Source organism: Lonchura striata, chromosome 16 (genome assembly GCF_046129695.1).
Source record: "Lonchura striata isolate bLonStr1 chromosome 16, bLonStr1.mat, whole genome shotgun sequence".
Lineage (NCBI taxonomy): Eukaryota > Metazoa > Chordata > Aves > Passeriformes > Estrildidae > Lonchura > Lonchura striata.
Genome location: NC_134618.1, coordinates 2535856 through 2665203, shown reverse-complemented (window position 1 = coordinate 2665203; position 129348 = coordinate 2535856). Strand labels below are relative to the sequence as shown.

Below are 129348 nucleotides of genomic sequence, written 5' to 3'. Positions count from 1 at the left end.
GCCAGTCCCATGCACCAGTCCAGGAACAAGCCCTGCTCAGGAACCACACTGGCTTCAGGCTCATCACAGCTCCAGTGCTGCAGGCAGGAGTGCTGGGAAGAGCAGTGACAATGCCAGCAAAGCCAGTTGCAGCAGGGATGAGGGATGCTGCACATTCATTCCAGTGCTTGTGTGCAAGTTCAGAGATGGAGAGCTTTGTTCTAATTACAGGTTTTATTGGTTAATTCAACCTTTTAATCAAAACTTAAATTGATTTTGATTACTCCAGAATAAAGATGATAGGAGGAAAATCCAGCCCATACCTCTAGTTTGACTTGCTGCTGAGCACAGTGTGGCTGTCAGCAGCACAGGGATGGGGCAGGGTGGCTGCTAGAGGCTCAGCTGATCCAGTTCATCCCCATCCCACAGCCTGGCTGGGCAGTTCCCAAACCTCTGCTCTCACACACGGGTATTTCAGCATTTATCCAGCTGTAATTGTTCTGCCAAGGCCAAACCACAAAGCTTGTGCAAGGAGGAGTCAATGAATGCCACCTCAAGCCTGGGAGATGGTTGGAGTGATGCTCCTCCAGCTCTGGGTGCCCCTGTGATCCAGAGGGGGGTTCCTTGGTGTCACATGAGCCTGCCCATGTGGCGTGCTCAGTGTGAGGGGCAGGACAGGGGACAAGCCCCTGCAGCACAGCACAATCCGAGCAGGAGCCCAAGCTGAGCCTGGGAATGATGAGTCCTTCTGGCCACTCCTTCCCTCCTCACAGCAGAGCAGTCACTCCCTTGAATTCCATTCCTTTCTCCTTTGCCCTTTTCCAGCTGAATGCACGGCTGTGGCTGATTTCCCACATTGCAGCAAGCCCCTGCCAAGCTCACCCCTCTGCCAGGAGCCTCTACCAGGATTGCCCCTCTCACTACAATTCCCACCTGTCTGGGCACTGGTTTCACTATCCCACCAAAGACAAGAAATCCCTGGAATGAGCGAGCCATGAACAGGACTTTGGCTGGCCCTGTGGAGTGGCAGGACTGAGACCCAGAGGCTGAGAGATAAAATTGAGGAGATTCCTGCCCATCCTCCTCCTGTCCACTTGCACTGCTTTGGATCCATTGGACTGTTGGACAGAAATGAGGCTTTTCTCCCCTCCTGGGCAAAACAAACATCCCCAGGTCGCCCCTCTCCCTTCCCCTGCCCTGCTCACCAGCCTGTGCCCTGGAGTGGATGTTTCCCCACAGGCTTTACCTCCAAGCCCCTCTGCCCCGGGAATGCAGTGGCTGCAGGAGGACATCTGCTCTTTGGGTTTGCTTTAGGTGCTCTTTGGGTTTGCTTTAGGTGCTCTTTGGGTTTGTTTTAGCTGCTCTTTGGGTTTGCTTTAGGTGCTCTTTGGGTTTGCTTTAGCCGCTGTTTTGTTTTCCTCTGTCAGTGCCCTCTGTGCTTTGGGAGCAGCCATGGGAGCTGGGAGAGGGCACACAGGGGGGCTGTGTTTGGCCCCTGCCAGTGCAGAAGCCAAACTGAGCAGCTGAGGATGAGGATCCCCTTGGCCCATAGGACACAAACCCCTCACCAGAAGAGGCCCCTAAAGGGATCACAGCTTGTGGCTCCAGGGCAGCACAGGAGCTCGAGCTCTCAGGCTGTGGGAGAGGGAGCCAGGCTGAGACCACCAAAGAGGGGCCAGACCCCCCTCCCTGTGAGTGTGGAGGGGGCAACTCTGGAGCAAGTCCAGGGAGCCCACGGAGATGTCCCAAGGGCTGGAACCTCTCTGCTCTGGAGCCAGGCTGGGAGAGCTGGGGGTGCTCACCTGCAGAAGAGAAGGCAGCAGGCACACCTTAGAGCCCCTTCCAGGGCCTGAAGGGGCTCCGGGAAAGCTGGAGAGGGACTGGGGACAAGGGATGGAGGGACAGGACACAGGGAATGGCTCCCACTGCCAGAGGGCAGGGATGGATGGGATATTGGGAATTGGGAATTGTTCCCTGGGAGGGTGGGCAGGCCCTGGCACAGGGTGCCCAGAGCAGCTGTGGCTGCCCCTGGATCCCTGGTTGTGTCCAAGGCCGGATTGGAGCAGCCTGGGATGGTGGAAGGTGTCCCTGCCCATGGTAGGGGTGGGATGGGTGGTCTTTGAGGTCCCCTCCAGCACAAACCATTCTGTGACTCTATAAAAACATCCCACTTTAATCCATTCCCTCCCTTCTCCATCCATGAGTGACCCTGCCCTGCTTCCCAGCCAGCAGAGTTCCCCAAGGAGGATCCCGCAGGATCTTTGCAGGCTGAGGGACATCTGTGGTGCTGGCAGGGCTGGGGAACGTGGCTCACTGAAACGGGATTCACTGGAAGCTGGAAGCTGGGAACATGGATGGAGTGCCTAGCTCTGGAAAGATGAGCAAGATGCTTTGTTCAGCACAGGGATTTATTTGTCAGCAATGACAGCAGGGATCCTCCACACCTTCCCATTGGGAATCCCCTGCGACTGGGTTTGGGAGCGGTTCCTCAGCGATGTCACACCAATGCCAAGGGATTCCAGTGAGAGCATCCAGGAGTCCTGGCTACAGGCTCAGCCTGGCACCCACAGCCCCACTGCTGTCCCCATTCCCTGGGGACATGCTGGATGTCACCATGGCTGCCCCCTGCCCCACCAACAATGGAGTGCACACACTTCCCTACCCAAGAACCCGCTGCCTGCCATGAAATGGATGATCACCCACCTGGATGCCCCCAAACTGTAGGTGGCCCTCTTTCTGGATGCCCACCCCAGATCTAGAGGAGGACTCCTGTATGCCCTCCCTCCCTACCTCCCACGTACCCACCCACCTGGACATCTCTCACATCTGGATGTCCCCGAGTCCTGGGTGCTGCCTCTTCTTGGGTGCCCCACACATCTGGAAGTGCCCCATCGATGTGCGCCTCCCATCTGGATGCTTAGCTCATATCTGGATGCCCCCCCAATCCCGGATGATCCCTGGGTGCCCCACACACACGGATGTTCCCCAACCCCGGTCCCCAGTCCAGGACCCCAGTCCCAGTTCCCCAATCCCGGTCCCCAATCCCAGTTCCCCAGTCCCGGTCCCAGTTCTGCAATCCCGGTCCCCCATCCTGGTCCCCAATCCCGGTCCCCAATCCCAGTTCCCAATCCCAGTACCCCTATCCCGGTCCCCAATCCCAGTTCCCCAGTCCCTGTCCCCAGTCCCTGTCCCCAGTCCCGGTCCCCAGTCCCAGTCCCCAATCCCAGTTCCCCAATCCCAGTTCCCCAGTCCCGGTCCCCAATCCCAGTTCTGCAATCCCGGTCCCCAGTCCCAGTTCCCCAGTCGCGGTCCCCAATCCCGGTCCCCAATCCCAGTTCCAGTTCCCCAATCCCAGTTCCCCTATCCCGGTCCCCGGTCCCGGGTGCTTCTCCCCACGGCGGGTGCTCCCCCGCCCGACTCGCCATCCCATCATGCCCCACTTCCCGCAAGGCACGCCGGGAGCTGTAGTCCCCAGCCGTCCGCTGGCCTTCTCAGGGGCGCGTCGGGGCGGGGCGCACCTGATTGACATGCAACTAAGCCTATGGGCGCGGCGGATTTGCGGAGGAGGCGGGGCTGTCTCTGATTGACGCACACTTTAGCCTATGGGAGCGGCGAGAGCGGGCCCGAGGCGCCTCCCGGGCTCGGGCGGACGCGTTGGGTCCGTGAGGCGGGGGCGGCCCTGCCCGGCTGAGGTGGGTGGCGGGACCTGGCGCTGCCCTGGTGCGGTGCTGCGGCCCGGCGGGGCGGAGCGGGCTCGGGGCCCGGCGGGGCGGCGGCGCTTTGTGCGAGTGGGAGGGCGGAGCGCAGCCGTGTCAGCGGCGGGGGCGCTGCGGGGCCGGGCCGGGTCGGGCCCTTCCTCCGCCTTCTCCTCCTCCTCCACCTCCTCCTCCGCCGCAGGTCCCAGCGCGGCCCCGGCGGAAGATGCGCGGCCGGCGGTGAGCGGCGGCGGGGCAGAGGCCGCAGCCCGAGGCTGGCGGGCGGAGGATGCGGGCCGGGCCGCCCCGCCGATGAGAAGCAGGATGGGCACCCAGGGCAGCCCGGTGAAGAGCTACGATTACCTGCTCAAGTTCCTGCTGGTCGGCGACAGCGACGTGGGGAAGGGGGAGATCCTGGAGAGCCTGCAGGACGGCGCCTCCGAGTCCCCCTACGCCTACAGCAACGGTAAGAGGGGCCGGGGGGCCGGGCCGCAGGACCCACATCGCTGTCACAGCCCTGCCGCTGTCACCTCCCCCCGCCATCGCTGTCACCCGCATCTCGCGGGGACCCCGAGGCCGGCACCCCAGCGCCGAGCTGGCGGGCAGGGAGGGGTTGTTTTGCTTTTGCCTTTGTTTTTTTTTTTGGTTTTTTTTTTTTTTTTCATTAACTGGGAGCTCAGCGCGTGGCAGGCAGCTCAGAGGCCTCCTCAGCTCCTTGAAATGCCCGAAATCTGGAGGAGACTGTGGGCAGAGGGGCTGGTGTGTGATGTAATCCCTGGATGCGCAGCCGGACCCTTCCCCAGCGGTCCCGCTCGCAGGGCAAGGCTCGCCTCCCTCTCCCCGGCTGCCACAAGGACCGAGCCGTTCCCAGAGGAAGCAGGAGCTGTAACAAAAGAACTGGAGCCTGATTCCCAGCCCAGCGGCGCTCTGGCTCGGTGGCTGTACCGGGAGCGGCCGGGTTGGCTGATCCACCTCCTGCCAGCGTCGAGGTTCCTAATGGAGCCCATGACAGACCATTAACTACGGTATCGCAAGACCGTAATTAAGAGCCAAGGAGTAGCGCTGTGCATTTCCTGCAGTTACGGTGTAGCACGGCCTGGCGGGGTGCGGGTCCCCCTGTGGGTTTCAATCTGTCATCCGTCCCTCTCCTCCGTGCCCGGTAACATCCCCGAGGGCTCAGACCCTGCATCACCGCTGCAGCCCAGGGCAGGAGCAGGTAGTGCTGAGTTTTGCCTGTATCAGGAACCCGAGGGAATCGGGGGCTCCTTGGTGCTCTGCCCTGGCCAAATTTGGAGCATGCAGAGTGGTGTGGCTCCGACCACGCTCGGTCCTGGGAGCCACCACCAGCTCCCCAGGAGCTGATGTAAGTGCACACCTGCTCCACAGAGATTTACGGGGAGGTGGTGACTCAGAAGTGGAGCTGCCTGTGAAATGGGAGCAGCGCTTCAAGAAGGAAAAGGCTTTGCTATCGTTCATCTCCTCGGGTGTCTGGCTGGACTGGTGTGGTTTGCCTTTGAGTAGGTGCTGGGCACTTCAGAGCTTCTCTGAAGAGAGTTTGTGTTTCTGGAGAACCTGCCTCACCTGGGAGCTGTCGAACTGCTCTATAGGTTTGGTCTTTACTATGCAGAGTGTAGAGGGGTGGCTGTTTTAAGTGAAGTGTTACAGTTGGAATTGTCTCCTGATTGAAGTGAGTTTGAAGCAGACAGGGTAGGAATAAGGAGTGAGTTAAGTGGGGTCTTTGGTATAGGCATGAGACCCAAAGAACAGAGATTTTGGCTATGACTATAGACCTTTTGTCTCAGAACCCACTGTTTTGTAGCAGCTAAATACCAGCATCTTTTTGTTGGAAAAAGAAATCTCAGTGAATAATTTCAGAACCTTCCCTTGTCCTCCATGAGCAATTGAGCCCATTCCTAGTTAGAGAATTAGGTCACATACTGTTGTTTCACAGTAATACGTGCTCTGATAGTCTCTGATTCTGTTGAGTCTGGGAAGTGAAGCACCTTTAGGATAATCAGCTGGAGTGGTTTTGATATCCAAGTGAATTTCATCCTGCTGATGCTGCTGACAGCTTTGGCAGTGGAACTCCCTGTGCCTCCGGCACAGCTGGGACGTGCTGACAGGGCATGCTGCTCCCCTGCCCTGACAGAGACCATCCCCTGAGCAAAGGCTCTTGGATTTTGGGAACAGCTCGAGCCTGGCATCCTCTTTCACACGTACCTAATGCCTTCCCAAAACACCAATGCTGGAATGTTACATGGAGGTTCTATTTGTAAATCTACTTGTAAGCACGTTGTCGTCGTCCTCATCCCCTCCCAGATCCCACAGCCCAATTTTAAAATGAGTGTTGTGTCATTACCACTATTTTGGTCAGTGCAGAAAGCATAACCTGTGTGTGCTTTGGGCTGCTCTTGTGATGGGAACATCTTGTGTGGAGCTCAAGTCCTAGACCTTGTCAGGAAGGGGAGAGAGAGCATTTGCTTTCTCTGTCTTGGTTGGGGTGTGCTGCTGTTACTCTGTTGTGTGGAAACAGTTGTAAGCAGCCAGGTTTTGTGATGCAGCGTGGAAGGGATTGTCCTTCCAGCTCGGGGAAGGCACACCCTTAGAAGTGAAGCTCTCTAAATGTAGCTCTGTATTTTAGCTGCTCTTACCCAGCCTATTAGAAAGGGATTGAGGGATTCCTCTCTGCTCCATGGGCATCTGGATGTTGGATCAGCACACAGCTGAGAGATGAAAAGCCCTTTTCCTGCTGGATTTTAGGTGCAGTAAGCAGCCTCTGCCTGCTCCTGTCCAGTATCGGAGAGCCTGGGATGCAGCGGGAGCTGTGTCTGCCATACAGCACCATTGGTGCTTCTGTCCATCCTGTTCCAGAATCCCTGAACAGCAGTGTCACTTCTCAGCACAGCCTGGGAGCTTGGCACCTCGTTCTAAATTTGGCACATCTTATATTAGCCCCTGCAGTTCCTGTAGTGCATAGCAAGACCTTTCTTTAAATTGCTGGCAAAATAAACCTGCTCTGTGGGAACAGAGGTGATTGTTCCCCTGGTGCAGGAGGAGGTGTGAGCGATGCCCTGACCATTGCTGCACCAAGCTGTGAGGGCACTGAGTATGGGACTTCTAGTGACAAAAAGGTGGCATTTTGAGGAGAAAATTGACGTCCAGTTTCACTTGTGTGTTCCTTACCAGGTTCGTGCTGGATCTATGGAGTATATCAGCCTCCAGGAGCATCAGACAAGCATACTCCCTGTGAAGAGCAGGGAGTGTTGTTTCTGTCCTGTGGCTGGATATTATAACTGATTTGGACTTAGCTTTTGCTTTTTCTTGGCCATCTGCAGAAGACCCTGAATTAAACCTTCCTACTATTGTTTTGACAGGGAGAATATTAATGCTCTTCTGGGCTTCCAATGTTGTCCCAGCTTTCATCCTCCCTTTCCCAAATCTGAAGTTGTGGAGGCAGGATGCTGTTCCTAGAGCCTCACTGCTGCTCTGGACAGCTGGAGGATCTCACCTGGGAACCTAAAATCCTGCATTTTCCCTGAATGCCCTCTGCACTATCAGCTTCTCCCCAGGTGCAGGGAGGGTCTGCTCTCTGCCATGAGCTATGGGGTTACACCAGACTCGAGTGTAATGTACTTTACTTGTGGATATGAGTCCCCTACACAGATCACTTTGGTCTTTAGACAGCTCACTTGGGGTCTGTCCTCATGCATCCCCAAGTACTGAAGCAGGACAGAAATGTGTTGGTCACGGGGTGGTTTGGGACATGGATGTGGGAGCTGCACATGAAAGGAGGGGTGGTGTGCGTGCTGTGCATTAGAGACACGAGGCTGCTCATCACCTGAGGGACCCGTGGCTTTGTCACCACCGTGTCACATCCACTCTCAAATAGCTGGTTATTCATATGCTGAAATGATCTCACCCAGCAGGTTTGTTGGCTTGCTGGAGCAGCCAGCCTCTGAGCTGAGCCCTGGCTGAGTCAGGGCAGCTCTCTGTGCTCGGCCGGCGAGAGGGCTGGCACTGCCCTGTGAGACAGTGCTGGTGCCCCAGGAGCAGGGCCAGGGCTGGGCTCACCACAGGGTGAGGGTGATGTGCTCCCTCCTTACATGATGGAGGGCTTTTTCTGCAGCTGCCATCCCCCTCACCTGCTGCTGTTCCCACAGGAGAGCAGAAATGTGTGTTAGGGAGAGAGTAGAGCATGTTTTGGAGCAGATGGCCTTAACTGGAAAGGGGGTGGATTTTTATTTTTATTTTCCCTGTCCTCAGCTTGTATTAAGAAAGTGATGAAAATGCAGCCAGTGTCCTCACTCTGATCTTGCAAAGAGCATACAAAAGCTGACATGAGATCCCTGCCCTGCACAGAGTTGGTGCTGACACCAGCCCTAATGTGCTGAACCCCAGCACCTCCTTTCAACCCTGCCCCTTGGCTGGGTTTTAGTACCTTTATTCAGGCACCATCCTTAGGTACTGTATATCCCACTGCTATCCAGGCCCAAGACAATCTCAGGGAAAAGACACCTGAAGCTGCTGACAGGTTTTATGGTTCAGGTGAAAACTGGATCTTTCCCAAGAGCTCTTCCCCAATAGCAGAAGTGCAGGAATTCAGCTCCTGGGCAGCAGCAGCAGCAAGCCCACTAGGGCTGGGGTTGCCTGCCAGGAACAGGGGCTGGGACAGTGCAGCTTCCTGCCCTTTCCCTGGCCAGGAGGGGCAGGAGAGGCAGCTGAAGACACTGCCCAGCCCTCGGAGGTGGTCGGTCCCCTCCAGCCGTCACTGTTTGCCGGGGGACTGCTGTTAATTACTGGGTTGTTTATTTGAGTGATCCACGGCTTTGGATGTCTTTTCCCTCTGGTTGTTTCTGTGCAGCTGTCTGTATCTAGAGATTTCTAAGATGTCTCTTTCAAGTCTTCCTTTACAGCAGCTCTTCTCCTGGTATGTCCTGTGACCCCTCAGGCACCAGTTTGCAACCACAAACTGCCTTGGTAGTTCCATGCCAGCCAGGAGATAACCTGTCCCACAGCAGTGTGTACATGCAGGGAATGAAGAGACACTTCGTGTCATCCTCCCTGCTGCCATGGAGGGCATGCGAAGGGATGTTTCCCAGTGCTTCTGCTCCTTGCCTGCTCAGTTTTCAAGACTGACCATGGAGATGGTCTCTCATTTCTGATCTGCAGCCTCTGTGGTGCTGCTGTGTTTGGCTGGAGGTCCTGCTGCACTGGTTCACTTTTCACAGCCTTAAAAAGTCTGTAGCTGAGCAGCTCTGCTCTAAACTTGAATTTGTGTAAGCACAGGACCTCTCCTCATACTGGCTCACCCTCCTGAGCAGACAAGAATTGCTGGGTGACCCTGTGTGCTGTAAAACTTCAAACAGGGCCAGTAGTGATGTAGTGGCACCTCCCAGCCATAGACACGAGAGTTACAGGTGTTGAGCCCAGGTTTCTGATGGCAGCTGAGTGCTCATCCTGGTGCTGCTGCACTGTCAGAGCTCTCTGGCATCAGCTGGGAGGGAAGCCTTGGCTCTGGTGCTGCTTTGCTGCCTCCTTCTCACCTGGCCCGGTCCCACCTGAGTGTCCTGCTCTGCTGGAACAGCACTGTCCCTGTCGGTGGTAGACACCAGCTGGCTGTCCCACTGCTTCAGCTGCTGCACATCCTTGGAAACTGCTCTTTGTTTTCTGACAGGACTGTATTCTTTGGAATAATGTTTGGAATAATGTTTCAGTTTGAGGCTTTAGCGCTCTGATGCAAGGAGGATTGAGGCAAAGTGTTCCAAGTGCAGCCCAGCCATCACGTTCCTGTAGTGGCTGCACAACTGCTGTGCAGGAAATGTTTGAGCAGGACTGCTGCTGGAAACCTCTTTGGATGGCTTGCAGTGTGGTTGTTGCAGCAGTTCCCACTGTCTGCCAGCACTTGCATCAGTGTCCTTCAGTTCACTTCCCTGTCATCAGAGATGCAGAGCTGATCTCAGAGCAGGCAACTCAGAAACAGCTCTAGCATCTCTTATTTCTCCATTGTTTACTACATAACCTTTGTGTGGAAAATAGTTCCAAAGATACAGTGCTGAACCTCCAGCTCTGCTTGTTGTGGGACTAACCAGCTGCAGTTTAAACTTAAATTCCAAAACAAAGCCAACAAACAAAAAAATCCCCATCAAGCCAAAGCCCAACCCCCAGACCGAGTGTCTGGCAGGTTTGGTGTCTCTCTCTAGTCAGGATTAGAGGTACACAACAGTGTAGGTTGTTCTGTGTGCAGAACTTTTGAGGAGGGTTGTGTTTTTGTTGGGGTTTTATAAAGCTGGGGACCTACTCTGCAAAGTTCTGGATTGCACTGCAGAATTCTCACCACCTCTAATCCCTCTATAAAAGCTGTGCTTTTATGGCTGTTAACGTGTTCCAGAGCCCTGAGTGCACAAAGGTGATGTGAGCTGAGCAGTACAAAGCTGAAGTGGGTGGAATGTTCTTCTAATAACTAGGATTAACAGTTTCTCTGTGTTTTTTGTTTGTAAAAAGCAGGCAGGTTTTGCTCTCTCCAGATTCTACATCAACATTGTCCACACCTCTCTTGATGTGGGGGTTTTTGGTTGGTTCAGTATTAAAGCTGCAAAGGAAAGACCATGGAAATTAGTCTCCTCCTCCTTCTCCTCCAGCTTTTGTTTCCAGCTGTTCCCTGGCATGCTTTCCTCTGCAACCTCACTCTCTCAGAACAGCAGAGCATCTTTCCATTGCACTTGAGAATAGTTATGCTCTGAGCTGAGGCTTTGAGCTGTGATTTTATAACCTTGCTGGTTAAAATCTGGTTTTCTTTCCTTTTGCCCCTCACTGTTCCCTGGCACTCCAGCTCGAGCTGTAGAGGAGCATTATGTAATTTCAATTCCTGTGTGATTGCAGGCACTGGAGGAGGAAGGAAGCTCCAATGTGAAAACCTTAAGCTTTGTTTTGCTAAAGGCTTTGCTGTAAGGTGAGACTCAACTGAAAGAAAATTACCCTGGGGCACACAGGCTGGTAACTCAAGGCAAGAAACCTCAATCAGAGAGTCTGTTTGCTTCTGCACAACTTGTAGTAAATAGTAAGGTTGCAACATAGCTTGGAGATTGTTTGTTCCTATAGAGTTTCTATTTGCTGAAAGTATTTTACGTAGCCACAGCTTTTTAGATTTTCTTCCTCTTTTCTACTTCATCTTAGTTTCATTTCCAGCGGCCCATTCTAGAGATCGTTAGATCATTTTAAAACTTTGACACCTGTTCTCCTATAAATATAACACCTGAAATTCTTCATGTCCTGTATGTTCTGTGCAGGACCAGGCATTGAATTGGGACAAAAATCCTCGGGCAATTCAAACATAATATTTGCTGCTTAAACCATCAGTGGTTAAGGAGGAGACAGGCAGAAAGGGGACACTGAAAGGCTGTACTTAAATGTACTTAAGGCAGTTTAACAGAAGGTTCTGAGCTTCTTTGGGGTAACCTTTTGAATAAAATGTAGCACTTAAAAAAAAATCTTTTTTAGGGATTTTAACTTTTTTCCAGCCCAGCTGCTGAGTTCCTGGGTCCATCTGAGGGTTTTACTGTACCATTTGCCTTTCTGTGCAGGTGATTTGCCCTGCTCCTTGCTCAGTCCTAGACACAGAAATTACCCTGCCTTGTTTCCTTTGGTACCAGCTGTAACAGGCCTTTTGCCCATGGTTCTGGAGTGGAGGCCAAGTGGACTGGAGACAGAACTAGATGGAAAAAACCCCAACCAAGCAATGAACAAAGAAAATGCAACAACCCACACCCTCACCCCATTTTTCCCATTGTTTATTTAATCTTAAATCCTTTCTTGTCCCAAGAGTTGTTATTTTTCTTACATTGTCAAACTGCCTGAGTAACTTGGTGGTAACCTCCGTCCAGGAACCTGCAGACCTGTGCTGTGGCACAAGGAGATGAAACTCTGCTGGGTAGATCTCACCTGAGGGCCTTACCTGTGCTACTCATCCTGCCAGCAAATGTGTTTGCTGTGGAACACCTCTGCAGGTTGAGACACACTTGTGTTCTTGTTGGGCTCATCTGTATTAAAAGGCTGAAATTCAATACTTCCATCTATATTAAAAATGTCAAATGCTTTCTTTTCCTTGGTGGCAGCAAAAGTGCTCCAGAGAGGCTGTCAGGGTAGCTGGAGTAAGATCTTTGTCCTATAGGTCAGGGGGGGACCTGGGAGGCTCCAATTTGGGCTTGGAAAACCTGGTTTCAGGCTGGTGAGAGCTGCTGTGAGGCAGCAGAGTTTGTACAGGTGTGTAGTGAGGTGTTGCTGTGCCAACAGGGCCAGTCCATCCTTCAAGGATAAGGAGGGAGAGCTGAGCACACCTGCCATGCACTGTAAGTCAGGTCCCTGGAGATTTGTTGTCATTGGAAACAGCACATGGAAAGGTGAAACCAATGTTAGCAGCCATCCTGGTGCTTCCAACATGCAGCAGCCCTTTCCTGGCTGTGGTTGATGCAGTGAGACCAAACCTGTGAGCCAGAGAAATTCCTGGGGAGTGGAATCTCTGTAGCTGTTCTGGGAACTCTGCAAGTGTCTGCTTAACCTGTCTACACCCAGTTTAAGGGCTACAGCTCTCTTTGGGTGTGGAGCATGGTTCTGGAGATGCTGGTTTTTTTGCTGGCAAAACCTGGAGATGCCAGTGGGGTGTGGATGGGGATCCCAGCCAGCCTCTGCAGGATCCCTGAGCTGATGTGCACCTGAGCCTGGCATGCACCATGCTGGCTGCCCAGGCATAGTGTTGGGATGCCACGAGGGTCTGATGCTACAGAGCAGCATTTCCCTGCACAGTGCCCACTGAAGTGTAACTAAGGAGGGATAGGATATTCAAAGTATTTTGGACAAATACTTGGATTTTTTGGAGTGTTGGGAATTTTTTTCTCTCCAAGCATATCTTGATGTTTGTACGGTCATCCAGCAACAATGCAGACTGTTATGGTGCCCTCTGATTTCCCTCACAGGCTGCCTTTGTTTCTGCATGCAGCTGTGTAGTTTTTATGGAGATCTGAATTGCAAGGCATGAAGAAACTCTTTTGTTTGTTGTCGCTTCTGTGCATAAAATCATTCTTGATTTTCTCCTAAAGCACAAATCCACTTCACATCCCTGATTCTGGACTGACTTTGGACTGTTTCTAGGATTTCCCGGGTGTCTGCTGAAATTGTTGGAGCTTTAGGAACAGATTTGCTCCTGGCTTCAAATGCCATTTTCTGATGCAATTGTCCCCCTTAAGTGGGCCCAGAACAGAGTTGCTCTGTGTGAGGGCCATATAGCTGCTGAAACAGTGCTGGACTTGCAGTAGGCAGTAGACAAGTGAAATCTGCAAATCCGGGCTTCTTAGAGGTCTCCAAATCGATGTTTTCCTTTTGGCTGGTTACAAAACCAAACAAGCAATTATTTGCTGGAGTTCCCCACCTCCAAGCCCTCTCAGCTGGAGATGAAGATGCCTGGGAACTGATGTGAGCAGACTTCTGTGAAAGGCTTCCAGGCTAAATGGAAATCCCTCCCAGCTGAAATGAGGCGTCTGTGAATGAAGGATGGAGTATGTTTTTCAGGGGAAAAACTACAAATCTGGGTAACTACAGATAATTGAAAGGTGTTTGTTCTCTCTCTGTTTCAACAGGTGTGTCTGTACGAGGTGCTTGGCAGCTCGATGGGTTCCTCACAGAGCTGCCAAGAGCTGCAGCAGCTCCCCGGGGCTGGAGGAGCTCTGTGTGGGGCTCCCCTCCTGCCCAAAGCAGCTCTCGCTCCTCTGCTGCGCGCCGGAGTAACGGGAAGCTCCTGTTGCCTCCATCGAGCGGTGCAGCGAGGGTGGATTGAGTGTGAGCTGCCCTGAGCAGGAGGGGATGAAGGCAGGAGCAGGGGGTGGGCGTGGTGCTGCTCTCCTTCATGCCCAGTGGCAACCGAGACCTCTTGATCCTGTTCCCACAGTTCAGCTACGGTTCAGGACGGGATCACAGAGGTAAAATCACATGCTTGCTGACCTTCAGTCCCAGCTCTGCAGGAAGGAGTGGGGCTGTTTTACTGTGATGCTGTTGGGGAACATCTATCATCCTGCTCAAAACCGAGTAGTGACAGATACTGTAAGGTAAACTGTGACACTGAAAGGCACAGACCTGGGATGAATCCACCTATCTTTGGTTGACCCCTGTTGTTGTTGATGATAATTTGTTTCTCTCCCTAAAGAGTAGGTGATTGAATGCATGACTCAAAGGGATGAGCTCATGTGTTTGGAAGGGATTTTTCCCGTGGCTCACAGCTCTGAGCTGACTAGTTAAATTGCTGCTGTTAATGTGCTGCTGTACACACTTTTTAAGGTTGGGTGACTTCATCAGTTGTTATTTGAATAGTTTGAATTCTCTTTTTTCATCTGTTATGTTGATGCCACATTTTGCAACATCTGTTATGTTGTGCCTCATACCACATTTTTTCTGAACAATTCAGTATCACTTACAGATGAGAGACAGTAACTACTCCTCTAAGTTGGGTGGAAGATAATGCACCTGTGGTATCTTCTTACAGATGTCTGTTTTTGAAGTGCTTGTGAAATTAGAGGATCTCAAACCTGCATCTGTGGGTGCATGCATAATCTGGGTGCTGGCCCCAGCAGCTGCTTTCTGCCTGGGATGGCTTTGGAGTTGGATTAGTACACTTGGTTAAACCTGTTTGCTCTGAACATGCTCTCAGCAGCTCCTGGCCACCTGTGATTTCCATGCCCATCTGCTTCGTTTGACTAGAAGTGAAGCAACAAGTCTTCCTCTATCAGCTTTTGCCCACAAACAACCAATTCTGATTGGTGAATCTGCCTTTTTACTCACAGGCTGGTGAGGGCTTGTAAAAAAAGAAAACAACAAAACCCCAAACTAAGACATTTTAATCCACACTTACAATTTGTCCTGGCTTTGTATTCTGCTCTTGGAGCAATGTCCTGGGTTGGCTAGATAATGCTTGGTCACTGGCCTCAGTTGCTGTAGGTGACATTTCATGACCATTCCCACCATAAGCAGTTCTTAAACAAAAAGGTGCAGGATGTGGGGTGTGGTGAGAGGGAGCAGTGAACCTGAACCTAGTGTGGGGGGTGTTCCACCGTTGTCTTGTGGAATATGGTTCTGCCAGAAAATGAGTCCCAGGGGATCATTGCCCACTTTGGTGTGAGGGAGAGGCTGTGGAGAAGCTGGTGAGGTTGTGTGGCCCTGGCTGTGTGGCAGGAACATGCTGTGGAGCTGCTCCGAGGCCTCACCTTGTGTAATGCTCCCAGCACAGCCCCAAAGCTGGGCACTGGAGAGGCTCTGCTGGAAACTGCCTGTGAGTAACACTCTGTGGCTGGGGGGCTGTTTTACCCTGAAATAACCTCACCCAGAGGGTGTTGGTTCAGAGCTGCTCTGAGCTCTTCTGCCAGTGGCTGTGCTGTCCAGATTCCTGCTATGAGCCCCATGTTTGAGTGTGGTTTGCTTGTGGAGGTCGTCTGGAGGCTTTGCCTTGGTTTTGGGATGAGGTTTTTGCATGCTGAGGACTGGAAGTGGCAGTGATGTTCTTACTCCATAGTTGATCTGCCAGCAGATCTGGAGCTATTACACTCAACTTTTGGCCTCAGTTTTGTGACCTCCCAGCACTTCTCCCTTCTTTATTCTCTTGGACTTGTTGAGGATGGGACTTGGCTGCCTGTTGCTGCTTCTGCATTTTCTTCATACTCAGCAGGGATGAGGGTGTCTGGCCACTGGCTATTCTCCCCCCACAGTGGTTCCAGCTTTCAGGAGCATCTGGGCAGCCCCAGGTGGTGCCTGCACACACAGGGGCAAGGCTTTCTGTGCCCCAGCCACATCAGTCATGACTTAGAAAGGTGTGGGTCTTCTTGGGAAAGGACTAGTAACAGCTTGGAAATGTCTGGTAACATCTCTGACACCCAGAAATTTGGTAGAATAAACAGGTAGCCTTTGGACACTGCTCGGGTATCACTGGCATTTGGTATAAATGAATTTCTGCATTAATGGCCTTAGGCTGGACTTAGCAGAGCACAGAAGGGCTCCAGTTCCAGCACTGGAGAAGGGGCAGCCTCTGCACTCTGTGCAGCACAGATTATTTTTTCCTTTTTTAATCCAGGAGGAAGGTTGGCACGGGCCCATTGGAGGGAGAGGGAGGGACCTTTCAGCAGCTCACATCTTGCATGCACACCAGTAAGATGACAGGTGGTTTATGTGACATAAAACATGCTGGTATGTTCCCAAAGGTGTGGCTGGGGGAGCCTGAGTGACACCCAGCTAGGCTCTGCCAAACCTGCAAGAGGACTCAGAGAAGGGGACACCCTGACCAGACCCCTCATGGGGACCCCTGGCTGGAAGGGACAGCCCTGTCACACATAATTTATGCTCTCACAAAAATTCACAATTGCTGTGGTGTTCTTGTCATCCACAGCATTGGCTAAACTGTTGATAAGGTTTAAAACCAAATTTACCCATCCCTGCTTAGTCACAGCTCCTAGAGTCCTTGGTGCTGAGAAGCTTCACCACAGATTAATCCTCAGTATTTTCGTTTTGCAAACACACAATAAAGGATTTGCAGTCCATTGACCCACTCTAAAGTGTTCCTAGGTGCTTATCTACCTTTGTGACAGTGAGAACATGACTTTAAGCCCAGCTGCACACTGAGTGATTGTGGCTTTGATCCTTCCCTGTATAGTAAGGAAGGATTGTCACAGCACAGGCTACAAATTCCTGGCTGGGTACTCTTGGTGTTGGCCTGTTTTATAATCATGACATGTCTTTGAATCTGTCAGCTCCTTGCTCTCAGAGCTCTGCATCCCTTTCTCCCAAGGCTCCTCTCTGGTGCCACGAAGCACAACCAGCCCTTCACAGCTGGTTACTCAAGTTCTGTGAAATCTCAGCAAATTAAGTATTTAATGTGTATTTATGTTTTCTTTCCAGCCCTGTGCTCTTCCCTCTTCCCAGCAGCCAGAGGTCAGTGTGGCACTAAACCTACAAACCTTTAGCAAGGCCTTTTAAGAGCCCCAGACCTTCTGCACTCAGCAGAGCTGATGACCTGTGAGCAAAGAGAGGAGGCTGAGGGTGTTTGGGGGAAAATGCAACTTTTTCAGTTAGACATTTGTGGTGTGGTGGCTTCAGCTGCACTAATGACAATCACAGTCAAAGTCCATCACCAGGCTGGCTGGGTGAGGCACTGTGGTGACACTGAGTCTTTCTGGTGGCTTCTGGGCCAGTCTGAAGGTTTCCCAGTTGAGCATTTCTGTAGGGCTGCTACAGACCTGTCACAGCTCACCTTTAGCCCTCTTCTGAATGCTCAGATGCCATCAAGAGTTGCATAATGCAGCCACTCTGACTTAATTATGTCTGTAGATAAAAGGAACAATCCACTGAATTGCAGCATTAGTCAGGTAACAAAAGTCCACTCAGTTTATCTTATTTCTTATTTATATGATGTATTGAGTAAAGGTTTGGCCTTGCTTCACCATCGTTGTACACTTCCAATTTTGCCTGTTGACCTTGTGTATCACTTTGCAAGTAGGTTGGTTATCTTCTTTTGAATTATAAATAAATGAAACCAAATTTAATTTTTAAAAGGAGGAAAAAAAAAGATGAGGTTGCATTATATAGCATGTGTCTGTAAGCTGGGGGAACTGAGTTTTAATGACGTTAAAATGATGTGCACTGATATTTTTTTTGTGGGTCGACTAAAAGCGAGGTGGATTCCAAGCTCCCACAAGCAGAATCATTCATGCAAGAAATTAGGTGGAAAAAGCATCTTTGGCCAATCTGACTCACTCAAACTAGAAATGACTGCAAGTGACAAGGAGTCTCTCTCAGAAGGAAAGCAAGCTTTAAGTCTTAAAACTATATCAATGTTTCACTTGAGTACATTGACTTATTTTTATTACTTTTTAATTTTTTTCCTTTGGAAAGAGATTTTTGAGCATCACCTGGAATGTCTTCTGGCCCAGATTAGTGAACAGATTATGTTCTTCTTAGAGACAATGCAGATGCATGCTGGAGATGGTGCTGGCAGGTTTTGGGGAAGGTCTCAGGAAAACCTGCTGATGGCTTGGTTAATGTGGGATGAGCCCTTCATCCCTGTCGTGAGGCAAGTCCTGATGTCTGTGTAGGTGCAGGAATTGTTAGTTGGGCCTTGGATCATTAGAGCATCCCTGGAAGAGGACACTTGACTTGGACCAATAACCAAAGAAGCAGTGCTGGCTCTGGCATTACCACAGGAGCTGGAATCACCCTCCCCCCCGTGCAGTGGGGATTGCCTTGGAAAGCTAAAGGAGGAAAGAGGCACATGCTGCTCTTATGTTTTGCTCAAACCTGCCTTTATAAGGGGAGGTGCCCTTCTGGTCCCCACCCAGGTGTTAGGGCAGAGTCACCTGGTGAGTGTGCAGCTGCAAACTTGTCTCCTTTTCTCTGAAACAAAGACCCACACAAAACCCAGAGGCCACTATGTTTCAGTAGTAAATATTTATAGAGCTTTGTTCACTTGAGCTATTTAAAACAATTTTTCCTAAAAGATCAACCTGTTTAAAGGGAGAGCATGAAATCTCCCTTGTATTTCTCCCTTTTCCAGTGTGACTTCCAGATCCATGTACCTGCTTGGCTGCTGCCTCCTCTGCTGCTCATGCAGGTGCAGAGCAGAAGCTTGACAGACTGGACATACATTAATGGCTTGTGTCCGAGCCATTAATTCTCAGGGGGAAAGAGCCCGATACAAAGTAGTAAAAAGTGCTGGGTAAAAGTTACCATTTCTCTTGGAGGGGTTTTACTCATCCTATTCACATCAAGTGTCATCATTTGGGAGAAAGCTTTAGGTAAGCTCAGGTTGGGTGTGGAGTTTTCAGGTGACACTGATGGGAAGTGTGTTGTGCTTGGCATGAGTAATTTGGAAGAGATCAGAGTTTCATATAACACATCCCATGGGTTCCCATGGGAAAATTACTTGCTTTTTTAGGTTTTCCTTATAGCAACTGGCAAAAGAGAAAAGTTTGGGATTCCCCGGAGCCTTGCCCAGGAGCATGAAACCCAGCTCTGTGGAGAATCAGGTGTCCGACATCAGCCTTGGTACAGCAGATCCCTCTGTGCCAGGTTGGCTCTCTGCTCTGGGAATGGGGCTGGGGATGGCATCAGCATAAGCAGGAGTCTAAAACAGGGCTGGAAAAATAACACAGGAGTCTGCCTGAATGCTAAATCCCAGAGAACAGCCCCGACTTGTTCTCTGAGCCTCATTTGCTTTGTTGCATCATGGTAATATTGGTCCAGAAAGAGATCAGTTGATCTAAAATAGGCTTTAAAGCAGAGTGTTTTCTTTTTCCCCAGCACTGCTGCTGCAGGGCCAGGCAGGGCCGGTTCTCTGGGCTGTGTGTGCTGCAGGAGGGGCTTGGCTGCAGGAGCACCCCGTGGTGGGCTTGGTCTCTGCCTGTCAGGGGCATGGGATCAGAGGCACTCAGGCAGAGCAGCGTCTGTCCCGACATAAGCTGTGCTTGGCTGTGAGCAGAGGTGATGCTCAGGTAGGGGAAACCTTGTCACCTGCAGAAAGGAAGTTCTAAAAACTTCCCTTAGCTTGTATCTGAACTGCCTGAAATGTAAAGGTGGAGGGGCAGCCCTGGCCATGCACTGCCACATTGCCAGCAGCCTCATTGCAGAGGTGGCATCTAGTGGCTGCTGTGACCCTCTGTCCCCAGATTTCTGGAGACAGAGGGGAGCCAAGGCTGAGCCTTGAGCTGCAGGCTGGGCCTGGGAAAGAGAGCTTGGCTGCTCAGCTTCCCTGAGAGCTGTAAATGGGTGAGTGCCTTGGGCTGCAGCTCAGGACATGGTTGTGTTACTGGGACTGAAATATAAGAGGCCAGTACTGGTGTTCACCACCATGGTGAGTCCCATGATTTTGAGGGCACCTCTAAATTGATGAAGATTTTGTCTCACCAGTGAGCCATGGGAGAGCTGTGCTTGTGAACTGCAGCCTAGTCAGTGCCAACCAGCTAAAACAACAGGCCAAATCCAGGGAGTGCCTTTGAGCTGTCCTGATGCATTGTGCGTTTATGAAAAAGGGAAGCTGAAATTTTCTCCAAAACATTGCAGTTGTACAGGTTTTTGTCTTTCATGAATGAGCTTGTAGGCAGAGTTTGCTCCAAAACCTTTTGTAAATTCAGTCCTAGTCTCAGTTTGGGTGCTTGCACGTTAAAACATGTAGCACTTCGTTCAGCCCATTACCAGATATCAGCTTGCTTTTAACTGGAGTGTGTGTGACCTCCTTGGGCCAGTGTATATAATGCCCAAAGACTGCTGTCCCTCTGGATTAAAGTGTGTGGTGTAGTTTTAGATGAACATGGATTATTTAAAGCATTTCTCTGGTGACCAAGTCATGAGTTCTGAGGACAGGGAGCCCATCTTCCTCTGGGGATGTAGGCTGGGCAGTTAGTGGGCAAGGAGCATAATGAAGACATCTACATATTTGACATTTCCATTAACAAGTTTCCTTCTCTTCCCAGTTAAGCTGAACCTCTCTAACTTTTAGAAGCTGTAGTTTTAAAAGCAATTTGTTTCAGCTCAGCAGTGGCATTTTTGGAAGTATGTGGCCTCCCTGCCCTGAAAACTGTTCCTGTACCTGCTCCAAGGTGCTTTCCTGCAGCTGCTCCACCCGTGCACTGCTGGCACTAGGGGTGATTGGCACTCACTGCTGATCAGGAGCTCTTGTGCCTAAAGAGGGGCCAGAGTCTCTGGGGATTTTGCATCTGAAACAGAGCAGCGGGCTTAATTAGCCCATTCCCTAACAGCCCATCAGATCCTGGTTCAGGAACTGGCAGGAGAAGATGTCTGGATGCTCCCTTCTGGTAGCAGAGCAGCCTTACTCCCACTGCTCCTCACCATCCCTGGGGATGAGATTTATGCCTGCCTGGAAATAAATACAGATCATTCACTTGTCTCTGGAGGAAGATAAAATGTAAACTGCCTATTTTCTGTGATAAAGTACTGGAAATAGTTGGAATTTAAGATAATTATCTTTATTGCTTTTTATAGCACCCTATGAAGGCTGAAATCTAATTTGTTTTTCACTAACAGGGAACTCCTGCAGATGACTCAGAAAAATCCATTTGCTTTATTGACAAACTTGTCTGGTTGTCAGGGCAGTGTTCTCCTTGCAGGAAAAGGGAAATACAGGTCATAACACAACAGTGTGGGGTTTTAATAGAGATTCAAATTTTGATATCTGTTGGCAAGAAGAAGAAGTAAAGTTGATGTAATTAGAGTGAAGTGACTCTGCTTTATTAAAAGGTTGTAAATTAGTTGATGCTTCCGTGGGTGTGCAGTAATGGTGCTCTGTGCTTTGTTTATGCAGCTTCACTACCCTTGAAGCTTATTATCTAGAGCTTGCCAAGAAGCTGCTTTTCCTGGGCACCTGGTGCCCCTTGGCTTTGGGAAGGAGGTGGGAGGTGCAGTTGTGCCTCTTGCCCTGTGCCTGGGGCTGCAGGGAATGCTGTGTTCCATGTACTTTGGGGCTGTTACTTGCAAAGGGAGTTGTTTTCTTTCAAAATTTTCAATCTGACTGTGAGACAGACTCCCAGTTTTAACAAATTTCTTATGTATCTGAAGATAGTGGACACCCCTTGTGTGAGTGAGTTGCATGCCAGCACAGCTGTGTGTTGTGGTTTGGGGGGTTTCTGCTGCTCCGGTGCTGTAGCTCTGTGAAAGCAAAAGCAAATATCTGTGCTGCTTCTCAGCCCTTCACAAGGGAGGAGTGTGTCCTGCCTTTACCTGGCCCACTGTGATCCACACCCCAGAGCTGCTCAGGAGACAGCAATCTTTGGACAGCCTTCCTGTAACATCTCCCAAAATGCCCTGTGGCTGCAGGCAGTGGTGTTTGAGAAATGCTGGGACTGCAGGCTGATGTAGCAGAGATGTATCTAAATGTTTCTGTCTGTAGCTCACCCCCCAAAAGTCTAATTTATCAATGCCATATGGGATAATGCTACAAATCACTGAATATCAGAGAATCATGGAGTGACTTGGGTTAGAAGGAGCCCTAAAGCTTGCCTTGTTCCATCCCCTGTCCCATGGTCAGGGACACCTTCCTCAGTTGCTCTAAAACCAGCCAACTTCTCCTACAGCTCAAGTTCTGAGAGATTTAAAAGCAAGAATGAAGAAGTTAGAATGGTGTTTTCAGGGAGGAGGGATAGAGATTCACAGAGCAGTGTTTGCCATGAAGGAGACAGAAGTCTGTTCCTGTCAGGTCTCTGCAGCTCTCCTCAAAGAGGCAGCAGAACAAGGAGGAGAAAACATCCCTTTAGAAAACATGAAATGAGAGCTCCATGCGGGCAGAGCAAAGATCTTGTGCATCTCTGAAGATGTTCTCAGGGTTTGCTGAGCTTTTCATTACTTTTCTTTCAGGAATTGACTACAAGACCACTACTATCTTGTTGGATGGCAGAAGGGTTAAGCTGGAGCTCTGGTGAGTGTTTCTGAGCCTTTCTAACCCAAACCCTGGGAGCTCAGGTCAGGTGAGCAGGGTCACAGGGCTGGGGGGACGCTGTACCAGGCTGTGGAGAGCATGGACAATCCCTGGGAGTGTGGTGGGACTTCCTGGCTATTCTTACCAGAAAGTTATTCTGGCAAACAAGGTTCCTTTCTGTCAGTCAAATAGCACAAACACCATGCTGCTCTTTGCTGGAATAGTCAGAATTCAGTCATTGTCTGTCATAACTGACCATTTTCATCATTACTCTGCACTTGAGACCCCACCTCCTGTAGTTCTGTTGTCCAGAGCTGCTGGCACAAGAAACACATGGATATGTTAGAACAGTTTCAGAGGAGGCCATGAAGATGCTCCAAGGGCTGGAGTCCCTCTGCTCTGGAGCAAGGCTGGGAGAGCTGGGGGTGCTCACCTGGAGAAGAGAAGCTCCAGGGAGAGCTCAGAGCCCCTGCCAGGGCCTAAAGGGGCTCCAGGAGAGCTGGAGAGGGACTGGGGACAAGGGATGGAGGGACAGGACACAGGGAATGGCTCCCACTGCCAGAGGGCAGGGATGGATGGGATATTGGGAAGGAATTGTTCCCTGGCAGGGTGGGCAGGCCCTGGCACAGGGTGCCCAGAGCAGCTGTGGCTGCCCCTGGATCCCTGGCAGTGCCCACGGCCAGGCTGACAGGGCTTGGAGCAGCCTGGGACAGTGGGAGGTGTCCCTGCCATGGCAAGGGGTTTGAACTGGTTGGTGAATTACATCCCTTCCAACCAAACTATAACATCATTCTGTGTTCCCTTACTGCTCTCAATCACTGAGGGATTTTGTATTGTTTTGGATGCAATACTGGGTTTTCCTGATATCCAAGGATGAGAAATAGAAACAAGAGAAGGAAAGTAGAAGAATAAAACAGGTGAAACCCTTGGTCCCTCAGCAGCTGGATATTTCTCAATGCCTTGAGTAGAAAATATAGACAACCAATGAACTGACATCACCACATCAGGGTAGGGTGAACCCCTGGAGAGCAAGACTGACTGGAGTAACCAGACCCTGGGACAGAGATGGGAGAACACTGCATGGGAGGAGCAACCCCTGCCTTATCTGTCAGCACTAGAGGGACAGCTGGAGTCTTCTGGCTGAGCTTTGTCCGACTTGCTGAGAAGCTGACACAGCAGTCTTTGGAGATGAAAGAGGGAAGGGAAGGACAGGATAGGTAGTCTGTACCCTGGTTTTCACACAGATCTGGGAATTAGGGAATGACACAGGTCCTAAAACATGAAGTTAAATATGCCTTTACAAACACTTGGGTCAAGTAACAGGAATATTAGTAACATGTGTGAATTATTAAATAGGAATGAACTCCATGTTCTCAGCCCCAGTGACTGACTCTAGCAGTGTGTAGTTTGGGGTTTAATTGCACCCCTGCTCTCTGAAGCTGCATGCCCTAATTTTTCTTACAAAAAAGAACAGAAGCTGCTAATTTATGTCTTCTAGCCTCCATGTTTTTATGTGCTACTTGCATTCTTGTCTCTCTTGTAAGATACCTATTTTAACATTTCAGCCCCAAGTGTGTAGTAACTTAGTGCTTCCCTCTTGAAACAGTCTTTTTATAATGTAATTCTTGAGCGGGAGAACAGCACAGAAGCTGAAAAGCTGATAACACTGATTGATGATGCCTTAGTGTAATCTTTTACCATTACTTACTCAGTATTTGATTGTCAAGGGAGAGGACATGTAAGCACAGGCTGTTAGATTGATGTCCAGGATCATACAAAGCTTTATAGCTGAAAAAAATTACTCCTCTGCATGTGAGGTCAGTATGCTTTTTCTAGAGCTGCAAATCTGGGGCTGAGGGATTCCTCAGCCTTCTCAGAGGTCATTAAAGTGTCTTTTATCCTGGCCCAGGGAATAGATTTGAGAAACACCATAATGTGTTTCTGATTAGCCTGACACATTTCAGTATATCTTGGTTAAATCAGAGTGCTGGACTCCAGTGTCTTGTTCCAGAAGGGCACTGAGAGATGCTGGCAGTGTTGTCAAACTTAGCTGCACCTTGTCCAGACAGGAAAATTTCTAGTGACTGAAAAGCCCCTTATTGTCACAGTGGTCTAGAAACACTGTACCCCACTCCTGATCCTCAGCTTTCTGTAGGGTATATAGTCCAGGTCTGTCAGGGATCTGGGTATAAAGAGAATTCCCTTTATTTTGGTTAAAATGTATTGGAAAAACAGGTGAAGCCTAGTGCAAGGCAATTTCTTCTCCTGTGAGTAGTCATATTTAGGTTGGCTGTTCTCCATGGCTGGGACTATCTCTGCAGACTCACTCTGACTTTGAACTCCTGAAGGGAACTAGGTAGAAAATCCTTTGCCCAGGGGAGTAAAATGACTTACACCCTCACACATCATCAGGTAGTGCTGCAGCCAAGTAGTTTGGGCTTGTACTTACTCCATGGGAAGCACAATGACAGTGACAATCTGTACCCAAAAGTAGAGAGGTTCTTCCCTAGAAGAACCCATCATGCAGAGGACTTTGGGTACCATGCACATCCTAAAGATCTGACAAGATCAACCCTGATTTTTATTTTATTTCTTTATGGCCAGTAGGAAATGTGCAGTATGGGAGTCAGTTCTCCACATCTCATAGCTGTTACTTTTCTGTGTTTTAGGGACACCTCAGGGCAAGGAAGATTTTGCACTATTTTCAGATCCTACTCCAGGGGAGCCCAGGTAAGTGCTGCTCTCAGGGCCTTGATGGGACACATTTGCTTTAACTTTAGGTTGTGTATGTCTTTCCTGCCATAGTAAAGAGCTCTGAAGAGGAATGCACTGATCACTAAAAGGATCTCTGTAGATGATAAGAGACACTAAATGTTGTTGTGTTGCCTGGGATTTTGTTCTTATGAAGTGGTGGGAGAGAAGGGAGTGAATGGCAGACTTTGCTAAACTACAGAAAAGGTCTGTGCAGACAATATTCAGTCTTAATTTCTAGAGGAGGGCTGAGAGGTCGTTAGAGAGGATGAAGCAATTCTCGCTCTAGATCTGCCTCAGCTTTAATGTGGGTGCTCTACTTTCTGAGGTTTTTAAAATTTGTTTAAATATGGCACTGGCTTTCCCAGTGGAGTTCTTCCAGTCTGTGTTGCTTTCGAGTCAGTTCCAAAAATAGGGGTGGCTCCTACTTGCGTGTTTGAGGCAGACTTGAAACTAGAGCAGCTCAATTGGAACGTAAAGTATGTGTGTTCCTCAAAACATGAGGCAGAGTGTTACATTTTGAGTTTCTCCTTTGGGCCCTTCTCCAGAATAGCATCAAGATCCTCAACAGTGCCAAAATCTTGTGGTCCTCTGAAAAATTGCTGTTTAATAGTGATTTCTGACAGTTCTGCTGTTGTGCAGGGTACCTCCAGGATAAAGTCTACCTAAGTTAAATGAGTTACTTTATTTTCCTTATTGTTTTCAAGTTGGAAGGCTTTAGAGAAAATTCCTCCTCCATTAGACACTAGGAGTCAGAAGCTGTGTATCAGCCAGTATCCTGGGAGATTGCCAGCCTTTGGGAAACACTGTACTTCTACACAAGCTCTTACCACTCTTGGCTTTTTCCTCCTTGTATCTGTAGACCTTTGCTTTGCTAATTGGCAAAATCCATGTTGTTCTCTTTCTCTCACTTCCTGCAAATTCACTTGTACTGTAGTTACAGGAGCACCTCACCTGGGGTGTGTTGTTGAGATCTACCCCTGTGTCCTGTTTATTCATGTTAGTGCAAGTCTCTGGTGGTCTGGACGTTTTGAGGTAACTCCTTTGAAGCAGAGGCCAATTTCCTGGTGCTTGCAGAGAAGTGTAAGGGAAGGAGAGTTAGAGTTCTGCAGTGGGAGAGTGCAGATCTCCCGTTCACATGTTCAGTCCCATGTCCGAATTTCTGTCAGCTTCTACATTTCCTTTTCTTTCAGCCTTCACTACATTTCAGAAAAATCTGGAGCCTCAATCACATAATCACAGTTTATGTTGGAAGGGACCTTAAAGCTCATCTCATTCCAACCCTTCTCCCATCTGCAGGGACACCCTCCACTAGACCAGTGTGCTCCAAACCTCATCCAGCCTGGCCTTGAGCACTTCAGGGATCAGGAATCCACAGCCTCCTCACGGAACCCGTGGGCTTGAGGCCATGTTGCTTCCCTCACCAGTTAGAAATGAACAGAACTGGTCAGTGTGGTTTTCTGGTGACCACAGAACTCTGCTTTGGTCAGGCTGTTTCTAAGACCTTGCTGTGTCAGCTGATCAGATCAAACTGGGAATGGAAAGCAGCAGCTTTGTCCAGGAACACCACCTGGGAGCTTTTAGCCCTGTGTGCAGCCACTGTGCACAGTGGTTACTCCCCTTGGTGTGTCCTGGGAGCTCCTCAGAGCAAGTGCTGTGTCTTGGCAGGGCTGCACCCCTCAGAGTCTGAGCCCATGCACCAGACCTTGTACCTGCTGCTGCCACAGGGCAGACTGGGGCACAGGGAAAAACTGAAATGAGCAGTGATGAGAACACTCCAATTGGATGGGGAGACAGACACGCGTCTGTCTGGAACCTGCATGGGGCTGTGAGGCACTGGCACAGCACCTCCGAGTGATTCCTGCAGCCTGTTCTCCCTGGACACTACATTTGGGTGCCCCCAAAGAGTCATGTACCTGGCTGCCTGCAGGCTTGAGAGGGATTGATTTTCTCTTCTTTCCTCTTGACCTCCAGCTGTATTTATCAGTATTGCTGGAGGAGCTCTCACCTGAACATCAGCAAAGTTGCCTCATCCATCTCACTGCCTACACCTCCCAAGGAGTGAGTCTGAGAGACAGTGAACCTCATCAGCCAGGCAGGGGGACTTCTAATGGGAATGCTTTATAGACTCATGGGATCACTAAGGTTGAAAAAGCCTCTGAGATCATCAAGTCAAACCAGGAACCCAGCACTGCCAAGGCCCCAGCTAAACTCTGTCTCTGAGCACCACATTCTACGTGAATTTTTTTAACATCTCCAGGGATAGTGACTCCACCAGTGCACTTGCCAGCCTGTGCCAATGCCTGACCACCCTTTCAGTGAAAAAATTACCCCGAAATGCAATCTAAACCTCCCTTAGCACAATTTGAGGTTGCTTCTTCTCACCCTGTCACTTGTTACCTGGGAGAAGAGACCAATCTCCACCTGACTCCCACCTCCTTTCAGAAAGTTGTAGAGAGCAATTCACTGCTGAATGCTGGGGAATGGAGCTCATTTGTACAGCAAGGTGTAGCTCACACCTTTGCCTCAAGACTGCCCTCTGCTTATGCAACAAATGCCTTTTCCAAAGTGCTGTTGTAATGCCTTCATCCTGGTCTGCCCAACAGTTAATACTTAAAAGCAGCAAATCAGCCCTAAGGAGCAAGCCTGCCTAAGATGAGGAGAGGTAATTCCCAAGGGAAGTCTCTCCAGGCCTTCTGAAAGTTCCCAGGAGCACAAGGAAAGTGCCTCTTGAAAATGATTGGAGTCCTTGTACAGTCTTCTTCAGGTGACTTGGAGTAAAACTCAGATTGTTTTCAGCACCAAGTAGTTGGCTCCCATGTGATGTTCCAGTGTTATCCCTGTATTAACAGGAATACAGATACCATGCCTCTTAAATAACTCACTACAACTTTTAAGTGGAAGAGGAAAGTATCTAAATTTATACTCTGAATGGTTAACCAAAGCAAGAGGACTGTTTGTTTTGAATAACAAATGCCTGTGTGACTGCAGTGATGGACTTCCAACACCTCCAGTTATTTTCAGTATGCAGAAGCTGACTTATTCTGGCATGGCCTTAGCATAAATACAGCATAACCTATGTGGTCTCAGCAGAGAAACACCGAAATAAATGCCTCTGAGTTCTCTGATTTAGAATTTTGGAGTGGTTTGGGTTGGAAGGAACCTTAAAGCCCATCCCATTCTACCCCCTGCCATGTCCAGGCAGGGACACCTCCCACTATCCCAGGCTGCTCCAAACCCCGTCCAATCCGGCCTTGGGCACTGCCAGGGATCCAGGGGCAGCCACAGCTGCTCTGGGCACCCTGTGCCAAGGCCTGCCCACCCTGCCAGGGAACAATTCCTTCCCAATATCCCATCCATCCCTGCCCTCTGATAGTGGGAGCCATTCCCTGTGTCCTGTCATTTTATACTCTTATCCAAAAGTCCCTCTCCAGCTCTCCTGGAGCCCCTTTAAGCCCTGGAAGGGGCTCTGAAGTCTCCTTGAAGCCTTCTCTTCTACAGGTGAACACCCGCAGCTTTCCCAGCCTGGTTCCAGAGCAGAGGGGCTCCAGCCTTTGGAGCATCTTCATGGCCTCCTCTGGACTGTTACAAGATGTCCACATGCCTTTTATGTTGGAGGCCCCAGAGCTGGGTGCAATACTCCAGGTGTGGTCTGGAGGATGTGTTCAGGGCTGTGTGCTGTAGTGGCTTCTTTCTGTTTGCTTTCCTTTCTACTGTCTTGGAATCATCAGACTTCAAGACTTTTGCTGTAGGAAGGCTGAGCAAATCCTCTTGGAGGGAAGAGAAACAGCTTATTGGAACTAAAAGCCAAAAGCTCAGGAAGAACAAATCCAGCAGAGAAGAAAGGTACCAGCATGGGAAAAGCTCTGTTTGAAGTTCAGTGTGATATTTGTACAAGAACAGAATTGGTGTAAACTGGCCTTGAGCACCTTCATGCTGAGAATTAGTGCAAGGTTCTCATGGAGTAGAGGACTAAAGAGCTCAAGAGGAGCTTGAAGAAGGAGGTTCCAGAGAGGACTTGTACAGGTTGGCTGTGAGAGCAGGAGGCTGGCTCAGCAACCTGGCAGCCCTTATCCTGGTCTGAATAGCCAGTGCTTAAGAGAATACTTGATATGAAAAGGGCCTCCAAGTCAGGGAAGCATGCCTGACTTTCCCACACACTCTTGATTGTTTCTCAAGTGTAGTGATAAAACTGAATTTTCTGAAGTAGACCCTGGAGACCTTGCAACATGAAAAAACAGACTCTAGACAGCGATCAGACCTTCTTGGGAGTTCTTTTTTCCCCTCATGGCACAGCCTGGTGCAGTTTTCAGGCTGCACTTCCAGCTGGTCCCTCCCCAGGGAAAGGACTCGAGTACCTTGATGCCTTCCCCAGGTTCAACTCCACACCACTGGCCTGGGTCCTGAGCCATGTGACTTTCATATTCAGCAGGAACTTCTCCTCTTGAAATTATCTGCAGTAAAACATCTTTGCTGCCCCTGATGAGCTGGCTCTGAACAAGAACCAGCCCCTTCTTCCAGCATGATTGCCTCAGGGTTTGCTGTGAGGATCACAGGTCTTTTATCTTCCTCCCTGCCCTGTTAGCAGATCTGATCTCATCAGAAGCACAAGGAGCTCTTGGGCTCCAGGTGGAAGCTTGTGGTGCTGGTGTGCCTGGGACCCCTCTCCTCTTCTCTTACTTCCCTAGGTGTTGAGTTTCCACTTCATCCCTTCTCTGTTGGGGTCTGATGGGCTAGCAGGTCCTGAGCACATCACTTCAGGGTTTCCTTTTGGGGCACAAGAGGAGCATTTGTGTCTGGGATAGCAGAGCACTGGCCTCCAGGTACTGATGGGGCAGGGGGCGTGTGCAGCCAGTCATGGTGGCTGCAGGGCCAGGTAGGAGAAAGAGGTGGAAACCAAGTAGTGTTGTGCCCTGCAGAGCCAGCTTGGGCAGTCTGGAGCTTGCTGTGCTGCAGAAAGATTTTTATGCAAATTGTCATAGCATGGGGTACAGTGAAAAGTATTTTGTGTGCTTAAAGGTGCTGCGGAATCTTTTTTGCTCTTGGACTCCTGTTCCTTTTCTGCTTGGCTTCTAGGTCTCAGTCATTCCAGCAGAGCTGGCTCGCTGATCTCAGCTGTTTGAGCAGCTGGGACTGTTCTGGCTGCTGTGAGCAGATGCAAACTATACCAAGAGTGAACACAGAGGGGAGAAAGAGCTGTGGTGGTGCTTCCTGATCTAGCCAGGAAGAAGCAGTGTTAGGATTGTTCCTGATGTCCTCATATGCCAGTGATTTAAACTTTCTGAAAATGTGGCTGCCAAACTCTTCCCAGACAGTGTGATAAAATGCTCCCCTCCTGCAGCAAAGCTGCAGCCCTAAAGAAAGGATGGATATCGTTGAGTTCTGCTTAGGCAGGTGGTTTGAGGAGCTACTGTTTATCCTGCTCAGGGCTTCTTAGTATGCAGGAAGGTGATGGATTTTTGGCAGCTCAGCAGACTCAGGTGTAGATTCAGCCCCCCATTATGGCTTTTTTGGTTGCTATAACTACCTCACCTGCCTTGGGTCATTTGGATGGGATTGTCCAGCTGCTGGAGAAGCCTGCCCTGCTTGCCAAAATACCCATCAAAAGCTTGGTGATAAATACCCCCCAATGTTGGGAAGAGGTTTGGCAGCAGGATGTCACTGCCCATGAGCCAAGGTGCAAGGTGCCAGCTGGAAAGCCACGATCAAATGGAGATTTGAAAGAGCAGGCAGGAGACAGAGTGTTCTGGTTCCTGTCAGCACTGGGCCTTGTGTTTAAGGTTTATTTCATCCTGTGGGACAGAAAATTCACTCTGAGGGGCTCTTCAGCCTTCTTCAGCAACAGCTTTTTTCCATCAGTGGAGAATATCAGCAAGTGACACTTTCCTGGCCACCCTGTCACCTGCATTGGGCTGAGGTCCTTGGCAGTTGTGCAAGTGTTCCTAGCAGCTTCTTGTGTGCTGGAAGCCCCTAAAGCATCTGGGAAGCCTTTTTAGACAAGCCTGCTTTGCACTGAGAGTGTGCAAGCTGGTTTTCTCTTACCTTTAAAAGCTTTATGATTATAAACATAGTCCAAACCTGCTGCAAGCAGGCAGAGATGATATTTCCCCACCACCACCTCAGTTACATGGACAGATCTTTGTGTAAGCTCCTGCTGGAAGCAAATTTGGGTTTTGGCAGAGTAAATGTTCACATGTGCTGCTGGATACAATAACTGCTGGTCTGTCTGTGTTCCTTGTTCACCATGTGAGGCACTCATGTGGAAATTTCTGTCACTGGCTGCTGAGGATTTTGCCAATCTCAGTAGTGTGGAACAAAACCAGAGTGGGAATGAACTCTGAAAATTCAACTGTGAAAAGACCCCAGATGGATCTGGGGATGAGTCCAGTCAGCTTCTACCTACACAGAAGCTGTAGACAGACTAAAGAGGAAAAGAAGGAAGGCTGTTTGAGGGTTGTGAGGGATCCAGGTCTCCTTGGTCTGAGAAGCTGAGCGTGGAGCTTTGCACTCCCTACTGTGGGAACCTGGGGTACATAATGGTACAAAAGGGCTTTGTGAAACTAAAAGTTGAAAGCTGTGGAGATAATAGGGTGTTGACAACCATCTAAGCACTTAGAGAACAAATTAGGCTGCAAATGGGAAGCTGTTCATTTGTTGAGTTGAGGAAATTAAAATTCTGTGCATGTTATTCCAAAGGAGACTTTAAAAAAGCCTGACAGATCTTACTTGGAACTGTCTGCAGAGCTGGAGCCAGCTCCCTCCCTGTGCATGGCTGAGTGCTGTTCTCTCTGGGGCAGAAATGGCAATGACAGAGTGGATTTGGGATGTGTGCTCTGGAGATGTGGTGTCTGCAGCATGCCAGTGCTACTTGGAAGCAGTGTGAGGTTATCTGGCAGCACCAGGAGCTGGCCAGGGGTTGAGCAGCCTTCTCCCTGCCCCTGCTGAGCCTCAGCACAGCTGGGCTCCATACCCAGCTGGGCAGGATGGGGATGGAGCAAGGGCAGCTTGGCCTCGGTGTCTTCTGACCTTTGAGAAGCTTTCCTGGACAATCTAAATGTGTGCTGGAGCTGTGGTGTGGCTTGGAGGCTCAGTTGGCAGACAAAGGGTCATATTTTGCATTTAGGAATCATGGTCTTGACCTTCCACCCTGCTGAAAACATTAGGGGTGTGTTTTTGCTGAAGTTTTCTCCTTATTCTGTTCAAAGAAGATCCAGGCAGAAGCTGCCAGCAAGCTTAAAAACTCTCTCCTCCTCAGGCATATTCCTGGCAGAAATAATCATCACAAACTAGGTCTTGGGTCTATTTTTCTTGGCCGAAGAAACTTATCAATCCAGAAATGAAGCAAGTAGACTTTATTTATCTTGCTAGCCATTTGTGTTGGAAGGGACTCATCAAACCCTCTCTTTGTTATTTCCTGACTCTCACTAATTCTCGCACACAGCTTTGGAAGCTGGAGATCAAAACAAATAGAGAAAAAATTAAAAGAAAGCTCAGAGTCTTTTTTTTTTTTTTTTTCAATATGCAATTAAAATGTGATGCATCCTGCTAGGAGGTATTTCCAGATTGGGTCCTTGAGAAGCAGTGTCTTTGCTTTTGTGGGATTTTTTAATTATGGAAAATCATTACTTCCTTCTTATTTTTCCTCTCTAAATCTAGGAGAAAATGTTCCTTTTCTCCTCCAAAACAGAAACAGCCTCCATTTCTTTTGATTATGAAGTTTTTGGACTGTCCTAGAAATGAGACTACAAAAAATTATGGATTCTAGGTAGGAGCTTTAGACTTCCCTTGAAGGAAACTGAAGATGCTTCCCCCACCCCACAGATGCTTCTGCCAATATGTAAACTCACCTTCAGGTCCTCAAATTCAGACTTTGAAGGGTTTGCTCTTTGTATTGGGCTGTCAAACATGAAGCCAACCCACCTGGCTTGCCTTTTGTGCCCTCTGCCCTTCTATTTTTGTGCATTTGAGCCTTTCTGTGAGGTACAAATGCAGATGTGTAGATGTTGGAGGGCCAGCGAGGACAGAAAAAACAAACTTCACCTGGCGAGTGAGGTGGAAGCAGTGGGCAGTGAGGCTGGGGGTACAGCTCAAGAATCAGAATTGTTCTACAAGGAAGAATCTGAGTTGTTATTAAATTATAAAATTGGTCAAGCTTTGAGAGCTGCTTATTCCAGAAGACCTGAGAGGAAGGCAGACGAGGTCAAGGCACACCCAGTGCATTCCAAGAATGGCTGCTGTGCCATGAGGGGGGAGCAGTGCTAGTGCCAGCTCCAGATGGGACTTTATTATGAGGTTTCAGGTGCCTCTGTGGCACAGATGCCAGTTTATCATTCCTGTGTGCTCCACATTTCATGTTAATTAATTTTTTTTTTTGTAAATTTGAGGTATATCATACACAAAGCTTCTGCACAGGCTTCTCAGGGGCTGGCAGCAGCAAGGACTGTAAAGCTGGGGTTTGGGAGGACTGGGTAGCTTGTGTTTCCCATCTGTGTAGCACACCTTCCATTTCAGCAGGCAAAGGAACAATTCCAGAGGTAGATGAGGGTGCTTCATGGTCTGACCAGGGCAGATGCTGGGAGTGTCTCAGCTCTCTCCTTCCCTGTGCTCCATCCAGGCCTCTCATAGGAGGACTGGGCTGAAAGCTGAGACCTTCCTCTGCCTATTTAAGATCTCTGCTTATGCTGGTGCTTTGCTATAGGGGATGGCTGTTCCTGGAGGATACCCCTGATTCAGGCAAGGCTGATTCTGCAGAACCTGGTGCTCAATGGTCTGGTTTGGTTTGCCCTTAGTCTTGCTGCTGCTGGATTCCCTTTCATCCAGCACTGGCTTCCCAGCTGGGTTCCTCCTCTGTCAGCACAGCATCATCTCCTTCTCCCTAGTTCCCATTCAGGCATCTTGTACTGTGATTCTGCCAAGTCAGCTTGGAGTGCCTGTTGTCAGTTGGAATGTCCTTGATTGCAAAGAAGAGTGACAAGAAGTCAGAAAAATAATGGGAAGGCTACTGAAAGGCTCTGCTGAGGACAATTCCATAAATGCTGCTTGTGCCCAGCTTGTACTGAGCAGCAGCTCCTGCCTTGTGTGCCTGCAGGGCCAGGCACAGCCTACTTTCCTTGTGTCTGTCCTCAGAAATACTCAGATTCAAGAAAAGCTCACTTGCTGGGAGATGCTGTGAACCTGAGTGGTGGCCAACAGTCTGGCCATGCTCCTGGGTCCTGCCAGCCTGGCTTGGGGTGAGGTGGAGACTCCTCAGAGCTGCTCCTTGTCTTTCCTGCCTTGAGTCATGCTTGTGTTGCTGCCAGCACCATATGCTGCACCTCAGGAGGTGACTGGGAAGCAAGTCATGGGTGTGGGTGGTGTTCAGGGACAGTGGATGTGAGCCTGAGGATGCTGTAGGTACCTCTGGCCTGAAGAAAGCCAGGCACCAGATTCTCTGCCAGTGTGGCAGTGACAGTGAGAGACACCTTCAGCAAAGTCTGGATGGATCCAAGTCCTGAGAGCTCAGTCTGTGGAGATCCTGTGGTGCTTATCGGCATTATTCATCTTCTTCCTTGTCAGCAAAGGGCTCACAGTGACACAGGTTCTGGAGAAGAGGGGTGTGCTTGAAAATTCCTTCCTCTCCTGCTGCCACCTCACCACTGACTGCAGCTGTTCTGTGTAAGGGGATAGAAAAAAAGGTGTGTTTGTACCTCAGCAAGTTTGTCTCAGAGTTATGACAGGAGAAGGGTATGTTTTGCTCCTCCAGATATAGCCACCAAGGCAGTTCATCCTCCTGTGTAGAGACTGCAGCTTTGGAAATTATTTGGGGGATACCAGAGCCAAAGCAGGAGTAAAACCTTCCCTAATCACCTGGGACTGCATTAGCACAGCCCTGTTGTCTCAATTTTTGCCGTATCATCACACAAACGGTGTGGCTGGGGCAATGTTCTGTCCCTTTGCTTCTTGGTTTCTGCACATGGGAGTCTGTCAGGGGTGTCCTGCCCCTTTTATGTTGCCTGCTATGAAACTTTCTGATTGCTTCTGATTGTCTTCCACCAGGGAATTCTCTTGGTGTACGACATCACTAATCGCTGGTCCTTTGATGGGATAGACCGATGGATAAAGGAAATAGATGAGGTAAGTGAATGGAGGAACATGTGCAAAGATCTAGAGCAGAGACATGGGGAGGTGTCACCCAAGGTGTTGCCTGATACGGGCACAGGAACAGCTCTGCTGTGGAGGGGACTTGATGGCAGTGCAGTCATGGAGCTAAGCAACAAGTGTCTGCCCTCCACCTCTGTGTAAATCTGAAGTAGTAGGAAATGGCTCAGGAATGGTCAAGAAAGACAGGGAAGTTCCCTCATAAATTAATGGACTGGGAGGTGACAAATTAGTTGTCCCCACCACACAGAGGTGCTGCTGGGCAGTCTCGGCCACAGAGCAGCTTCTACTTCTTTTCCCTTCGCTGCTATCACAGCAAAGCATAATGCTGGGTCTAGCCATGATTTCTTCACTTCTTTCCTTGTTCCAGCACGCTCCAGGTGTCCCTCGGATCCTGGTGGGAAACAGGCTGCACCTGGCCTTCAAGCGGCAGGTGCCGACGGAGCAGGCGCGTGCCTACGCCGAGAAGAACTGCATGACCTTCTTCGAGGTGAGCCCCCTGTGCAACTTCAATGTCATCGAGTCCTTCACGGAGCTGTCCCGCATCGTCCTCATGCGGCACGGCATGGAGAAGATCTGGAGACCCAACCGAGGTCAGTGGGCAGGATGGTGCTCTGGGTGGGAAGTTTGGGCTCGCATGGAGCCGTGGGGCCGTGGCTGCCCAGGTGGGAGGTGTGGAGCTGTGGGAGCTGCATCCACCAGACGTGGAGAAATGCCTTGGGCCAGACAAGCTGAAGCTGAGCCAGGTGCTGCCTGTGCTGGCATAGGGATGGGCAGCTCCAGAAAGCAGTTCAGCATGTCAGGGACCTGAAGCGCTCTAGGGCATCCTCCGCCTTTCCACTTACTCTGCATGAGGCTGAGGGCAAATAAGCTCCCATGTTGCAAGTACTTCAATCAAACGACTATGTGGGATAAATCCAAGTGTAAGCACCTCACTCCTTGCCCTTGCCTCAACCTGTCTTCATTTTGGAGGGAAGCAGAGTGTGCCCAAGGAGCTGAAAGGGACTAAATCTCATCCCTGCTGTCAGTATGCTGCAGTGGGCTGGGTTATTCCATATATCCAGGCATGTATGCCACAGGGAGGGAAACCACAAGCAGATTCCATGTTACGTCTCAGCCTGTTGAGTTTGAAGCAGAATAATCTCACTTCCCACATTATTCCTGGCTGGAGTGTGTCCCACTGCAATCTGAGCAGCAGCAGATTCGTGTTCCTGGGGTGACCTGCTCATATGGACCTTCAGCCCCTGCTCACCGGGTTGGGAAAATCCTGTTTGCCAGCCCCAGTCACCAGATTTTCTACCTGAGCTCCTGTCCCCAACCTGGCTGCTGTGCCATGGTCTGCAGGTCACAGAGGGATGGTGGGCAGGGACTGGGCTGAATGCACAGACCTTTCCTGAATCTTTTCCCTAGGATTTGTGACTGCAGACTTGCCTGCTTGGGAATAGAAAGGGCAAAAGGAAACGGCCTCAAATTGTGCCAGAGGAGGTTTAGATTAGAGATTAGGGGAAATTTCCTCACCAAAAAAGGTGGTCAGGCACTTAAACAGGCTGCCCAGGGCAGCGGTGGAGTCACCATGCCTGGAAGCGTTCAAAAAAAAATGCAGACGTGGTTTATTGGAGGCATTGGCAGTGCTGGGGGAATGGTTGGACTCGATGGTCTTAGAAGGTCTTTCTAACCAAAATGGTTCTGTGATTCCACGAACGGAGGCTCCCTAGCAGGGAGTGGGGATCTGCCTGCTCGGGAATGGCAGCGTGGCTTTGGCAGCAGGCAGGAAGATAACGAGTGCCCTCGTGTGGCCCCCGCCTGGGAATTCCCCGGCAAGGAGAGGGACTTCCCAAGGCAAGCTCACATGGTGCAGGCTGAGCTGGGAGGATGCTGGGAAACTGGAACGGGCAGAGTGGTGTTCTGGCTGTTTTGGCTTGTGGTATCTCTGTGACCTGGAGGCTCTACAGAGAGCTGCTCCCTGAGCAGATCCCAGCTGTCGCTTCCCTGTTTCAGGATTTGCTGACACTATTGCCTCTTTCTCAGGCATGTCCTGGTTGCAGAGGAGGGGTTGAGAAGTCAAGTGTCTGTCAGGAATGTGAGCCAGGCCCTGCCAGCCCTGGGTGCTGAGCAGAGCAGGGCTGGCAGTGCCTAACCCTGTGTTCACACCAAAGCTGGTGTCTGGCAAAGCACAAGCCTCCAACAGCAAAGCTCACCTTGATTTCCCAAGCTCCTCTCCTAAATACCCTGCTCCCTGCTCCCAGCTCCTGTGCAATCATTATTGACATATCTCCCTGAGGAGCTGGAGCTGTGCAGTGTAAGGAATAGCTGTGGGGGAAGGGGCAGCCCAGGAGACCTCCTGGCCCTTGACTGTGCGGTCCTTTCTCCCCGCAGTGTTCAGCTTACAGGACCTGTGCTGCCGAGCCATCGTGTCCTGCACCCCGGTGCACCTCATCGACAAGCTCCCCTTGCCCGTCACCATCAAGAGCCACCTGAAATCCTTCTCCATGGCCAATGGGATGAACGCCGTGATGATGCACGGCCGCTCCTATTCCCTGGCCAGCAGCGGGGGCGGGAGCAGCAGCAAAGGGAACAGCTTGAAGAGATCCAAATCCATCCGGCCGCCCCAGAGCCCCCCACAGAACTGCTCACGCAACAACTGCAAGATCTCTTAGCAGGATGGGCAGCCTGAGCTTCTGTCGGATCCACACCCACCCGCCCGTGTACAGCTGTTTGCACACTGAACCCTTTTCCACTGGATCCTTTCAGATGGGCCACGGTTGCTTTTCCAATGGCACGCACAAGCGTTAGGAATGTGCTCACGTTTTGGCTTGGCATAGGAAGAAGCATGGTGCCGGCTGGATCCCGCAGTGCTGGCGGGGAGAGGATCTGCCAAGTGACCCTCCAAGAATGCTTTGGGCTTTGCCTCTAGGCCTGGGGTGGAAAATTCAGCAGCTGCCGGGTTAGGGAGGGGGGAAGGGGAAAAAAAGCTCATCCAGTCTCAATGGAGCAATGGATTTAATGGAAGATTGAGAGGCTTAAGGGAGTAGGCAAGGAGAGTCTGTGCTGCAACTTTAACTCTTGGCCTCCTGAACAGATTGCTGATGCAATAGTGATCATTGGATGTAGACAAAAAGAAACAGGGACAGGGGACTAACGACAGTTTTCACCAGGATGTTAACCTGCTGTTGCCAAAAAAGAAAAAAAGGCAAGAGTTGGCCAATTGGAAAGGGGAAGGCAGTGCTCCGTTCGATGCCTTCACTTATTTATGTAAATATTATACATATATATAAATATGTCTTGTTTTTTAAGGGTTTTTTTAAGAAGCAGTCAGGGAAAATTTTATGCAGCCATGTAAATACAAGCACTGGATTGACTTTCCCAGTGTCAGCAAAGGGGACAAGTGGAGGATTTTCCAATGAAAACACATAAATGCTTTAAGAGACTTTCCCTCACCTCTGGGCTCGTGCTGGTGTTTTTGAATACTACATGTGCAGAAGGAAAAGACAATTGGTGTGGAACATGCCCCAAGCTGCTCTATTCCTATCATTCCCTAGAACGTGAGTGCTGAAGGCAGGTGGGATGGTAGTGCATGGAGAAGCAGAGCGGCGAGGCCAGGGTCCTGAGGGGTTGGAGTGTTTTGGCAGGCAGGAGGAAGAGGCAGCTCTGGAGTGAGACTGAGGCCTTGCTCACTTTGTCCTTTCTCATAGGGGATTTGGGAGCAGGGGGTGGAAGCATTGTGCCTAAAGCAGAGGAAAAATGCTGAATTTTGTCCCTTATTGTTGCAAAGTCTCATCCATCGCTTTTAGTGCCCTTCATCCATGACAGTACATGTGACAGCTCCTAGATCCTGGCTGCTTCCAGCTTTGCATTCCCAAAGATGCTGCCTGAGCTCATGCTGCTGTGGCTCCTCCTGGATGAAAGTGGGGAAGGACAGATGTGGCTTTTCCCACTGGAGCATGAAGGAGCAGGGACTGGGAAGGTGGAAGGTTGGGGCGGGGAAATGGCAATCTCCAGATCCCTCAGTGGCAAAATCACTTGGCTCTTGGAGCAATCCCAGGAGATTGGGAGTGCAAACTGCTTTGCTTCATGGGATGGCTCCTGGATCTTGGAGGGGCAATAGCTTGGGATGGATCTTCTGTCAAGCAAGTGCACCTGCCTCTCTGGCTTTATTCCACAGCTGACCTGTGCTGGAATCACCTGCAAACTGAGAAATAGCACCCAGCCCTTATCCCAAAAGCTAAGGGAGCATGGCAGTGGGGCTGGGCTATGGTGGCAGGTTCTCATAGTGTGTAGGCTGTGAGAGTAGCGTGGTAGCAGGTGAAGTGTACAGTGCTGCCATCTCCTCCTGGGATCAGCTTGCTCTGCTCTCCCTTTCCAGGCAGCCCTGGGGCACTGCATGGGCAGAATGAAGCCGCTGCAGCTCCTGCATGGCCGACGGACCCGCTGTGTCCAGGCAGCAGGGACAGGAGGGACGCGTCCCCCCGTGGGGACATCGCTTCCTTTGCTCCCAAGCCGACCTGGGAGGTGCCAGAGGCTTCCCCCTCCCCTCCCTGCAGAGCACAGCATGGGCAGGTCTCTTGGCTCGGCTCTCTCATGCTTTATCACCCAGCTCAAGTGAGCGAGGACAGAATTAAACCCCAGGCAGGTGGAGGGGAAGAGGAATCCTTTGAAGGGGTGCTTTGGCTCAAGAGCAAAGCCACAGCCGGGCCATCCTGGTGGCACGAAGGCCAGGGGATTTGGAGAACCTGTCTGGGTGGCTGGCACCTGTTTCCCATCATTTAACACACAGCAGAAGACAATCTCTGGCTCAGCAGCACGGGGATATACAGCCAACAGGTGACCGGCACCGCCAAGGGCGGCTCCTCCCAGGAATCACCCCGGGCCCGGCGCCGGTGTGCGGGACCACGAGGGATAAAGGGATCCTTCCCGAAATCACCAAGCTGCTGCACGTCTCAAAACTCGCTGTACCTCTGCTTTGGTTTGCCTGTGCCACGTGTGCCACCTCCCCATGCTGTTTCCCTGTGGCTGGTTTAGGTTTTGTCACCCTGTAAAGTCTCACAGATTCTGTCTGGAGTGGGGATGGAAGATTTCCCTGGAGTGATTGCCCAGCAACAAACTTTTTTTATTTTTTAATTTAAAAGGAAAAGATTCTTGTGTCTGATGTCAACACTAGTCTGTAGCTGCTCTCCAACACTTGTACCATTCCTGAGTTGGGTTTTTTTGGACTATCCTTTTATTTTTTTATTCCTTTGTACAGTCAGTGTTGTTTAACTGATTCTACATGGTTTTGTTTTGTATAAATTAAAGTCTTTTTGTTTGTTTTGAACTACCAGTTGAAAAGAGGAGACGTATCCGCTTTTTTGTGGGCTGGGAAGAGGTTGAGGGGAAAAAGGTGGTGGTTTTGCCCATGCCTCGGGATTTGGGACTGTTTGTGGTACAGGTGTATATTCCCATTTCCAGGTCATCCACAAAATAACTTCAGTTACATTTTCTGTGGAGCCTTTTTTGTAGATGTAGAAGATAAATCTGTTCTTGATTCTCACACTGATTTGGGCTAGTGGAGCCCTAAGAAAACACACACAAACTCATCTCCAACAGGGCTGGTCCCATGGGTGGCTGGAAGAAGCCACGCTCCCCAGCAGTCCCTGCTCTACGGGCACAGGACAAGTACAGCAAACCCTAAATCCCTTCTTTGGGTCTGGGTGATCCTGAAGGAGCAGCAAGTGCTGTGGCAGCCCAGACTGGAGCGAGCTGGAAGCCGTCCTGGGACAAATGGGACTGAAAGGGAGAGGATGCTGCAGGGAGCGCAGAGCTCCAGTGTCACACCAGAGTGGCCTTTGGAGGTAGCAGGAGCCCCAGAGAAGGGGGATTTGATCCTAGGGTGGAGGGAGACTTCTTGTCTGATCCCCTTCTCCCAGCCCGCCTCCCTTTGACCTCCCTTTTCCCCTGCCTTCTCACTTCCCTAGGATCAGATTTTCCACTTCGTACCAGACTGGCCACGCTTGTTTTAACAGCTTAAGTAGTAATTGCTGGGGCTGGGAGGGGGCAGGGGGAAATGAGATCGTGTCTGCAGCCTGGAAAACCCTGGAGCTAAGGTGAAAGCCTGGTCAGGGAAGAGTCACACAGCCCTTTTTTCCCCTCTCTTACTTCAGGGGGTTTTGGAAGTGTCTGTTCCCTCTCCTAGGGCTGAAACAAAGGCTGTGTGTGGTTTCAGGTGGGGTCGGGACAGCCGGAGCCCATTACGGCGGAGCAGCGGGGGCTGCGGGGCTGCAGCTGTCTGCTTGGGAAGAGCCGGGCAGGAAAACACTGCGCGGCCTGCGAAGGCTGGGACAGCTTCAAGGCTCTCTGCTCCTCTGAGAAAGGAGGGAGCAGGTTGCTCTGGGATGATGCAGCTCTTCGGTCACTATGTTCCTCTGCACCCACCTTTCTCATGTGAGGTTTCTTGGATTGGTCCCACATAGCCTGGGAAGAGGTGGTGACCTTCATGCAACTGCAAGATGCTTGAAAATGCAAGTGCAGCTGCCCGCGGGTGCATTGAAGGGGCAGGAGCCCATAGAGTGTAGCAGGTTCTGGGAGCAGGGACGCGTGCATGGCACCCTTCCCTTCAAGACATGTTGCTGAGCCGCCTCCTTGTCTTGGAGGGAGGAGATGAACTGTAAAACCCTCATCTACGTCTGGGATCTTTGAAAGTGACCCAAAGACATGAGTACGAGCAGAAGTTGGGCTCCAGGTCTTGTTTCTCCTTCTCTCCTGCAGCAACCTCCCTGGAAGGGCCCTGGGACACCCCAAAGTGGCCCTATGCCTCTGGGCTGCATCCCTGGGGACCAAGGGGCCGTGCATCTGCCACATTGCTTCCCAGCTGGAGTTTGTGGGTTTGTGGATCAGGGATCTCCAGGCAGCGGGAGCCTGGGGCCAGTTGGGTCGGTCTGGGGGTTTCAGGCTGCCAGGGCAGGCAGGGTACAGGCCCTGGCAGCTCCTGGCTGGGCTATCCTGATGCAATTCCCTGTTTGCAGAATATCAGCCTCCCCATGAGTGTCAGCATCTGCAGCTGGATGGACCCTTGGGTGCCTGCTTGGCTGTGGAATGGGACTCAGGGCATAGCCATGGGACACACTCCAGCCCTCCCCATGCATGGTCATGGCCAGCTGGTGACAGTCTTGACTGTGCTTTGGGGTTTTGGGCCCCGGGGTGCCTGGCCTGGGCAGGGAAGGGGCAGGGGTGGCTGATCACAGCACTGTGTCTGTGCTACTGCCTGGAGGTCACCGTGCCAGAGCATTGTGGTTGCACCCTGCTCACACCAGCGTGGGGATGTTGAGGGTCCCCCAAATCACCTGGTCTGGGGCAAAAGGGCTTCCACAAGGAGCTACAGACTGGAGGAGCACCAAATCATTACACATGAAAGCAGCTCTGGAGTGGGGGTGGGTTATATCCCCCCACCCCACCCCCCAAAAAAAAAAAAAAAACCAAAAGGAAAGAAAGGGCTCCCACTTTTTTTTGTCCCTTCCACCATGTGCTCCCCAACAGGGGAGACTGGAGGTACTGAGCTGCTCGCTGGGGCCAAACACCCTCGGATTTGCTGTTTCACAGGGGCTGCAAACCCCCCTCAGGGCTGAGGCTCTCACCAGAGCCAGAAGAGTTAATGCTCCCAAAATGCCATGAAATGTTCCTGCTGCAGGTCAGTCTCCATCGGGGATTAGGGGGATCTGGCCGGGGAGCCGAGGCCGGCTCCTGCCAGCTCTGGGCTGGTGCGAGACCTACTGGTTGAGCCCAAGCACAATGTGCCGGGATCTGGCGTGGCTCAGGAAACATCCTGGCTGTAAATCATTGGGGAGGGAGGGCTGGGAGCCCCGGGAGGCTGGGGGAGCCCCTCCAGGGGGGCTGGGTGGGCGCCCACCCCGCCAGGCGAGACACGGTCCTGTGCCGGCAGCCCGGCGCTCGTGGGATGCGGGCTGGAAAGAGGGCTGGGGCCGTGCCGCTGTCCCGCTGCCGGCACCCTGGGCACGGTGAGTGCCCAGAGATGCGCCGCGGGCTGCGGGACGCCCGGGCCAGCCGGGTCCCGGCCGCCCGCAGCGTGGCCTCCGTGGGCTCCGCGTACCTCCCGCGGGCCGCCCCGTCCGAGGGGACCGCAGGCTCCGGCTGTTTTCTCATTCTGCAGGAATTCGGCTCCGTGGGCCGGACGGGTTTTTGTGTGCGACCCCCCGCCGCCCCCCCCTTTCCACTCTCCCTCTTTGGAGACTTTCTGCATTCTGCCTTTGATCTCCCCCCGTGTTTGCCCAGGGATCGCCGGGCTCGCCGGGGTTAGAGGCTGAGGTCAGCGCCTTTCCCATTCCAAACACCCAGAAACATCAGTGGGAAGGGAGGGGATTCAGATTACAACCTTCCCGTCCTCCCCTTCCACCCCACTCGCCCCGCTGGCCGTGCCGGGGATGGACTGAGCCCCGAGAGCCGCCCGCCACTGCCGCCGTGTCCCCGGCGCCCCGAGAGCCGAGCGGCGGCGATGGATGGAGGCGGCGGGCGGCATCGCCGGTGGTCCGGCGGGCGCCGGGTGTGCTGAAGGACAGAGGTTTGGTCCTCTCCTCCTACTCTTTGTCCCCCCGCCCGCCCGCCTTCTCCGTGATCCCGTCCGTCCTGAATGTGATTTCTCCCGAGCCCTCGCCAGTGAGCCAGGCCGCTGGTGCGGGGCGGCCCGATGGCTCCTCGCGGGACAGGCGGGCGCGGGGGCCGCGGCCAGCGTGCGGGGCGACAGCGGGTCCCCGCGGGCATCGCGCTGCTCCTGCCCGTGCTGGCGGCGGCGGCCGGGCTGAGCCTGCAGCCGGGCAGGATGCGGCACCTGGGCGTCTGCCCCAACCAGCTGAACCCCAACCTGTGGGTGGACGCCCAGAGCACCTGCGAGCGGGAGTGCCAGGCTGACCAGGTGAGCGAGGGGGCTGCGGGGGCGGCGGGCGGTAACAGGGTTTGGGGAGCATCCCCAGCACCCCGAAGGAGGTGATCTGGGGTGTGGGTCCTGTGCTGGGTGGCACAGCCGGTTCAGTTGTTTCAGAGCAACGAGCTCAGCCCTGCTGCAGCTTTGCCCCCTAAACCCCTCCGGTCTGCTGGGCTCTCCAGTCCCCCACAGGCAGAGAAACTGCTCGTTGCCTCCTCATGTCACCTTCTCAGACCGTGTCCCACGGTCAGAACACCCTCCTTGTGCACCCCCAGGATGCTTCCAGCGTGTCAAAAGGCTGGCTGGGATGAAGGGAATGGGTGTGCTGGGACACGGACCCCATCAGGCCGAGGACAGAATGGTCTCCCAACTTTTCCCTGAGGGCCCGAGCCCACCCACAGACCAGGTTGTCCATCCCAGAGAGCCCTGGCTCTGAGCTCCACTAGGCTGAGCAGAGGCAACCCCATCCCGGTTAGGGCTGTCCGAACCCCGAGGGGAGACTCCTTCACAATTCGTCTGTATGCGTTCTGTCTCCCCTTGGCCAGCAAAAGCTGAGAAGGGCAAGTTGCACTCTGCCGTGGGGAGAAGGGACCGTCACCACTGTGGTGCACCCCCAAACATCCTGGGGGTGCTGAGGGTGGGCTGGGGCCGGTGCAGATGTGCCGGGGAGGTCCGGCTCTTAGCCGGAGCCCAGCGATGCTGAAGGTGCACAGGGCTGTGCGGGGGACACCTGCCCGCCCGAAAGTCCCACAGAGGTGGGAACAGCACCCACAGCCCCAGCACAGCGGTGACCCCCCACGTTCCCCCCGCAATCTCTTCTCCCTCCCCGACCAGGACTGTGAAGACTTTGAGAAGTGCTGCACCAACGTGTGTGGGCTGCGGAGCTGCGTGGCCGCGCGCTTTGCCGACGGCAGCGTTCCGGCGCTGGCGGTGGCGCCCGCCGCCTCCTGCGAGAGCTTCGTGTGCGCGCAGCAGGGCTCCGACTGCGACATCTGGGACGGGCAGCCCGTCTGCAAGTGCAAGGACCGCTGCGAGAAGGAGCCCAACTTCACCTGCGCCTCCGACGGCCTCACCTACTACAACAAGTGCTACATGGACGCCGAGGCGTGCCTGCGCGGCACCCGCCTCACCACCGTGCCCTGCAAGCACATCTTCACCTGGCCCGACACCAGCCCCGTGCCGCAGGAGACCACGGCGCGACCCACGCCGGGCGCCGGCCCCGAGGTGCCGGTGCCCCCCGCCCTCTACACCAACCCCTTCCACCAGTCCGTGCGCGCCGGCGGCACCGTCAGCTTCCGCTGCGACGTGAGCGGCCGCCCGCAGCCCGACATCACCTGGGAGAAGCAGAGCGAGCGGGAGGAGAACTTCATCATGCGGCCGGACCAGATGTACGGCAACGTGGTGGTCACCAACATCGGCCAGCTGGTCATCTACAACGCCCGCCACGAGGACGCCGGCATCTACACCTGCACGGCCCGGAACGCCGCCGGGCTGCTCCGCGCCGACTTCCCGCTGTCGGTGCTCAGGCGGGAGCCGGGGGGGACCCCGCGGACCGGCAGCCCCCAGCCCTTCCCCAGCGCCGAGTGCCTGAAGGAGCCGGACCGGCGGCGGTGCGAGGCCACGGAGGTGCGCTGGCATTTTGACGCCAAGCAGGGCTCCTGCCTGACCTTCCGCTACGGCGGCTGCGGGGCCAACAGGAACCACTTCGAGACGTACGAGGAGTGCCGAGCCGCCTGCCTGGGCAGCGCCCGCCCCACCTGCCTCCTGCCCATGGTGCAGGGGCCCTGCCAGAACTGGGAGCCGCGCTGGGCGTACAACCACCTGCTGAAGCAGTGCCACTCCTTCGTCTACGGCGGCTGCGAGGGCAACACCAATAACTTTGAGAGCAAGGAGACCTGCGAGGACGTGTGCCCCTTCCCCAAGAGCCTGCAGTGCAAGGCCTGCCGCCTGAAGAGCAAGATGGTGCTGAGCCTCTGCCGCAGCGACTTCGCCATCGTGGGGCGGCTCATGGAGATCGTGGAGGACCAGGACTCCGGCATAGCCCGCTTTGCTCTCGAGGACGTCCTCAAGGATGAGAAGATGGGCCTCAAGTTTTTCAACATCAAGTACCTGGAGGTGACCTTGACCGACATGGACTGGAGCTGCCCCTGCCCCAACATGACGGCGGAGGACGGGCCCCTGATCATCATGGGCGAGGTGCACGATGGAATGGCCACGCTGGACCCCAGCAGCTACGTCCGGGCGGCCAACGACAAACGGGTGAAGAAGATCTATGAGCTGATGGAGAAGAAAACCTGCGACCTCCTGAACCGCTTCCAGGACTAGGGGAGAGTGAGGATGTGCTGACTGGGGGGGAGCTGCAGACCCAGCACGGAGGGGGCAGCCCGAGGGAGCCCCTGCACCAGCGCCTGTGTCTAGAGGTTACCACTGTCATGTAGTTCCCCCAACCCCATGCTGAGCCCCAGACCAGCTCCCACCTCCACTGTAATTTATCTGCCGCATGTTCCCCCCACTGTGTGACCCCCCCCCCCCAATTACTGTCCAGCAGCAATCGAGAACTGAGTTGGGTTGCAGAGGGGTGGGAGATCTGCTGGGACCACCCCACTCATAAAATCTTCCCACTTCACCAAAGCCTCTGGGCCCAGTGTAACACCCCAGGGTGCTGGACCTGGCCCTTTCATTGGTGCTGGAGGTGGAACTGGGGACACCCAACCCCAGTGTTTGTGCTGAAAACATCAGGGAGCTACTGGGGCATGGGGGGCAAAGCCACAGAGTTTATTGCGGAGGCAGCAGCACAATCCTGGGGAGGGGGGCAGGGGGAACACCACCAGCACAAGATCCTCCAAGGAAATGGAGCAAGGAGTCTCCCCCATGCCCACGGGTGTTGTGTGCCCCCACCCCACACACACCTGTGTCCCCCACAGCAGCTGTGCTGGCTCTTGTGGTCCAGGCTGGGGCACCCCACTGCAAAGGGAGCTCCAAGGGCACTAGGGGAGATGGACCCCCCCTCCAGCCAAGTCAGCCCCAGCTGGGGTGAGTGGGGCTCCGTCCCATCACTGCTGTCCCCAGCCCCAGTGGCAGCCATGGTGGGACAGCGACACCGCAGGAGGCTTCAGTGGGGACAGCAGCGCTGGGAGGCGCTGGAAGCGCCGCCAGGGCAGGTCACAGCTTGCGGAAGATCAGGCTCTTGTTGTTGGCCGGCATGTCCACCTGGAAGCACAGAGCGGGCTCGGGGGTGCACACCGCACGGGCAGCCCCCCAGCGCCCATCACCTACCATCCTCTCCAGGCACAGCCCGTTGGCCTCAGCCAGCTCCTGCAGCAGCGCCGTGTCCCGCAGCCCCCAGGCGGGATTCCTGCGGGGAGGGAGGCGCGGGTCACCCCGGGGACACCCCGCCCCAAACCAGCCCCATCAACCAGGGGCACCCCCGGCTGGGGGGCTGCCCTCAGGCGTGGCTTATCTTGAAGGACCACGCTGGGAGGGAGCTTCCTGCGGCTGCAGGGGGGGACAGAGAGGACGGGATGGGCTCCCAGGAGCCTGAGCTCCCCAGCCCCCTCCTACCTCTGCCTCAGGCTGTGGTCGAAGTCCACGTTGCTCTGGGGGCTGATCCGGCCGTCCACGGCATAGGGCTGGTGGGACACAGCTGGAGCTGCAGGCAGGAGCCACCCTGTGCCTCCTCCTCCACCCCAGCTCCGGTTCCACGGACACTGCTGTGTCCCCACCAAGCACAGAAGCCAAGCGGGAAGAGACAGAGCCCCCAGGGAGTCCCGCCACGCACTGTGAGTCCCGTCACCCACTGCAGGCACCCCCAGACCCTGCTTTGGATGAGGTGAGGGAGGACAAGATCTGTCTCCCCCAAAACTGCTCTTTTCAGTTCTCAGAATGTGCCCAAAAAGGCAGAGACCCCCAGAAGCCAAGCCCCTGCATTTTCCAGCTCTCCCCCTAAGCCGTGACTGCAGCTGCCCTCCCACCTGCCCCCCCAGTATCCACTCTGGCATCCTGCACCCCCAGGATGCTCCTGCACCAGGACAGGTGACCCACCCCATAGGTGAAGAGCACACCTCCAGGCTTCAGCAGCACCCCAGCACCCTTGAACAGGCCCTGGGGAACGAGAGGCGGGGACCAGGTCAGGGGGCTGGGGAACGCCCTGGGAGCCCCCTCGGCCTGGCAGGGGAAGGGGCTGTCAGGGCTGCTCACCTCGGTGCACCGCAGCTCTGCGATGTGCATCATGTTGATGCTCACGATGAGGTCGAGGGAGGCGGGCTGGGTGCCCCCCCAGGTCTCCCAGCCCTGGGACACGTCCAGCAGGATGGGGGGCAGCAGGTTGGGCAGCCCTGCAGCCTCCACGTAGGCAGCGATGCTGTGGGCACCAAACCCCGCCTCAGGCCCAGCCGGGTGCCCCGTGCCCCCCAGCAGGTGCTGCAGGCAGGGACAAAGCCCTGCGTGGGCTCTCAGAAGTGGAGGAACACCCACAAAGGGACGTGGGTGCAGCACAGCCTGGGGCTCCTTGCCCAGCCCTTTGCTTGCAGCTGCCAGATGGAGAACTGGGAGTGCCTGGATAACCAGCAGCATGTGGACACAGAGGCCCCAGGGCCAAACCTCCCCAGTTTTGGAGCACCGTCCCCTTGTGGGGCACCCCACGGGCACCACTGCACCAGCACCTCCTGATTTTGCTGTTATTTATGTCCTTTTTGGCACATTCACCACCTAGGTCTCAGCTCCTGCAGCCTCCCAGCCTGGAGATTATTTTTACCCAGGGTGGTGGGTGCTGCTGGGTGGGCAGCACCAAACTCCTCCTGGACAGGAGCTGGTACCAGCACCTCCCCACCAGGCTAATTATTTTTCTGCGGTGGAAAACTGAATTTTGGGAGTTTTCTGGGAAAAATAAAGCTGGGGAGCTGGGAAGCATGAGTTGTTTGGGAGTTGGCTATTGGGGATTTATTGAAGAAAATATAGTGAGTATTGACCTGGGGAGCCTGGGCTGGGCAGGACTTGAATATTGTGGTCTGCCTGGAAAAAAATAAAGCATCAAGCCAGAGAGTCTGGACTGTCCAAGGGGGTATTTGCTGGGAAAAAATAAACATTAAGCTCATCTGAGAGCAGGATATTGGGGTTTTCCTGGAAAGAATACAGCAGCAAGTGGGGGAGCCTGGGCTGCTGGAGAGTCGATTATTGGGTTTTTCCTGAAAAAATAAAAGAATCGTGGAGCCTGGGCCCACTGCTGAGTAGGCCTTTACTGGGAAAAAATATGCATCCAGTTCATCCAAGAGCTGAATATCGGGGTTCTCCTGGAGGGAACAAAGCACTAAGCAGGAGAGCCCGGGCTGCAGGAGAGTCGGACGCTGGTGTTTTCCCAAAATCCCCGAAATAAATAAATAAATAAATAAATAAAATGGGGAGCAGAGAGCGGGGGCCGCGGGTCCATGGTCCGTGGGAAGGGGTGCCGGTGGAGCCCCCGGGGTCCCCGTCCCCCCGGGACCCCCGGCCCCGCTCACCTGCGCAGCGCCCCGGGGTCGATGTCCGAGGGCTGCCAGCGCGCCTGCGGCAGCGCCCGGGCGAAGTGCGCGGCGTGGAGCCCCGCGCCCGCGCCCACCTCCAGCACCCGCAGCGCGCCCGCGCCGCTCCCCGCGCACTCCCGCAGCACCGCCAGGATCGGGCCCTTGTTGCGCTCCGCGGCCGCCGGGACCTGCATGGCCGGGCCGGCGGCGGAACTACAGCTCCCGGCCCGCCCCGCGCCGCGGGCGGAGCCCCCACGGCAGGGGAAGGAGAAAGAAAACTGCGCCGCCCGGGAATCGAACCCGGGTCGCAAGAATGGGAATCTTGCATGATACCACTACACCAGCGGCGCGGCCGGCAGCCGCCGCCTCCCGCCGCCCCTCGGAGCTGCCGCCCCCGCGGGACCCCGGCCCGGCCGCCGCCGCTCCGCCGCCACGCAGCGGCACCCCCGAAAGGGACAAAGCGAGGCTTTGCGCGGGCACCCCAGGAAAACGGAGGCGAGGGGGGACCCCCACCCGCCCTTTCCCGCGACAGCAGTCACCGGTGATGGAGGTCCGGAGGGATCCACCTAGAGCACAAGGATTAGGGGTTCAGGCCTTCCAAGCGTGGAAAAGGTCAGGGGTGCGCCAACAGGCACTTAGAAACCCCGGGCAGGTCTGCGGGGAAACTGAGGCACAGCCGCCAGCACGTTACATGCCAGTAGTGACATCCCATGGGTCAGGGTTGTTTTTAGGCACAATAACAGGGCTGGGGGTGACAGCAGTGGATGCACACCCCCAAAAGGTCTGCTCCTGCCTGGCACCCACCAGGGTCAGGCGCTGCTGGGCTTTTATGGGAGGTACCCTCTTACACGCCTCCCTCGCTGGCCGCTACCGGGGCAACGTGGCGGAAAGGCGAAGGTCACCCTCGTGTTTATCACACGATCTCTCCCCAAAACTCCGGGTGCTGTCGACAGCCACAGGGGCGGCCGGTGGACACTGCGGGGTGGCCGGGGTCCAGCTCGGGGTCGTGTCCTGGGTCTGCACCTCCTGCCACGTGCGGACACCTTGGCGGGACGTCCCCGCTCCAAAGGTTACGGCGCTGGCCGGGACGCGGCTGCCCGCCCCGGCTCCCTGCGCTGGTCATGGGACGTGCAGCTCGGGACTATTCACGGCGCTGTCCCCGTGGGGGTGGCACCTCAGCCCCTGCCTCTGCGCCCCTTCACTTTTCCCTGCCTGGGTCCTTTGTCCGGGGTCCAGGAATGACACCTGTCTGTCCCCTGTGTGTGCCGTGGCTCCAGTGTCCTGTCTCCTGCATGTCCCCGTGCCGGTCCCCCCGAGTTTCCCGTGACTCCCGTGTCCTCTGCGCGTCTGTGCCATCTTGTGTCCCACGTGCCTGCTTGTGCCCTTTCCCCTACTTGAGCCCCGCACGGTCCAATGTCCCTTGTGTGCATTCTGTGCGTCCTGTGCGAGTCCCACATGTCCCCTCTGTGTCCCATGGAAGTCCCCATATGCGCCCTGCTTATGTCTCCAGTGCATGTTCCTTCATCCTGCGTGTCCCCATTAATCCCCACGCGCGCCCCCGATGTGTCCCCGACGTGTCCCCACAACCCAGGCACGTCCCTTACGCAGCACACATGTCGCGTGTGTCCCTGCACGCCTCCCGCGTGTCCCCACGGCCTGTCCCGCGCGTGTCCCCCGCGGCCCCGAGCGGCCGCGCGCTGTCGCCGCGTCCCACCGCTTCCCCCGCGTTCCCTTTAACTCAAGCGGGGGCGTGCCCGGAGGTTGGCTCGGCGAAGCCCGCTGACGCCCGGTGAGGGACACCTGAGGCACTCGGGCAGGGGCGGCAGGGCCGTGGGCCGGGGCCCGCAGGATGTACACGCTGACGCGCGGCCCCAGCAAGCTCGCCACGCAGCGCCGCACAGGTACCGGGGGGCGCGGGGCCGGGGCCGCGGGGGCTCGCTGCCACCCTCGCCGCCCCCTGACGCCCCGCGCTCCCCGCAGGTCCCACGCAGCAGGCGGTGGACAGCAGCAAACTGGGCGAGCTGCGGGGCCGGCCGCAGCCCGGCCCGTGGCCCCCCGCCAGGTGAGCCCCGCTTGACCTTGGGACGGGGACCGGCGCTGGGGCGGCCGCGCCGCTTGACCTTGGGAAGGGGAAGGGGAACGGGACGGCTGGGCCGCCTGGCAGGACGCGGGAGGGGACGCGGGCTCTCCGCTCGGTGCCGCTCGCCCCGGGGGTCTCAGCGCTGCTTGTGCCCGCACGCGTCCCGCGGAGCTCTGTGCACGCGTGCCGGGGCAGCCCCGCGTCCAGGACACACCGGAGCGCCGGTCCCCCTCCTTCCCACGGGCCGTACCCAAAAATCTCGGGGAGTGGGCCCAGGGGGTCACGCCAAGGAGGCGGCGCGGCGGGGTCCCGGTGCGGGGCAGAGGCGGGGCCGCTGGCGCAACCCCCACCCGCCGCCGGCCCCGATTGCACAAACCGGGCGGCGGGGCCAGCGCCGGGCCCGCCCGCTTGGCCGCGCCGCGCACCCACGGGGGCCGCGGAGCCCACGCGGAGCTGGCGATCCCCTCTGCCCCAAAAGCAAGGGCGACACTTGCTGGGTGAATTTGTGTCCCGCAGCAATACCTGGAGCTGCTGGCTGGGTGCTGTGGGGTATTCCAGTGGCTGGGGGGTGGTGATGGGACCCCTAAGGAGACTCTTTCCAAACTTGAGGGCTGGAGTCACAGCACACCCAGACAGGATAGTGGGACCCCGCTGTTTCTGCACCTCCTCTCCAGCTCCAAGAAGTGGATGGATGAGCCTCCCCCGCCAGTCCCTCTGCTTTCCAGGATCTCTAGAATTCACTGGAGTGGCTTCTGCCATGCTTGCCCTCCTCCTGTCTGCCCAGTGCCCCTGGATGTGGGGGCTACAATGTCACTGCCCTCCCCAGCCCCTGCCTGCAGATCTGCAGGAGCTGCCTGCTCCCAGTCTCTCCTGCCCTCCAAACCCACTCCTAGGGCCTCTTAGACTTTGTCCCATGAGGAACGTGGCTGTTGCAGACGTGTCCTGCCCTGGAGCTGAGCAGAAAAGCCAAAATACTGGAGTTTTGCACTGAACATGCTCCCAAGTCTCATCCCAAGTTTTTCCTTTAGCTCTGGTGGGGGTTGCTGCATCCAGGGAGGGAGTGGTTGAAGTGCCCCTCAGCAGAGGGCATCCCAGCTCTGAGGAAGCCTGACCTGCTCGTACTTTTCAGAATGTAACATCCCAGTCCTGGGGCGCCTTGTGTGCCCCATGCTGGGGCCAGAGCTGTTCCAGTGAACCTGAGTGCTTGATCTGCAGAAGATGGCACATCTTCTGTCCAGTACCTGACTGGATTTCACTTCCATTTCCTCATGTTCCTGCAATTTTAGTGGCAGATTCTTTATCTTAGGGACTGCACTTGGTGCTAGATTGCAGGATGGGTGGGAGATGGGCAGCTGGTGCTTTTCCCCAGGGAGCTCCCCTTGCACCCCTCCTGTGTCAGAATCCCCTGCCCCTGGGGGCTGGGTCCCTTTCCATCCCAGTCCTTGAGGACAAGGCTGGGTGACCACAGCTGTGGGTGAGTGTGTGCACCGTGGGGGAGCCCAGGACACCTGAACCACCCCAGTTCTTGCTGGGGTGCGCAGAGCTGCCTGTGCCCTCATCCCCCTTTGCTTCCCTCCTCCACAGTCCAGTGCAGAAACTCGTCTTCAACAGAGTGAACGGCAAGAGGCCCCCCCTGCTGCTGCAGCAGATCTCAGCCCCTGAAGAATGCTACACCCTGGCCCACGAGGAGAATGTCCGCTTTGTCTATGAAGGTGAGGGCAGAGGGTCCCTGGGGCAGCACCCAGGGGACCTGGAGCAGATGGAGTCCCTCCATGCCGGGGACATCGGTGGCAGGCATGGAGTCCCCGGCCTGGGGGCTTGCCCTCCTTTGCTCCACCTCCTGCTCCTGTCCCACAGCCCCCCACACTGGGGACCCCCATCCCAAACCCATGCAGCGCTTGTTCCCCTCTCCAGCCTGGCAGCAGGTAGAGCAGCAGCTGGACGGCAGCCGGAGCGGGGAGAGCGCCTGCGGCCCCGTGCAGTATGTGGAGAAAACCCCCAACCCCGGACTCAAAAGTAAGTGGGCAGTGGTTGTGGCACTTTGGGGTGCATCAGGCTCGGGGTGCAGTGGCTGTGGGCTCAGTCTGCATCTGAACAGAGCTGTGGTGGAAGGACAAGGAGGATTCCAGTGCTGGACGTGCCAGAGGGGCTGGTTGGGTCACTCTGGGGGTGCTGGGGGGAGACAGCTGGCCCCAGGCACTGTGGTGGGGATGTTGCACTGCGTCCCTTGGATGTTCCACTCTGTTGCTGACTCCTCTGGCATTCAGGCCTTCTCCTGCCACCAAGGGGCTCAGGATCATGCTGGAGAGAAAGGAGGCACCTGTGGAACCCACTTCTCCTGGGGCCAGCAGGAACAATTGGGCATGGGGACAACACTTGTCTGGTGGCACCCGGAGTCAGCAACCTGCAGGTTCTTGCAGCAGCTGAGAACTCCCCAAGGAAGAGAATGTTCCTGTACACCCAGTCTGGCCTTTTGGGGACATGGCACAGAGGTGGAGGAGGCTTGGGGGTGTCATTAGATTGGATATCAGGGAAAGGTTCTTCCCCCAGAGGGTGCTGGGCACTGAACAAGCACCCCAGGGAATGGGCACAGCCCCAAGGCTGCCAGAGCTCCAGGAGTGTTTAGACAAAGATGTCAGGCCCAGGGTGGGATTGTTGGGGTGTCTGTGCATGGCCAGGAGCTGGACTGGAGGATCCCTGTGTCCCTTCCAGCTCAGGAAATTCTGTGATTCTGTGGTCATTTTTTCTGGGGTTTGGAAGAGGGCACCCAGAGCTCTGCTCCTGCTCCAGCTATTCCCCTCTCTCCCTCCCTTCTTTTTCAGACTTTGTTCCCATCGACCTGGAGGAGTGGTGGGCACAGCAATTTCTGGCCAAAATCGAGAACGGCTCATAAAAGGGAAGAAAAGGTTGCGTTTGGTTTCTTTAGAAGAGAAACAAAGCTGCGAGCAGCTGGTGACAGCCCAGCATCGGTGGTGTTCTTGAACCACGTTTTTAAAAGATGCCCAAAGTGGAGTGAGCCAGCCCAGAGGGACCGGACCACAGCCATGCCCGGCCACGCGCCCTCCCCGTGCCCCGCAGAGGAGCAGCGTGCAGCCCCAGCCAGGATTCCTTAAGTGCCAGTTCTCGGACTGCTGCAGCTCCTGCAGCCTCCAGCTCCAGGGACACTGCAGTGCCACGCTGGGGACAAGGGAGCGGCTCCCCCCTGCAGCACGGGGAGCACAGGGGGAGCTGCAGCAGGACCGCCCGACAATAAAGCGCTGAAACTGCCCGTGGAGCTGCGCTCGTGGCATGGGGAGGAGGGGGAGCAGGGGCTGCAGCATCGTGTCCTGGAGGGGATGCGCCTGGCTGACTCGTGGCTCACTGGGAACCTGGCTTCTCTGGATTCACGGGGTTGGAGCTCCTCTTCCTTGCAGCTGCACCAATTCTGCCTCATGTCCTGGGGCTCAGCCAGGGACTGGTGCTGCCTTAGGTGATGTTTGGGATTGGCTGGGGGGGCATTTGGGCATCTGCAACGGGGGCTGAGCACTCTGGCTGTGCTCCAGAGCTGGGCTGCAGCATGTAGGTGGGCAAAGCTGCAGGAATGGGAGTGCCAGGACCAGCTGCCCCCTGCCATGGAGGCCAAAAGGCATCTTGAGTACCGGGCTCGAGGTCTCCTCCTCACCTGTGGTTGTATGGGAGAGCTGAGAGAGGACAGTTGTGGCTGCCTGAGGTAAAAAGAATGGGGACCCCAACTTCTGCTTCTACAAAAAAAACTCCTCAGCTGCTGGGCTTTTCCAAGTCAGACTGAGCTTTTCTAGTTCTGGTTTTGTAGGACACCCCTCTACCCCCATGTCTTTCTGCCCAAGCAGAGAGCAGGAGGTCAGCACAGGCTGAATAGAGTCTGAATCCAAAGGAGGCCAGGAAACACCCGCTGGAAAAAAAAATCATCTTTATTATTCCTATGATGGGAACAAAAACCACACTGCAGCCAGTGGGGAGTAGAAGCTGCCCAGGAGCAGTGTTGCTTCTCCCAGCTGGGAGGCCAGAGAGTGTCAGCAGCAGCCCCTGGCACCTGCCCACAGAGCACTCCTGGTCCTGCTGCCTGCCCCGGGCTGGCACACCTGGCACTGCAGCTGTGACTGAAATCAGGAGCAGCACCACGCACAGCCTGCAGTGCCTGCCCCTACAGCCCCCCGGGACAGGGAAATGCTGCTTCCACAGCACTTCCTTCATTTAGGCCAGGGTGGCCCCAGAGTGATGGAGGGCTGGGGCCATGGACTCTCCCACCAGCTCTGCCCTGGCATCATGGGCAGTGTGGGGGTTACGCTGCCTCTGTGTCCCCACCCAGCACCAAGCCTTGCAGGGGGCACCAGAGCCAACAGCACATGGACTGTTGCTGCTGTGCTCAGGGCACTGCCAGCCTGTGGCACTTTTGCATCTCACCCCCTGAAACCTCCATGTTCCCACTGTTTCTCATCGCAGGACAAGCCTGTGAGGATCTACTACATCTTGCTGTACTTCTCTTTCCAGAAAACAGTAACTGGGAGTTGCAGCACTTCACCGTCCCAGCAAAAAGCATCTTCCCTTTTTCTTCCCTTCCTGGGAAAGTTACTGGTGCTGGGATTACTACCTGCATGGTGCCCTGGCAGTGGGTGGCTCTGCTGCCCACCAGGATGCTCCCAGGGTGCAATCCCTCCCTGCCAGCAACTCCAAAGGACTCCAAGGTGTCTAAGCTGGCTGCTGACTAATAAAAACACACACCTTTAAGATCTGGGGGAATTCTTAGTAACATGATGCACCATTGATCTGAACAACATTAAGCAAAGGGAAGAAATGGAACAGGAATAAATGGTCAGTCACAAGGAAAAAAATGAAAACCCAACCCAAAAATATAACCAAACCCCTGACAATGCAATCACTGGGAGGGAATCAGCCCCCCTTGCTATAAATATTAATTATGTGCAATTGTGTGTAGTACTATAGTGCAAATAGCTCTGCATTGATCATGGGGCAGCTTCCAAGGGGCTGCCCCAGGTGACACAGGGACTAATTAAGGACAGACAAGAATCAACACAGATTTCCAACAAACAAACAAAAAAACCCCAACCCAGTCACTGGGAAACTCCAAGGAGTTGCCTCCTCCAGCTGGGCCCAGGCAAGACTGGGCAATGCTGGTGACCAGCAGCATCCTGGAGCCAGGCAGGGGCAGGCCAGGGCCTTTGCTCCCTGCCTGCTGCTGGCACAGCCTGGTCAGGGGCAGAGGGGATGAGGAGGGGGATGCAGGACAGATATGGTCAGGTTGGAGCTGTGTGGGGTGTAAGAGGTGAGCTCTGCAGGACACGGGCACAGCGAGGGCGTCGCTGGCTTCAAACTGGTCCTGTGGCTGCACTGCACAGTGTGGGGCGATGCTGCTGGCAGAACCCCTGCATGGGCACAACACTGAGGCCAGCAGCATCCTTGGGCACCCTGTGACACTTCATACCCGTCCTACAGAGCGCAGCCAAGACCCTGCAGCACCCCTCACTCAACCCACAGTGTCCCCTGGGACCTTGTGGCACCTCTCACCCGTCCCTGGGCGCCCCTCACTGCCTCCAGCTCTGGCTCCCCAGCCATGCCCATCACGTGCTGTTCCTGGGGCTGAGTTCTGGCATTGCTCTATTGCTACCTCTCACCCAGTGCCAGCTCCTGGCACCACAGCTGCTCCCTTTGCACAGCTGGGGCCAGAGCCAGCTCCTCGGGCCAGGCTTGGCAAGCAGACAGTTTTCCCAAGCCCTTAAAGGAGACAAGGCCTCCTCTTTCCCATGCCAGACAGGAGCTGAGCCATCTCCCCCTGGCTGGACACAGAGTGCTCCCAGGGGCAATCCCAGCACATCCTGCTGCCCCAAGGAGGGTTTGGATCTGAGCTATGTGACAGCTTCCTGCTAAAACCACGAGCAACCACCAACCAACACAGAGATGTGGGTGAGGAGCACGGGGCAGCGTCCCGCAGGTGTGAGCAATGGGCAGGGAAGAGCAGAGCAGAGGGGATCCCTCTCCTCCTCTGCCAACCCGAGTCCAACACCCCTCTCCACCCATCCAAGCTCTCCAGGCTTTTTTGGGTGGAATTTTTTTGCTGTATGGATGGAAGAAGGCTGGAGAGTGGCAGTGTCACATGCACACACACACACACACACTCACACACACCCAGAGCCGGTGGCAGCGGCAGGAGCGCTGCCATCCTCGCACCCCTCGGTGGGAAGTTTTACGTTTCTACAGTATTGAAGACACGCCAATATATAAATTACTGTCTCTATATATACTATGTATAGGCTGAGGGGCAGTCCGTGACGAAGGGCACCGGGGGCTCATTTCCCTCTGTCCTCTGTGTAGTGCTGGAAGCGGGTGAAGCTCATGAAGACCTGCTCCAGGGAGATCTGGCTCACGGAGTAGTCCTCCAAGCGATACTTCTCTTTGGCTTTCTCCAGGGCCCCAAAGACCTGCACGGGAAGGAAGGCAGGGACACGAGGCAGCATGGCTCGGCGGGAGGAGACTCCCCGGGCCACAGGGGGAGCTCCAGGCTCTGACAGGGAACACCATGCTGTGATAGGGAACCTCCAGGGGGTGGCAGGGAAAGCAGAGAAAGCTTTTTTCTCCAGGGAGACACAGGAAAATGACACCTTCCCCGGCAGGAGAGTGAGGGGAAGCCAGGAGTATCTGACACCATTTAAAAACATATGCTATGGATATGATTGTTTTACACATTTATATGTGATAAATGCATACATATATACAAATACATACATATATATATGACTATATATGTATTTTATATATATATACACACACACATATCTGGGCTTGAATTCCTGCCCAAGGTTTCTGCTAACACATTATATATACAAAATATTTATATAATATAGAAATAACATTTATAATACTATAAACACTATACATAATCATTTGTATCTAGCATACACATCATTTTTATATTGAGCTACATATAATATACATATTTATAAACTCACTCTAGTTTTTATATAATTCTATACATAGTTTTATTATAATCTCTATACTCTATATATATACTTTATACTCTCTCTATACTCTCTCTATATATATTCTATATACTACTTGATATAAAGAATATATACTCCAGAGTATATAATCTGTATAGAGTATTACCAATACCACATACACTATCAAGTATATATTATATACTGTATATTTACAATATACAGTATATGATATACACTACATCCAGTGCATGTAATGTACAGATATATAAATATATATATACACTCAGATATCGCATATAAGAACTATGTGTACACTATGAATATCTCTATAGTATACATGTATTTACATATAGATAATGTACATGTAGACAGTATATACAGAGAGATATACTAGGTATACTCTATACATAACTCTGTATACTGTATGCAGAGGGTTACATACTGTATCTATACTGTGGGTTTTTATGGATTGGTGTCCCTGAGCTAGGATCCCTCTGGATCAGTGGCTGGGGAAAGCCACCACCCACAGCCCGGTGGGACCACATGGTGCCTATGTGGCACCATCTGAAGCCACTGCCAAGGGGTTCCTGGAGCTGAGGGGCAGGAGCAGGGAGGTGCCAGCACAGGGAAGTCATGCCCAGCCATGCCACATTCCCACAGTGTAATGCAGCATGGGGAGGATGCACCACCAAAAGCAAAGCACAAGAACATGGGAAGGGGCAGAAGGGTTCTCAGTGCCCTCTTACCTGTGCCCAGCTGAGGTTCTTGTTGGTCAAGTGGTAATGCACCATGCCCTGGTGCTCGTGCTTCAGGACACTGCCTGGGGAATTGAGCAGGGAGAGGCTCTGTGTTAGGGAAGGTGCTGAAGTTCACACCCAGCACCCTGCCCCTGTTCCAGGAGCAACCACTCCAGCAGCTCACGGTACCTGGGAAAGTCTTCTCCACGAAGGCCTTGAAGGCCTGCAGCTCACCCTCCTCCTCACTCCGGGTTTTGGCCAGCAAGGTGTATCCACTACCAAACTTGCTTTTGAGGTGCTGGGGGCTGCCCAGGCACTTGAACTGCCCGTTCACCATGATGGCCAATCGTGTGCACAGCGCCTCGCACTCCTCCATGCTGCAGGGAGGAGAGGACTCGTTCAGAGAATCCCAGGACGGTCTGGGTTGGAAGGAACCTTAAAGCCCACCTTGTTCCACCCCCTGCCATGGGCACAGACACCTTCCACCAGAACAGGCTGCTCCAAACCCTGTCCAGCATGCCCCTGAATGCTTCCAGGAATGGGGCAGCCACAGCTTCTCTGGGCACGTAAGCACCAGGACAAGAAGCAGAAGCTTCTGGGAAGTGGCTGGAGGTGTATTCCTTTCTCTCTGGACTCTTAGAGGAGGGAGATTTGGGTAAAGCCAGCCACTGGCTGCAGGCAGTGTATGCCCACCCACCAGGCCCTGGAGATGTGTCCCATCCCTTGGATCCCACCACTGTCCCTGATCTCTCATGCTAAGACCTATCCAGGTAAGTGTCACCTGTGAGAGGTAAAGATGATGGATTTGCCACACTCCCGTGTCCGTGTCACTGCGTCCCAGAGCAAGCGCCGGGCCACGGGGTCCATGCCAGTGGAGGGCTCGTCCAGGAAGATCACAGGGGGGCCACCGATGAGGGCAATGCCAGCACTCAGCTTCCGCTTGTTCCCACCGCTGCGAAGGAACCACAGAATCCTTAAGGTTGGAAACGACCAAGTTTCCATCCAGCTGAACCTTCAGCTGCAAACGGGAGCGAGGAATGGGGAGAGAGCCAGTGAGGGGCGGCGGTGTGCCCACGCCTGCTCTCACCTGTAGGTCCTGACGAGCTTGTCGGCGTGCGGCTCCAGGAGCAGCCCCCGCAGCATGTTCTCCACGCAGCTGCCGATGTAGCGCTCGGGGATGCCGCGCAGGCGCGCGTACATGCTCAGCGTCTCGCGCCCCGTCATGTGCTCCAGGAGGGCGTCGAACTGCGGGCAGTACCCGATCCGCTGCTGCACCTTGGGCCGAGAGGAGCGCGTGGCCATCAGCCCGGGGCTCCGAGCCGCAGGTACCCGAGCACCCGCAGGTGCCTGGCTTGGCTTTGCTGCTCCTCTCTGAGGTTTGCCTCAGAGTGATGGCAACCATGGGTGGAATGAGAGGGAAATGCCCCCCGGAGCATTTCAGCTGGGCTGACATGGATGGACAGATGTGTCTCTGGACAGCGACTGGGTGGGCTCTCAATGCCTCTGCCAAGCTGGTTCCTCGCTGTGAGGGACCATTTTGGGATGCCCAGGCTCTCAGAAGGAAAGCGCTGTGGAGGCTGGTACCTTCCCCCATGTCCTTGTTGCTTCCAGGGACAAGAGCATGAGAGAAGGCGGTTTCAGGGAAGGAATCAATTTGGGGTATGCTCTCAAGGAATGTTCTTCATGTCTGAACTTGTCCGTGATCCCTATTCACTTAAGAGTTGGAGTTGATGGTCCTTTTGAGCCCCTCCCAAATCAGAATATTCTGTGATATCTGGGACAGTGGTAGAGGAAGAACTGGACCGAAAGCCTAACCCCTGCCCATCTCTTCCCCTTCCAAAGGGAGTGGGCAATTCCCAGCAAGGACAACCCTAGCAGAGGTCTGGAAAGGTTTGATACACTCATTTTAGACACTATCTTTAAATATTTTCCACATTTCCAACTATGGAGATAAAAACCCTTTGATGAAGTGTTTGCTACCCTCACCAGGTTTGGCTTCCATTTCTATCATATCTGTAATCCCAGTGGAGACTGCTTCCACATGGCCAGATAATGGACAGCTGAGCCAGCCAAGGACACAATGTCCCCGGGATACTGTCTCTGCCTCTGGAACTGCAGCTATCTCCTCTTGGAGGCACCTGCAACGTGGCTCAGCCCAGCCAAATACAGGATGGTCTGCAACACCACCCTTGCCCCTTGCAGCCTTGGGTACCTTCTTGATGTTGGCCAGAATGCTGTGGCCATCCACAAAGGCGTCCCCCGATGTGATGCTCTCGTCACCCGTCAGCATCTTGAAGGTGGTGGTTTTGCCCGCTCCGTTGAAGCCAAGGAGACCAAAGCACTCCCCCTTGCTGACGGCCAAGGAGATCCTGTCCACTGCCAGCAGGGACTCCCGGCTGTCATAGACCTGGAGCAGAGCACACACGAGCCACGTGTCAGTACCCGATGGCACATCAAGGCGGCGGTGGCTTTGCCAGCCCCAGAGGACACGGCTCAGATGGCAGCAGGATACTCAGGTCAACTCGCCCACCTTGGTGAGCTCCTTGATGACCAGAGGGCTGCTGAGAGATGACAGCAGTTCTGGTGGTGACTCCAAGACCTTCTTCCTCTCATCTGCCACGTCCCTGTCCTCTGGCAGCACAGACACCCTGTTCAGCAGGGCCACCTGAACACAGGGGGAAGAGACACTGCGTCACCTGGCTGCTGGGGGATGAATGGGCTCCTCCAGTGTCCCCAGCCCTGGCAGGGGATGCCTCACTCCCTTTGCCAATCCATACACTTAACAGGATTGGCTCCTCCAAGCTCCAGGGATGCTCCCTGGGAAGAGGATTTAGGTGATGAGGATTTAGGTGCCCTCCAAGCCCAGCTCCCAGGGAATCCTGAGCTGGGCTTGGAGGGTGCAGCTCCCTCCCACGTGCTTCACTCACCCATTTCCGCCGCCTGCAGATGCCACAGACCAGAGTTCTCAGTCTCCAGAGCAGGTTTGCCTCAATGAGGAAGAGGAGGAAGAGGAAGGAGAAACCCTGGATGGCCAAGGAGGTCAGGTACCGCCCAATCCCAGGGGTCTCCCAGGAAAAGTAGTTCATCTGATAACTGATATCTGAAAGATGGAACAAAATCAACTCCAGGATCAATCCATACTCTGGGGAGGGGCAAATAAGCAGATAAACTCCAGAGAAGGCTGTGAACCCAAAGCTTTGCCACACTGGCCCCATGCCCACAGCTCTTTCCAATGATTCCCACAGGAGGATTTGGGTCTGGAGTGAATCTGGCAGCATCTTCTTGTGTCCTCTGCTTGCCCAGTGGAGGCAGGCAGAGGACACAAATCTTTGGATTGGGATTTCTTTACTCATCTTTGAAACTTCCCCTAGCACACATTTTTCTTCCAAATCATGAGTAAAGTGGTCCAGTTAAGGAATGTTTTCCTATGTATGCTGTAATATGCTGCCCAGTTTTTGCTCTAAAATGATACCTGCAGCTACTGCCCAGGCAGAGGCCCCATGACACTGCCCAGTTCTACCACCCACCCCACACAACCCCCCAGTGATGCTGTGGAGGTTGGCCAGGTGAGGATGTAGAGACTCACTGAAGGCCTTGCAGATGAAGATGGCTTCAACAGAGGAGGTGCAGAACTGAATGAACTCGTAGTTCTGGTAGAAGTCACTGATGCACTGGCCCAAGCAGTAATTGGGTAAGATGAGAAAAACTTTATCCAGGGTTTTGGAGAGATCCACTAAGCCCAGCTCTGAAAGAGAACAGGTGGATCAATGGATTAGAGACTGCTGGTTTGGGAGAAAAAACCCCGCTACTGCCACGTTTAGAGGGAAACCAAATATTTAGTCACATTTAATGAGTGAGAATGAACCTTTGTAGTGTTTTATGGCTATTGTGGGCCAGCTCTGGGATCAGAGAGCCCCCCTGGGGGCTGGACCTTGTTGGTGATGGCTGGGCAGGTACAGAGGGCAGTGACCCACCTGGGATGCTCATGATGGTGACAGCGAGGAAGGTGGCGGTGCCCGAGAGGATGTTGAAGATGGTGAGACGGGTGTAGGCTGTGGCTGCTACCGAGAAGAAGAAGCTGAGGAGGTACATGAGGGGAATGATGGCCCAGCCATAAAGGAGGAAGATCAGCATCACATCAACGAGGTGGCTGTCCTGGGTGAAGGCTTGCACGTTGAAGGCTTGGAATATCACCTGGGGCACAGCAATGTGGGGAGAAGGCACATTTGGCTTGACCTCAGGTGATGTCTCCTTCTCCCAGTGGCCCAGGGTAATATCAGCACTGCACTGACCCTGACAGCTCCTCATAGACGGGTCCTACCAGCAGCCCATGGCTGTCCCCAGGGGAGGCCCCTTCTGCAGACTGAGATGCAGAAGGGTAGATCTGAGGAATTCCTCTCCAAGATCCCATGGATTTAGTATTTTCTAGTCCCAACAGCAGTGTTCAGCTGCCAGAGGACACTGCCCCAGCTGGTTGGCCATGGTCCAGCTCCCAGCGGGACCAAGGCACAGCTTTCTTGCAGGTCCTTTCTACAAAGACAATGCCAGTGACCTTGTCCTTCTCCCTGCACCCACACACATCCCAGAGGAGCAGCGCCCAGCACTCCCACCAATGAGGAAGGCACTGGGGTGCCAGGGGTGGCTCACCAACATCAGAGCACAAGGGATGAGGAAGTTGATGATGTCCCAGAGCAGGGCAGAAAGCCAGAAGTTGACCACATAAACGCCGCTGACGAACTGGACGTGCTTGGCCTTGATGGCGCGTTCGCTGACCAGCAGCAGCGCGAAGGTGCTGGCGAGCGAGGCCATTCCATACAGCAGGTTGATAGCAATGGCAAACCCAGTCTGGCCTCTGTGGGGACAGGGGGACACATTAGGGCAGGGACACCTCAGCAAACCAATGCTGAGGGTACACAGGGACAGCATAGAATAGTCTCAGTTAGACCCACAGGGATCATCCAGTCCAGCTCCTGGCCCTGTACAGACATCACAACAATCCCACCCTGGGCATCCCTGAGACCATGACCATTCCCCGGGGAGCCTGGGCAGTGCCCCAACATTCTTTGGTGGAAGAAACTTTTCTTGATTTTCAACTTAACCCTCCCCTGACACAGCTTCAGCCATTCCTTTGGGTCCTGTCTCTGGTCACAGAGAGCAGAGCACCTGCCTCTCTGCTGCCACTCTTGAGAAAGCTATGGCCAGCACACCCACACCGGGCTTCTTGAAGAGGCTACACTTTGCCAACATGCTGAAGAAACACTCAAGGGAGACAACCATCCCCCAGGCACAGCCCACCCTGCACACCACAAACCTCCAGCCTGCCTCAGTGAAGTCCCAGACATGGCCCCTCTGGCCATGGATGTGGGGTTTTGTAAAGAGCATGGCCACATGGCCTCCCCTGCTACGAGCACCCAGGAGAAACTAACCCCATCCAGTATCTTGAGGGGAGCAGCCAACCTGAGATGTAGATGTGGTGACGTGGCTGACAGGCTCAGCAGGGAAGTCATCTCCACAGCTTTGCTACACAGACTCCCTGAGTGCAATCACAGCTACATTTGGGTCTAAGAAGCTCCAGCCTGGCTTCTCCACTGACCCCAGCACAAGCAAGGCAACCTGCACCCGTGGGAGCCCTAGCAGGAGAGCGAGCCTGTGCCATCACCACACGTACTCCATGAGCTGGTCCTTGGCCTTCTCGGTGATGTTGCGGGGCTGGGGGTAGTTGGTGACGGTGATGGAGGCGTTGGGGCCTGCCAGCACCCTGAGGACAGCGTTGTCGGCCAGCATCAGGGCGGTGGCCGGGGAGTGGTAGGCCTGGTTGTTGAAGAGCGCCGTGACCAGCGTGCGGTTCCCGGTGCCCTCGAAGGAGGCAGCTGCAATGTAGTGCTCGTTGAAGGCTCCTCCTTCCTCCAAGGCTCGGGAGATGAGGTACTCCTCCAGCCCACCTGCCAAACACCACTGCTGTTACAGGCAGGCTCCATCACACCAGAGCTAACTGAGGCCAACTGGAAAAGATCCCAAGCAGACTCAGCCCTGGTGGCCCACCCTAGTCCTGATCAGAGAAACACACATCCATAGAATCTCCTGAGTTGAAAAGGACCCACAAGGATCATCAAGTTCAACTCCTGGCCCTGCACAGGACACCACAATAATCCCGCCTGAGAACACTGTCCAAAGCTTGTTGAGCTCTGGGAGCACTGGGGCCATGACCATTCCCTGCGGGGCCTGTTCCAGTGGCCACAAACACGGAGTTATGGAGAAGACAGCTCTGCTCAGGTGAGGAGAGGTCCTGCCAATGATACCACACTCCCGAGCAAGAAAGCATCAGCTACACCGCAGCTGGGACCTAAACCACTCCCACCAGTGGCCTTTGGACACCCTGTCAGGCACCACCTGCGCCAGGGGTGCTCCCTGAGCCCTCACCCAGCACCTCCAGCGCTGACTGACGCTGGGCATCCAGCAGCTCCGTGTACTGCTCCGCCAGCCGCTGCGGCAGCCCCGCGGCGCCCGACACCGAGAAAGGCACGATGGTCTGGCCGTAGGGCTCCAGCGTCAGCCGCAGCTGGGACGAGTCCCGCGGGCCCGGGAAGGTCTTGGCCACGATGAGGGCGAAGGCAGTGAAGATCAGAGGCACGAGGAACTGCGCCGCCACCATCTTCCAGTTGCGCCAGCTGTACATGGCCCGCTTCATGAACATGGCGTAGAACTGCTGGCAGCACAGGTAGAACTGCGAGGGGAGAGGCCAGGTGATGGTGAGCCCTGCCAGCTCTGCACGTGTCACCCCATGCAGCTGATGTGGAAGATGACCCCAAACCACTGCCATCCTTTGTGCACCTGCCAGCCCGCAGCAGAGCCTCCTCTCCAGCTAAGCCTATCAAGGGATTAGCGGGGCAGCCGCCCAGCTCCAGCTCATCCAACTCCATGGCTTCTGAACGAGTCACAGTCACTTTGAGATCTCAGGTGTTAAAAGCAGCTTTAGCCATGATCTTTACCTTCCTCCACCTCCCAGCAGCTGAGGCTCCCAAAGAGGATTACTACAGGGCAGGTGTCAGCCAGAGCAACCGGATGAGCACCTGCGAGTGTCTAGCCCAGCCCTTGCAAACACCCTCTGTGCTTTTCAAACCCAGAAACATCCTCCTTCCCCTCTGCCTTTGAGATGTGCCCTTGAGAAGACAAGGGATATTGATCACAGGTGCTGAAGCAGCAGGGCATGAAGGGCTGCCAGGGAAGTGAAACACAAGCCTAGTGTGGGAAGGAAGATGGATTTTCTCATCTTCCTTCTGGAAAACCCCAATGATGGAAAAATGGCAGGTGGAAAACCACATTAGATCACCTCAAAGAGCAACTCAGATCCCAAGATTAACATGAAAAGTAACCCTACTAACCATTAAAATCATTTGTCTTAACAATGCAGATTCCAACTTGAACTTCAATTCAGTGTTCCAAACCACACACAACAAGAGCAACCCTGGGGGAGGCTCCACCTACTTCAAACCCCTCCCTTCACATGTCCCCTCCCCGTTCCTGCTGCACTGACCCCCAGCACTCACCCCGGTGTTGAGCTTGATGCTGGAGCAGTCTTCAGTAATGAGCGCCCCGCTGTCATCCGTCATGTCCGTCATGCCGCTCAGGCTGCTGGAGTCATCCACGGCCCAGTCGTTGGAGCGTCTCTCGTGCTGGTACTGCAGGGCAGGCAGCTGGATGGCCTGGATATCCATGCTGGAGTCCACGAGCTTCCCAACCCTGTGCCAGGGGGGAAAGCGGGTGATGAAACAGATGCAGGCAGGATACAGCTGTTCTGAGCTGGGGAAGCCAAAGCCAAGAGACCAAAGCCAACAAGTGCCCCAGAGGGCAGTGCTGGACATCACCAAAGCACACGGGCACTGGCCACCCCTCTACCTACCTGAGGAACACCTCCTCCATGGTGGTGACCGAGGCGCCATAGCTGGCAATGCCCAGCTCCTCCCGCCTCTGCTCCAGCTCTGTGAACAGGGCCTCAAACCTGAGCAGAGAAGGGAGACATCAGACACTGACACTCGTGGGAGGGGGCACTCAGGGGTAAAGACCCTCTGGGCATCAGTCCTGCAGCTGCCTGGAGTCTTGCATCCAACCCCAGGGCGACCTGTGGTATTGAGCACACCCCTGTCCCCAAGAGCAGATTTTGGCCTCCACTGGCTGTTCGTTTGTGCCTCAGTGATCACACAATCATGGAAACACAACAGGGTTTGAGTTTGGAATGAACCTTACTGACCATCTCATTCCACCCCGTACCATGGGCAGGGACAACTTTCACTATCCCTGAGTGCTCCAAACTACATTCAGTTTGGCCTTGGACATTTCCAGGGATCCAGGGGCAGCCACAGCTTCTCTGGGCACCCTGTGCCAGGGCCTGCCCACCCTCACAGTCAAGAATTCTTTCCCAATATCCCATCTATCCCTGCCCTCTGCCAGTGGGAAGCATTCTCCCTTGTCCTGTCCCCAGTCCCTCTCCAGCTCTCCTGGAGCCCCTTTAGGCCCTGGCAGGACTCTGAGCTCTCCCTGGAGCTTCTCCTCTCCAGGGGAGCACCCCCAGCTCTCCCAGCCTGGGTCCAAAACAGAGAGGCTCCAGCTCTTGGCCTCCATGGACTTGTGCCAGGAGCTCCACATCCTCCTGCTGGTGCCTCCAGACTGGGAGGAGCGATGCAGGAAGGGTCTCAAGAGAACAGAGCAGATGGAGACAATCAGCTCCCCTGACCTCCTGGGTCCACAGATCCGATTTCAGAGCCAGAACATCCTGCCTCATGTGTGCCACCCTCAGCACTACAGGAGGAACTGAATCCCATTTTCCATGGCCAGTGCTGATTCAGGGAGCAGCTCCCCCTTCCAGCAAGCCTGTGAGACAGTGTGTGAGGGCAAGGGGACCCCCCAAGGAGGGGCAACAGAGGACAATGTCATTACCTGTGTGTGCTTTCCTTGGGCAGGATAAAGGACAGCTCTGCCCCGGCATTACTCTCCATGGTGGCATTGGGCACGTACTGGCAGATGAGGCGGGAGATCTCCCCCAGGTTGCAGTAGGGCTCCTTCACCATCACCATGTGATATCCTGCCCCTGGGGGAGCCACAAGAGAAGGGAGAGCAGGGTCAGTCCCAGCCCAGCCTGGGCAGGGGGCTGGAACAGAGAGGGATGCACCAGACATGGACACGATGCAAGAGCAAATATGGGGATGGGCCCCAGGAGAGGCTGAACAGCAGGATGGGGAGCAACCAGCCATCAGGCAAGGAGCAATGGATCCCCTCCCTGCTCTCTCTACCCCTCCTGCTCCTCCCTGGCCAGGAGAAGACACGGAGCACAGCCTGCTCTGCTCTCTGCTCCCGTACCGTATTTGCGCTTGAGGAAGAGCGAGGAGCCGCAGCACTGCAGCTCGCCCTTGGCCATGATGGCTATGCGGTCCCCCAGCAGGTCTGCCTCGTCCATGAAGTGAGTGGTCAGCAGGATGGTTCTGTTGCTCCTCTGCTGCTGCAGAAGATCCCACGTGGCTCTGCGGGAGGCTGGGTCCATCCCCGACGTCGGCTCATCTAGCATCACCACCTGCACCCAGGAGATAAAACAGGTCAGAAAGGGCTGAGGGAGGCCCAGCAGCACAGGAAGGGACAACCTCAGAGCCCAGGAGGAGCCTTGGCCTCACAGCAATGATCTGGGGAGCAGCTACCAGACAGCAGAGCCTCAGGACATGATCCTCAGAGTGGGGATGCTCCTGCTTGCTCGCTGCTGTCCTTGTTTCTTCCACTGGCTCACCACAGACGAGGAACAGCCTCAGAGCCACCCCAAGGACCTGCCCTGGCCCCAGCAAAGCCACCTGCCTTGGAGTCCCCGATGAGGGCAATGCCGATGGACAGCTTGCGCTTCATGCCCCCGGAGAGAGCCTTGCTCAGGGAACGGCGCTTGTCCTCCAGGCCGAGGATCCTCAGGATGTGGCTGATCTCCTCAGGACACTTGGAGGCTGGGTATCCCTTCAGCTGCCAGACATGGGAAGAGAGGGATGAGCTCACCTGCATGGCTGCCGAACCCCACCAAACTCCGTACTCCATACACAGACAGGAAAGTGGGGAAGCAGAGATGGATCCCTGCCCACCCCTGCAGGAGCTGGCACAGCTGCTGGGAGTGGTTGCATGGAGTTGTGCTATCTGAGACTCTCCACTCCTCCACCAGCCTGCAGATGAGGTGGGAAGAGGATGCAAGGGCTGTTCTGCTTATCATGGAATCACAGAATAGCTTCGGTTGGAAGGGTCCTTAAAGATCATTTAGGCCAACCGCCCTGTCATGGGCAGGGACATCTTCCACTATCCCAGGGTGCTCCAAGCCCTGGCCAACCCGGCCTTGGACACTTCCAGGGATCCAGAGGCAGCCAAAGCTTCTCCAGGTAACCTGTGCCAGGGCCTCATTACCCTTACAGGGAAGAATTTCTTCAGTATATCCCATTTAACCTTGCATTCAATGTGAAACCATTCCTTTTTGTCTTGTCATTCCAGGCCCTTATCCAAAATCCATCTCCTGGAACCCCTGTAGTCACTGCAAGAGGCTCCAAGGTCACCCCGGAGCCTTCTCTTCTCCAGGTGAACACCCCCAGCTCTCCCAGCCTGGCCCTAGAGCAGAGGTGTTCCACCCTCTGACCATTTTTGGACCCACTTGATATATCTCACCACACTTCCCCACCTCCAGGAGCCCAGGTGCCTCCCCCAGGGCTGTCTCCCTGCACAGTGCCAGGCTCACCCCTGCGTAGAAGTGGAGGTGCTCTTCCACTGTCATGCTGTCGAAGAGGACGTCGTGCTGGGGACACAGCCCCAGGCTGCGGCGGATCAGGACCATGTCCTGCGAGATCTCGTAGCCATTGATGTAGGCCTGCCCGCTTGTCGGGGAGTGCAGACCTGTGGGGAGCAGCACACAGCAGCTCAGGGTGGCCTCAGTGGCAAAGAGCCAGTGGAAATGTGGAGGGTCCTGATGAGCATCCCCCCCTGCCAGCTTTCTGCCAAAAAGCAGAGCAAGTTTGTCTCGTGCTCAGGCTGGGATACAACAGCTTCCTCCTGCCCACAGGATGGGCTGCAGGGTACCCATAGGTGGGAACAGGGCCACCAGTGCAGAAAGGAGAGGAACAGGCAGGTCAAACATGGTTCTGAGCCTTGCAGAGAGCCAGGCAGGGCCAGGGCAGAGTTCCAGGAATGTCCCGTGAGCCTCCTGAGTTGCCAGGAGCAGCTCGGAGCAATAGAGAACAGCAGAAGACCATCAAAGGTCACTGTGTCCATCCTGCCAAAATAGGTATCCTGGAGCCCAGTAGATCAAGAATGACAAACACCAGTTCCACCTTATCTGTGTTACCATGGCAAAGCCTACAGAGAGCAACCCTACAGCAGGTCCAGTCTCTTCTCACAGCTCTCCAGCACAAAACCTGGCTGTCATTTCACCCACTGGCTGATCCCACTCTTGTGGAGTGCTGACCAGGGACACCCCCATGCTCCTTCCATCTCCCTCTCACTACCTGGGAACTCCTAGCCAATAGCTTAGGAAACTGAAGGTGCTCCAAGGAAGATCAAAAACCCCTCCCTGCCCTCAGAGACAGGGTCTTGCTCTTCTTTGAGGGTAAAGCCATCAGTTCCTGCAGCAGGATACTCCTACCTGTGAGCATGGACAGAGTGGTGGTCTTCCCAGCACCATTGTGTCCCAACAGGACAGTGATCTGCCCCTCGTACATGTTCACTGTCAGGTCTTTCACTGCCTCTTTTGTCTTGTTTCCCACTTTGAAGACCTGTGGAGATCAAGTCCATGAATTGGTGCTGTGCTTCAGGCAAGTGCCTCAGTTCTATCCAGCAGGCAAAGCCTGGGATGCTCAGGGGGTGTTACCAGGAGACAACAGGTCTAATTCAGGTTAAATTCAGATGTCAACAAGTTAAGTACAGATATCACTGCATCTCTAAGTATGCAGCACTTCATCCCACCACAAAATGCAGCCAGCTCTGGGGAAGAGCCATACCCAGCCCCAGGGCAGCACAAGGATACAGAAGCTGCCTGCAGGCAATCGATTTTACAAAACCAACGTTATGGTGTGTTTGTGCTCTGCTGAGCAGTCAGTACCTTGGACAGGTGCTTTATTTTGATGCCTGACACGAGGTCAGCTGGTTCCTCCTCAATGTACTGACTCTTCAGGGCTTTCTCAGGGTCCTCCTCCTCCTCCTTCTCTTTCCCCACAACAGTCCTGGGCCGCCCGCACCAGTACGAGGGCTGATGGAGGAAGGGGAAGACAGAAATCAGGCACAGGCAGAGCCCATCTCTCTATCCCAGCCTTGGCCACTCTCCTCCTCCCACAGACACCTCCCAAGGATCTCCCAGACTGCTCTCCTTGGCCTGGGAGTTACCAACCAGAACATTTTCAGCAGGCAGGGCTGACACAGTGGAACAGCTCCTCCTGTCCTCCTGCCTTCCCCCATCTCTCCCTTACAGCAGGACTGCCTATGCTTACACAGCAGCTTTTCTGCATCTTCATCTCCAGGAAGAAATTCCACTGAGAAGTAAAATCACTCAGGCAGAATCATCCTGCCCAGGAGAACCCATGGATGACCACCCCCTCCAAAACCCCTGAGAAACACTAAATACAGCCTGGGGTCCAGCTGCTGCATTTACAGCCCCTTTTTACTGACATGGCTCTCTAGAAATAAAACTAAGTTTTGGGACCTTAAATCCCAGTGGGAATAACAATTCAATAACTCCTGGATGCAAAACCAGCTTTTGTCAATGGCTGCATCTCTGTTTCCCTGGTCTGACTGCAAGAGGGAGTGAGATGCTGGAGTGAAACCACTCTGAGATGAGGAATTTGGAAGGGAGAAGGAAAAGCCTCTCTATCAAATAACAAAGGATCCATCTCCAAACAGAATATATTCTGTCTGCAGCCGTGCAGCTGCAGAGGGTGACGCCAAGTGTTTGGCTTGGCTGAGCGAGGGTGGCTCAGCTGAGGGGGTGACAGCTGTCACCCACCCCCTGGCACGTGGCGTCTGGCAGTGGGACACAGGTGTCAAATAGCTGGATTTGGTTGCTTCCACCTGGGGATTCTCTCTAATACTTTTGCTTGTGCCTGGAGACATTTAAGAACACCCTGCATGCCAGGAAGTGCTGGGAGAGAGCTTTAAAGCCAAGACGACCTTCATCCACAGCAAAAAGCTACAGCTGCATCAGCCTTTAGTGAGGACATGCTGCAGACGCCATGGTTTTGGAGGCCAGGTGGTGCCACCCTCACCCATCAAACTGGCCTACTGCACGGCACAGAAGTGGTGACTGTCCCAAGTGATGCCCCTCAAGCCCAGGGAAGGGGTGCAAGCAGTGCTCACCGTGAGGAAGAAGTACCAGGGCTGTGGCACACCGTACTCCCCGGGGAACACGGCCTCCACGTACCAGGCCACCACGCCATACAGCACCGAGTCCAGGAGCAGCATCCCCAGCACATGGGCCAAGGTGAAGTTGTCATCCACGCTGACAGGCTTCATGAGGTCCCTCCACTGGATGCCAGTCCCTGCAAGGCACATGGGACACTGCTATCTCTGTATCCCCAGGAGGATCATCTTCTCCAGGACTGGCAGAGAGCAGCCCCTCTGCCAGCTCACCGCTCCCTAATCAGGAGCATCTGCACAGCCCTATGGTCCTCTGCAGATGGAGGGAAAAGAGGCATTGGCACCTCGAGGCTCCCCACCCCACGATGATCCCTCCATGCCATTCTCTGCCACTGCCTGGGAAGAAACAATCCCTTCTCCAGCATCACCCCTCCAATCATTACAGCCACCGAGCTACTGCCACACCTAGTAAATGCATGGTTCTGCATGGAACCAACAACAGACTCTTTTAAATTAAAGAAATTAAGGATATATATTGTGAAGGAGGAAACACAATGGTTCCCATCCATTAGAACAGAATTCCTTTGGTAATTGAAGTGAGGGTGGCATTTTGCACAGCCCAGGAGCATAGGCACAAGTTTGGAGAGCCCTGGCATGGCAGCAATCAGCTCTAGTAAGAAGAAGGAAATTGCTTCTTCTCTCCAATGTCTCTTCACCAAACCAGTCCCACCCCACCACAAAATCAGGCTGACAGGAAGGGGATGCTCCTCTCCCGAGGAACAGATGGTCCTGCTCACCTTTCCCTTCAAACATGCCGATGAGCTGAGCCCCCATGGCCATGGCCACATTGGAGATGAGGCAGGATGCCAGCTTCTGGCTGTGGGACATCAGGTCGTAGCGTGGCGAGATGAAGAAGTAGGGGATGTAGGAGAAGAAGTAGAGGAAGCCGCCAGCGGCAGCTGCAACGTTTGCTGCCAGCACAGGGAAAAGCAGGAGGGAGAACGTCAGGGTGATGCCACCCACACTCCTCACCAGCTTCCCACCCAGGGACATTCCAGATTTGTGCACAAAGCGCAGTTATGTGGGGGCAGGACAAGGACACGCCCACACCCCACAGCAAGGCAGAAGCCTGACCCCAACCCCAACCCCATGGAGGGCAACTGCAGAAGCCCCCCACCCATCCCAGAGCAGAATCTGGGGTCAAGCCAGCCAGATGAGGCCCTAAGACATGAGCTGGTCATAGTACCAGGGAACGGTCTGGGTTGGAAGGAACATTAAAGACCATCTCACTCCACCCCCTGCCATGGGCATGGACACCTTCCACTACCCCAGGTTGCTCCAAACCCTATCCAGCCTGATCTTGAACACTGCCAGGAATGAGGCAGCCACAGCTTCTCTGGGCACCCTGTGCCAGGGCCTCCCCACCCTCACAGGGAACAATTCCTTCCCAATATCCCATCCATCCCTGCCCTCTGGCAGTAGGAAACCATTCCCCCTTGTCCTGTCCCTCCAGGCCCTTGTCTCAAGTCCCTCCCCAGCTCTCCTGGAGCCCCTTTAGGTCCTGGAAGGGGCTCTGAGTTCTCCCTGGAGCCTTCTCTCCAGGTGAACACCTCCAGCTTTTCCAGCTTGTCTCCAGAGTAGAGGGGCTCCAGCCCTTGGACTTGCTCTGGTTTGGGAAGCAACAGTACCCACATCCCTTGCCACACACTGTGTAGAAAATGCAGCCAAAAATGGGAAGAAATGCCTCCTCCACAAGTCAAAGTGGTCAGTAACAAAAGGAGGCAGCGTGGGGGGACTCACCTCGTGAGAAGAAGGTGCTCACCATGAAGTTGAAGGAGATGGAGGAGATGGAGAAGATGGCGAGGAAGGTGAACACCAGGGTGGGGTCACTGTTGGTGAGCACCGCTCCCTGTTCGCTCACCTGCCAAGAAAATCTTGTGAAGCCCAGAGCTGCTGGAGGCAGCCGTGGCTTTAGCAGCACAGACCTGATGTTGTCCAAGTGATGGAGACAAACTGAGATGGGTGAGAACACCCCTAAACTCCCAGACCACTCCAGAGGGAGGAAATACAGATTGCCCTCGTGGGATGCAGCCTGCAGGGCAGGGGACACCCTGGCCAACACGCAGACAGCCCCCTCCTGCTTCCCCTGGGTGGGCACCTGCAGAGGGGAGAGCTCAAGGCCCTGCAGAGGCTGTGGGAGCAGGGTGGTCCTGCTCTGCATGCCGTGTCCCTGGGCTCCAATCACCACCTTCCTCCGGGGGGAGTCACCCCTGCCATGGGTGCAACTGTGGGGCAGCACTGCCCATTTCAGTCTGGGAAACCCAAATACCCAAATTCTTTGGAGGAGCCCTAGGACATCAGGACAGTCCCATGGCAGAGTGGCCCTGTCATCCCTCTGCCTTGGCAGCACAGGGTTTGTGGCCTGGGGACAGACGCTCACCTTGACACAGAAGAGCACAGTGACGAAGAACACAGACACCAGGAGGAAGAGGAAGAACATGAGGAACCAGGCGCTCCAGTGCAACCAGTTGCTGAGGCCCATCATGTGCATGTACTCCTGTGGGAGGACACAGTGTCACCCACGGCTGCACCCACACTCTCCAGGCACAGCTGGGGCAAGGCACAGGTGGCTTTGCCCCGTGGCACAAGCAAAGAGCTGGCAGCCCCAGGCACCACCAGAGTGGTCCTGCCCAGCCACCAGCATGGCATGGTGTCCCCAGCCTCCCCAAACAAGGGCTGCCACCACTACAGGAGTTCCCAGAGAGCGGAGCTGGGCCCAAACCCAGAGCAGGGTGCCAGTGGTGCCACCAGGGCCACTCAGCACAGGCCAGGACACCCAACACCTGGGGGAAGCCAAGCCCTGCTGTTGTAACCACATGCACAAAAGGCAAAAACCTTCCTTCAAACAGGCTGAACTCTTGAATCTACAAACTTTGGAACCCAGACATGTTGCCCTCTCTCCCAGCCCAGGAGAAACACCATCCCTGTGATCCAGCACCCCGGGTTGCACAGCAAGGAGAATCCAGCCTCCTCATGGCAGCAGGATTAGCAACATTCTTCCTCAGGGCTTGCTAATCCGCTGCCATCTCCCCCTCCTGCTGTACACCCAGCACGGATTTTGCTCCTAAACTAAAGACATCATCCATTGGGAAAAGCTGCAGAGGGAGGGGAGCACATCCCAGCTCTCACCTTCAGCTTCTTCTCCTTCTCGTGGACGACGGCACGGACGATGTTGAGCGAGGTGTAGGTGAAGCTGAGCATGAGCAGCAAGGGCAGCTGGTTCTGGATGGCCAGGAGGAAGAGGTCGTTGACATAGGCAGGGAAGGGGAAGCGCTGCACCACCACGGTGATGTTCTCCAGCAGGCTGGCAGAGCTGGCACTGGCGTGGTACTGCATGATGGCCCTGTCCACCGCGTGCTGCACCGCCAGGAATCCCTCCCGGAGATAACCTGCACAGCAAGAACCACACCGGGAATAGAGACGGGGCTGGGGTTCAGAGGGACAAACAGCCTTTGTGGGAAGGGTTGCATGGGAAGAGGAACAGGGACTAACACTGGAGTGCAGAGGAAAAGCAATATAAGCATCACTGTGACACAGGGGACCGGGGAAGGACTGATACCACAGCGAATTCATGGAATCGCTGGTTTGGGTTGGAAGGGACTTTAAAACTTATCTTGTTGACATCCTGCCATGTGCAGGGTAACCTTCCACTACACCAAACCAGGTTCTTGCAAAACCATCATTTAGAAGGAGCTGCCAGGAAAACTCTGTTCAATGGGGAGATTCTCTGTCACCATCAACCACCACAAGTCACTAGGCTTGTGTTTCACTCCTTTTTCTTTTTGTAAACCGGAAGAATAAACAATACTACACAGGTTGTAGTCAGAAAATGTGAATCGTGTGACTCACATGCGTGGCGTAAATTTTTGTGCATTAGAAAACACTGAAAGTATTTTAATTTCCCAACAGCACCTCCCAAGTGGGAAGGGACCCACAAGGATGAATCACTGACTCCAGCTCCTGGCCCTGCACAGACATCCTAACAATTCTACCCTGGGCATCCCTGGCAGTGCTGTCCAAACCCTCCTGGAGCTCTGGCAGCCTCGGGGCTGTGCCCATTCCCTGGGGAGCCTGGGCAGTGCCCAGCACCCTCTGCGGGAAGAGCCTTTTCTTAATATCCAATCTAAACCGCTCTTGACACAGCTTTAGAGAACAAAACAAACTTAAAATAGTTTATCTTTAAGTGGAATTGCTGTCAAATGTTACCTCAACAGGAACTTAAATTCTCTTACAAAACCCCAGATGAACATTTTGAAAGTAAGTTGGCTAAAATGACCCATAGAGAGAGAAGATAACAGCGGAATTATGAGATTGGGAACTTTGTTTGATATTAACTCATGTACTGAGCAAACACTCTGGGGCTCTGCTTTATTTACACACTGCAAGCAAAACCTGTTCGCCCACTTCCTTACCCTCACTCCCCCTGGACACTGCAATCAAATACAGTGGGAGAAATCCCACTGAGGGAAATATTCCCTTGGCCACCACAGGAGCAGTTCCCAAAAATCCAGTCCTAAGCCAGCACCAGCTCCAACAATGTCCCTGCTGGCTCATGCTCTGCTAGTGGTTTGCCTGCCCTTAAACACTGCAAACCACAGAACTGCTCTATTTACTTTTCAAGTACTTAAGCAGTACAATAAACATGGGGCAGTTTGGATAGTGAAATAAAATTTCCATTAAAAATTGAAATGGGAAAAAAATTAAATTTTAAAATGATTCATGCAAATAAAAATTTATTTTTATCCAGCTCTGCTCAGCAGAGGTGCCAAGAGGCCAAGCAGTGTCCATGAAGCCACAGGATAAAATTTAAATAAAGGATAGCTATAATGAATATGACAAAATTGTAAATATAATCCAATTACATCTAAGTAATGAAAAATAATTCAACAAAATAAAGTTTAAAAATAAAATTATTATTTTAAATTATAAATAATAATTATTTATAATTAACATATAAATAAATATTAAGAAGCTCTATAGTTAATATTTAATTAATATCTAAATATTAATTTAAAATTGTGTCATTATTTGATGAATTATTTATATATGCATGAATCTGAATATAAACATCTATAGAAAAGCATAACCATTTAACTATTTATATAGTAATAAAGATTAATATGTAAATTTTTAAAATTTAATATACATATAAATATTTAATTGCTTATATTTATATAAAATAAATATATGCTTATAATAAACAAATATTTAATTGTTCACCTTATACAAACATAAATTTAATGCCGGTATAAATATAAACCAATCCTTCATTCTAATTAAGTGAATTTAATAATTTCTTTTAAATGAAGCTATTTCTTAAAAAGCTGAGAGCCTGTCAGGTGCGGTAGGAAGGCGACCCCACATCCTCGGCCGTGCCCACCTGGTGTGCCCCCATCAGCAAACTTGGCCTCGCGGGGCCCGGGCAGCTGGAAGAGCGGGAAGAGGTAGCCGGTGTGCCAGTCCCGGTCCAGGTTGGGGTTCAGCCCCGTCTGCTCGCTGCGCGGAGCGTTCCTCGGGCTGTACTTGAAGCGCAGCTCATACTCCACCTGCAGGAGGGGCGGAGGTGGGTGGCATGGCCATGACAGCTGGGTGACCCCTGGGTGGGGGATGCTGTCCCACCTTCCCCTGGCTCACCTGGAGGGGCAGCGGGGCCGAGCCCTGCGGGAAGCAGTGCCGGAACACCACGGCGGCCAGGACGCTGCCCGAGCGGTTGTCCAGCCTGACGTACTCCTCGAAGTCCCGCTCCGAGGGGAAGCCCTGAGCTGTGGAGGGGGAAACAGGGAGATGCAGGGAAAGGGCACAGCAACGCACCATGCGCTGCTGCTCAGCCATCCCCAGGAGCATCGCTGGGTCCAGGACAGGAGGGATGCGCCACGCCTGCTCTCACACACCGGGGAGTTACGCAGGATGCTGCCCTGTATCCTGGGCATGCAGACATTCTTCCTCCTCCTTGAGAGCAGGAGTCAGCTTTCCCACAGAAAATCCTAACCTTTTGGAACAGCAAGTGCTAAAATTTTCTGTGCCAAAAGATTTCCAAAAATACTCTCTCACAGGGAAGCGCTGCCACCTTCTTTAACTGTTTTAGGGTGATATTTTTCTAGATGGAAACTGCAATAAAATGAGACCAAAAAGCAACCCCAAATCTTGTCATTTTAGTGAAAAAAACCCCAAAAAGCATCAAATTATAGCCTTGAAATTCAGGAAAAAATGGTGTTCCAGGAGCATGAGGACTCAGAATCAGTCACAGAATGGTTTGGATTGGAAAGGACATGAAAGATCATCCAGTTCCAAGACCCTGCCATGGGCAGGAATACCTTCCACTGGACCAGGCTGCTCAGAGTAAAGAATCTCTGGGGTGGAAGGGGCAGCCCCAGCCCTGCTGACCTCTGATGTTGATGGGCAGAGCTCTCTCCACCGCCTCGGCAATGCTGCGGACGGCGCTGCTGTTGGAGGGGACATAGGCCAGCTCCCAGGGGCTGCTGGCGTGCTGGGAGGAGAAGAAGCTGGGCAGGTCATCCACAGACTCGGCGGGGTAGAGGGTGGCGTTGGGGTGGCTGATGGAGCGCACGCGGTGCCGCAGCGCGATCAGGATGGCGGCGAAGAGCAGCGGCAGGCACACCTCGATCACCGTCACCAGGATCTGCCGCTTCTGCAGCCCGGGGGAAAGATACAGATATGGGGTAAGGATATAAAATATAGCATGTATCTATATATGCACAGACATCTAGATACCTACCATAAGTATGTATCAATACACAGATACATACCCATAGATAGTACACACTCTCTCAAGAGAGAAAAAACAAGACGCAAACACAGAAGTTGATGAGCACAGTCATGAGGTTAAGGCCATGAGAACACCAAGGAGCAATAGCATTCTTGCATTCCACAAGGTTTCACAACCTGGGTTTTTCCAGAGGCCAGGAATGACACTATGCTGGTTCCCACATCCTTCAGAATGCTCCAGCCAAGGGGTCCCCTCCCCTAAGCACTGCTCCAGCTCAAACCAGCCTCCTCCAGAGCCTTCCTCACCACGATGCTGGGTTGGATGACCCAAGCTTGTCCTTTGCTCCTTCCCTGTGCCCTGGAGCTCTGCCACATGCAGCAGCACTGCTGGAACCAGTGCGACTTTTCCTGCTGGAGCTGAGTTGCTCCAGGCAGCTGGACACAGGATCTGCATCCCAGGATGGGGCCCAGCAGAGCCTCTGGCTACAGGAGGACTACAGCATGGCAAGCACACCCATGGGCATACCCAAGCCGCTATTGCACTACACAGAGTGGCTCATTTTTTAAATTTATTTTTAATTGAGATTCAAGCAACTGGAGAATGAATTCAAGCCCTGCACTCTGGACCTTCATCCATCAATTCCCCCAGGGCTATCTCTCCTGCACAATGTCCCCTAGCTAGTAACACCCCCCACCAACACAGGTTCATTAGCACCCAACCTAAGACAATTAGCATTTCAAACTGGTGTCCCAGGGGAACTGTGGTATTCTGAGCAACCTGGTCCAGAGGAAAGTGTCCTTGCCCATGGCAGAGCAGTAATATGAATGGTCCCTTCCAATCTAAGCCATTCTGGGATTCTGTGATTTCCTCCTGCAATGTGAGCTGCCTTCACCTCAGGCCAGGCTGAAGAGCAGCACAGCACACTCAGCCTCAGCCACAGCAGTGACAGCTCAGAGATGTCCCTGGCCACAGGGGTTCCTGGCTGCTCAGAGCATGTACCTGGAGCAGCAGCAGCAGCATTAACCTTTTCTGAGGCCTCTGGCTAATTTGGGCTTCACAAGACTTGGGGATTTTGCACCTCCCCTTTGCCAGGCTGTAAAGAGGAGCACCAAGAGCTTTAGTCTCACAACTTTGCTGTCCCAGCAACTGGATTTTATCCAGCAGCCAGTGGGCAGGCCCAGGTGGGCAGAGTCTCCAGTGGAGCAGGTAGGGAGCCCTGAGTGCAGCCTGGACATCCTGGGAAGGGACAGCCCTGCAGGAGCCAGGGTGAATGGGATCTTGGACAGTTTGTCAGGAGATGATAGGGGACTACAGCTACCCTGCCTCTCAGCACCCACTGCCAAAGCCCAAAACACCTCTTGGGGCTTCCCCTGGGAGGAACAGTCTGCTCCAGCCCCAGCCAGCCCCAGCAGCATAGGCAGAAGCTTCAGCAGGCAGGGAAAAAGGAGCTTTCCCAAAGCCATGCTCATAACAGCGAATGCTGCAGATGTCTGATGGGTTTATAATGCAGCCCTGGCAGCCCAGCTGCCTCCCGCTGATTTACTATCATACTAAACCTCTCCCTGTCTCCTGGGCTGCCTCCAGAACAGCTCTCTGCCTCCCTGAACTCACAGGCTCATACACATTCACCAGCTCTGCAGCAGAAGTCATTCAAGCGCTGTATTCCAGAGGTGACAGGGATACTCATCCAAAATCAGCAAGCAGCTCTGGAGAGCCACGTGTGCCAGCATCCATCCTCTCAGTGGGGTGGGGGGGACTTGGGAGCTCTGATTCTTTATCAGGAACCAGATTTTAGCTGTATCCTGGCACAGTAGACCTGAGTCAGCTTGTGGCCTTGGAAAATACACTGAGATGTGTCCCCACCCTGGAGCACACCCAGAAAAAACCACTTTCCCCCTCCAGAGAGGATGGAGGATGCTTCTGGCTGCAAATCAGCCCTGCTGCCAGTCCCTTTCATCCCCTCAAGGCCCAGTTCCCTGTTCTGTGCCTGTCGCAAGGCCGGGTGCAGCCAGCGCTTCCCTCTTCCTTTGGTTTATTTTTACAGTATCGCTGTGCTGAGCTGCACTCGGGTAATTAAAAGCATAAAGCCAGGCTGCAGCCATCCATGCTCCCTCCTCTTCCCCTGCACTCTGCCAGGGCTGGCTCCAGGTCCCAGCAGAGCCACCGAATCCACCCAGGAACACTTAAAGGAGCTGTGGCTTGGGCCAGCACCAGGCGGGACCTGCCAGCCCTGAGGTCCCCAGATTCCTCAGTACCACCCAGCTGCCATGGTGAGAGGTGGGCTGGCAGTGGGAGCCAATAGTTTAATATTTTTAGGACCCCTAAAAGCTGCTCCTGAGAGTAGTAGAAAGGAATGGAGGAAAAAAAACCCCAGGGCTCCAGTGGGTTTTGGAAATTTTGGGGGTTTTGGAAACTGGGATTTCCAGAGGAGGCTGTGCAATGAGACAGCTCAAAACACCCCACTGTCACATGGATGGGTGTGGGTTACCCTGTCCCAGAAGAAGGGAGCTGAGCTCATTGCCAGAAGGCAGGCTGGGGAGGCTGGGGACAAGGAAACTGAGTACATAGCACAGCCCATAACGTCACACAGCCCAGCACAAAAGACACCACATGCACAAACAACCCAGTTTTCCTCCTAGAGATGCCCTGTGTCCCACGGGAGAGGTTTCCTGACAAAGCCAGAGGCTGGGCAAGCTCTGATGTATCCCCATTTAGCGGTGCCAGAAGCAGCCACTGGGTGCAGTGCCAGCCTACCTGCAGGATGTAGTTCTTCCAGAGCAGCAGCCTAAACTGCCTGAGCACAACCATCCTCCCATCAGAAGGGGGCCAGCGCCGCCACCACCACTCCGCAGGACCCTGGAGGAGAGAGAGGAGAGAGCTGTGAGTGCCAGCTGCTGGTGGAGCCGGGCTAGGAGGGCAGCATCCCACACCCCACACGGCCCAGGGCAGCTCTCTGCTCCCAGCCTGGAGCCACAGCAGCTGGTTCGACCCCAGAAATAACCATTGTGCTTCCCTGCCTAAGAGTAAGAGCCCGTGGTTTCTGGCATGGCTGTTCCAGAGATGGAAGCTGTGTTTCAATATCCAACCCGGGTCCTTCCCAGCAGGGGACAGGAACAGCTTTCCTCAAGCTGCAGGAGCACAGGGTTACAGAACTGCAAACACCAACCAAACTCCTGGCAGCCCATTATTTTGGGTTGGGTGGAGATTCCAAGCTGTGCCTCCACTTCCTGCCGTGTGAAGGGTTGGTTCTGCAACACTCGGTGCTTTGCCAGCAGAGACTTTGCTGGGAGAGGCGAGGATGAGAAAAGGGCAAGGGAAGCACAAGGGAAGGTCGGTGCTTGAGAAGGATCCCCCGCTGCCTCCTCCCCTCTCAGGAAGTTGTTTGTGTCCCCATTTGCAGCGGCATTTCCTGTCGGAGCACTGCTATCCCACCAGGACACTGGCTGGGATTCTGGGCTTGCAGAGCAGCACAGAGGAGGAAGGGGCAGCCCTGGCACCAGCAGAGGCTCCTGCTCACACTGCCAGACTCTGGGCAGCCCCCACCAATCCGTGCCAGCTTCCAAACACAGCAAATCCCGACAGGATCACAGCGGAGTCAGCTCCGAGCTGGAGCTCCAAAGCCTGGCAGCACTGAAAGCTGCCACAGGGACACGGATGGGCACATAACCCATGGGAAACGCCCTGGCAGATGCTCCACAGCACGATCTTCAGCCCTGGTTGGGATGATATCAGCTCCCTGGATGCAGCTGGCACTCAGCAAGCCCAGCAGGGGTTTCAGGGTGCCACAGTGAGAGGAGGGGAGGTTGCTGACCCAGCCTGCCAGCCCTGGCTCCTGGGCTGGTGAGCACACACGGCGAGCACAGCTCCAGTGGCAACAGAGCCACAGCAACAGCAACCTGAGACACACACAGGGCACAGCAACAACACCCACCCACCTCACCTGCTCCCTGCCACCAGCTCCTTGAGCTCTCCAGGAGCCTTCTCCAGCCCTGGCACACACCTTCATAGGATCAGCCCTAAACCCAGAAGCCTTCTCCTGGCTTTGCACACACCTTCCCAGCCCCAATGCTAAACCCAGATGTGTTCTTAGAGCACAAAAAACCCACTGTCTCTTTGCCACTCCATGCACAGAAGACAGATTCCCACAACAGCAGGGACATCTGTGTTCAAGGATCTTTCTCCAGGCAGGAGAAAGCAGAAGAGATCTTATGCTTCAGCCCCAAATGTCCATCAGAACCCCTGCCCAAAGCAAGCAGGAAAGGAATAGCAATGGGGAAATGGCAAATGCACCTTCAAGTGCCTCACCAAGTGCTATGTCTCCAGCTCACCTCTGGCCCACATGTGGCCAAGCAGAACAGTCCATGCTGTGCCACAGGATCCCTTAGCAGGTGCCCCGGGCCCACACACACCTACTTCACACAGCAGTATCTGAAACACCCCCAAATAATCCCCCCCACCCCCAAGCAGAAACCTTTGTCATGCACACCCTTGAAGGAATCCAGAGCAAACCAAGGGACTCAAAGTTGTGGCTCACTTGAAAGAGGACGAATGCTGCAGGTCAGGCAGGAGCAGCTGCTCCCCTCGCCGAGATCCCAAATCCTGCTCGCCCTGCCACACCCTCGAACTCAAGCTGCCCCCCACGACTGCCCCCACGGTCTTACAGCTGCTGCCAGGAAAATGTCAAGCAGCTCTTGGGTAACACAAACACTATACAAAGACTGAAGACTGCATTATTGCCAATAAATATTTTCCCAGTTTTCAAGTGTTCCAAGAAAACTCGTTCTGGACCTTTTGCTTGCTGGAGGTGAGAGGAGAAAGCTAAATTACAAAAGTTCTTACTGGATTTGAGAGCAAAATGTTTTTCCAGGCTCTCGTATCCAAAGCACAATTTTTTTTTTTCCAATCCAAAAGAGAAAACCTATTTTGGGAGATCTGCCTGGATCAGCCCTGAGATGTCTATGATCAGGGCCCAGGTCTATGTCTGGGCCCATCTTCAGCAGTAAGGGAGCACTGAGTGCCCCAGGTGGATGATGACCTTGGAGGCAACAAGGTGCCTTGCTGGGCAGTACCTTGGGTTGTCCCCGCTGGAGATGCTCCCACCTGACCTCAAGCACTACAAGATAAGACTGAGTTTCCCACCAAGAGGCAGGGCCAAAGATCTGGGAGGAGAGAGAGGCAACCACCACCAGCTTCTGGGAGAATAACCCAGTTCCTCTCCCTGCTCTCTGCATCTGACCACAGCAGGAGGAAGGGCCTCCTGAATACATGAGTATGGACACACCCTGGCCATCCTCAGGGAGGTCAGTGAGGAAGGAGACCCTCCTGCTTGCCCACAGCCTGCATGAGTGAATATGAGACTGGTCCTCACCACCTGGTCCCCACCAGCCCCTGCCACAGTACCAAGCTGTGCTGAGTAACATGGTGGCACCAGCCGCCCCCCTGGACCACAGCTGTTCTGCCAGAGGATTTAGATGTGGACAGGCTGAGGATCAGCAGGGATCAGGGTCACAGCATCCCACCTCCTGACCCACCTCCACACCCCCTTGTCACTGGGAGGTGGCTGTGCCTGGCCACCACCTCAGAGGAAAGGGCTGAGCAAAGGCCACGTGCTCCTGGGAGCCTGCAGTTATTTTAGAGCACACACCGCATTTCTGCTCTTCTGATGTCCCGTTCCCATAGAAACCAGCCCTGGAAATGGCAGACGTTGCCTTTTTTAATATAAACCCGGTGCTTCTTCCTGCTGGTTGACAGAGACACCGTGTCACCCCTACAAAATGAACTGCCAGGTGCCTGCACCTCCACAGCTGTGCCCGGGGTAGTGGCATCACACACCTGGCAAGGGCTGTCAGTCCCTGGGTACTTTCCACACTGTCACTGGAGCAGGAAATTCCTCTCTGCATCCCACAGTGTCTGTGCTGGAAATTAATCAGCCACAGCAGGGCAAGGACTTTTTATGGCCACTGTTTACAGGAAGAGTGAGTGATTTCCGACGTGGGTGCATCCAGCAAGTCCCAGGTCCTGCAAAGAGCAACCAGGGCCAGCAGCCACCAGACCAGCCATGAGTGTTCAGTGACACACAGCTCTCACTGCTGGGGTGTTTTCACCTTCTCCCAGAGATCTGGGAGTCACAACAGAGTGAGACCATAAAAACCTCACCTTGGTTGTGCAAACAGTAATAAAACTTTCTAAGAGGCTGTAAGGATGGTGGGGTGCTGGGTGGGGTGCTGCAGGGACCAGTGACCTCACAGCCCTCTACAAACCCAACACCCAGTGTCCGACATATATGGGAGTCTGGGTTTGACCCAGACAGGAACTTCAGGCCTTGAAATAAAGAAGAAAGCTGGGGCTGGATCCTGTTTGCAGAATGAGGGTCTGGCTTGTGCCCAGCTGCTGCCCTGCACTGGGAGTTGCTCGGTGGGCACAGGGAGCCTGATGGGCTCTATGGTTGAGTCTGTAACTGCCTTTGTGCTGGGCCGCAGGAGAGGGGGGACAAAACTGCTGCAAGGGCTGGTCAACACCTTTGCCTTAAAAACAACATTGCTGGTTTGCCCAGTGAGTTTGTAGTTGTTCATAAAACTACAAACTCTGCAAACTCACTGGCCTCATGAATTTAGCAAGAACAAGGTCTGGAGCCCAACACATGGGTTTCTCATGGACCTTTGTACAACCCTGCTCCTGCCCTGCAGTTCTCAGTGGCTGGGCAGGACAGGCCACCCGCGCAGCTGTGAGCAGAGGACAGGGAGATCCCTTCTGCTTCTACTTGGTTTTGAACATTTCCAGGGATGGGGACTCCACCACTGTCCTGGGCAGCCTGTTCCAGTGTCTGACCACCCTTTCCGTGAAGAAATTTTCCCAACATCCAACCTAAACTTGCCGTGGCACAACCTGAAGCTGTCTTCTCTTGTTCCATCACTTGTTCCCATGGAGCAGAGTCTGACACCCCTGCCCCCCCACCGGCTCCACCCTCTTGTCAGGGAGTTGTGGACTGAGAAGGTCTCTCCTGAGCCTCCTTTTCTTCAGGCTGAGCCCCCCCCGCTGCTTCTTATTAGACTTGTGCTCCAGACCGTTCCCTTCCCTCGACACGCTCCAGCCCATCAAGGTCTGTCTTGGCATAAGAGACGTTTCCATACCAAGGCAGGGCTGCGGGCCGCAGAGGGGCCGGCAGATGGCCCCTCGGTCCCCGCAGCCCCGTGTCCGTTCCCCGGCAGGGAGGGGTGCCCGAGCTCCCCCGGGATGCCGGTGGCCCCCAGCCAGCCGCAGCCCCCGAGCGCGGCCGAGCATCCCCGGCGGAGCCCGCGCGGCGCCGCCTCCATCCCGCGCTCCCCTCCGCCGCAGCCCACGGGGAAGCGAGCCGCGCAGGAGGCACCGCCGGCACCGAGCCCGAGCCGCGCCGGAGCGCGGAGGCGGCAGCGGGAGGAGCCGGCCAAGGGCCCCGGCGCTGCCGCAGCTGCGGGCGGGGCCGCCCCGCCGAGCGGACAAGAGGCCGCGGCCCCACGCATCCCCCGTCCGGCCCGACCCCCCGCTACTGCTGCCATCACTCCCCGATGCTCGTCCCCCCCGGCGCCCATCACCCCCGTGCCGGTGCCGGTCCCGGCACCCATCCCTCCCCGCTCACTCACCGGGCCGGGCGGCTCCGGCTCCGGCTCCGGCTCCGGCTCCGGCTGCGGCTGCGGCTCCGTCCGGCCCCGCCCGCGCCCGCCGCGGGACCGCGGCACCGCGCACGCGGCGGGCGGGACCGGAGAGGGGCGGGACCGGGACAGGGTGAGGAAAACCGGCCGTGAGGGGGTGTGAGTGTGAGCGTCAGAGTGTGCGTGTGCGAGTGTGAGCGTGTGTGCGTGTGCGTGTGCGTGTGCGTGTGTGTGTGTGTGTGTGTGTGTGTGAGTGTGTGTGCGTGTGCGTGTGTGTGTGTGTGTGAGTGTGTGAGTGTGAGCGTTTGTGTGTGCGTATGAGCGTGTGTGTATGAGCACATGTGTGCGTGTGAGCATGTGTGCGTGTGTGTGTGAGAGTGAGTGCGTGTGTGCACACACACGTGTGTACCGCCGCTTGCGGTCATTTCTGCGCACACCCGTCTGTGCCATCATGTGTGTGCATGGCATGTGTGTACTACTGTGAACCTGTCTGAGGCGTGTGTATGTACACATCCCTCTGGGTGTGAGCTCTCAGTGTGTGCACACGCCCTGCTAGGCATTACATACACTGGTGTGTGTGTGCGCAGGGCATTGTGCACCTGCGTGTGCCCCAGGTATGGCACGCGTGCCAGGTGGGTGTGGCTGTGGCTGTGTGTGCACCCATGCCATTGTGTGAGTGCACACCTGGGCGTTCCACAGCTGTGTGCACATGCACTGGGCATTGCACGTGTGCCAGGTTTGGGAACACAACGCGAATTTACATGTGCCCACTTGGACACCCGAGTGTGTGGAAGTGGCTGTGTGTGTAGGGTGTGTGTGTGTGTGTGTGTGTGTGTGTGTGTGTGTGTGTGCAGGGGCTCTGTGTGAGTAAGGGGCCATGCGTGTACATGACAGGAGCTCACTGTGGGGGCAGTGGCTGTGAGCGGATCTGGTGGGGTCAGTCTGTCCCTGCATGGGCACGGTCAGTCTGCCGTCTGTCCGTCCACCCTGCTCCCGAGCAGCAGCACTCCACACTGGCCTGTTTTTGGAAGCGGGTGCCAGCTCCGTGTGGGAATGTGGCACTCTCAGGCCGCTCCGGGGGTCAGGTGGAACGCTCCAGATAAGGATGAAAGTGCCGGCCGTGGAGTGTGGTCACAGTTGCTGGTGTCTGGCTGCCCTGCCCGTCCTGCCCGCTGCCTGCCAAGTTGGCAGGAGAACGTGCTGCTGGTGCTGAAAACACCAAAGTGGGGAAAGTTTGCACAGCGTGGGCAGAGGGAGTAGGAAGAGAGGGTGGGGAGAGGGGACTGCGGTGGGGACAAGGACAGCCATGGCATGAGGCAGCTCTGCTGAATAAGGCACTTGGGGTAGTTTGGGTGCTGTGGCTGCTGGGGGGGATTTGGGGTGCCCCAGTGAACCCAACCTGCCCCAGGCTATGACAGGCAGGAAGCAGGGCAGCTCCCGGCCACTGCCTTTTTCCACATGATAAAGAGAGGGAATTCAGGCATCAGAACAGGCTGCTGAGAGAAGTGTGGAGTTCCTGGAAGTCTTCAAAAATCATGTAGATGTGGCACTTGGGGGTATGTTTTAGTGGTGGCCTTGGCAGTGCTGAAGGAACAGGTGGACTTGATCTTAAAGAGCTTTTTCAACCTAAATGATTCTGTAATTCTATGATTCTATAATTTTTTGGGGTCTCCATGTAGCTGAATGCCACAGTGATGCCTTTGAGTATGACTGCTTTGGAAACTGTGCTCCTCTCTGGTCTTGGGGATTTGTAGCCGCTTTCTGGACCCTGGCTGGCCCTTGGGAGAAGAGGAAATAAACTGAGAACCAGGGCAAGGGTAAAGGTGTCTGGGTATGGGAGGAGGAATCAGCAGCATTGGTGTTAAGATGAGGCCAAACAGGGAGTGGCACTTGTGACTGCACTGTTGGGACCCCCTGAGCTGGGAAGCCCTACTCCACCTTGGTACCTTCGATCCTGGTGATGGCCAAAGCTGAATTTTGGCTCCCAAGGGCACCTGGAGCATGTCACAGCTGTGGGTCTGGCCCCAGATGCGGTGTTTGCAGTTGAAGTTCTGGCTGTCTGGCCTGTGCCCAGATCCTGTCTCCTGCTGGGCTGCACTGGGAGAGGCCTGGACCCAATGCCCATCTTCAGAGCTGCAGCTGGGAGCCCTGTTCCTGCCCTCCCTCAGCTGGTTCCACAGACATCAGAGGAACTGAAGTTGTCTCCATGGGTGACTGAGCAGCCACCAGACCATAGCAAAGCTTCCCTGCGCACACTCACGTCCTTAGCAGCACACAGCAAAGCTCATTACATTGCTCAGAGGCAGGAAGGAGCTGCCTGGCTCAGAGTTGTTATACCTCAGCAGAGTGCAGGCTGGCCAGGCATGGGGATGGCATGTGCCTTCCTGGCAAGCATGGCCTGCCTGAGGGCTCGTCCTCTCCCTGTTTGCTTTCCCCCATCATGTGTCACCCTTCTGCATGGCATCCTGCTGTGGCCACCTCGGAAATAGCGTGGTCTTGCCCAGCATCTTTGTCGTCACGGGGCCACTGGCCCTGTCTCAGGTGATGCCAGCAGCCAGCTGAGTAGTCACAGGTAACTGTGGGCCTGGGGAGGATCTGGGACAGTCATTGCCTGCGGTGACACGCGGAGCCTCATGCCAGCCTGGACTGAGCCACCTGTCCACACCCCTGCTCAAGCCTGGGTTTGATCCTCCCCAATTACAGCTGCCTCAGTTCTCTCTGTGACCTTTCCTGTTGCCTCACGCTAAGCCTCTCAGTGCCTGCCTCTGAAGGAAGCTGAACAATTAGATCAAAACAAAAATCTTGCCAAAGAAAGTATTTACAGGCTCCTCATGGCGCCTAGAACAAAAGATGAGATGTTGCAATGAGGTGCAGTGGCATTGCAGTGACTCGGCTCACACCCAAGGCTGGGAGTGTGCAGGACACTCAGCAGGAACATGGGAGAAACACAGAAAAAGACAGGATCAGGCAGAGAGGAGGCAGCAAGGACAGCCAGCATTAGGCAGTGGGGAAGCACTTGCCTGGGGGACGTCCCTGTCTGACCTCCACATGAGCCTCTGGGAGGGCCAGACCCTGTGCCAAACTTGTCAACCCTGCTCCTGCTGCCTGCTACTGGCACCTGTGTCCCTGAGCTCAAGCTGTTCTCCACCACCTTTCCTTGTTGGCTGTTGTCACCCCCATTTCCCATGGTGTTATTCCCAAGGGGCAGCCACAGGGGCCATCCTGTCACCAGCAGTGGGGACATCCATCCTGCTGTTTCACACCATCTGGGTTCAGAAAACCCCAGCCCTGCTCACCCCATACATGGTTTTAGGGTTTAACCTGTATTAAAGGTGCTGGCTGGCTCATGAAACCATCTTATCTCTGTCCATCAAGGACCTTCCCTTCCCCGTCCAAACAACACCCAAAATGCAGGACAGGTTAGGAGCAGGGTGTGTGCCAGTGAGTCCCCAAGGGCAGCCATGCCAGCGTGGGCCTGGCACAGTGTGCTCTGGCCCCTCATCTCTCAGCCAGCAGCCAAATGCAGATGTGGGGAAGAAGAACTTGGTTAAGTATTTCCTCTTTCAGTTCCTCTGCTATCTCCATGGCCCTGCCACCCTAGACAGTATCCAGGCAAGGGATTCACTACCGCTGTCCTTGTGTTCCACATCTGCATTGCTCCTTGCCCTCCATCCCAGCCTCCTGCTGCTCCCTGTGAGGGAGGAAGGAGCGTGACCAGAGCACACACCCCATGATGCCCAGTGGCACCTTACTCCAGAGCAGCTGGTGGTCAGGGACATGCAGCAAGGGCTTCCCTGGACACATCCTGAGAGTTGTGGTGCAGGGACAGACACACGGACTTCTGATGAGAGCATTTTCCATCTTGTCCTCATTTCCTCCCATCCTTAACTTTGCTGCAGTGCTGCATGGTGCAGCCCTGAGACTGGCACTTTTTACCCTGGAGTGGCATTGCCCAGGAGTAAAATGCCAGGATGGTGGTTCTGATTAAAGAGGGTGAGTGGATCCAACACCTTCTCTTGGTTCCCCCACACTTGCCAAGGACAGATGTCTCAGGCTTCTTTTCCCCAGGGTTTGGCCCCTATTTCCTTTCACCCCAAGGCATACCAGCTTGCAGCCCCCCAGTCTTGGCTGCCAGGTTGAAGTTTCTTGGTGTATTGCTTTGCCCTTTAAGTACTGAGAAGATGCACAGTGAAACAGACTCCTCTTGGAGTGCTCAGACAAAGGAAAATCTCATGGGCTAGGAAGGATGACACAGGAAGAAGCTTCCCAGAATACCTGCTGCTCTTCCCAATCCCTCTTCTCAAGTGTTATTTCCCTGGCAGTGCTCTGTAGGGAGCTGGCACAGTCTCTACCCACACCAGCCTCCAGCAAAGTGTCCCCAGGGTGTCCCTGTGTCCCTGCTGGGGGTTACAAAGCTCCAGGCCCTTGACAATCCCTGGAGCACCACCAGCACGGAGGAGATGTGGCTGGGAATTTCAGCAACCATTGCTCCTCTGTGCCTGGGTGAGCCTCCCACTGTGGTGGGAGCTGGGGAGGCAGCATGGCCTGGGACATATGGGCAGGCCCTGCCTGCACTGCCCAAAGGCAGCCTGGTTGTCCCTTCAGCCCAGAGAGGCAGCTGGTGTCCCCAGGGCCACTTCCCATGGGTGTGCCAACAGCCAAGACCTCTTAAAGCTGCTGGATTGGATCTGGCAACTTGGAGCTGAGAGGGTTCCAAAGCCTCTCCCAGGACTCTAGCATGGCTTCTCAAGAGGCATCACTTTAGGATCCAAGAGGTATGTAAATGAAAAGGAATAGCCTCATTTCATTAAGAGGTTGAAGAACTGGCAGCTTTGGGCATTCTATCAAGCTCAAAGATCTCTGCCAGCACCTAAATCCGATAAGTCATGTGTTTGGGCTGCTGGCAGTGTGCTGGAAAGCCAAGGGTGAGATAAGGGAGATGTAACTGTGCTAGCACCAAGGAAACTCCTGCAGGGGGGAGACAGATCTTTCTGTTGCCACCCCAGCTGTCTGCACTTTCCCAGAGGGCACAGCAGCACAGACTTGCAGTTGGACTCAATGATTCTTGTGGATCCCTTTTAACTCAGGATATTCTGTGACTCTGTCAGACCACCCTTAACACACAAAGGCCACAGGAAGATAGGTCTTCTCCTAAAAATTTATACTTTTCCCTCTTCTGAGAGCAAGGGAGAGTTAAAACTTCACCTAACCCACTGCTTTTGAGGAAGCTGGACCAGGGCAGGCAGTGCTGCAGGTTGCTGCGTATGGGGATGGAATTCCAGCATACAGATAAACCAGAGAAACTTCGGGGATAGAGGGAGCATCTCAATGAGAGACAAGCTCTGGCTAAAGGAGAACAAAAATGGGGTGCAAAGCCTTGACATAAAACCATGGGAGGGGTTTTAAATGATGGCTAATGGGTGAGATGGGTGGGCAGTGCAACAGGGACTCATGCAGAGGTAAATTCTTCCCTGTGAGGGTGGTGGGGCCCTGTCATCTCACCCGAGGACTTGAGAGCTGAAAGGTTCAAAGAACCAAAGCTTGACCTGAGATCTGCTCTGTCCTGCTCTCCAGAGGCTCTCCAGGAGCCAGAGCCTCTGCAGCCCAAAATCCAGACTGGTTTTCAATGCCCGAGGTAGGAAAAAAGGAGCAAATTCTTGCTGAGATCAGGCAAAAGGTGCAATGCTGCAGACACAGTCCCCTGTGGAGTGACTGCAGGCACCCAGATTGCCTTGCTGATACAAATTACCAGTTATGAAATGTAGAAATTTGTTAATTATTTCCCTTTTCATCTATTTATTATGGGTTTCTTTTTTATTGCTAATTATTACTTTAATAGAGCACTAAGTAGGATGGAGGGTTCTCTTCTCTGATGCTGGCTTGGTGGCTCTCGAAATAAATCTTAAAGAATTGCCTTTTTCCACTATTTTCTGTCTGCCTTTCCCTATCACTCTGTTTTCTCAGTTTTTCTTGTGTTTTTGGGGTCTGACTTTTTAAAGCACCCTGCATTTCTGTTTACTGCATGGATTCTTCTTTCCCTAAATTGAATGTAATCAGGTCATGATCACTGTTCCCTAGGTAACCACCAATGAAATTACAGACCAGTGATCGAGAATTAACAGTTTAAGAAAGTTTAAAAATTAAAATGGTAATTGGAAGACTTCAAAAATCTGCTGAACCAAGGCATTCCCAGCTAAGCCACTGGTTACTATGGAGGGCTTGGGGACAATGATTGTGGTTCAGGAATTAGGGGAAACACCAGCCACTAGCCTGCTAAGACAAATTCAAACAAATCTGATAAAGGGCTGCTTCTTTTCTGTCAAAATTCCGAGGGGATGCTTTGGTTAACTAAGGAATTGAGGCTGTACCTGTATGGGATGTGGCAAGAGCTGGAACTGAAGTGGTTGTGCAGGGGTCTGGCAGTGGAGGTGAAGCAGTTCAATGTTCTGCTGCTGCCTGCAATGCCAGGGGAAATAACATGGTGATTGTGGAGTGCAGTGTCCCGATGGCCATGGTGGGCAGGAATGGAAGAAACCCTCCAGCCTGCCCTGTTGCTCCTGATAGTGTCCAGGTGCTTCAAAAAATCCCAGTAACCAGCTGCAGAAACCAATTCAAGCATATGCCAAGCTTCTCAGAGTAATTTGGCAGAGTTCTGGCTTTGCTGGGACTTTTTGTGTGCTTAGTGAATATTAGGAAAATGCCCTGGTATTTGGAGCACTTGAGAAGGGGTGACCAGCCCATGGCAGAGTGAAGTCTGTGCAGGATACCCTATCTGGAGATAGTTTTTCCAAGCCCTGCAGCCCCATGGTGGGCTCACTCAGGGGGTTCATGCCCTGTGTGTTATTTCATGATACCTTCCACCACTGCTCTACCTTCCACCATTGCAACACGGAGCTCACTCCTGTGTCATGCTAAGCTTCTGTGGGAGCTGCTCCACTCAGCTCTTCATGCAATGAGCAGTTGCCTTCCAGATCCGCTTTGCTCTTGTTCATGCCCAGTGGCTAGTGTTCCATGGCTCACTGGGATGGACTCTGAAAAACATCCTTACATGTGAGACGTTCTGTGGGACAAGAACCAGGTCCCTATTGCCCCCACCTCACCTGCCTCTGCTATCCCTTGCTATGGGGGCTCAGGAGCCAGGCACCTTCTCCAGGCAAACCCCGGCCTCAGCCCACCTGATAGGAAAGGTTTAACTCCACCTACGTCTCTTTTATGGGAATGCTGCCTGCTTGCGGTGTAGGATGTACACAAGGGATGGGGCACACAGGTGCATATGCTGAATACACAGCCCTGTGCCGCACATTAACTCCCGCATTCATTAACCTGTGAGCGCCTGTTCTGCAGACCCAATGTCCTTTCTGAGTAGTTCTCTGGTGTCTTTTATGAAGTAATGTGACTCGACTCCAGCAAGCAGCGCTGGGAGCACAGCCTGAAGGGATCTCGAGGCTCCGTGCGGCCTGACCACCCGTGTCCCTGCCCGGCCGGGCCACAGGAGCCCACGGGCAGCGGGACCGCCGGTGCCCGCTGACATCCCCGGTGTCCCCTGAGATCCCCGATACTGCCTCACAGCCCCCGGCCCGCCGAGGCTCGCGGCGCCCGCGGCAGCTCCGCCGAGCCGGCGGGGCGAGGCGCGGCCCGGAGTGCGCCTGCGCCGTGGCGGCGGGGCCGCGGCGGGCCCGGGCTGCGCGGCGGGGCCATGGCGGGCAGGCGGGCGCGCGGGCGGCGCGGCAGCGGGGCACGGACGCGGACCCCGGAGCGGCCGCGGGCAGAGCTGTCCGGCGGCTCCCCAAGGTGCTGGGGGCGGCGGGAGCGGGGCAGTGGAAGCGGGGCGGCGGACGGGCCCTGACGCTGTCCGTGTCCCGCAGGCCCTGCCGGTTCTGCCCGCAGTGCGGGCTCGCCGTGGAGCCCGCGTTCCGCTTCTGCCCAGCCTGCGGCGGGAGGCTGCCCGCGCCGCCGGAGGAGCACGGCGAGCCCGCCGCGCGGGCCCCGAGCCCGCCGCCGGCCGCCAGCCCCGCCGCCTCCCCGTCCCCGCGGGCGCGGCCGGGACCCCGCTCGCCCCGCAAGCCGCGGCCCGGGCCGGCTGCGCCGCTGCCGGCGGACACGGTGCTGGCGGACCAGGGAGGGCGGCGGTGGAGGCTGGTGCGGCTGCTGGAGCAGGGCGGCTGCGGGCTGGTGTACGAAGGTACTGTGGGGCCCGCGGCGGGCAGAGGGGGCCGGGGGGCGAGAGGCGGGGGGTCCCCGGCTCTGGCTTCGGCGACAGCTGTGGGGACAGCCCGAAATCCCCAGAGCCCACGGAGCGGGTGACACTGCGATGTCCGCCGGGCTGGCGGTGACCCGCAGCCTTGCAGGATCTGTCATTCATACAAGATTCTGAGCTGGGCAGGACCCACAAGAACCCTGGAGTCCAGCTCCTGACTCTGCACAGACGCCCCAACAATCCCACCCTGTGCATCCCTGAGATCATTGTCCAAACCCTCCTGGAGCTCTGGCAGCCTCGGGGCTGTGCCCGTTCCCTGGGGAGCCTGGGCAGTGCCAGCACCCTCTGGGGGAAGAACCTTTTCCTGATCTCCAGCCTAAACCTGCCCTGGCACAGCTCCAGCCGTTCCTCACTGGACATCTGCCTGTCAGCCACTCTGCCACCAGCATATTATCAAGCTGAGGCGAGACTGTTCTGTTATTATGGAATGTCAATTGTTGGGGCCACACTTCCTCTTTATGTTTTTTTAGGTCCAAAAACAATTTGTGGGCACTGTACAGGAGTTCCTGTGCTGTGAGTGGTGTCAATACCCACTAAATGTCAATTCTCAGCGTGTGTTGGGCCCAAAGAAAGCAACCAAAGCACACAGGCTGCTTCTCAGCCATTTAGTAAGTGCTGATCTTTTCAGTCTTCCAAACTTTCAAAGGGGAGTTTTTGATCTTTAGTTAATTTGGAAACTGTCCAGGAGGAATTTTTTTCCATTACCAAATTTTGCCTGATATTTGGCTTTACTTTCTTTTTCATTATTCAAGCTGTTGTATAACAAAGTCTGAGCATCTATCTATGTTTAAAAAAAAAATGTGATAAAAAGGATAGTCAATAGTGGAGGGTGTTTTTATAGAAGTAGGTTTTAAGTGATGAGTAGCAGGTAACCTGTGGATAGCACTTGGCCTAAGAGCACAAGAAGAGGAACTGTCCTGAGGCAAGTCATGGATGCAAATCCTTTTGGAGACGGGTAGCTACATACAACTCTTAACATCCATACAGAGCAGAGGGACTTGGCATCCCTTACAGACTTGTCAAACCATGGAGTGAGCTGGAGGGAGTGCTCAGCAAAAGAATTTGGGGATGCCTTTGAGATTCTAACTAATCTATTCTTTACATACCTCTCAAAGCTCCCCCATACTGTAGCCATGCCCAGATGCTTCTGTGACTTAAGCAGAACTGCAGTGCATGTCAGGGTGCTGAGCTCCTGGAGCAAGGTAAGAATTATTTTATAGTGATCTGGGAAGGTGCTGTCACAGAGGTTGCATTGCAGAGCTCAAGGGAAAGAAGCAGAGGATGAGTTAATCCAGCTGCACAGGCTGCATTTAATGATGCACAACCTCTTTTTCCATGTTCCTGTAATCACATCTGTTCCATCCTTCCACAGCACAGTCAGCATCTGGAACCTGTCCTCAAAAGCAAAGCTACTCCCTCAAACTTGTGAGTTTTGATCTGTTTGGGTAAGGAATAGTGCTTAGAGTACTGTGTCCTGATCTTTTTGGCTGAGAGTATCTGAGGACTTGGGAGAGAGTGATCAGAGGGGCCCCTGCTAACTTAGGAGATGGATCTAACTTCTTGAAGGTGTTGTGCAGGGATTTCAGTTGGCTTTTCTGCTAAAGGTGTGAAGAAAATGGATATGAGGATTAAAAAAACTCAAAGACTTAATAACAGAAGGTTGCTGCTTTGTTTGACCAGGCTTAGGAATCTGCAGAACTGAATTTGGTGCTGTGAGGTGGAGATCTTGATTCAGGAATATCAGACCAACTTTTCTCTTCTCTGGCAGGCGTGCACACACCCTGCTGAAGTCTGGGGAAACTTGAGAGGTTGAAATTTGGTGCTGTGCTGAGGCTGTGTGAGAGCCAGCATGGAGACACTTTGTAAAGCCAGAGCACACTTTGAAATTAAATAAGAATTATAGTTGGAGTTCCAAGTCAGCTTTCCAGGTACTTGCAATATCTTAGGTTCTCCAGAAATGTGTTATTTCCAGTAACAGCTGTTCTGTCGTGGAAATTCAATCAATTGATTTTCAGTAGCTCACAAACCAGGGCTGAAAGCCTGTTTTCTTGTCTACTGTAGCTCTTGGGGACAGCTGGTCTGTAGGAGGGCCAGTGCTGACTGATGGCTCTGTGGGGCTCTTGCATGCACTTGGATAATCCCTTAAGAGGATGGAGAAGGATGAGAAAAATCTGCTAAGTGCACAAAGCTACCAGTTGGTGGGAAACTGTAATCACTTCTGTAGGCAAGACTCCCAACTTTTCTGGTTTTCTTTTGGCTGCTTGGTGGTCTGCTGAGCACTGTGGAGTGTGGTATGGCACATGAGAGCATTCTGGCGCTGGGGTTTGATGACCCACGTGGGCTCACGGGCAAGATGCAGAGTGAAATACCCTCTGGGACATGGTCTGTGTTGTCTGCAGCTTGCTGTTCCTCCAGCTATCTTTGATACCAGTTTTGTACCAAACCAGGTAGAATAGAACACTCCTGCTTTCTCCCATGCAGGATAGCAGCTGTTCTGAGTTAGTGTTGAATAGATATGTGTATGTAGGCAAACACAGACATTCTGAATGGGAACTGTGTGCAGTTGAGGTCACTTGATGACAGCAATACCTCAAATGTTACTAATACAGACTTTCTTGTCTCACTTTCTGACAACTAGAATAAATGTTACAGCTCTCTGTAGAGAGAGAGGTAGAGCTGTAGAGCTGTGTGTTTGTAGAAATGCCCTCATCCCTGCTGTGGCTGAGAAGGTCACCTCTGGCTCTTGTTAACGTAGCAGCTGTAGGACCAGAGCTGTCCATGCTGTGCCTGGGCTGCACTGCCTTGTCTGCTGTTAACCCTCAGACAGCTGTAAATGGGCTGCTGAAAAGGCTCAACCTGAGATGGCCCCTCTCCTGTTCTGTGCTGATACTCAGAGTTGATGTGGTTGTTAGGGGCAGCATTAAGTAGGGAACCAAGACACCTGAGCTCTGCTCTCAGTTCTGTTAGTTGGTCTTTGCTTTCTTTAAAATGAGTTGTTAAGGTCTTAGAGCAATCTTACCCAAATTTCCCTTTCCAGCAGGATGTGTCTGGCTGAAGTAATGCTCTTCTCCATTCCCTTTAGGATGCCAAAGATGGAAGGCTCTACAATGAACAGAATTTCTTCCAGCGAGCTGCAAAGGCAAGCACAGGTTGGTGCTTCTTGGGAGGGCAAGGACTAAGGCTAGCTGGCATTTCTGTCTCATCAGTTATGTGAATCTCTTGAAAGGCCAGGCTAGGATAAATTAACCCCCTGCTTGGTTAGTGCCAGAGTGCTGAGGAGTTCAGTCAATGCCAGTTCTCCCAGCAGTCTGTGTGCTGTAGGACAGTGCAGTGTGAGCACAGCTTTCTTGGGCTCCTCACTCTGTCTTGATGTGTCTGGGAGCTGTCCAGCCCTGCAGCCTCTCACCTTGGCTCACTCTCCTGTCCCTCTTCCATGGGTGTTTCTGCAGCAGCTCTCTGGTATAAACTCCATTGATCCCAAAACTTGAGCAAGAACAAAGCTGCCCAGAGAATGTAGGTGGGGGGGATGGAATAGTTTATGTCAAATCTACACTTCTGGGAGAAGTGTAAAAGTCTGCTTGTCCCTCACCCTCTCTCTCTTGCCTCTCCTTGTTTTGCCCTGCCCTGTAACAATACCATGCCATAGCCTGCTCTGGTATTCCCAGAATTTTCCCTATTCCATTCTTGCTCTACAGTGGTATTTTCATTGACATGCCAGTGCACACATCAGACTGGAATTCTGGGGACAGAGTCAGGATGAGAGGCCACTGTCAGCTCCCAGGGCAGTGCAGGCTTTCAGAGGAGGAGCATCCCTAACTCCTTCCTCCTGGAGCTCCTCAGCAGCATATGCTGCACTGTCCTCTTCTCTTGTAGTGGAGAAGTGGAAGAAGTGGCATTCTGTGCCGCTGCTGGGCATCCCCAACTGTGTTGGCTTTGGACTGCATGCAGACAGCTACAGGTGAGGTGACTGAGCTCTTGGGCTGTCTGAGCATCTCTGGCTTTCCCTCTCCTCTAGTTGCAATCCACTTGTCCTGTTGTCATTGTCCCCTGGGCTCCTGACCTTATGCACTGCTCCTATCATGTCTTAAATGGTTTGCCTCTCATTGCTTTGTTTCCTTCAGTCCTTGTGTTGCTGGTGAAGTTACAGCTTTTGCTGCTGCTGCCCTTCAGGCCAGGGAACACCTTATTTTGGACCTTGACACTTAACACAAAGGGGAGATTCAGGCTGCATGTCTGCAACACACAATGAGCACACCTGTCTCCTTTATAAGAAGTTTTCACTTATCAAAAGTCAAGGAAGTGTTTGCCCAGGTCAGCTTGGAGTTGAAGTGGGGTCCAGTGGATCACCTGGCAAGTGTCTTTTGCAGGGCCTCCAAACCAGGTAGGTACTATAATGTGCAAAGCCCTTTTCTCCTGCAGGTTTTTGGTGTTCTCTGATTTGGGGCGATCTCTTCAGTCAGTCCTGAGTGATGGCCTGCACCTGCTCAGGGAGAAGGCAGCTTTTCAGATTGCAATTCGCGTGGTATGTGGAGAACCAATCCTTCCCAAGGGACTTTTTCAGAAAAGACTTCTAACTTCCTTCTGGATCTCCCAGAGGTGTTTTAAAACTGCTTCAGGGGCTTGGGTGGGGTCTCTAAACCTGCTGTCAACTTCAGTAGCATCTTTTGAGCACTGTGTCACCTTGAAGGAATTTGGGATAAGAATAAGAAAAACCTGACCTTTGAACTTGAAGGCTGTGATGTGTTGTTTTTAGTGCTCATCCACATGGCTGCAGGGAACTGGGGAAGGTCCACCTCAGTGATAGCCAGGGTGCTGCAGGAGCCTGCATGGATCTGATATGCTTCCCCTGTTTATTCCCAGCTAGACTGCCTGGAGTATATTCATGAGAATGAGTATGCGCATGGGGACATCACAGCTGAGAACATCTATTTGAACCCAGCAGACCTCACACAGGTAGGGAGCAGGAGCAGTGCTGCCAGGAAAGGGCACTGGAGGTGGGATTGTGACTTGGGATCAGACAGCCTCCAGGTCCCTGCCTTGGGCAAGGCAGCAGAGCAGGCTGGACAGTGCTCAAGCAGGGGCTGTGGGGAAGCCCTGGGGGCTGCTCTGAATTCAGGTGGGTGCTCTGTGCTGCCCTGCAGGTGACCCTCGCTGGCTATGGCTTTGCGTTCCGCTACTGCCCCGGGGGGAAGCACGTGGCTCTGCGCGAGGGCAGCAGGACCCCTCACGAGGGCACGGTGGAGTTCATCAGCCTGGACAGCCACAAGGGCACAGGTGGGTCTGGCTTTGTGACACATGCTGGGGCTGCTTCTCTGGTGGTGCTCCCTGGAGCTCGGGCTGCCTGCTGGCACTGCTGCTTTCCAGGCATTCACATGCACCAGGAACGAAGTTCCTCTTTGGGCTGTTCACTCCTGCCTCCTGATGGCTGCTGGGTTGGGACTTGCCAGGTCATTCAGTGATTCCAGCAGAGATGTTCCTGCTCCATCTGGAGCCTTGGCTGCTGCAGGCATGTGGGGAATAGAAAACAGGGCCCTTCATGCTGGCTTAGCAGGAATCTGTTTCAAGGCAGACTGGATCCCTGCCCAAAACAGATTTGCAGCAGGCTCTGCTCTGACCTTGAAGTAATGGGAGCTGGAAAGGCATTTAAATCATAGAATCACTGTTGGAAAAGACCTTTAAGGTCATTGAGTCCAGCTTTAAACCCAGCACTGCCAAGGTCATCACTAACCCAAATTTCCAAGTGCCACATCTACATGACTTCTAAATCCCTCCAGGGATGAAGGCTCCACACTGTCCTGGGCAGCCTGTGCCAAATTCTGTCCTTCTCCTTGTTGGGATGTGACTGCTCTTTCACAGTGTTCAGGAAATCTTCCTCCAGAGGCTGGGAGGTGATTCCTGAACTATGTTAGGAGCCTCCCAGGAGTATTGATACCCCAGAGAACATCCTCATGAAGCTTCTGAATTTCTTTACTTCTGCCCCTTCATGAGTGACATGTGAATGTCTCATACTTCCCATCAGGACCATCTCGACGGAGTGACTTGGAATCTCTGGGCTACTGTCTTCTGAAATGGCTCTGTGGCATTTTGCCTTGGTCTGATGAGCTGGACAAAGTAAAAGCTGTGGTGGAACAGAAAGAAAGGTAGGAGAAATCATTTATTCTTCTGGAAAATGCTCAGCAGAAAGCAGTGAGGGGGGTTTGTGACTGAAATCCCCAGGTCACTCTGTTGGGATGTGGTGAATCCCACAACAAAGGCTGAGCCTGGCCCCAGTGTTTGGTGAACCCCAAGTTCTGCTTCATGCCCAACACGGCCAGCTGAATTCAGCCTTTTGAGGATTTTTTTTTTTTTTTGTCCCTGTTGTCAAAGCCAGGTGCTCAGGAGCCTGCTCTATTGCTTCTCCTTCTGACAGGACTTTGTGCTGACTATTCCAGGTACAGAAAGGATGTGAGACGCCTTCTCCAACTGTGCTTCAGGCAGAGATCCATTCCAGGTATGGGCTTGCTCTCAGTGGCAATGCAACGCGGGGATGGAAGATTGACTGTACCTGAAGCCAGAACTTTCTCTGTGCTGGTGTGCTGGTCTGTGATAGCTTCCAGTGGTGATGATGACCACCCTCTTTCCCATCCCATATTGTTGTGCAGAGAAGCTGTGACTATCCCATGTCTGAAAAGTGTTCAAGGGGTGGAAGGAGATGGGCTTCAAGGTCCCTTCCAACCCAAACCAGTTGGTGATTCTATTTTATTGTATAATTTGGTGATTCTTTGAGCTTTGTATTAGCCTTGGTTTGGTTTTCCTCTCTGCAGCTGCCTGAGGGGATGGGTGAGCTGGCTGCAGGACAAGCAGCCTGAAATGGCCACTTGGCAGCTGGAGTTTGTGCTGCTCCAATGAGTCCCTTTCCTTGCAGATGCCCTGGAGAACTACCTGGAGCAGGTGGTGGCACTGGAGTACGAGGAGAAGCCTGACTACGCAGCCCTGCGGCAGCTCTTTGGGAAGCCACTGGAAAAGATGAAAGCTTCAGCTTACGACTCCATTGATGTCCGAGTGGTGCCCTGAGGTGAGTGCTGGTACCTCCTCTGTGTGACCTGGGCTGCCACAGGCTGGTGAGGACAGAGCAGGCTGGGTTGTGACATCTCTCCAGCTGAAACCAATCTGCTCCTCCTGGCATGTCATTCCCTACTGAAACCAGTCCAGTGTTACAAAGCCAGGCTTAGCCTGTGTTTTCTCAAGTTTTTCTGGAAATACTTGCCCGTGAAGGAATACAAGGGTTAATAAAGTAAATGCTGAAGGGGCTGCAGGGCTGTGAAGGTGATAACAAAATGCAGACTCAGGCCATCTAGTAATTTTTTCTTTCTTTATATCTGAAACTCTGGGCTGTAGTTTTTGCTTTTCTCTCTCAGAAAGCAGCCTGTAGTTCTGGTTTGAGTGCCCAGGTGCTATTTTAGCCATGAGGCACCTCAAAGAGTGAGGCTTGATACAAAGCCAGATCTGATTTTAGTGCAGGGCTGTATCAGCCAAGGTCCTGCATCCAGCAGCAGGAGCACAGAGCCAGCTCTACACCTAATTTCCTCCTCCTGGGAAGGAATTAAACTGATTCATCCCCCCTTTTCTGCTTTTATTTTTTCAGATCAAGGAAGAGTTCAGAGCTTTCTGCAGTGAGGCCTTTCCCAGATATATTTTCACTTTTACCAGTTTTAAAATGAGAAAGGTTTTTTAAGTGTTTCTTCCCATGTTAATGTGAGCCAGTGCTGAAGTTTGAGCTGCTGTTGTACCAAATTAATGTGAAGACTCCTGCATGGCAGATCAGGGGAAGCAGTAGCTGGAGAACTGCAGTGGAGCCACCATAAGCCAGGAAACTAAATCAGGGATTTTCTCTTTTGAATGAGTGACAGTACATGGTTTTGTAATAAACTTTGTGGACAAGTACCCAAGGCTGCTCTTGGTTATTTGGAAGATTCAAGGCCTTTCTGGAGCTGCTGTAGGGTTGTGAGGGCAATTTGAGCCCTGTGCTCCTTGTGAGATTTGTGTGAATAGCCTTCAGGCAGTACCACTGCAACTTAACCATCAGAACTCAGTTCAGAGGTAAACCCTGACCTCATCCCAGCAGTTCTCCAAGCCTCAGGCCAGAGAATGAGGGGAAGGAAGACTAGGATTCATCTTTACTAACAAAACAATTTTATAAAAAAACAGTCAATAAACACTCACTACACTGCGTGTAGCTGAACTGTTGCCAATGCCACAGTAAATTCTAAGCAGTCCCGGAGTCCAGGTCCAGTGTTAGCTTCAAGTGACATCTTTTTTAAGTCTTGTACCTTGGTATTCCAATTCCTATGTGTTAAGGCACAGAAGGATTTTTCAGGTGAAGAAAACATGGCAACAAGAGAAGAGGCAAATGGAGTTTAAACCATGTGAGAGGTAGGTGAGAGAGCAGCTCAGACCTGCAGTGAGCCTTCATTTACCTCTGGGGTTTTTCAATAAAAACCTTGTGTCAGTGCAGCAAATGCCATAGACAAGAAGAACGGAGCTGAGGGAGAGACCTGGACAGAGTAAAAGGCAGCACAACCTCAAAATAGGTCTTTCAAGTGGAAGAACTCAAGCATAGTGTTACATTCAGAAACTCGAGAACAAATGTCAATTCATTTCATTCATAGTGCCAGGCCTCAGAGGAAGCAAGGGACAGGACAGTTCTTTTCTATCACTAAGATGATAAAACTGGGCTATGAATTTCATAGAGACAGAACCTTAGCAGAGGATCAGGCAATAGGGGATACATAAAAAGGCAGCTGTGAATGGAGGAAATAGCCCAGATGTACAAGATAGACAAGGTTGAAGGGAAGATATTTTGGAGGTATTTACAATTATTCACTGTCATCCCTATATGACTGCAACAGAAATACAGCTTCTGGGAATCCTGGTAAAGTTAAAAGCATGAAGAAATCAGAGACTTAAGAAGGCCAAGTTCAGCCTTTCTTCAGTGTGTTCTGCCATGTTTTTTCTCTTGACTTGCCTCCTGTGCAGGTAGTGGGGCTGGCACAGCTCCCTGTTCATGGAATTGCCATGGGGCAGTGCTGAGGTAGGTTTGGGAGGAGCTTCAGGGCTGCCTTCAACAGAAGATGTAGGACTGGCAGTGTTGACAGAAGAGTAGCCCGAGCTCCCCTCTGGGTTGGGATTCCTTGGGGTGAGATATGCCCCTGGCAGCTCCCCCTCCCCATGGGGTGCCCCAGAGCCATCCCACTCCCCAGGCAGGCTGTCCTCATCACTGGAGTCCTGGCCACAGTGCTCTGCAGGGTCCAAGTACAGCACTGTCACATCCAGGATCCCACTGGGGCTGGTCACTGCAGGATGGGAAAAGAGAAACCTTAGTTTGTCCCCATCCAGAACCAAGCAGGCACTCAGCACAGAGTCAAGCAGAAAAAAGCCAAGCAAGATTCAACCTTCTGTCTGCTTACAGCTGGAGGGCAGGGCACTAGGTTCACCCTCTATTCACACAGTGTCTTTTCTTCCCTCAGACTATTTGAATAGATACTAAGAGCTGCTAGAAAATGAGCAGCCAGGCCCAGGGTCAGCAAAACCTAATATCTAATTAGTGTTTCTAAGACAGTGGCTCATTCATCACATTTGGTACACTGCAAACAGCCTGACTTTGAAATGCTGAGCAAATACAAAACCCCTCATCATGTTCTGAAGCAGTGCAGAGAAATAACAGATAGATACCTCTGAGAGAGTTTAACAATTATAACCACGGGGGAAGGGGAAGAGTTTTTCCAACTGGTCTTCAGCTGAAAGTTTAGGCATCTGGTGCCTGAGAAACAGTTTTAAGCAAAAATGAAAAGAGGGGTTTAATCCTCTTGGCTGCTGTTTATAAGAATAAACTGCTCACCATCTCCTTCTCGCTCGCCTTCACTTTCCTGATCACCTTCATACCCAGAGCAGGAATCTAAACTCCAGTCAAGGAAGTTGTCCAGCAGACTTTCTTCCTGGGAGGACAGCTCTGCTGTGGGTGTAGTCACAAAGCTGCCTCTGTCATCCTGAATGCTGTCTTCCCTTCTCCTGTAGTAAAACACCCCAGAAATCACATGTTAAAATACAAGTATTTTCCAGCTCTTTTAACAGGTATGTCAAGATGGTGACAGGAAAATGAATTTTATTTAGGAATGAAACCTCAGGGTACCAGAGAGGAGGAAAGGGTCTGGCTGATCTTCAGAGCAGCTGACAGCCATGAGTTACACTCACCTTTTAGCTCTCTTTCCAGAGGGAGAGCTGAGGAAAGTCTGAATTTCCACTACATTCCTGTGCAAGGGACTGGGCTCTGGGTCCTTCTGTTTCACACCCAACAATGAACAGAGCTGGCTGTAACTCATAACCTAAAATATTAAATAGATTTAAAAAAAATCAAAGCACCTGTTAAGAATTAGACCAAGAGATTCTTATGAGAACTAAATAGCCAGGAGGACACTATTTATTTTCTAGGAGAAATCTATCCCAGTGTGTTCTTCCCATAGGCACTCAAACATCAGTTAAAGAGTCCCTGCAACTCAATTTTTAAACTCCCACTTTATTCACACAGCATGTCATGGGGCAGTAGCTCTGCTCTGGGTGACAGCCAGCAGCAGATGCAGCCACAGCTCACCCACCTGTTCTTTGCCGATTTCTTCATAGCGCTCATCTTCAAACCGCTGCTTTACTGCCATTAGGGACACCTGCCTGTAATCCTTTGGGGCATCATCATGGAAGCTGAAAAGAAAGATTGAAACCCCTATCTTACAATGGATTATATGAAACAGTATTAAGAAAACCTGCCAAATTAGGTAATTTTCCTCTGTCTCTCAGTGCTGTGCTAACAGAGCTGGTGTTTCAGCAGCTTCATCAGAACACCTGGTGGCTTCTAAACATGTGAGCATCTAATTCCTTTTCTGTCCCTGGTTTCTGTGACCCAGGGCCAGACCAGCTGGCAGAAATACAACAGCTGTCCCTGAACTGGACCTTAGTGCTTTGAGGCAGGGAAGAAGGCAGTTAACCAAAGGCCCCTCCTTCGCTGGGAAGGGCTAACCGTACAGGTGCAGCACATTTGCAAGAGCTGCAATCCAAGTACTCATGCATCCCTTCAAAGAGTCCCAAAACCATTACCACTTTTGGTGGAGGCTCAGCACGCAGGGCAAGAGGTCTTCTTGAGAGAAACCAGTGCACTCAGACAGCTGGGTGGTCCAGGGGTGTGCTGGAGAAGAGAGTACATATTCCTATATTGAATTATATATTCATGAAGTGTAGTAGCTCAGTAGCTAGTCAGCTTTCTTTTTTAATAGGATAACAATCATGTTATTTGCAAGCTTATATCTGTCCATAGTTTATTCAAGTTCACAACTGGCTTTAAGGATAGCTTTATCTGCCAAACTGATTTATACCTAATGATAGAAATCCTCAGTACCATTTAAATACAAAGCTTGCCTGATGCTGATGTTCTAGTATATCACTGCTATTAAGAGGTAAAACAGAATCAGAGAACCATGGAATGGTTTCAGTTGGAAGGGACTTCAAAGCCCATCTCATTCCACTCACTGCCATGGGCAGGGACACCTTCCACTATCCCAGCTTGCTCCAAACCTTATCTGACCTGGCCTTGGAGACTGCCAGGGATCCAGGGGCAGCCAAAGCTTCACTGGACAACCTGTGCCAGGGCCTCACCACCCTCACAGGAAAAAATTCCTTCCCAATATCCCATCTAACCCTGTCCTCTGGCAGTGGGAAGCCATTTCTCCTTGTCCTGTCTCTCTAGGCCCTTGTAAATAGGCTCTTGTCCATGTCTCCTGTCAGCTCCATTCAGATACTGGAAGGCCACAATTAGGTCACCCTGAAGCTTTTCTTCTCCAGGCTGAATAATCCCAATTCTCCCAGCCTTTCCTCATAGCAGAGCTGTTCCAGCCTTCTGATCATCTGGGTTGCCCAATACAGCCAAACAGACTGAACTTAGCTCTTCATTCTAACTTCTTATACCTGTCCCCCTCTTCTCCACCCTTGTCTCCACCTCCCCCAGCCAAGTGACTGGGACATCTTGTCTAAAGACAAACTAACACCCAAAAACCCCCAAAAAATCTCCCTAGAAAGACAAGGCAGACTGGCACTCTGTGCTTGAGGTAAGATTGGTTACCTTGCCCATGCAGCATCTTGGCCAGCAGCAGTGCAGCAGCAGCCAGCTGGGCTGGGGAATACACACTGAGGCTCGTGTTCAGGAGGGACAGCTCACAGATGAAGCTGTAAAGGTGAAGAGTTCTTCTCTCCAGCAAGACAATGCTTGACAGAACTTCTTTGTAGTCCAAAATGGTGGGTATCTAGTGCAGAAAGGAGAACAGAGGTTGGAAATACAGGACCAGGAGAAAGTGTTTTAGAACAGCTGTTTCCAGGTGATGGGTTTTGTTTGTTTGGTGCTTTTTTGTTTAATGACTACATTGACATCACTGCATTCTCCAGTAATAGAATAAATGGCCTCTCAAGTTTTAATCTCTACAGAAGGCAGAGGGGTCTGTATCTGCATGCTCTGAGACATGCACAGGCTCCACAGTTTTTGAGAACACTGACCTAAACCTCCAACTCAGGAACTGCTACAGCCTGACTTGAAGAGCAGCCCAAGGGGGGCCGGGGGCAGGGGGGGGGGGAATATTTCATCCACTTTCTAAACTCACCCTTATCTTTCCTTCTAAGGCAGAAATGATCTCACCCATCATTCTGACCAACTCTTCATATTTGTAGGAGTTGTCTGTCAGCCACACAGCTTCCCGTATCGTCAGCATCTCTTTGCTGATGAAACTGTAATGTTAATATAAAGTTAGCTCCAGCAGAAAGGGGATTTGTGCACTTACAGCAGATAACTGCACCCACAATGACAAGAGTTAAACAACTTCACAAAGTATTTTCCTAGATAAACCAGCAAAGAAAGAATTACAGCTCTTTATTTCACCTGTAAGATGGAACCACCTACTAGAACATTCCTAATTTGGAATGTTCTTCCTAATACAAAATAAATTCTTGGCTGTGAGAGTGGTGAGGCCTTGTCACAGGTTGCCCAGAGCAGCTGTGGCTGCCCCTGGATCCTTGGAAGTGTGCAGGGCCAGGCTGGACAGGGCTTGGAAGCATCCTGGGATAGTGGAAGGCGTCCCTGTCCATGGCAGGGAGTGGAATGATATGATCTTTAAGGTCACTTCTAACCCAATCCAGTCTGTGATTCTCTGATCCTAATTCTTCACCTATAAAGCCTCACCTAGATTCAAGATATTAAGGAAATTAACACAGAAGGATAATCTTCCACCACACCATGCAGTTCATCCGAGTGTACACAAGCTCAGCTATGGAACACTGCTGCTCTTACTCTTTTCCAGATTTCTCATGGTGTCAAAGACTCCAGTTGCTGAAGGAATACATTTAGAGCACTTCACAACTATGACCATGTGTTTAAATAAGGAAAAAAGCTTCAAGGAACTACCTTTTCTGCCTCATTTACAGAGTCTGTGTTTGTAAACACAGTTAAACAGCAGTCAAATCAGAAGAAAGTCTTAAGAGCCTTTCCAGTATTACAAGCAAGGGATGGGGTTGGGGAAGAAGTTTGAGCTGCAGGAAAGAATTTGGAAGTTCATAATGATCACCTCTGCTCACCAGCCAGAACCCTCACCGTGTGCAAATGACCATGCAGGCTATCCCCAAAAGCTGGAGCCGAGCACGAGGCACAGGTCTCAGCGTCAAATAACGGTCCACACATCCCACTGTCATGTGAAGGCACAGGCTAGAAAAGTCCTTCATGGTAGCCACTTCCACCAGCCAATCCACCAGGATATACCTAGAACAGGAAGAGAGACTTAAGGAAGAACTTGGGAAATGGTGTCCCATACCATGACATCCAACGGAGAATGAGCCAGGCCAAGCAGAGCAGTGACAAGTGTTCCTGAGATGCCTCCCAAGAGTAGAGCCAGCTCCCTAAAGTGGGGTTGCGGCTGCACTGGATTCCCCTGCAGCCCTCCTGAAAAATCTGCCTGCTCCATCCCCTCCCTGCACACCAACACACACAGTGTGGGGAATAAACAGGACTGGAGATGTGTGTGTGGTCACAGAGCCATGATCCTATTGCCATTACAGAGCCACAGTGGGACACCCAGGTGGCTGGAATGCTGCCATGGATGTAATGTACTTTTTTAGGAAAGCAATGCCAGCAAGGGAAGTGGTGGAGCTGCCCTACATGTGAGAGAACAACTGGAATGTATTGAGATCTGCCTAGGGAAGGACACAGAACTCATCCGTAAGGATTAAGGGGCAGATGACACTGCTGCGGGTGTTTATTCAGGAAAAGGAAGTCAACAGGGGCTTTGGACAAGGCCTGAAGTGACAGGACAAGGGAGAATGGCTTCATACTGACAGATGGCAGGGCTAGATGGGATATTGGGAAGAAATTCTTCCCTGTGAGGGCCATGAGGCCCTGGCACAGGTTGCCTAGAGAAAATGTAGAAGGATTGTAGAGATGTACAGGGAAATAGGGAATAGTTTCTTCTGTGGGGCCTCACTCCTGGATCCAAGTTCCTACCTCATTATTTCATTCATTCCTTTCTGCACAGTGAAGATGCTTTGCTTGCTGATAGGAAGGGAAGCTTGAAAGATTTGAGAAACCATTTCCCTGGAAGATTTTGCTTCTAATCCTAGTTGGTTTCCAGTCCCACAAGCTTTGGCTAAAGCTATCTGTAGTAGAGAGAATACAAAAGAAAGTATGCTTATTTTACCAAATGCAAACTAAGGCAGCAGAAGACAGTTCTCTGTTTTTCCTGCTGAAAACACTGAACATGGTAAACTACTTGAACTGGTAGTTCTTAGTTTGGTTTAAATGTTGAGCACACAGATTATTTGGGGCCAGGCTTCTAAGTTCATCAAAAGATGCATCTTTATTCTACCACAGTGTGCTGCAATTTCCCAAAGAAGAGAATCTGCAGAATAGATGCAGATATGCACATAAAGACAACACTCAGTGTTGTCTGCTTCTAAAAGAGAAGCAGGTCCTGCTTCTAAAAAGAGAAATTTAAACTTACAATGGCAGCACAAAAAGGACCAAATAAAGACTGCTTTCCTGGGAAAACTCAAGTCTTACCTGTGCTTCCCAGCAGCCCTTGGCTGCGTAGTCTCGTAGCTTCCTGAGACTTTGGAGGTATCTGCCAGGATCCGACATCTACAGAGAGGAACACAAACAGGTGTAAAAACCCACAGCCTTTACACAACAAACAGAAGAATTGTAGCACCAGTATCCAGAGAAAAACACTGCCTGGAGGTACATCTATTATTTCAGCAACAAGTCTGTTCCTTACCATGACACCACTTTTTTTAAGAACCTTTTTTCAGTTCTTGCCCAAGGTCTCACAGGAAACGAGAGCATTGACTCAGGATTCCAAGGGGACAGCTTTGGCAGATTTATTAATGACAAGGCAGAAGCCTCCCCCTCCTGCTCCCCAGAGCCCTGGGATCACTGGCCAGCAGTGCCCAGGCCTTCAGCAGTGTTGGAGTAAAGCAACTTCTGTGGCACCTTGGCTACAACTGCTCGCAGCCTCATTTCAAACACCCAGGCAGACACCAGAGCTCACTTCAGTGAGTTCTTAGCACCCTCCTGTTTATGATGGAGGTAAGCTCTGAGGGACAGCAATTCCTTTCTGAGGATATTCCTTGAAGATAACAGAGATCCAGAAGTTAGTGTGAAAGTTGTTTGGAGACAAAAAATTACTACTTACAGCAGCTTTTCTGTTGTTTTCCCAGAGGAGGTAGGAGCTGATTAAACAACCCTGTTTTGATGATTCTTCAAGCATTTCAAGGGATTCTTTCTTTTTTCCTTCATCCTAAAAAGAAAAGGCATATATTGGTATTCTTTCTGTCCAGACAACTGGATGCCTTAACACTTCAGAAGCTATGGAACACTGTGGTAAAGCTACAGAGCAGAATCCATCCCTTGGGAATGCCCTTCAGCCTCTGAGGAATGCTCCCCCATCCATTCAGTGCTGCCATTTGCAGATGCAGGCTCTGAGGGCAGTTAGTGCTTTTCCTCAGCCAGACAAATGCTTTTTGGCTTGCTTGCCACTGAAGGCTTCTCATTTTATTTTTTGTTTTGCTGAACATACTGCAAGCCCATGATTAAGCCAAAATTAATTTCACCGTTTGTACAATTCAACAAAGTAAGTTAATAATGTTCCTTTAAACAACCAGTAAATTAAACTCGTGAGAACAGAAACTCCAGGGACCCATGAGGAGTAAAAGCATCTGGTTGATTTATGTTTTTAATCAAAGTAAACAGCATTAGCATCACCAGAAAAAAAATCCAAATCCAAACCCATCACATCAGAAATACTGCTCACCTCGAAGAAATTCAAAACCTTTGCCAAGCTGTGGAGAATAGATCCTTTCTGAGCCTGAAGAAAGCAGCAAGATAAAGTATTGTTAAACCACAGTAATTCTTGCTAGTAATTTCAGACTATAATTTTGGTTTATCTTTCAATCAGTCTTCCCCCTTGCTTTTCTCTATGTTTTGTTATCCCTGAGATAGCACTGAACCTCTCCAAAGAGACAGTTCAAGCCTCTAGCACTCATTATCTATCATGTGATGTTTGGCAATAAATACAATAAATGACTGAGTCACAGTAATTGAAACAACAAGAGCACAGGAGGCTCCCTAGGGAAACAAAAGTATTTTTTCCAAAGTAGCAAGATGCAGTTACTGACATAGGGTAAGAAGAAGGCAGAAAGAAACCTGACCTTGTCAAGCTGACACTCTGCCTTGAGACTCTCATAGACCACAGCTTTACAGCAGCTTCCAGAGAAGGACCAGGGAGGACGGATGAACAGCCAGATAAAGGGGACTGCACACACATTCAGGTGCTCTGCCAAGCTGAAGTAGTGAGATGCCTTTATTCCGTTCACTTCTGCACGTCCGTGGCCCGTGATGGACACTGAACCAGAGAGAAAGCCAGGAATCAAGTGGAGTTTGTTCACAATGCCTGCTTGGCATTCAGTCAGGCCAAGACAGACAAGAGGAAACAATGAGGAAAAGGTTGAACTGTCTCTCATTTAGAGCCTTAGAAATCATGGAGGTTGCTAAAGAAGAAAAATCTTACTACAGTCAGGCTTTAGGAAGACATAACCTAAGTTGGGGGGTTCATTCTGCAAATACCAACTGCCAGGACCCTGTGTGAGGAGGCTCCTCCTGTCACTTGTCAGGTCCTTTTGATACATTTATCCCACTACCAAAGTAGTTCACAAGTTTGCAGTGGATAACTCCTAACCCTGAATTGCCAGGCTGTATCCTGCCCCATCACTGAACACATGGCAGCTTCGTGGCCAGTGCCTAAGCAGAGCAATGTAAAACTTCCTTGTGCTATGCCACGTTCCCCAAAGCCCCAGGACAAGCTCCCACACTTACGGCCTTCATTGTACAGGTACGCCAAGCTCAACTTCACAGCAGCTTCAAAGTTACCACTTTCAGCAGCCCTGAAGGGCAGACAGAGAAAGCACTGGAGGTTAAAATCCTTCCTAGCACCAGAATCTCCAGTTTGGTCCTTGTGCCCTCAAGGACATCCATCAAAACATCAAGCCCTTGTATTCCTCCCTCCCCAGCTGTTGTGCACATACTGGTCTGCCTCAAAAAGAAGTGACACTCAGAAGCAAAACCATTATCATGGCATTTAAACATGTTAAAGAAATCTCTGACACCAATGGATCCCCTTCAAAACAGATGGATAAAAAGATGTTCCTCATATTTTTAAAGCAGATTTATTGTTGCTGTTTCAAACTTTGTTACTGAAATTCACTTGTTTTTCAATACACTGGTTTGCACAAGAAGTGACCAAGCCAACTTAGACTTAGAAACAGGATTATTTTCTAGAACCCCTGACCCCACACGTTCATTCACATGGGAGCACCAGAAAGTGGTTTTAAGGAATGTGTTACATTCCAATCTGGAATATTAATGCCTGTGAAGACAACTTTGGTATATGCAATAGGCCCTGCTCTGGTTAAAGAGACAGCAGTGATCAGCTGTAGCTTAGATCTCAAATCACATGTTTTTTCATTTCCAAAGCAAATATTTCCCCTCTTTGTACAACTCAGATCCCCCAATTACACTGAGGACTGATTAGAACAGTTAATCTTCCTTCAAACGTCCTCTTCTAAAAGGCCAGACAAATTTGATGTTTGACACTTACCTTTCAAACATCCTCAGATGGTTTGGAGATGGCCACAGGTCTTGGAAACTTGCATGTGCCCAAACACTGGAATGATTATCCACAAGGTATTTAAGATGTGAGTGCACCTGCAGGGAGGGAACACAAAATAATGATTAACAAAATAAAAGGAACAACAGAAAAACAGGTCTTTGCAATCTTATTTTAGAGAAGTAACTAATTCGTCACAAGTTATGTTTAACTTGTTGCCTGCCTCATAACCAGTAAGGCAAGAGATGCCAAACCAAACCCATTTGTTCAGCCACAGTAATCTGGCAGGACAATTACCACAGAAAAGGAACAAAAAGCAGTCAAATACTGCTGCTACTCTTAACTTGAGCAGTGAGAAATGAAAGTCCCTGGGACAGCAAAAATCTCAACCTTGCAGGCACTCTTTGGGTTTCTTCAGGCTCTGTGACATGAGAAGCCTGTTCTGTGTGCAGTCCAGGCTCCTGGAGGCAGAGCTGAGCACTGAGCCTGGCAGAGGGGAAGCTGCAGCACTTACAGCTCTGACTGAGAGGATGTCTGCAGCAGGGAGGCCCTTCAGGATGTGAAACAGAACATCCTCGGGGAGGTTCAAGAATGTCAGGACTCGAGGCCGTTTTATTACCCTTCTCTTTGAAGGGAAAGAAAAACATCTGGAACATCTACAGTGAACCACTGGAAAAGAGAAACACAGGACACCTCAGTTAGTGAGAGCATAAAGGCAAAAAGGTACTACATAGTATTACATATATACACAGGTGTTCACTTGAGCACCTCTTCACTGCAGTGCAGGACACTGCAAACACATTAACCAGGGATATATACCTCATACCTCATTATGCCACAGAGCAGAAAGGGCTTGTTCAAATTGGTTAATGAAGCCAAGAGACTCAGAAGGGGTGGCTCAAGCTCAAGTGCTCTTCACCAAGAGCCCCTCTGAGCCCTGACTCCTGTGACCGTGTTTAGTAGCAGCAAACAGTTCAGCTGTCCCTGTTCAGTAGTAACAAATAGTTTAGCTGACACTACTGTCAATGCATTTACCTCCCCCATGCCCCAACTTTTCCTTCTCAACTGACAGCAGTCTCTGGAACACAACCAGAGATATTAGGAAGACAACCAAACCTACTCAAGCCTATCTTTCCAAGCAGTTGCTACCAGGGGTGCTAATGGAAGACCCATTGCCTATATCTTCTGGAATATTATTTCAGTGCAATATTTATAGAAATACACACAAACACACATATATATGTATACAAAATGTACTATCCTCAGCAGTATTATTGCCATGAAAATGAAATAGACACCCAAACTGGGATGCCAGTTCAGCCTATATGAGCATCCAAATAGGGACCAGGGTGTAGATGAGCAACTCAGTGAAAACTCCATTTCTATAGACAGTATGTGGCACAGGTTGATTTCAAATATGTTGCTTCACGAAACCAGAGCGGTTTAGGCTGCAAGAGAGAACTCTGGGTGTCACCCAGTTCAGCTGTCCCGCCAAGTGGGGCAGGACCACATCCAGGTAGGTTTGAGCAACTCCAAGGATGTGGATCCCACAATTGCTCTGGCCAATCAATTACCATAGTTCAGGCATTCTTACAGTAAAAAAACACTTTCTCTGCCTCTTGAATGGGGCTTCCTGCACAGTCCTGCGCACGCTGCAAACTCACAGACGCCCGAGATGTTATCCCACGCGCAATACACATCTTGACCCCTTGGCTTTGAGGGCAGGCGCGCTTAGGCACAGCCGCCAGGCACAGCCACGGACGCCGTGGTCGCGGAAGGGCTGAGGCACGGCCCCGGCGGGGAGCACCGCACGGGCAGAGCCGGTCCCGAGCACCCACCGGGCCGGGCCGGGCCGGGCCGGACCGGGCCGGGCCGCCCCCGCCGCGTTTGAATTTGGGCGCGAAGCCGTTGGCCCGGCTCCAAAGCCCACTGCCGGTCCTTTAGCCCAGGCTCGGAGTATTCCGGTAACCCCCGCCCTCAGATCCCTCAGGAGGCGCCCGGCAGGCAGAACCCGCTCTGGAGCCGCCCCTCAGCGCAGGAAGGCCCGGGAAACAGCAGCACCCGCGGAGGCCGCGGGCAGAGCCGCACTCACCGCCCGCCTTCATCGTGGCGTGTCCGCGGGGACCGCGCGGACGGACACAGCGCCCTGCCCGGCTCGGAGAGAGCGGCCCGGGCGTAGGAGGGACCGGAGAGCCGCGGGCGGGCGGGGCCCGCGGGGCTGGCACGCCCCGCTCGCGGCGCGGGCGCGCCCAGTGGGCGCCGGGAGCGGCGGGAGCCCCGCCCGCCAGGCCCGCCCGCCGCGCCACCACCCCGCCCACCGCCCGCGCGCACTTGTTTTAAACACAGCAGCCTCTCTCATTGGCCAGGAGGCCGATGGGGGCGGGGCCGTTCCCGCCCCGCGCGCTGTGATTGGTCGGCGAGGATGCGAATTCGAATCGGGGCAGTTGGCGGTTCAAACCTGTGGCGCAGCAGCGCATGCGCGGGCGGCACGGCGCCCCCTGTCGTGCGGGGCGGTGCAGTGGGGCGGGGCCGCGGCGCTTCCCTCACGGGGCTGCCGCTGCGCTCCCGCAGTCTCGTTACGCCGGGCCGGCGGCGGCTGTGGGGCACGGCGGCGGCCCCGGCTCCCCCCGGGGACCAGGAGTCTCTTCTCTCTCAGCCGTCCCTGCTGGTGCTTTGTCGCTCACAGTCACCTACACTTAGCCGAGGCTGCCTCGCCAAGGGAGCTGTTGAGGGGAGCAGTGGGGGCTTATTACTGCCTAATGATTTCCACCTTGAACATGCAGCGCCTGAGGGTGTCCGTGCTGGAGCTAAAGCATCGCGGAGGTGGTTGCGTGTCCCAGGCCGGCCTGGGGTAACCTGCCGGACAGCAGCTCTGCAGAGAAGGCTCTGGGGGTCACAACTGTCCCTGACCAGCCTTGTGTCCTGGGGCCAAGGTGGGGGATCCCGGGCTGGGAAGGGCACTGCCAGCAGGTCCGGGATGGGGTCCTGCCCACCTCTTCAGCCCTGCTGAGGCTCATCTGGAATGCTGTGTCCAGTTCTGGGCTCCTCAGGACAGGATGGACATGAAGATCCTGGAGTGAGTGTAGAACCATAGAATGAAAGGGACCTGAAGAACCATCCAGTTCCACTCCCTGCCATGGGCAGGGATGCCTTCCACTATCTCAGGTTGTTCCAACCCCTGTCCAGACTGGACTTGAACACTTGGAGAGATGGGGTGGCCACAGCTTTTCTGGGCAGCCTGTGCCAGGGCTCATCTTGACAGCCAAGAATTTCTTCCTAATCAGCTAACCTTATCAGTGTGAAGCCATCCCCTCTTGTCCTCTCTTTCCAGGCCTGTGTCCCAGATACCTCTCCAATTGTCTTGAAGGCCCCTTAAATACTGGAAGGGGCTCTAAGGTCTCCCTGGAGCCTTCTCCAGGCTGAACACCCCCAGCTCTCCCAGCCTGGCTCCAGAGCAAGAGGGTTCCAGCTCTTGCAGCATCTCCATTGCTTCCTATGGACCTGCTCCAGCAGGTCCACAGAGGGAAGGTGATAAAGGGACTGGAGCATCTCCCTGCTGAGGAAAGGCTGAGGGAGCTGGGGCTGTTCGGCCTCAAGAGGACACACAGCTGAGAGTGGCCCTCATCTATATCTGTCAGTGTCTGCAGGGAGAGGTCAGAGCATAAGAGGGGGGTCCAGCACAAAAGGCAATGGGCAAAAAGTAAAGTACAGGATATTCCACCTGAACATGAGAAAGAACTTTTCTGTGCATGTGACTGAGCACTAAAGAGACTCCCCAGAGAGGGGGTGGACTCTCCCTCGGTGGAGATAATCAAAACCCACCTGGACACGATCCTATGTCATGGGACCCTTCTTGAGCAGGGAGGTGGGACCATTTGATCCACTGTGGTCTTTTACAGCCTGAACCATTCCATGATTCCTGCTGGGGGAAGGAGCCAGGGTCTGCCTGGACAGAGTCTGTTTCTGATGTCCTGAGCTGCAACCTTGCCCCATCCCTTCCCAGCACACCTCTGTTCCTGGCCTTCTGTGGGGGTGAGGGGGAATTAGGCAAACAATTGGGAATCGAAGTTCAAACCTCAGTACGGGATTCAGAGGAAAGGCAAAGGGCAGAGTGGGACAAGGAGGTGTATTGAAAAGACTGGCAGGCAAACAAAACAATGTAGGGAAAAGCAGATATCGAGTTAGTTCGGCTGAAGACTTTTCTGAATTTTAAGACTCATAAGACTTAAAAGCAGTGAGAAGAGGAGCTCTTGTTTTATAGAACAGGAAATGTCTGCACCCCAATTACTGGTGGCTGGAAACTTTCCCAGCATTGTACCTTGAATAAACATCATCAGTCCCGGCAGAGCTGAGGTTTCTTCATGCTAGCGTGTATGAGATTTGTTTGAAGATTTTACCAGCACTTCTCATTGTTAGAACATGAACTTCTGAATGCTTCTCTGCACCCGCACCCTTTCACCTGCGAGGGGTTGGAATAGCTTTGAAATCTCAATAGAGATCTCATTTTATGGTTGGGGAGGCTGAGCTTGAGTAGCCTGATGGCTTCTCTGAGCCCACCCCACAGCGCTGGCCACGCTGGACCTTTCACCTCCTGCACTGTCCCCCAGTCCCATGAGGTGACCCCTGAGGGAGGAGCAACTGTGGACAGTCTTTCTCCTGTGCAGCCCCACCTCCACTTCCATCTGTGAAACTGTGTCATGTTCCTGGGAGCGCAGCAGCTGCCAGCATGGCAAACTGACACCAGGAGCACAGGGAATATTTAGATTCTTTTAATTGAGAAGCAATTTTGAGTTAAAAAGTTAATCATGCTGTCAGCTTCTGTTCCTCATTTTTTCTCCCCCTCACAGCTGTTTCTGTCAACTAAAAATAAATTGAACCAGCAAACAAAATGTGAATAATCAGCTGCCTACAGAGATTTCAGATCCCAGCAAGAGATCCCAGCTCCTTGGGTGATCTGCAGTGCAGAGTCATCTCAGGTAGATCCCATTCTTCCCAAACATGACAGCAGAAGAGGAAGGCAGGGCATGGAGAGGGTTATATTTGAGGGACAGGAATAACCAAAACTTAAGTGGGCACTGGGAGGTGGGAGGTGAGATTCTCAGCAGCAGTACATCTTGGCCTGATTTGTTCTTTCCTGAATAGGATGGCAGGACCTCCAGGTGGTTTTATCACTGACAGACAAGCCGGAGCAGAGGCTGACGGGTGTGAAGTGGGACTTGTGTTACCTGAACACAGCCATCTGACTCCGCTGAGCCTGTGCCTTGTAACCCCTGCTCAGAGGCGGCAGGCAGGGCAGGAGCGGGACCTGCACATTCACCAACGCGCAGCCAGTGCTGGGTGGGATACGCCATCCTAAACACACCTGCACCAATTGGGAAGCCTCTACACATCGAAGAGTCAGTCACTACAGAGGAGAAGGCAGATTTGTGCATGTTTTAATCTGTATTGCCAAGTCTTGAGCTGGATTTCAGTTTAGAGAGGGACTTTTCACAACGGGGAAAGGCCTTAAGCCATTCTTAAGCCTTGTCCTATCACTGTCCTTATCACACACCTGTGAGGGTGCCGAGGCCTGTTGCTGTCGAGGCAGGACGGGAATGAAGAACTCTGACTCAGAAGGCTGTTGAGAGTAATACTCTGATTTATTCAAAATACACCGCTCTTTTATACAGAGCTTCCCAAGGACCAAATCCATTGGTTCTGAAGTGAAAACAACCCACCACCATTGGTGCAGAGTGCTTGACACACAGTGATAGAACTTAACTATAAACAATGTGAAAAACAAGAGAGATAAAGAATTACTTACATTCTTTCCCAGCATTTTCCCAGGCTTTTTGCCTGGCTAGAAACTCTCCATTTCTTTCTTTGACTGAATCTGAGACCCACAGAGGCCCTGGCACAGGTTGCCCAGAGCAGCTGTGGCTGCCCCATCCCTGGCAGTGTTCAAGGCCAGCTTGAAGAGATCTTGGGGCCACCTGGGATAGTGGAAGGTGTCCCTACCCATGAAATGGGATGAGCTTTAAGGTCCCTTCAACCCAAACCATTCTGGGATTCAATGATTTCCTATATATGCCTTTTCCTCCACTGAAGAGCCTGCAGAGTGTTGTGTTTCTCCTCAATCCAAATGGCTCCTCATTTCCTTCTCTTCTGCTAGCTCTGGAACTGAAGGTAAATACAACAAAGACATTTTATTTGCCTTGATTGCTGTGATTAAGCAAAACTCAACACAGGTGTAACACTTACTCATGGTTCTGCCAAACCTGGGATTCTCTGGGGGCAAGAGTTGTTACCAGCTCCAGTTTCACTCAAGGTGTTGATCCCTCTTCTGAAGAGATCCAAGGGCCTGAGACCATGGAATCTAAGCAAGACATCCAACAGCAATATTCTCCTAGGAAAACTGAAAATTTGTTCAAAATATCTCTTAGCCAGGAAATATCAGCTCCACTTTCACAAATCCATGTGAGAAAGATGTTCATTGCTACACACATCATTGCTCACTTGCTGCCTCTGCCAATTCAGCCTTTAAAGCCTCTTCAGGCATGTGTGAAAATGTCTCCTATTTTTCCACTCAATTTGTATATTGTGATCAGATTCAAATGTGCAGATTTTAAGGAAAGAGCAAAGATAAAGAATTTCAGTCAAATAGGTTTTTGAGAGTGATATAAACAAAGATCAATGTAGCACCCCTTCTACAAAAAGCTGTATTTAGACATTTGGAGTGTTCAGTATGGTGAAAAAGATTCAGACAAGCACCTGAACGCTGGAGATTGTGTTACACACCATTGCAAAAGTAATTTCATTTATATAGACAGTGAAATGATATCTGCCTCATTGCACAGCAGAGCTTTGTGATTTGCAGAGGTTTTTTGCCCAGATTAACACTGTCCAAGATAGTTCCAGAACTGAAAACAAAATGCCTACATAGGAGGGCTATGTAGTTACACACCATTGCAAAAGGGCTATGTAGTTACACACCATGGCAAAAGTAATTTCATTTATATAGACAGTGAAATGATATCTGCCTCATTGCACAGCAGAGCTGTGTGATTTGCAGAGGTTTTTTGCCCAGATTAACACTGTCCAAGATAGTTCCAGAACTGAAAACAAAAGGGCTACATAGAAGTTAATCAGCCAAGCTGAAACCTGATAATAATTAGGTGAGCTGCAGCAATGTCCCAGCTATGCTGCCTTCAGGATCCAGCACTTCTGCAGGGCCTGACTTGATGCTGTCATGGCCTGCAGGTGCCTGAGGCTTGGGGGAAAAGCGAGGAACAGGGAGCAACTTCATTACAATTTGTACATGGTCTGTGATTACTCAATCAATGAACATGAGAGTTTTATATTAGAACGGCCCAAGAATGTGTTCTAACAGTTGTAAAGTGGTGTCTTTCCTGCAGATCAGAGGGCAAACAAAAGCAATCTGGGCCATTTCCTGCATGAAAGGCTCAAAAGCTCCATGAATGCACCTGGTAAATCACTCTCTGCTGGAGTGATGAGAGGGGAGGAGGAACAATTTTCTTTTGAAAGAGTCAATTCTTGGTTTAAATATTTCTACCAGTCCTAGTAATTTCTGTTCTCCTTTTTAAAGAGTGAGATAATTCAGCTCTTTATTACACCCTTAGCACAATGTAATGACAACTGGGCTGGAGAGGGAAATTGCTCTTCAAGGGAGAAAAGAGCTCCTGCAAATTTGAAAGTCTAATTGTGAATTCGGTAGAGGTGTTTGTCTTAGGTCCCAGTTTAGCAACTATGGCTAAAGTTTCATGTCAGGACATCTCAGCAAATTCTGTGATGGCCACAGCCATATCCTTTCAGAATAATGTGCAATCGCTCTATTTTACAATCATACTAACATTTATTAACAGTACTGTGAAGCTGCAAATCAGCAGTGAAGATCTGGACATCTGTCTATCTTCATCCTTTCTCCAAACTGTTTCTCTCTCAGAAGGAAGCAAACATGCCACGAGTGAAACCTTTACCTTGCAAATTAGGAAATGGAACTACCACGAGGTGGCATCAAACACATGTGATGGGACATAGAACTTTGCGTTTTGGGACATTTTTCCAATTTCAGGACATCTCAGGGTATGACTCTTAACCCAAAAGGGTTGCACGGATATTTTAGGAGGAGCTCTAGTTTCACGAGTCTTCTTCGTGCTTAGTGCTGCTGTGTGTAATTTGACTGCCTTCTATGAGTAGTACATGAACAGGGATCAGGCAATTTGCATGAAGTATGCTAATGCAGTGCTTTCCAAAATCCAGGCTGGCTCCACCAAGGAAGAGGCAAGGGTGAACATGGCTTTTAGGAATGAATCATTTAGCAGAAGTGTCATGCAGCAAGTTTCTTTTTCCCAAAAAGAGGGCTGCGGGTTCTGCTGGTGCTCTCTGCCACCTGCCACTGAAGGCTCAGCCCAGAAGGTGAAATCAGCACGTGGCACCCTGAGCCAGCTCACAGATGTGTGCTTGACCCGTGTGAAGGCCTGGTCCTGGCAGGGTGTGTGACAGGGTAGAGCCCCGGAGCCGTGTGGGAGGTGGTGATGGCCCAGGAGGACTCCTGGGGGTACTGCAGGACCCAGCGTCACACTGCACAATGCACACTCAGCAAGGGGGGACTGGGAGTGGGGAAAGTGCAGTGCTGCTGCAGGAAACCCATGAAAAAGGGAGCATGAGGAGTAATCCTAATGGCCCACAGGACCTGACCGCTTTGTGGCTGTGGTGGAGTGGGTGAAAGCAGTGCCTTGGCTCAGCTGAGGTCCAGTGCCAACCCACCAGCTGTGATGGCCAGACACAGCTTGGGCATCCCCAGGAAAGCTGTGGAGCAGTGACTCTTCTCCAGAGGTTCTGAGGTGAATCCCAAAGGTTCTGAAGTAAGTTCTGGAGGTTCAGTGACTTCACTGTCAGCCCAGGCCTTTCCCATCCCCTAGCTGGTTCCATGTCTTCACTTTGGGGGTCTCTCAGCAGGGCAGCTTTTACTTTCACTCCATTTAAGTGGAAGCTTATCCCCTCCTCAGCCAGAGAACACAGAATTTGGCCAACTTCTAAACAATATCAGATTCTCTTTAAAACCTCAAACTTTAAACATTTGAGAAGTACTACTTCCTAAATACCCTACACTTCTGTGGGAGTGAGGCACCTGGAGCAGAGTAACTGTGAGACAGGATTCCAGGAGGCAGGGAGGGGAAGCAGAGATTTATCTGCCAGACAAGCACTGGCTATCATAGCATGGAGCCAATGGCTCTCAATGTTACCAGACTTTCTCCTTCCAAGCTCTTCCTGATATGAGACATTCAGTTTATACTTTTAATTTATTAATTATTTTTATTTATTTATCTTTTTGTGCCATGTTTACTTGAGGCAGATCCTCAGCACCCTAGAGGCTGAGGTGCCAGGAAGGAGCTGTTGGGCCCATGATAGCCAAAGCCACTGACACTGCTGGGTAAGGTAAGCAATAAATTGGCTCTTGTCTGTGTGAGCACTTCTTTCCTACAGGTCCTTAAATGCCACTAAAAAGGACTGGCCTCACAACTTCAGGAAAATTCTTCAGAATGAAAAGCCCCTGGATACCTCTATAGCCTTTTTACATGTTATCCTCTCAAAACAAAGGGATTGTGAGCTGGATCTTCCTTATCTTTCAAGGCTGAAAGCACAACTTCCCTTCTTGCATAAACCCATCCCTTGAGGACTTCTTGCCTCCTCCCTTGCTTGGGAACTCCTCACTTTGTCCCTCCACCACAGGAATTAGAGGCACCGCATCTTTCTATTTCCACCTCATCCTCCAAAAGACTTAGTTTCTTTTTGCTTTCTTTCCCCACAGTTAGGGAAGCACAACCCTGGTTCCTGTTGGGATGGTGTGGGAACATGGGATAAAGGGGACACCTGGATCACTGGGCTCAGTTCCCCAATGTACACAGCACCCATCTACTAGGTTTACTTCAGGATAGACCCTGCAGCTTCTTCACTGCACATCCTGTGGCACTATGGGCAATGGAAAAGTCTTCAGGACGTTGCTGTGTGTTTTATAGGTACAGGTAGAAAATGAAAACTTAGAAAGTAAAAACCAGGTACTTAACTCCTGTATGCACAGGGGGTTACAAGAGAGATGGATGGGATGGGATGGGATGGGATGGGATGGGATGGGATGGGATGGGATGGGATGGGATGGGATGGGATGGGATGGGATGGGATGGGATGGGATGGGATGGGATGGGATGAACTTTAAGGTCCCTTCCAACCCAAACCATTCCATGATTCTGTGCCTGGTGCTTGCAGGCCACACCACAGCTCAGTGGTTCCCAGCAGCTCTGGGTCCTTGGGAAGCCCATGTGAAATCTTGGAATCAAATAATGAATAACATCATTCCAGCTGAAGCTGTTTGCCATGATTAGCTCCACACAAGTGACTGAAGGAACCGCTGGGTTCCAGCTCTCGGTCTGCACCACTCCTTAGGCTCAGCCCCCTTGTGCTGCTGAACCCTTACAGCCAAGCACTAATTCATGGCAGACTGTGGCATTCTGTGTCACCCCAAGTTCTGGGACATGTCAAGGAATACTGTCCCAGTTCCATGGTTCCATGCTAATTACACTTAATACTGGGTGTAGGGTTGTTTTTATTTCCTGTAAAGAACAGAATGTTTGCAAAAGAGGAGAGTGAGAATGACAACTGTGTACACATTTCACATTTTTCTAGTATTATTTCTCCTCCAGAGAAGAACAGAGGTGTTATTAATAATTACCTTGCCAAGTTTCTGAATTGATATTTTGAAATTAGCTGTGTATATAATTTAGGAACCACAGGCAAGGGAGAAAATGTGCTTTCAATTGAATTTGAAATGGGTGGAGAGTTGCTGATGCAGTGAGATAAATGCTGGCAATTCTGGAAGGCTAAAGCTGAGTGAAGAAAGCTGTAAAACAGACATCTTGCAGATTTTGTGAAGTCGGAGGCAACTCAAGGACTTGGGAAGTGAAAGGAGATGCAGGTGGGGGAGACAGGCAGAATCCATGCAGGTGAAGTCCTTAATCTGGGATGGAGAAGGCATTTACATGGGGCTGAGCATCATGAGGTTGTGTCTCTGCAGAGGCCAGACACAAGAGCTGAGGCATGAGAGGTTTCAGGTTGGAAGGAGGGAGGGAGGCTGCAATGACTGAGATGCCTGGCAAGCCTGTTTTTGCTTAGGTAGAAGCAGAGCTTGCAAGGCACTGCAAGGAGTAAGTCTTTGAAAACATGCATTCAGCATGTGAAGGGTGCGAGGTGAATTTTGGGGTAGTAGAGGTATCGGGAAATTTCGTCATGACTCTTGTCATCTCTGACCTCCTACAGAACTAAGCTCCTGTTTTAAAACAGAGGAAAAGAATGAGCTGTTGAGACATTACAATTCCAGCCTCTCCAGCCGTGACTCAGTGTTGCAATGTCTGCGTGAGCCTCCCTTCACTCTACCCGAAAAAAGGTCTCAGAAGGAGAAATTGTGTAGAGTTACTGTTGACTCTCTGTAACTCAAGCAACACTAAATCTCTTTCCTGCAACAGACAAAATCCCTTTAAAGCCCTGTCCTTGGCTACCCTTACATCGGAGGTTTCTCTTCTTGCCTGTATCCCAGCACAAACTGCTCAGTAGCAGGACTGGTATTCATTTATCGCAGCAAACCCATCTCTGCCAGCCTTAGACCTGGTGCTGCAAATGTTCTTGAGTGTTTTCTGCCTCCTGCCTACCAGTCTTATCAAAGGACAGGCAACAAATGGGTGACAGAAACTCCTGGGTGTACACCACAACTGCTGGCCAGCTGAAGTCACAGAAAAGCTTAATAGTCATAAAGCAACCATTTAATAAAGACCAAGTACCACACATTAGAAAATGTGGCATTTCCAGCCAGCAGACCCCCAGCCCTGGGGACCTCATGATCCCTCAGAGCCTGAGTGGCCTATGTGTAAAGATCTCTGGAGCTGCCCATGGTGCCTTCCCTCCTGGCCTGCACCCATGGCTTTCATAACATATGGATCATTTTCCAGGATGTAGGTCTCCAAACAGAGCTGCCTCACTTCCTCAGGGTTTACCTGTCTGGATCCAAGGCCAGCTCTGGTGTGGGCGTGCATATCCCAAATCTGTGATTGGGGTGCTGTGAGGGCAGGGCAGTGAGAAGCCTTGTGGTGTCTTCAGAGCTGCCTTTAAGCTCAGGCTCCTGTCCTTGGGGCCACTGCACGAGCCACATCCCAGCCAAGGCCACACTCCAGTGTGTCTCTCTGGTTTGGTCCCTGGCCTCTGATGAACTTCTTGCCTTGACCTTGGGCCAGGTCCTACTGCATGAAGAGATGCTGTGCTCTCCCTTCTCCAACAGACAGGGTTTTCTCTGCAGTAGCATCTGTCAGCATGGAGTCTGGCCAGTGATGAGAAGGCTGGAGCACAATCTCCCATGACCTGACTTGGATTAAACACAGCCCCGCCAGGCTGAGCCCTGTAAACAAGGCAGCTTCCAAGGAGCTCCCAGTGGTGCATCTGTACTTCTTGTGAAATCTAAGCCTCAAAGCCCTGCGCACACACGGCATGAAGACGTCAGTCACTTCCCAGGCTCAGCTTCAGTAAAGAACAAATTTATGCACAGCTATGACGGAAATTCATTTCCCTGAGATTTGCAGCGCCAGAATTTCATGGTGTCTCCTGTTACAGTTCAGTGGCAATTTTACAAGGTAGATCTTTAGAGATTTGGATTCATAATATAAAAGAGAAGTGGAATATGAAAGGTGGAAGAGTATCTTCTAAGCTCTCTGCAGACTGAAGAAGCTGCTTTCTCTCATGTCACTTGTCTCTTGCAAATACCTAATGACATGCATTAAATACAGGTCCAGATCATCAAATGTATTTTCCCAAATGCCATTGATTTTCTTTATGAAACCATGACTGTTTTCTTTGTACTGTGCTTCTCTACACAGCAAACTTTGCAGAAATGTAGTAAAGACTCTGGCTGCTGAATCTAATTGCATGAGAATGAATCATTAGCACATTTCTAAACAGTTTAACTAGAACAGAAAACAGAATCAAGCTATAAGACCATTATCTGATTAATTAGAAGGGCAAGGTTCAAGAATTAGTCTGGAAAAAGTTTCCCGTATGAATTCTTTTGCAATGGGAAGTTAACGATTGTGTAGCAAAATCAAATTGGGCAACCTCTGACAAAATTATTTGCAATTGCTTGGGCTTTGTTTTGTTAGTCTTTCTTTCAATTTGGGATGAATTATCTGTTTGTTATTTTGAATATAATAATTTTCAGACACAGCTGTAAGCAGAGGGAGAAATTGTAACTCACCCTGTGTTCCACGAGGCAGCAAAAAGTCTGTGCCACTGTGGGACACTGTCGGTTTCTTTGCTGTTGGTTAATTACAACATAAAAAGTTGGAATTAATACAAAACCTTTCTCTCTCCATCCCAGTTGCCTTTGTTTCCGTGTGCTTCCCAAATCGTCTCTGAGAAGGTGTAAGCAAAATGTGTCCTGCACTGAGAGGCACCACTGACTCTGTACCAGCTATGGCAGTGGCTAGAATCTAGGACAGAAGAGAAGAACTAATTCTGTATTCAATGGATATTTCTTAGTCTTCTCTAATGGATCAGTGTGGAGCTTCCCACATGAAGATTCAAAACACAAGGTGTGTACACCTGGGCAGCCTTTGGTGAGGATGTGGGACCCCACAAGGTGATGGGATGGGTGCAGGTGATGTTCTTCTGCCTTTGAGGCTTTTTAGCTTTTATACAGCTGACCTTTGTGCTGTAATGACATCTCCTAGATTCCATCAGCTTGGAGCTGCTGTGCTCACAGAGGAAACTCTGGATTTGCCCTGCCTGAATCGATGCAGCAGAGCAAACCTCAGCCAGGAGCAGAGAACTTGTGGGAGCTCCTACCTGGCACAGCCTCTCTAAAATACAAGCAGTGCCAGGGCTGGTGGGGCTGTGCTGGGGGCTTGCATGAGCTCCTGCTTCCAGCAGCACTTCTCCAAGATCCAGCCTTTGTCACTCCCCGGCACAAACAGGTGGGAAGGCAGAGCTCCAAGGAGGAGAAACTTCTTAGCAATTCTTTCTTCAACAGCTATTATCTTCAGGAGTGGATGAACACTGATCTGTGAAGAAAACACAGCCAGCAGATCTGGTTGATGCTTGTCAGTCACCCAAATCAGCTTTGGGTTTTCCAGCCTGTTCTTGGTCACGGGATTAGATTGTAGTGCTGGTGATGCAGCACCTGAGCCACTCAGCTGTGCAGCTGAGGTGTCACTCACAATCCTGACAAAATCTCATGACGTGGTAAAGATACTCAAGTTAGATGGCAGGAGCTATTCCATCTCCTTTCTGCCACAAACAAAGCAGTGGAGGCCACCACAGAAGGCACAGTCTATGTACAGAGGGCTGAGCAGAAGTCCCAAAACTCCCTGGTTGTTTGAAAGCCAGCCTTGTAAAACTGCCTTTTCCTTGCACGGCCTGACAAAGCTGGGGAAGGGGCACAGCAAGGGGGAAGGGGGGCACTGACTGCATGGATTGCATGAGCCAGAGCCCTGCAGGAGACTGCCTGTGGGTCAGGTACTGCCACTGCAAGGAGATGTGCATTTTCTAAGCAAGAAATCTGTCATCCTCCAACACGGCTTGTTTGTACTCGGGAAAGTAGGCTTTGGGTGTATTTTCTGTGCATGCATCCTATCACACTGAGGAACTTACTGACTGGTCCTCACTCTCCCTCCAGCAGATCAATCCCCACCAAGTCTCATCTGTTCAGATGCCACAAAGGCTCAGGATGAGGCCTATTTCCACCTCCCAAATCCCTGCTGAATAGGTGAGTGAAATTTTAACTTTATTCCATGATGACCGTGATGAGAATGAAGAACTAACACTCACCCAGCCTACATTCAGACCTTAATTAAACCTAACCTGAGTCTTGGTGCCCACTGGTCCTGGTGGAGCCAGCAATGAAGGGTCTGGTATGTGGATCACACACTGTGTGGGTGTACCACCAAGACAGACCCCATTTTTTAGGCTCCAAATGCATAAAGTGGGGTGAATTCAGGCAAAAGGGACATCCTTGATGTTGGAAATAAGATCTGCAGCAGGCAGCCACAGGCTGGTAACTCAGCTGTGGAACTGCCTTTCTTCTTGGTCTAGTGTAAGTTAAATTTAAAGTTAAATTTTTGCTCCTGCAAAATCACACTCCTACTGTATTTCTGTTGTTGGCATTACAGTAGCCCTGAGTGGTTGTTGCTGTGTGTGAGGCCCCTCATGTTTCAGGTTCTGCACCAGCGCTGTGAATTGGCTCCTGCCAGAAGCGTGTGCTCACTTGGCACTGCATGGCAACGTGATAAATCCAAAAAAATTGTGTCCAGGTAGTCATAGACACCAAGTTCGAAGATAACATTTTCCAGTTTCTACTGTAAATCGAGATAATTTTTAACATCCTGTGAAACCAAACATTTGCAAGGAGCCTTGGTGTGAGAAAAGGAAGTTATGATATGCTTGTAATTGCATTTCTGGCTTTATGAGCTATAAAATTACCGGTGATTTCTGTAAGTGGGCTGAGGGTGTAACAGAAGAAGCTTGAACAAGCAGATCGGAAGAGACCAGCATGGGAATGTGTTCAAAGAGCTGCTGTGGGCTCAGCCCAGGTGTGTGTCACTGCCAGGAATACACCAAGCACGGTGCAAGGGCCAGGCTCTGTCCCAGGAATCTGCAACCCAACACCGGCAAACTCGAGCCAGGACATCAGCGAGGAGGAAGGGGAGTGTGTCTGCAGCAGGAAGGAAGAGCAATAAGCACAGATGCAGAAGCCAAACGGTTGGTGGAAGACATTGGGAAACAGGGAGTGACTGGAGAAGAGAGGACAGGATGGAAAAGAGGCAGCCTGCAGGACAGCAAGAGGAGACAGGAACAGACAGTGAGAAGG

The 129348-nt window shown here is 52.6% G+C and overlaps 7 protein-coding genes and 1 non-coding gene across 9 annotated transcripts; 4 read left to right on the top strand and 4 right to left on the bottom strand.

The window, feature by feature from the left end:
- Positions 1 to 3894: 3894 nt before the first annotated feature.
- On the top strand, positions 3895 to 40338 carry RAB40C (RAB40C, member RAS oncogene family). Its single transcript, XM_021529651.3, has 6 exons — positions 3895 to 4140; positions 22065 to 22125; positions 24795 to 24855; positions 34912 to 34989; positions 35384 to 35606; positions 37390 to 40338. Exons 1-6 carry the CDS (start codon positions 3987 to 3989, stop codon positions 37668 to 37670), a joined length of 858 nt encoding a protein of 285 aa, XP_021385326.2. The 5' UTR covers positions 3895 to 3986; the 3' UTR covers positions 37671 to 40338.
- Positions 40339 to 43499: 3161 nt separating this feature from the next.
- WFIKKN1 (WAP, follistatin/kazal, immunoglobulin, kunitz and netrin domain containing 1) lies at positions 43500 to 46246 on the top strand. Its single transcript, XM_021529695.3, is given in 3 exon segments — positions 43500 to 43561; positions 43648 to 43912; positions 44756 to 46246. Coding segments are annotated over 3 exon segments (1818 nt in total).
- A 429-nt stretch (positions 46247 to 46675) lies between these two features.
- METTL26 (methyltransferase like 26) lies at positions 46676 to 49681 on the bottom strand. 2 transcript variants are annotated; one of them, XM_021529716.2, is made up of 6 exons: positions 49417 to 49681; positions 48119 to 48281; positions 47963 to 48022; positions 47483 to 47550; positions 47198 to 47276; positions 46676 to 47131 (listed from the first exon to the last, which is right to left on the bottom strand). In XM_021529716.2, exons 1-6 carry the CDS (start codon positions 49611 to 49613, stop codon positions 47084 to 47086), a joined length of 615 nt encoding a protein of 204 aa, XP_021385391.2. In that variant the 5' UTR covers positions 49614 to 49681; the 3' UTR covers positions 46676 to 47083. The 2 variants fall into 2 exon arrangements, with proteins under 2 accessions (XP_021385391.2, XP_021385392.2); XM_021529717.2 differs by lacking the exon at positions 47963 to 48022.
- Positions 49682 to 49698: 17 nt separating this feature from the next.
- TRNAG-CCC (transfer RNA glycine (anticodon CCC)) lies at positions 49699 to 49769 on the bottom strand. The gene has a single exon. It is a non-coding gene; the product is annotated as a tRNA-Gly (tRNA).
- Positions 49770 to 51189: 1420 nt separating this feature from the next.
- MCRIP2 (MAPK regulated corepressor interacting protein 2) lies at positions 51190 to 54767 on the top strand. The gene is made up of 5 exons (XM_021529713.2): positions 51190 to 51320; positions 51400 to 51481; positions 53084 to 53211; positions 53414 to 53515; positions 54322 to 54767. The coding sequence occupies exons 1-5, from the start codon at positions 51269 to 51271 to the stop codon at positions 54390 to 54392; spliced, it is 435 nt and encodes a 144-aa protein (XP_021385388.2). The 5' UTR covers positions 51190 to 51268; the 3' UTR covers positions 54393 to 54767.
- Positions 54768 to 55410: 643 nt separating this feature from the next.
- On the bottom strand, positions 55411 to 87034 carry ABCA3 (ATP binding cassette subfamily A member 3). Its single transcript, XM_021529649.3, has 31 exons — positions 86967 to 87034; positions 82102 to 82203; positions 79005 to 79269; positions 78255 to 78382; positions 78001 to 78166; positions 75750 to 76009; positions 75001 to 75117; positions 74361 to 74481; positions 73358 to 73531; positions 72561 to 72742; positions 71314 to 71460; positions 70858 to 70987; positions 69958 to 70112; positions 69048 to 69203; positions 68565 to 68775; positions 68145 to 68295; positions 67111 to 67209; positions 66758 to 66950; positions 65631 to 65934; positions 64879 to 65152; positions 63858 to 64062; positions 63185 to 63404; positions 62797 to 62955; positions 62138 to 62310; positions 61741 to 61875; positions 61423 to 61617; positions 60298 to 60485; positions 59992 to 60162; positions 59400 to 59587; positions 59220 to 59293; positions 55411 to 57954 (listed from the first exon to the last, which is right to left on the bottom strand). The coding sequence occupies exons 2-31, from the start codon at positions 82153 to 82155 to the stop codon at positions 57823 to 57825; spliced, it is 5127 nt and encodes a 1708-aa protein (XP_021385324.2). The 5' UTR covers positions 82156 to 82203; positions 86967 to 87034; the 3' UTR covers positions 55411 to 57822.
- Positions 86581 to 103155, top strand: VRK3 (VRK serine/threonine kinase 3). Its single transcript, XM_077786940.1, has 14 exons — positions 86581 to 86928; positions 87563 to 87589; positions 87830 to 87911; positions 94468 to 95157; positions 96605 to 96657; positions 98315 to 98381; positions 99106 to 99190; positions 99652 to 99754; positions 100093 to 100185; positions 100374 to 100506; positions 101252 to 101372; positions 101664 to 101722; positions 102137 to 102286; positions 102857 to 103155. Exons 1-13 carry the CDS (start codon positions 86581 to 86583, stop codon positions 102283 to 102285), a joined length of 2010 nt encoding a protein of 669 aa, XP_077643066.1. The 3' UTR covers position 102286; positions 102857 to 103155.
- Positions 103156 to 104013: 858 nt separating this feature from the next.
- Positions 104014 to 115605, bottom strand: CCNF (cyclin F). Its single transcript, XM_021529648.3, has 17 exons — positions 115540 to 115605; positions 113962 to 114116; positions 113439 to 113545; positions 112658 to 112725; positions 111994 to 112187; positions 111597 to 111650; positions 110979 to 111083; positions 110348 to 110425; positions 109793 to 109944; positions 108890 to 109054; positions 107907 to 108030; positions 107375 to 107555; positions 106357 to 106444; positions 105864 to 105963; positions 105463 to 105593; positions 105110 to 105279; positions 104014 to 104564 (listed from the first exon to the last, which is right to left on the bottom strand). Exons 1-17 carry the CDS (start codon positions 115550 to 115552, stop codon positions 104167 to 104169), a joined length of 2283 nt encoding a protein of 760 aa, XP_021385323.1. The 5' UTR covers positions 115553 to 115605; the 3' UTR covers positions 104014 to 104166.
- Between the last annotated feature and the right edge of the window lie 13743 nt (positions 115606 to 129348).

What these genes read in the sequence shown, in the direction of transcription:
- ABCA3 (XM_021529649.3), bottom strand. Translation starts at nt 82,155, where the DNA reads ATGGTTGTGCTCAGGCAGTTTAGGCTGCTGCTCTGGAAGAACTACATC. An exon ending in TGCTGATGGGGGCACACCAG is followed by an intron (nt 76,010 to 78,000) that starts GTGGGCACGGCC and finishes CTTGCTGTGCAG; the next exon opens with GTTATCTCCGGGAGGGATTC. An exon ending in CTTCATCTGCAAGGCCTTCA is followed by an intron (nt 62,311 to 62,796) that starts GTGAGTCTCTAC and finishes TCCATCTTTCAG; the next exon opens with ATATCAGTTATCAGATGAAC.
- RAB40C (XM_021529651.3), top strand. Translation starts at nt 3,987, where the DNA reads ATGAGAAGCAGGATGGGCACCCAGGGCAGCCCGGTGAAGAGCTACGAT. An exon ending in AGGGTTAAGCTGGAGCTCTG is followed by an intron (nt 22,126 to 24,794) that starts GTGAGTGTTTCT and finishes TCTGTGTTTTAG; the next exon opens with GGACACCTCAGGGCAAGGAA. An exon ending in CCTACTCCAGGGGAGCCCAG is followed by an intron (nt 24,856 to 34,911) that starts GTAAGTGCTGCT and finishes GTCTTCCACCAG; the next exon opens with GGAATTCTCTTGGTGTACGA.
- METTL26 (XM_021529716.2), bottom strand. Translation starts at nt 49,613, where the DNA reads ATGCAGGTCCCGGCGGCCGCGGAGCGCAACAAGGGCCCGATCCTGGCG. An exon ending in GTGTGCTCTTCACCTATGGG is followed by an intron (nt 47,551 to 47,962) that starts GTGGGTCACCTG and finishes GTGTCCCACCAG; the next exon opens with CCCTATGCCGTGGACGGCCG. An exon ending in GACCACAGCCTGAGGCAGAG is followed by an intron (nt 47,277 to 47,482) that starts GTAGGAGGGGGC and finishes CCCTCCCCGCAG; the next exon opens with GAATCCCGCCTGGGGGCTGC.
- MCRIP2 (XM_021529713.2), top strand. Translation starts at nt 51,269, where the DNA reads ATGTACACGCTGACGCGCGGCCCCAGCAAGCTCGCCACGCAGCGCCGC. An exon ending in GGCCCGTGGCCCCCCGCCAG is followed by an intron (nt 51,482 to 53,083) that starts GTGAGCCCCGCT and finishes CCTCCTCCACAG; the next exon opens with TCCAGTGCAGAAACTCGTCT. An exon ending in CCCCAACCCCGGACTCAAAA is followed by an intron (nt 53,516 to 54,321) that starts GTAAGTGGGCAG and finishes CTTCTTTTTCAG; the next exon opens with ACTTTGTTCCCATCGACCTG.
- VRK3 (XM_077786940.1), top strand. Translation starts at nt 86,581, where the DNA reads ATGCCGGTGGCCCCCAGCCAGCCGCAGCCCCCGAGCGCGGCCGAGCAT. An exon ending in GTGGTGGAACAGAAAGAAAG is followed by an intron (nt 101,373 to 101,663) that starts GTAGGAGAAATC and finishes TGACTATTCCAG; the next exon opens with GTACAGAAAGGATGTGAGAC. An exon ending in CAGGCAGAGATCCATTCCAG is followed by an intron (nt 101,723 to 102,136) that starts GTATGGGCTTGC and finishes CTTTCCTTGCAG; the next exon opens with ATGCCCTGGAGAACTACCTG.
- CCNF (XM_021529648.3), bottom strand. An exon ending in AAAACAACAGAAAAGCTGCT is followed by an intron (nt 110,426 to 110,978) that starts GTAAGTAGTAAT and finishes TCCTCTCTGTAG; the next exon opens with ATGTCGGATCCTGGCAGATA. An exon ending in AAGAAATCGGCAAAGAACAG is followed by an intron (nt 105,594 to 105,863) that starts GTGGGTGAGCTG and finishes TTAATATTTTAG; the next exon opens with GTTATGAGTTACAGCCAGCT.